The sequence below is a fragment of the Salmo salar genome, chromosome ssa11 (genome assembly GCF_905237065.1).
Source record: "Salmo salar chromosome ssa11, Ssal_v3.1, whole genome shotgun sequence".
In the NCBI taxonomy this organism is placed as follows: domain Eukaryota; kingdom Metazoa; phylum Chordata; class Actinopteri; order Salmoniformes; family Salmonidae; genus Salmo; species Salmo salar.
The window spans coordinates 95,208,196-95,328,173 of NC_059452.1; the positions used below are offsets into that span (position 1 = coordinate 95,208,196).

The 119,978-nt window shown below is 43.3% G+C and overlaps 5 protein-coding genes and 1 long non-coding RNA gene across 13 annotated transcripts; 5 read left to right on the plus strand and 1 right to left on the minus strand.

Annotated features, from left to right (window-relative positions):
• The first annotated feature begins 2,379 nt into the window (after nucleotides 1-2,379).
• On the plus strand, nucleotides 2,380-12,071 carry LOC106563694 (arrestin-C). The gene is made up of 16 exons (XM_014129500.2): nucleotides 2,380-2,473; nucleotides 5,654-5,686; nucleotides 7,349-7,379; nucleotides 7,508-7,568; nucleotides 7,666-7,710; nucleotides 8,552-8,805; nucleotides 8,902-8,975; nucleotides 9,175-9,313; nucleotides 9,433-9,517; nucleotides 9,598-9,670; nucleotides 9,760-9,897; nucleotides 9,985-10,068; nucleotides 10,178-10,251; nucleotides 11,010-11,013; nucleotides 11,171-11,194; nucleotides 11,534-12,071. The coding sequence occupies exons 2-15, from the start codon at nucleotides 5,679-5,681 to the stop codon at nucleotides 11,190-11,192; spliced, it is 1,092 nt and encodes a 363-aa protein (XP_013984975.1). The 5' UTR covers nucleotides 2,380-2,473; nucleotides 5,654-5,678; the 3' UTR covers nucleotides 11,193-11,194; nucleotides 11,534-12,071.
• Nucleotides 12,072-20,953: 8,882 nt separating this feature from the next.
• LOC106563693 (uncharacterized) lies at nucleotides 20,954-24,694 on the minus strand. The gene is made up of 4 exons (XR_006757691.1): nucleotides 24,448-24,694; nucleotides 23,838-23,906; nucleotides 23,581-23,661; nucleotides 20,954-21,931 (listed from the first exon to the last, which is right to left on the minus strand). It is a non-coding gene; the product is annotated as an uncharacterized lncRNA (long non-coding RNA).
• Nucleotides 24,695-34,997: 10,303 nt separating this feature from the next.
• Nucleotides 34,998-37,114, plus strand: ssa27 (Sjoegren syndrome/scleroderma autoantigen 1 homolog). The gene is given in 4 exon segments (NM_001141242.1): nucleotides 34,998-35,034; nucleotides 35,506-35,657; nucleotides 35,863-35,947; nucleotides 36,255-37,114. Coding segments are annotated over 4 exon segments (699 nt in total). The 5' UTR covers nucleotides 34,998-35,018; the 3' UTR covers nucleotides 36,701-37,114.
• A 620-nt stretch (nucleotides 37,115-37,734) lies between these two features.
• Nucleotides 37,735-40,107, plus strand: LOC106563691 (leucine repeat adapter protein 25). Its single transcript, XM_014129499.2, has 2 exons — nucleotides 37,735-38,918; nucleotides 39,271-40,107. The coding sequence occupies exons 1-2, from the start codon at nucleotides 38,667-38,669 to the stop codon at nucleotides 39,553-39,555; spliced, it is 537 nt and encodes a 178-aa protein (XP_013984974.1). The 5' UTR covers nucleotides 37,735-38,666; the 3' UTR covers nucleotides 39,556-40,107.
• A 10,201-nt stretch (nucleotides 40,108-50,308) lies between these two features.
• Nucleotides 50,309-89,108, plus strand: LOC100380650 (EH domain-binding protein 1-like protein 1). Of its 7 annotated transcripts, XM_045690111.1 has the most exons (25): nucleotides 50,309-50,919; nucleotides 60,618-60,675; nucleotides 60,799-60,894; nucleotides 61,050-61,103; nucleotides 61,239-61,417; nucleotides 61,536-61,675; nucleotides 61,884-61,958; nucleotides 66,614-66,670; nucleotides 67,409-67,583; nucleotides 68,352-68,840; nucleotides 73,578-73,815; nucleotides 73,870-74,192; nucleotides 74,332-74,796; nucleotides 75,043-76,479; nucleotides 83,051-83,399; nucleotides 83,559-83,731; nucleotides 83,968-84,016; nucleotides 84,126-84,692; nucleotides 84,844-84,895; nucleotides 85,055-85,110; nucleotides 85,795-85,915; nucleotides 86,082-86,181; nucleotides 86,336-86,409; nucleotides 86,743-86,857; nucleotides 87,004-89,108. In XM_045690111.1, the coding sequence occupies exons 1-25, from the start codon at nucleotides 50,816-50,818 to the stop codon at nucleotides 87,089-87,091; spliced, it is 5,634 nt and encodes a 1,877-aa protein (XP_045546067.1). In that variant the 5' UTR covers nucleotides 50,309-50,815; the 3' UTR covers nucleotides 87,092-89,108. The 7 variants fall into 7 exon arrangements, with proteins under 7 accessions (XP_045546067.1, XP_045546065.1, XP_045546066.1 ...); XM_045690109.1 differs by having other exon boundaries at nucleotides 73,578-74,192; XM_045690110.1 differs by having other exon boundaries at nucleotides 50,310-50,919; nucleotides 73,578-74,192; nucleotides 85,804-85,915.
• A 554-nt stretch (nucleotides 89,109-89,662) lies between these two features.
• rab1a (RAB1A, member RAS oncogene family) lies at nucleotides 89,663-96,621 on the plus strand. Of its 2 annotated transcripts, XM_014129441.2 has the most exons (7): nucleotides 89,663-89,952; nucleotides 90,179-90,265; nucleotides 93,446-93,518; nucleotides 93,664-93,759; nucleotides 93,871-93,966; nucleotides 94,062-94,193; nucleotides 95,175-96,621. In XM_014129441.2, exons 2-7 carry the CDS (start codon nucleotides 90,252-90,254, stop codon nucleotides 95,367-95,369), a joined length of 606 nt encoding a protein of 201 aa, XP_013984916.1. In that variant the 5' UTR covers nucleotides 89,663-89,952; nucleotides 90,179-90,251; the 3' UTR covers nucleotides 95,370-96,621. The 2 variants fall into 2 exon arrangements, with proteins under 2 accessions (XP_013984916.1, NP_001134795.1); NM_001141323.2 differs by lacking the exons at nucleotides 89,663-89,952; nucleotides 94,062-94,193 and having other exon boundaries at nucleotides 90,023-90,265; nucleotides 93,871-93,939; nucleotides 96,380-96,503.
• The last annotated feature ends 23,357 nt before the right edge of the window (nucleotides 96,622-119,978 follow it).

Below are 119,978 nucleotides of genomic sequence, written 5' to 3' on the forward strand. Positions count from 1 at the left end.
TCAACCTTGGCTGGGTTGCCTGGGCGAGGGCGTCTGATGTTGAAAGACCTGAAACACCCATTGAACCCAGGTTACATCACTTATGATGTGTCCAGGATACATTGTAAGGTTGATAAATTATAGCAAGTAATAACAAGTAATAAAGCATTATAACCGGAATGCTTTAGGCAAAGTGTTACCGAGATGTGAACATCAACAGTGGTTAAAAAAAAGTCCATATTTTTGTTCATGCAACCTCAAATGTATAGTTCTAGCCTGAGCAGATATTATTAGATGAACACAGTATAGCACTCTGCAGATATTGTTAGATGAACACAGTACAGCACTAAGCAGATATTGTTAGATGAACACAATATTTAAGTTAATTCAGCTAAACTAGTAATGTAGCCAACATATAAGATATGTTTTGCAAACTGAAAATATACACTACCGTTCAAAAGTTTGGGGTCATTTAGAAATGTCCTTGTTTTCCATGAAAACATACATGAAATGAGTTGCAAAATGAATAAGAAATATAGTCAAGACGTTGACAAGGTTATAAATAATGATTTTTAATTGAAATAATAATTGTGTCCTTCAAACTTTGCTTTCGTTAAAGAATCCTCCATTTGCAGCAATTACAGCCTTGCAGACCTTTGGCATTCTAGTTGTCAATTTGTTGAGGAGATTTCACCCCATGCTTCCTGAAGCACCTCCCACAAGTTGGATTGGCTTGATGGGCACTTCTTACGTACCGTCGAGCTGCAGCTCAATAGGGTTGAGATCCGGTGACTGTACTGGCCACTCCATTAAAGACAGAATACCAGCTGACTGCTTCTTCCCTAAATAGTTCTTGCATAGTTTGTAGCTGTGCTCTGGGTCATTGTCCTGTTGTAGGAGGAAATTGGCTCCAATTAAGCACCGTCCACAGGTTATGGCAAGGAATTGCAAAATGGAGCGATAGCCTTCCTTCTTCAAGATCCCCTTTACCCTGTACAAATCTCCCACTTTACCACCACCAAAGCACCCCAGACCATCACATTTCCTCTACCATGCTTGACAGATGGCGTCAAGCACTCCTCCAGGATCTTTTCATTTTTTCTGTCTCACAAATGTTCTTCTTTGTAATCTGAACACCTCAAACTTAGATTTGTCTGTCCATAACACTTTTTTCCAATCTTCCTCTATCCAGTGTCTGTGTTCTTTTGTCCATCTTAATCTTTTCTTTTTATTAGACAGTCTGAGATACTGCTTTTTCTTTGCATCTCTGCCTAGAAGGCCAACATCACGGAGTCGCCTCTTCACTGTGGACGTTGAGACTGGTGTTTTGCGGGTACTATTTAATGAAGCTGCCAGTTGAGGACATGTGAGGCGTCTGTTTCTCAAACTAGACACTTTAATGTACTTGTCCTCTTACTCAGTTATGCACCGGGGCCTCCCACTCCTCTTTCTATTCTGTTTAGAGCCAGTTTGCGCTGTTCTGTGAAGGGAGTAGTACACAGCTTTCTACGAGATCTTCAGTTTCTTGGCAATTTCTCGCATGGAATAGCCTTCATTTCTCAGAACAAGAATAGACTGACGAGTTTCAGAAGAAAGTCTTTGTTTCTGGCCATTTTGAGCCTGTAATCGATCACACAAATGCTGATGCTCCAGATACTCAACTAGTCTAAAGAAGGCCAGTTTTATTGCTTCTATAAATAGCACAACAGTTTTCAGCTGTGCTAACATAATTGTAAAAGGGTTTTCTAATGATCAATTAGCCTTTTAAAATTGAAAAACTTGGATTAGCTAACACAACGTGCTGTTGGAACACAGGAGTGATGGTTGCTGAAAATGGGCCTCTGTATGCCTATGTAGATATTCCATAAAAAAATCTGCCGTTTACAGCTACAGTAGTCATTTACAACATTAACAATGTCTACACTGTATTTCTGATCAATTTGATGTTATTTTAATGGACAAACAATGTGCTTTTCTTTCAAAAACAAGGACATTTCTACGTGACTTCAAACTTGTGAACAATAGTGTACATTTTTTCACACTCAAAGGTGAAATGTTTAGTTAATTTACAAAGTATTGTAGCCAATTACCAAGGTAGGCCTCTTTCCTATAGAGTGCAATACCCTGTGAGTATTAGATGTTCAGCATACTGTAAGCCACAGGACCAACAACAGGCTTTAGAGAATCACTGTTGTTTTATACTTACCATAAATCAAGGTCATGTCTCTGTCCCTGGGAGTACTTTACTGTGCATTGCACGTTTTAAATCAGTTGGCTGTGGTATTTTTAAACCATATGTTGTCAAAAAAGGTGTTTGCTTATTGAATAATTGGATTGAGAGACAGACAACAGCATCTTAAACAAGAAAGTTAAGTCGGGGGAGGGGTCAGAGGTCCGGCTATAAAGAGTGATGTCAACAGTCAGAGACTGCACTCTAACCACAGAACACTCAAGGGATTTGAACGTCAGTGGAACACTGATATCTTTAAGAAAGGTAAGACATCACCATTCTTTTTGCTTCACAGCTTTGTAGTTTTGTAGTGGGAGGGATGACGGAAGAGACAAAGCCTTACTCTGTGAATATCAGAAGGACATTATAACAACAGAGGACGTCCTAACTGCAAATAGGTAGAATAATTCAAACTTTCAATGCCTACACAGTTTTCAACTGGCTTTAAACCAGTATTGATGCTGTCTAAACCGCTGTAATATAGTTGAAAATAAGTTGGTACATGCTTCAACTTGTAGCAAACCAATTATATTTTGACATTGGGACAACAACTGTTGCGCTTCAATGAACATTACGCACTGCATAATTAGGAGCCTCAAATGTTATAGTAGCATGGAACAGCTCAACCCTGACTTCGTAAACACTTAGGTCTTTCCTGTCTGGCCTGTTAATACCCATGTCAGTCAGATTTAGTAGGGGATAGTAAAAGGTATTAAGTGAATTACATTGTAAGGATTATTTTTGTCACTCAGGTCAAGGATAGAAAAGTAACATAGCATCCCCACTGTAATTGCAGTAAAATGTACAACACTCAGGCATATGGCTTCTCAATCTAATTCATTGATATCTGATACTGGAAATGGCAGTGGGTTAAATCCCTGGTAGCCTACTGGCAGTGTCCGGTATCCAACTGGCAGTGTCTGGTAGACTACTGGCAGTGTCCGGTAGACTACTGGCAGTGTCCGGTAGACTACTAGCAGTCTTTCTAGTAGCCTACTGATAGTGTCTGGTAGCCTACTGGCAGTGTCTGGTAGACTACTGACAGTGTCCGGTAGACTACTAGCAGTCTTTCTAGTAGCCTACTGATAGTGTCTGGTAGCCTACTGGCAGTGTCTGGTAGACTACTGACAGTGTCCGGTAGACTACTAGCAGTGACTGGTCGCCTACTGGCAGTGTCTGGTTGCCTATTGGCAGTGTCTGGTCGCCTACTGGCAGTGTCCGGTAGTCTACTAGCAGTGTTTCTGGTAGCCAACTGGCAGTGTCCGGTAGTCTACTAGCAGTGTTTCTGGTAGCCAACTGGCAGTGTCCGGTAGTCTACTAGCAGTGTTTCTGGTAGCCTACTGGCAGTGTCCGGTAGCCTACTAGCAGTGTTTCTGGTAGCCAACTGGCAGTGTCCGGTAGTCTACTAGCAGTGTTTCTGGTAGCCTACTGGCAGTGTCCGGTAGTCTACTAGCAGTGTTTCTGGTAGCCAACTGACAGTGTTCGATAGTCTACTAGCAGTGTTTCTGGTAGCCAACTGGCAGTGTTCGATAGTCTACTAGCAGTGTTTCTGGTAGCCAACTGGCAGTGTCCGGTAGCCTACTAGCAGTGTTTCTGGTAGCCAACTGGCAGTGTCCGGTAGTCTACTAGCAGTGTTTCTGGTAGCCAACTGGCAGTGTCCGGTAGCCTACTAGCAGTGTTTCTGGGAGCCTACTGGCAGTGTCCGGTAGTCTACTAGCAGTGTTTCTGGTAGCCTACTGGCAGTGTCCGGTAGCCTACTAGCAGTGTTTCTGGTAGCCTACTGGCAGTGTCCGGTAGTCTACTAGCAGTGTTTCTGGTAGCCAACTGGCAGTGTCCGGTAGTCTACTAGCAGTGTTTCTGGTAGCCAACTGGCAGTGTCCGGTAGCCTACTAGCAGTGTTTCTGGTAGCCTACTGGCAGTGTCCGGTAGTCTACTAGCAGTGTTTCTGGTAGCCAACTGGCAGTGTCCGATAGTCTACTAGCAGTGTTTCTGGTAGCCAACTGGCAGTGTCCGGTAGCCGACTAGCAGTGTTTCTGGTCGCCTACTGGCAGTGTCTGGTCATCTACTGGCAGTGTCTGGTCGCCTACTGGCAGTGTCTGGTCACCTACTGGCAGTGTCTGGTCGCCTACTGGCAGTGTCTGGTCATCTACTGGCAGTTTCTGGTCGCCTACTGGCAGTGTCTGGTAGCCCACTGGCAGTTTCTGGTCGCCTACTGGCAGTGTCTGGTCACCTACTGGCTGTGTCTGGTCGCCTACTGGCAGTGTCTGGTCATCTACTGGCAGTTTCTGGTCGCCTACTGGCAGTGTCTGGTAGCCCACTGGCAGTTTCTGGTAGCCTACTGGCAGTGTCTGGTAGCCTACTGGCAGTGTCTGGTAGCCCACTGGCAGTGTCTGCCATCTGTAGGAGAGATGTGCTGCTATTACATTGTGGAACAGATCTCTCTGATAAAGACAGCTGACTGCTGACAATCCAGTCTTAACTTCTTACTAATGAAATATAGCCAACTACTACCTGTAAACTATATAGGTAGTCTCTGTAACACTTTCTAAATGCAACTCAAGAAGGCCGCTCACCATGGTCATCAATACCATGGTGTCTGTGGAGGTTGCTGAGGGGAGGACGAAACCATGTGTTTGATGCATTTGATACCATTTCACTCATTCCTCTCCAGCCATTACAATGAGCCCATCCTCCCCAATTAAGATGCCACCCACCTCCTGTGCATGTATCCATTTGGGACACTTCTGGAAGCACTATCCAGGAATCTACTGTAATTGATTGAATACCGGTCTTGTATTGAGATCTGGACCATGGACAGCAACATTGTTGAGGATAGAAAGTGATACAGTCCCAAAATACAGAGAAATGTCAATAGTGGATTTAAACTTATTTTTTGGTTAGACTAAAATGAGATAATTCTTATTCTTCTTTTATTCCTTTTATGAGTATTGATACTGTTATGATCTCATTTTATTATCTTCGTCTATCCGCTGTAAATGTTTCAGGAAAATAAGACACCTTGTGACCTTGTGAATGCTTTTGGGAAGCCTTGGTCAATATGTGTAATCCACCACGGACGTGAGGATGAAACCCCTCCGTTTAGAATGGAGTATTACATAACAATGTGCTACCTTGTAAATCCTGCCCAGGTTACGTTTAGCTACTGTTAGGGTCTCTGTGCCTCTGCAGTCTATTAGATGAGCGTTGTCAATAGCAGCAGTACTTTGAAAAGCTAAATCCCAGCCAAGATTTGGCTCAGGACAGCTAACAGTGATGCTGTAATCTCATTCCACCAGATTATTCCCTGTCACTCAACACGGATACAGCATCCTTTCATCCATAACTCATTGGTGAATCAGGGGTTATGCCTGATTGTGATTGAGATTCACTTTTTGTTGTCATTTTCATGAACTCACACGTTTTGTTTTGTTTTGTCTTCCACAGAAAGAATTCCTGAAATTGCTGAAAAATGTCTAAGTAAGCCCCCACCTGATTTTCAATTAGACTACATGTTGAGAGCATTGCAACGTTATTGAATGTCATACATGGTCTATATTACTATTACTATGTTACTAGTAAAACTTTGTTTTGTTTGTTCGGCCAATGTAATTGGCTGTTTGCAAGTGTTTCAGACCATATCTGTAGAGAGCCCAGAGGCAGATGGATCTATTGAATTAACCTGTTCTCTCACCCACTACATCTAACTTTGACTATCTCAGGTGTCACAGAGTAGATGTTCTTATATGCACCTCCTCATCTTCACTACGCTTTAGAAGCACACATGGGAAGAATTCCACTTAGAAACCTTTTCTACTGAGATGTAGCAACACTCCTCTATTTTAATACACTCTTAGAAAAAAGGTTTCCAAAAGGGTTCTTCGGCTGGCCCCATAGGAGAACCCATTGAAGAACCCTTTTTGGTTACAGGTAGAACCCTTTTGGGTTACATGGAGAACCCTCTGTGGAAAGGGTTCTACATAGAAACCGAAAGGGTTCTACCTGGAACCAAAAAGGGTTCTTCAATGGGTTCTCCTATGGGGCCAGCCGAAGAACCCTTTTAGGTTCTAGATAGCACCTTTTCTTCTAAGCGTGTTCCTATCTATCTCATGTAGGCCTATCTGTTATAACCCTACTCCATGGTATCTGTTAAATTGTGCAGAATAAGAAAATGTATCAAACAAAAACGTCAAGAAATCCCTTTAATACTCAGAGGACTGCTGACTATGTCAGGAAATAACACAGGAAATAACATGGGTTCTCTCCAACACTCAGCACATGGATATTAATACCATGAAGTGTTATCATTCACAAAGGATTTGTCCATCTGTTAGTGACATTAGCCTTAAGTCAGAGTTTTCATCTCCCATAAGGAGAGCATTGTTTCTTCTGTAGGTTTTAAACTATCAAAATAAAGAGAGTAGCACACTCCATATATAAACTCCCAGTAATTTATTGGGTATTTACCAATGTTTCGGCATCACTGTGCCTTCTTCTGTAGGTTTTAACAGCATGGGTTGAGTTGCATAGATTGAGTTGCATGATTCGAGTTGCCATAAGGTGCTAGTGAAAGTCAATAATAGGTTTCCCTGAGGACTACTGAGAGGAGAGCTCCAGTCAGTTCAACAGGATTCGAGAGAGAGGCAGGCAAGGCTGCAGCTTTGACTTGAGCGCCCTTGAATACCACAAGCACTACGTGTTGAATGGTCACTCATGCAGGGGGGCTTACAGCCTGACTCAAATCCAGTCAGTTAGGTAATATTACACTCAAGGGTTAATTCCTCAGATCTGCTCATGTAAGACAATGTACGACCCTGACTGATACCTTCTGCCCTCAGTATGGTCTGACAAACACATCTCCAAACTCTCAGGATTAGGAAGCATTTTGGACAAAACATGTCAGTTATCATAATGTTGTATAAATAATATGTTTATATCGGGTTGTGTCATTATAATTTGCATACCTTTGCACATTTGATTGACTGTTGATTGATAATTTGTCTTCCGATAAACCTTTGTTTTTTCACTACTTGAAATTAACATAGAGTGTTTAATCCTTGCAGAATGTGCTACTTTGGTTACTAAAGTAAGACAGAGAAATGTTTTAAACATTGCTGACCGTTTGGTTTGATATTTTCTCAGGGTATACAAGAAAACCTCTGGGAATGGCGCAGTAAGCGAAAACCTTTTCTGTCTCTCTAATACTTGCCCCATAGAAGTAAAGACCATCACCTATTTGTGATAAATGTGATAGAGCTCCAGAAACATTCTGTTTGACCATTTTTTTCTTCTTATCTTCAGCTTACCCTTTACCTGGGAAAGAGAGACTACGTCGACCATGTTCAGAATGTGGACTCCATCGGTAACTCTTACTTTTATACTTGGCACTTCTGTATCGTAAGTTTAGACATTTGTGTTGAGGGGAGAATCTCTAAAATCTCTCCCCATCGTTGTTACAGAGGGAGTGGTGAAAATTGATCCTGCAGACCTTGGAGGCAAGAAAGGTACACATTCTTTTTGTTCTTTGTTCTTTGTTCTGGTCTCTAGTGTTTATCCTGGTCTCTAATGTTTATCCTGGTCTCTAATGTTTATCATGGGCTCTAGTGTTTATCATGGGCTCTAGTGTTTATCCTGGTCTCTAATGTTTATCCTGGTCTCTAATGTTTATCCTGGTCTCTAGTGTTTATCCTGGTCTCTAGTGTTTGTTCTGGTCTCTAGTGTTTATCCTGGTCTCTAGTGTTTGTTCTGGTCTCTAATGTTTATCCTGGTCTCTAATGTTTATCATGGTCTCTAGTGTTTATCCTGGTCTCTAGTGTTTATCCTGGTCTCTAGTGTTTATCCTGGTCTCTAATGTTTATCCTGGTCTCTAGTGTTTATCCTGGTCTCTAGTGTTTATCCTGGTCTCTAATGTTTATCCTGGTCTCTAGTGTTTATCCTGGTCTCTAGTGTTTATCCTGGTCTCTAGTGTTTATCCTGGTCTCTAATGTTTATCCTGGTCTCTAGTGTTTATCCTGGTCTCTAATGTTTATCCTGGTCTCTAGTGTTTATCCTGGTCTCTAGTGTTAATCCTGGTCTCTAGTGTTTGTTCTGGTCTCTAGTGTTTATCCTGGTCTCTAATGTTTATCCTGGTCTCTAGTGTTTATCCTGGTCTCTAGTGTTTGTTCTGGTCTCTAGTGTTTGTTCTGGTCTCTAGTGTTTATCCTGGTCTCTAATGTTTATCCTGGTCTCTAGTGTTTATCCTGGTCTCTAGTGTTAATCCTGGTCTCTAGTGTTTGTTCTGGTCTCTAGTGTTTGTTCTGGTCTCTAATGTTTATCCTGGTCTCTAATGTTTATCCTGGTCTCTAGTGTTTGTGCAGCTGGCCTGTGCTTTCCGTTATGGCCGTGAGGACCTGGATGTCATTGGACTGTCCTTCAGGAAAGACATCTGGTTCAAGCACCTCCAGTTGTACCCTGCTGCTGACCACAAACCCACCCTCACTCCCATGCATGACTGCCTGCTCAAGAAGGCAGGAGAGCAGGGCCATGCCTTCACTTTCGACATTCCCGTAAACCTTCCCTGCTCTGTCACACTCCAGCCAGGACCAGATGATGCTGGAAAGGTAGGCTCTTGCCTTGCTATTTATATGTTTTTTTACCCCAGATATATTAAATTCAATGATTCATGATATTTACATTGGCCTTTTGTGTCTACCTAGGCTTGCGGTGTGGACTTTGAAGTGAAGACCTACATTTCAGATGTGGCAGACCCAGAAGAGAAACTTGACAAGAAGTGAGTGGCTGTCCAAATACTCATCTTCTTTTATTGAAATACTTTACACAATAAGACATGAAACTTCTCTACATGTAAAAACAACTGTTTCTTTCTGACACTTTTTTTCTCTTGCTCTCTCGCTCTCTCTCCTCCCTGTCTCCCTGTCTCCCTGTCTCACTCCTTCCTTCTCTTTCCCACTTTCCCTCCATCCTTGTAGAGACACTGCCCGTCTGATCGTCCGTAAGATCCAGTTTGCCCCAGATGCAACTGGTGCTCCTGGTCCCAAGGCTGACATCTGCAAGAGCTTCATGATGTCTGACAAGCCTGTCCACCTGGAGGCCTCTCTGGATAAGGAGGTGAGTTAAACCGAAATCCTCACCGGCTTCTACAGCGCATATACTGTAGCAGCTATATTAGAATACATGACAAAAAGGGGTTGCAAACAGTAGAATTGTTTTTCTTATATTGATATCAGATCTATTACCATGGAGATCCGATCAATGTCAACGTCAAAGTCAAGAATGAAACCACCAAAACAGTGACAAAAATTAAAGTCACCGGTAAGTTGATCACTGCTGACTCTGAATGTTAGAACTAAAATACTATTCTTAAGTTTATAACAGTGGGCTCTTTCCTCCAGTTGACCAGACTACAGATGTGGTGCTCTACTCCGCGGACAAATACACCAAAACCGTACTTTGTCAAGAGTTTGGGTGAGTAGACAGAAACCAACCATCTCCTCATCATCTTCTAAGAAGTGCTCTTCTCCTGATCCACTAACATCTCCAACCTTCTCCTACAGAGAGACAATAGATGCCAATAGCACATTTGATAAATCCCTCACCATCACACCCCTACTGGCTGACAACAAGGAGAAGCGCGGTCTGGCACTGGACGGCAGACTGAAGGATGAGGACACAAACCTAGCCTCCAACACTATGTGAGTGGCAGTCTACATTATTTTCACATTCAAATCTAGACACAAACAACCTGAGTCCATCTCTGTCTTCTCCTTACTCCTCATCAGTATGAGAGACGGTATGGATAAAGAAGTGTTGGGAATCTTGGTCTCCTACAAAATCAAGGTCAACTTGATGGTGTCTTCAGGAGGGTAAGTCTTAGATTAAATACATGTTTGCCTGTAAGCCAATGCCATGTTTTACATTGAAATTGAGGAAAATATTAAATGCTAACCAATTATGTTCTTCACTCCCACTCAGCTTGTTGGGAGGTCTCACAGCCAGTGATGTACAGGTGGAGCTCCCCTTGATCCTCATGAACCCCAAACCCCAAGGTAAAGTAATAGTGTTACCTAATGAATAATAGGATTTACCATATCTAATAAACTGTCAAAGTAAAACTGATGTGGTGAGGGTGCAATGTCTCTCTCTTGTGGTGGCTAATTTCTGCATTACCAAATGAGGAGAGTTACAAACTTCACACACCAGTCAGAGTTATACTTAAACTACATCTTTAATGATAAGAGCTTTGCAATAGCCCTTGACTTTCAATGATGCGCCATTGAAAGTGACAACACAAAAGTACAAAGATCTTTTATAGCAAAGATACACCCCTCTCAACGTACATGACGAACAACAGATACATTGAATGTTCACAAGGTTAAGATTTGTATGAAAGATATCTATAAAACATAGCAAACAGCAACTGCTGTGTCAACAGTTTCCATTGTATAGACCAGTGTCTGGTCCTCCTACTCCAAACTGGAACCGTCTCTCCCTGGTACGGTATAGAACAGAACCATTAGCTCATGTTCTCTGGAATGCTCTTTATTACCCAAAGACATCGTAAATCTCCTCTGTCAGGGCTATCTCATAGAGGCCCATCCTCAGTAAAACACACACACACACAATAGTTAACAGAATACTCTATTCTGTCGAATAAAACAACCATTATAATACAATACAAGCATTATAACATAATCTTGCAATTTTCCACGACACTCTCTACTCATTCAAGGTTGCTATTCAATGTTACTAATGTAACCTTTCAACTCTTTTCCCTTCTACAAAATCTACCCCATTACATGAGCAGATGTGTGAGTAAAACATTATAGGATATCATTTTAAATACGTATTAGTAGCACCGCAGTGTTCAGCTTTAATAAAACATAGTCTGTGTTATGCACATTTGAAAGTCATTTTGTACTGCCTCGTGACCTTGTGCTGTTTTCGTGTTTCCTTTATGATCTGCAGAGGTCTCCCGGTGGGAGAGTGAAGGTGAGCTTCTATCCAACAGACTTATAGACCCTAATGTACAGTAGACATACCTTTGATGTGAAGTGCCCGTTCATTGGAGGGCTGTTGAACTCTGGTCTTTATAGAGGGCAGGCTTTGCCCTTACGATCACCAGTATTGTATAGCGCTAGCATAAAGGCACCCGCGGTTGTATTTCAATGAAGTTCAAACAACTGTAGATGAATCAGATGATCCCGTGACTGAATCGAATGATTCTAATTATGACATTACTTTAGCACATTCACTGTAGTCATTCACTGTAGTCATCTGTGACAGTCACCCAGCAGCCATATTTATTGTATGTGTTTTGTGAATCCCCAGAACGCATGTAACCCTTGAGGCTGAGTACATTCCAGAAGACGAGGAATGAGGGACTGCAAAGTTCAATGGAGCAAAGCTGTTGATGGCTGTCCAGATTGAAAGGCTGATGACCAAAGCAAAGAAGAAACTGGAATACCTCATAGGAAGAACCATCAATAAAAAATGTTAACAGCTTTATATGATGTTGATTTCTCTCAGTGTTGTATTTTAGTGGTTTTGTCAATGTGAGCCTGTAGTACCTGTACTGTAATGTATGTAGATATCCAGCCATGCGTATGAGTCATATCATTTCACACATAGCTTAATTAACCATTCACTCTGTACTCCTCACATAAAACCAAGGGGGTTAATGAACACATTCAGTATAAAGGGGTTTATTGGTTTGCGGATAAAACTCCCACCTAAACTACTCCATCAAACAGGGAGTCCGGTAGTACTCAGTTTATCATATTCAAAGAATTGTGTTTTTCTGCGGTATGTATGCATGTTTTGGACTGATAAGTCATTGAACCAAATAAAACAACTCATATACTTCTAAGACTGGGTATTCATCCATTCACTGCAGTGCATTGAGGGGAACTGTCCATGGTGCTGAACTGGCATCAGGTAACGTCACGTCTTCATAGCAACACATGTTTTATAATTAAGCAATAAGGCCTGAAGAGGTGTGGTACACGGCCAATGTACCACGGCTAAGGGCTGTTCTTATGCACGATGCAACGCGGAGTGCCTGGATACAGTCCTTAGCCGTGGTATATTGGCCATATACCACAAATCCCCAAGGTGCCTTATTGCAATAATAAACTGCTTACCAATGTAATTAGAGCAGTAAAAATAAATGTTGTATACCGGTGGTATACTGTTGGTATACTGTCTAATATACCACAGCTTGGCAATGTTGACAATCAGCATTCCTGGGCTCGAACCACCCAATAAAAATGTCTGATATACCACGGCTGTCAGCCAATCAGCATTCAGGGCTCAAACCACCCAGTTTATGGTGTTCTCTACATCAGACACACCTGTCCAGCAAACCATGTAAATATGTCAATGCTTTACTGCAACGAAAAATTACAGGTATACAGTATTCCACGTCACTTACACACATTTCAGAGGGCAATATGTAAACACGTCTCACTAAACACACATTTCAGAGGGCAATATGTAAACACGTCTCACTAAACACACATTTCAGAGGGCAATATGTAAACACGTCTCACTAAACACACATTTCAGAGGGCAATATGTAAACACGTCTCACTAAACACACATTTGCAGTTCTGTTAGTGGCTTCAAGCAACCTCCTGGTATTAGATGGTCTGTGAGCAGGGGGAGTAATCATAGTAACCACAGATCATTCTGGGTTGGCTGAGTTTAAGCAACTTAATTCTCCATACACATCAAAGGCTTACCACCCAGAGCCCATGGCTGTAGAAGGACTCCGTGTCCAGAGAAGAGCCGACACTAGAGATGGCCATGAACAAACAAACAGCCAAAGTGTCTCCCTCGCCCTCCACTGGTCCTGCTGTCTTTCTGCTGCCCACTCCACAGGGTAAGTATATTTCATAGCTTTCTTCTAGTTTTAGGCATAAATCTAACATTATGTGCATTCATTTATGTGTAGGTCGGGTGTGACAAATCACAGTGACATGTAATACTGCATATTAAGATATTATCTATCCATTTCAGTGCTTGTAGATAATGTCATATACAGTTGAAGTGTGAAGTTTACATACAATTACGGTGGAGACATTAAAACTCGTTTTTCAGCAACTCCACACATTTCTTGTTCACAAACTATAGTTTTGGCAAGTCGGTTAGGATATCTACTTTGTGAATGACACAAGTCATTTTTCCAACAATTGTTTACAGACAGATTTTTTCACTTATAATTCACTGTATCACAATTCCAGTGGGTCAGAAGTTTACGTACACTAAGTTGACCCTGCCTTTAAACAGCTTGGAAAATTCCAGAAAATGATGTCATGGCTTTAGAAGCTTCTGATAGGCTAATTGACATCATTTGAGTCAATTGGAGCTGTACCTTTGGATGTATTTCAAGGCCAACCTTCAAACTCAGTGCTTCTTTGCTTGACATCATGGGAAAATCAAAAGAAATCAGCCAAGACCTCAGAAAAAAAATGTAGACCTCCACAAGTCTGGTTCATCCTTGGAAGCAATTTCCAAACGCCTGAAGGTACCGCGTTCATCTGTACAAACAATAGTACACAAGTATAAACACCATGGGACCACGCAGCTGTCATACCGTTCAGGAAGGAGACGTGTTCTGTCTCCTAGAGATGAAAATACTTTGGTGCGAAAAGTGCAAATCAATCCCAGAACAACAGCAAAGGACCTTGTGAAGATGCTGGAGGAAACAGGTACAAAAGTATCTATATCCACAGTAAAACGAGTCCTCTATCGACATAACCTGAAAGGCCGCTCAGCAAGGAAGAAGCCACTGCTCCAAAACTGCCATAAAAAAGCCAGGCTATGGTTTTCAACATGGGGACAAAGATCGTACTTTTTGGAGAAATGTCCTCTGGTCTGATGAAACAAAAATATAACTATTTGGCCATAATGACCATCGCTATGTTTGGAGGGAAAAGGGGAGGCTTGCAAGCTGAAGAACACCATCCCAACCGTGAAGCACAGGGGTGGCAGCATCATGTTGTGAGGGTGCTTTGCTGCAGGAGGGACTGGTGCACTTCACAAAATAGATGGCATCATGAAAAAATTAAATTATGTGGATATATTGAAGCAACATCTCAAGACATCAGTCAGGAAGTTCAAGCTTGGTCACAAATGGGTCTTCCAACTGGACAGTGACCCCAAGCATACTTCCAAAGTTGTGCCAAAATGGCTTAAGGACAACAAAGTCAAGGGATTGGAGTGGCCATCACAAAGCCCTGACCTCCATCCTATAGAAGATTTGTGGATAGAACTGAAAAAGCGTGTGTGAGCAAGGAGGCCTACAAACCTGCTCAGTTACAACCAACTCTGTCAGGATGAATGGGCCAAAATTCACCCAACTTATTGTGGGAAGCTTGTGGAAGGCTACCCAAAACATTTGACCCAAGTTAAACAATTTAAAGGCAATGGTACTAAATACTAATTGAGTGTATGTAAACTTCTGACCCACTGGAAATAAAAGCTGAAATAAATCATTCTCTCTACTATTATTCTGACATTTCACATTCTTAAAATAAAGTGGTGATCCTCACTGACCTAAGACAGGGAATTTTTACTAGGATTAAATGTCAGGAATTGTGAAAAACTGAGTTTAAATGTATTTGGCTAAGGTGTATGTAAACTTCCGACTTCAACTGTATATTTCTTCAGTATGAGAAAAGCACTGACACCTCAGGTTGTGGGAATAATTCGATGATATCTTGAAGATCCACCAAAAATAGGCAACTTGGAAGTAAAATGTAATATGGGCTGTATTCTTCTATTACCCTTTCCCATATGTGAATTATATCTTTATGCATCTGTTATGTTATTGTTTTCTACAGGAGAATTTTTTCTCTCTTTTTGCCTTTGCCATATAGAGCATGCTGAAAGACAGAGGGGACCCCAGCCTACGGCTGAAGATGGACAGGATGGATGGCAGGGTGGGGGGAAGGGTGGAGGGTGGGGTGGAGGGCAGGGTGGAGGGCAGGGTGGAGGGAAGGCAGAAGACTGTGTGGCGGAGAAGAGAGAGAACAGTAAGAGCCGCTGTGCTCGCTGCCCGCTGAGAGCCATGTGTCGAGCTGCGTGGGGGCTGGTCATTGGGTGCTGTGTGGCCCTGGCGTGGGCAGTGGGCACACACAGTGCCAAGCAGTCTCTGGAGCAGCTCCATGCCCCCTTCTTCACTATTTGGTTCTGCAGTACATGGAACATCCTCCTCTTCCCCCTCTACTATCTGGGACACCTGGTAGGGGCAGAGCAGAGACAGTGGCCCACAGCCTGCTTCAGGTGAAACAACAGCTAAAGTGTCCTCTGACAGGCAGGTGTTGGGCCCATTTCAGGTTGAGAGAAAGTTGACAGGGCTATGTGTGGCAGGAAGTCATGATCACCTCCTGTTTTTGTTATTACACTCATCTAGATTGATTCTCTATTTTGGATAGAGTGTAATACAGTATAAGGATTTACAGTAACTTTAGATTTGTCAAATTACTAAATGAATGGTTTTCCTTTTAGGGAATAAAGAAAACCTATTGCCACAAACCCTCTGTATCAGACAAGATATTTAAGACAAGCTGCTTTGTGCTTTAATCTGCATGAGGCTAGCAGCTAAACAAACATCTTAAAAACAACCCTGCTGTTTATCCAGAGGATTGGTAGAGAGGCTGACCAGGTCACCAGGCGCCTCTGTCTTCCTGTGTCCCAGGCAGTGCAGTGGCTTCCTGGTGGAGGAGGACATGACAGTGAGAGTGCTCCTGAAGGGTGCAGCACCGTTCTCCGTGCTGTGGAGTCTCTCAGGCTACCTGTACCTGCTGGCCCTTTGTCGCATCTCAGCGGGAGATGCTAGCGCCATTCTCTGCTGTAGCCAGGGCTTCATCTTCCTCCTATCCTGGATCGGACTCAACGACCGGTTCATGGGTGTACGGGTAAGAACATCTCCTCTGTTAGTGCTGGATAAAGGGGGAAGGGGGTGGATGGACAGTGCAACACAAAGCATTTACAAATGTAGATACTCATTTAAGCATCCAGATACTCACGTCAAAGCTTCCATAAAAACATTCTCAAATGAAAAGATTTCCCTTGAGAGAGCGGTGTTCGTCGTTTAATTCAAAGGAAACGGTACTGTATTGAACGACCAGTTGGGGAACGTTGTGATTATGGCAGCCCAGAGAGCGATTGTGTATGGTGTGCTGCACAAGTTTTGAGATGTACAGTGAGGGAAACAAGTATTTGATCCCCTGCTGATTTTGTACGTTTGCCCACTGACAAAGAAATTATCAGTCTATAATTTTAATGGTAGGTTTATTTGAACAGTGAGAAACAGAATAACAACAAAAAAAATCCAGAAAAACACATGTCAAAAATGTTATAAATTGATTTGCATTTTAATGAGGGAAATACGTCTTTTACCCCCTCTCAATCAGAAAGATTTCTGGCTCCCAGGTGTCTTTTATACAAGTAACGAGCTGAGATTAGGAGCACACTTAAAGGGAGTGCTCCTAATCTCAGCTTGTTACCTGTATAAAAGACACCTGTCCACAGAAGCAATCAATCAATCAGATTCCAAACTCTCCACCATGGCCAAGACCAAAGAGCTCTCCAAGGATGTCAGGGACAAGATTGTAGACCTACACAAGGCTGGAATTGGCTACAAGACCATCGCCAAGCAGCTTGGTGAGAAGGTGACAACAGTTGGTGCGATTATTCGCAAATGGAAGAAACACAAAAGAACTCTCAATCTCCCTCAGCCTGGGGCTCCATGCAAGATCTCACCTTGTGGAGTTGAAATGATCATGAGAACGGTGAGGAATCAGCCCAGAACTACACGGGAGGATCTTGTCAATGATCTCAAGGCAGCTGGGACCATAGTCACCAAGAAAACAATTGGTAACACACTACGCCGTGAAGGACTGAAATCCTGCAGCGCCCGCAAGGTCCCCCTGCTCAAGAAAGCACATATACATGCCCGTCTGAAGTTTGCCTATGAACATCTGAATGATTCAGAGGAAAACTGGGTGAAAGTGTTGTGGTCAGATGAGACCAAAATGGAGCTCTTTGGCATCAACTCAACTCGCCGTGTTTGGAGGAGGAGGAATGCTGCCTATGGCCCCAAGAACACCATCCCCACCATCAAACATGGAGGTGGAAACATTATGATTTGGGGGTGTTTTTCTGCTAAGGGGACAGGACAACTTCATCGAAGGGACGATGGACAGGGCCATGTACCGTCAAATCTTGGGTGAGAACCTCCTTCCCTCAGCCAGGGCATTGAAAATGGGTCGTGGATGGGTATTCCAGCATGACAATGACCCAAAACACATGGCCAAGGCACCAAAGGAGTGGCTCAAGAAGAAGCACATTAAGGTCCAGGAGTGGCCTAGCCAGTCTCCAGACCTTAATCCCATAGAAAATCTGTGGAGGGAGCTGAAGGTTTGAGTTGCCAAACGTCAGCCTCGAAACCTTAATGACTTGGAGAAGATCTGCAAAGAGAAGTGGGACAAAATCCCTCCTGAGATGTGTGCAAACCTGGTGGCCAACTACAAGAATCGTCTGACCTCTGTGATTGCCAACAAAGGGTTTTGCCATCAAGTACTAAGTCATGTTTTGCAGAGGGGTCAAATACTTATTTCCCTCATTAAAATGCAAATCAATTTATAACATTTTTGACATGCATTTATCTGGATTTTTTTGTTGTTGTTCTGTCTCTCACTGTTCAAATAAACCTATCCTTAAAATTATAGACTGATCATTTCTTTGTCAGTGGGCAAACGTACAAATTCAGCAGGGGATCAAATACTTTTTTCCCTCACTGTATAATGGTCAAACCCATATTGATCAGGCCACACCCACCCACCAAACAGGAGGGTCACACTTTATTTGGACAGTTCGGATTTTCCATCTGTAGATGGTCTACAGATGGTCATACTATCAACAAACTATCTGTTGAACAGCAACTGCTTGCTAAGACTATGGTTATGGTTAGGTTTAGAATAAGGGTTAGGGTAAGGTTTAAGGTTAAGGTTAAGGTTAGGGTTAGGGTTAGGGTAAGGGTAAGGGTAAGGGTAAGGGTAAGGGTAAGGGTTAGGGTTAGGGTTAAGGTTAAGGGTTAAGGTTAAGGTTAGAGTTAGGGTAAGGGTTAAGGTTAGGGTTACAGCTAGAGTTTGGGTTAGTGCATTGACAGTTGAAATGTTACTGTAGAGTCTGTAGATACAGTAGTCTGTAGAGCATCTACAAATGGACTATCCAAGTCAAGTGTTACCAACCGGAGGCCAAACACACCTCAAAAGGCTGTTAAAGAATGGTGCGGGAAACGGGTCGTTCAGTACAAACCGTCACACAATGTAGAAAATGTTCAACCAAACTGAATGTACCCCAGCTTGTTGACCAACTACATATGTGGGGTTTGACTTTGATGAGTTTGAGTCATTTGATTAATGTATACCTATCCTTTAAAACGTGATGTTTATGGCTGAGCAAATCAATAATAGCCAAAGTGTTCCTTGTCATCAGTGTTGAGCTGTGATGTCTTCCTGTGTCTTTTTTCTCTATCAGATAGTGGCTGTAATTCTCTCCATCACAGGAATCGTCATGATGGCGTATGCTGATGGTTTCCATAGCGACTCAATCACAGGGGTGGCCCTGGCAGTAGGCTCAGCTTCTACCACTGCCCTGTACAAGGTCATCGCCATTAAAGTCCTACTCCATTCTCCGTTTCACTTCATTAATCGCGTGATTTACTTAACAAAAGGCACATCTCATTAGGTGGTCCAGGTGTCCTCATGACATGGCACGAGGCGGGGCTTTCCTCTTGTGTTCTCTGTTGCTCCCGCAAGCAAGCAGGGAGGCTGATGACATCAGAGAGCACCATCAGACCAACTCCTTCATTGGCCAACGCCTTGAAGTTTGCAGTTGTGTCGAAAAAACACTATTTAGTGCAAAACATATATTTTTTACCCATAAGTGTGTCTACTGTATATACAGATGAAGTCGGAAGTTTACATACACTTAGGTTGGAGTCATTAAAACTAGTTTTACAACCACTCCACAAATTTCTTGTTAACGAACTATAGTTTTGGCAAGTCGGATAGGACATCTACTTTGTGCATGACACAAGTCATTTTTCCAGCAATTGTTTACAGACAGATTATTTCACAATTCCAGTGGGTCAGAAGTTTACATACACTAAGTTGACCATGCCTTTAAACAGCTTGGAAAATTCCAGAAAATGTCATGGCTTTAGAAGCTTCTGATAGGCTAATTGACATCAGTTGAGTCAATTGAAGGTGCACCTGTGGATGTATTTCAAGGCCTACCTTCAAACTCAGTGCCATTTTGCTTGACATCATGGGAAAATCAAAAGAAATCAGCCAAGACCTCAGAAAATAATTGTAGACCTCCACAAGTCTGGCTCATTCTTGGAAGCAATTTCCAAACACCTGAAGGTACCGCGTTCATCTGTACAAACAATAGTACGCAAGTATAAACACCATGGGACCACGCAGCTGTCATACCGTTCAGGAAGGAGATGTGTTCTGTCTCCTAGAGATTAACGTACTTTGGTGCGAAAAGTGCAAATCAATCCCAGAACAACAGCTAAGGAGCTTGTGAAGATGCTGTAGGAAACAGGTACGAAAGTATCTATATCCACAGTAAATCGAGTCCTTTATCAACATAACCTGAAAGGCCGCTCAGCAAGGGAGAAGCCACTGCTCCAAAACCGCCATAAAAAGCCAGGCTATGGTTTTCAACTGCACATGGGGACAAAGATCATACTTTTTGGAGAAATATCCTCTGGTCTGATGAAACAAAAATAGAACTGTTTGGCCATAATGACCATTGTTATGTTTGGAGGAAAAAAGCGGAGGCTTGCAAGCCGAAGAACACCATCCCATCCGTGAAGCACGGGGGTGGTGTAACCGATGTGAAATGGCTAGTTAGTTAGCGGTGGTGCGCTAGTAGCATTTCAATCGGTGACGTCACTCGCTCTGAGACTTGAAGTAGGGTTTCCCCTTGCGTCGCAAGGGCAGCGGCTTTTGTGGCGCGATGGGTAACGATGCTTCGTGGGTGTCAGTTGTTGATGTGTGCAAGGGTCCCTGGTTCGAGCCCAGGTTGGGGTGAAGAGAGGGACGGAACCTACACTGTTACAGTGGCAGCATCATGTTGAGGGGGTGCTTTGCTGCAGGAGGGACTGGTGCACTTCACAGAATAGATGGCATCACGAGGAAGGGAAATTATGCGGATATATTGAAACAACATCTCAAGACATCAGTCAGGAAGCTTGGTCGCAAATGGGTCTTCCAAATGGACAATGACCCCAAGCATACTTCCAAAGTTGTGGAAAAATGGCTTAAGGACAACAAAGTCAAGGTATTGGAGTGGCCATCACAAAGCCCTGACTTCAATCCTGTAGAAAATGTGTGGGCAGAACTGTAAAAGCGTGTGCGAGCAAGGAGGCCTACAAACCTGACTCTAGCTCTGTCAGGAGGAATGGGCCAAAATTCACCCAACTTATTGTGGGAAGCTTGTGGAAGGCTACCTGAAATATTTGACCCAAGTTAAACAATTTAAAGGCAATGGTATCAAATACTAATTGAGTGTATGTAAACTACTGACCCACTGGGAATTTGATGAAAGAAATAAAAGCTGAAATAAATCATTCTCTCTACTATTATTCTGACATTTCACATTCTTAAAATAAAGTGGTGATCCTAACTGACCTAAGACAGGGAATTGTTACTAGGATTAAATGTCAGGAATTGTGAAAAACTGAGTTTAAATGTATTTGGCTAAGGTGTATGTAAACTTCCGACTTCAACTGTATACGTGGGATATTGTTTTTCAACAGAAAACTTTTAAAAATAGCTGGAGTTCGTCTTTAGGTCTCCTTCCTAAATCAAAATCGTAACTGTTGTGGTGGGCAGACATAAGCACAAAGTATTTACGTACGTTTCTTTTCTTCAAGGTGTTGTTTAGAAAACGAGTGGGAGAGGTGCAGCCGGGTACGGCCAGTGTCCTGCTGTCCTGTGTGGGGCTATGCTGCTGTGTCCTCCACTCCTGGGTGTGTGTGATACTCTACCTCACACATGTGGAGTACTGGCCTCCAATCCAGTACATCCCCTGGGACGCATTGTGCGTGATGGCCTCCCTGCTCCTCGGTAACACTCCCCTGCTAATTTATGTACAGATATTCTCTTTTTTAAATTTATTTAACTAGGCAAGTCAGTTAAGAACAAGTTTATATTTTCAATGACGGCCTACACATCCAGATATTAAATTAGTACATTTGAATAACTCTGTTTTTAACATTTCCTTCACTCTTGTCCCTCCTCTCTCACCATCAGCTTTCAATGTCTTGGTGAATCTAGGAAGTGTGCTTGCCTACCCCTCCCTTATTTCTCTTGGAATGTTACTGAGCATCCCAGCTAATTCAGGTACAGAAAGAACAATGATATTTATCTGCTTATAAAACTCCAAATGACAAATCAAGATAAACAACGGTGTCATGAGAGATCTTCATACAAGTTTTCCTGAAGTCATTGTGGGAATCTCAAACAGCATTCCACTATACCTGACCCCCTACTGTATCTCTCTGCAGCAGTGGATTTCTATGTCGCTGCAGCCCCCCAGCTCAGCCAGGTCAGAATGGCTGCAGCAGCTATCATCGGGGTGGGCTACCTCTTACTGCTGCTCCCAGGAGACTGGGATGACAGTGTTGTCCACTGGATAGAGGGTCTGTGGCAAGGAGGATGGAAAGAGGACAGTGTGGTTGGAGAAGATGGAGGAGCTGATGGAGGAGAAATAGCAAAGCCCAAGCCCAAACAAGCAGGCATTGCTGCCCTAACATGATGCTCTTTGGTTTTACATGGCAGAACTTGGTGTCAAAAGTCTCTCAACCAAAACCAGGGACTCAACTTTGGTTTTAGAAGTGTGTGGGGGGTCTGGGGGTCCTCCCAATTTTGGGGGCATATAAAGCAAATTTCCTGCATAATCTAATATGACCCATTGCCCTTTCTAGCCATCTCTATTTAGAACAACATAAAGAAAGCAAAAATGACCAGTCATCAAGCTAGATAAGAGATCATTATTAAATATGTTTAAGTGATTGATAAGACTGAACTAGATCAATGATAATTCAATAATAAATATTGTGTTGCACCTTTAACCAATAGCCTAAAAAATGAACAACTTTTACAAATAAAGTAAAGACTTTTGATTGTCTTTATTAAATTTGAGCCAGACCGCCCAGCCAGCCCGAGCCACCTGCACACCCAACCCCCACCAGTCTAGTCAACAACTGAACTCTCTCCCCAACAAAACTTCCTTCCTATCTTTTTTTTATGTCTCAATGAAAGGTTTGAAAACAAAAGTGTTGTAAAAACACACATACACCTACACATTAACACACAGAAACAGTACACCCTAAATAAAATCATTAATATCATATGCGTAATAGTACTGTAAAGCTCTTTTTATCTGCACACAATATAGCTGGGTCACCCCGTCCTGTCCCTAGGGGTCCACGGCCCTGTAGCGCCCCAACCCAACACCCCCCACTCAGCTTTAAGATTTTAGTGAAACATTCATTATTGGTTTCAGGTGTGTTAGGCCAAGGCCAGAGTGACAACCAACAGTACGGCAGACCCCCAAGGCCAGGACTGAGGAATGAGCAGCCCAGCAGCTAGGGATTTCCTAAATAGTTATCTCCCCTGACATGGGCATGTTTTCAATAAGGACACCCTTTGTCATACTGTATTCCATATAAGGTATCCATACTTTATGAAAGTTGCACAGTATACCCTTAGTCTAGTAATAAATACTAGTGTATCTAGTGATACATAACTTGACATTTCTTCCATCCATTGTGGGAGGATAACCAACCGTCCCATTAATGGCAATGCATTTGTTAGTCACTATAAATGCTAGGTTACAGTTTCTTCTGATAACAGTCTCCGGTATCAACATTTCCAAGCCAACAAAAACAGGGAGAAGAGAGAATCTGTAGACATGCTGAGATAGAAGAACATACTCTTTCAGCCAGCCTTCACAAGGCCATAACATATGAAAATATGTCCCCTTTTGTGTTTTACACCTCCAGCAGATAATGACATTTCTGTGTGCATGATATTCAGTTTCACTGGCATATAGTACATTCTATGGATGGTCTATATGAAAATGACTGGGCATTCTAACATATCTGTATCCATTCATTATCATCAATAGCATCTCCCAGGTCTTCCTCACATTTTTGTTTTACATGCTTTGTGTCATCAGGAAAAGACTCCATTTGTCAGACTGCCTTAAAATAGTTTCAATCTTTGAAGCTTCTTGCTTGCCCAGTGTTTGCTACACAGAGAAATAGTGTTGTATCTGTAAAAATTCACCTCAGCTCCATCCCAGACTTCCCTGGCTGCTTGACTCTGATGAGACCTGTCACCATCTTCGCTCAGATGTGCTCAGAAATACTAAGAAGAGGCATGACAAAGAACTACATTGGTGTACATTTCTACATTATATTATCCATGATTTTAATCAATGGTTCAACAATTGAAATTCTCAGATCACAGACTAGCCTACCAATCAACTCAAGATGGAACGTTGTATTCATTCACTGATTGTTATAATATACTGCAAAATTCACCTGAGCTCTGTAGACTGGTCTTCCCTGGCTGTCTGACCCTGCTGGGACACCTGTCATCATCTGATCCTGCTAAGACATGATGAGCATAGTGTTGTGTACTGACTGCACCATGAAACCTGTAGAGCTGATTATACCATGTGAGTGTGAAAAGAAGGGAATTAGCTAGGGAAACTGACAGATCAATCATGTTACATTGCTATACTGACTAATAAAAACTCTGGTTTTTATCATTTGATTCAGGTTTAGCGTGATTGAGGCAAAAATAATAGCTAAAGTTTGTGAGCTAGCTAGCTGTCAGTTTTCATAGCCAACTTTTGGCTAGCTCTGCTAGCTGATGGTACAATGGTACATCATCAAATGTACGTATGTTTAAACAGAACAAAACAATGGCTAGAAAACATTTCCATACACACAACAGCTGTTAGATACTGCTACCAGACAGATATAGTAGCTAGAGGCTAGCTAGAGCTGAACTGGCTGTGGTAGCTGCTAGCAGTTCATTCACTTCAGCTTGAGAGGGGATGAACATTTTGATAATGTAAAATGTTAGTTACACTACTAGGTCAGCACTGGGAATTATTTGTTATTTTTTCTGTCAAACAGCAGTTACCTTGCCAGCTAGATCAGTCAACTAAAGAGTAGCCCGTTTCTGCTCTCCTTGCTTGTAAAAAGCGCAACATAGACAGCAGCTGCTTCTGTTCAGAAGTTTAGCCTTCACACAGTCTGTCCGCAAGCTCTGTGGTGTCTGTGTGGTCCTAAATCCAGCTCAAACCGGAAAATTGCCTACCTGACCGCTCTGAGGCGTCTACACGGTCCTAAAGCACACCTAAGCTACGTTTTGTATCACAGAGCAATGATAAAACTGGGAAGGACAAAAATGCTATTTCAGAATGTGGGGGGGGGGTCCCCAGTGAATATTGCGCCCCTGACCAAAACAATGATTTGTCTTGTGTCTTTCAGAGCTAAAGTGCCAGATGACCATAGGCATGTACATTACAATATTGTGGATGTTTTTCTACTAGGCCTACTCGGTACCCCAAGGGCATGAGTTATGTGTTAGATACCCTCAAATACAGAGTATATCTGTATTTCGCTATGCAGAAAACAAAAGTTAGTTCTCTTTTACTTTACTGATTAATTCTTCATATTTAGTAATAGTTTTTTTGCATTCCAAAAACAAACTTATACATACAAACAACAACTTACACACACAAACAATGACTACATCTCATCTGCCCAGACACTCATCCTCATACTCCATCCCAATCTTGGTTCCAATGGTTTATATTTTTTTCTCAGATATTGTCAGTTGGATAGGCTCTGTGCAAGGTTTAGTAAATCTTACCTATCATATGAACATGTTTTTATGACTCAAATAGGATTCCCTCAAGATTGCTCTGATGTCCAAAAGATTTCAAATCGAAATTACGTGATATGTAACTTTTAATGTATTTGAATCTATCTACATTAAGATTACTTAACTGATGTTTCTTTATCTCTATAGACACGTTAGCTGACGTCACGAAAACGATGTGCGCGCTTCAAAGGGGCAGAGTGTGTTGTTCTGGGCTGGGTTTCCCAAAAACGTGACAGCATTAAGATCGTCATCATTCCATTGAAACTAAATAGACGAAAGATTATTTTAGTGTTACGATGCTTTTGGGAAACCCAGCCCTGGATGGCCAGACACACGGTTACATGCACACAATAATACGATTATTGTGGCTAGTCAGATTAAGATAAAATGTTGTTTAAAACGTTTACATGCTTTGCAAGAATAACGATTTCCCTAATAATACTGTTTACATGGACACATCTGAAATCAAGTTCCTGATTGGACTTTTGATAAATGCAGCAAAATCTAAATCAAAATAAAAGTTATACCACAGTGACCATGTTATTTTTGACAAGTCTATTTGATTCTGAGTTCGGACATAAAACGTTTGTATGTGAAAACTATTTCTAAGATGCATACTTTCAGTTTTTCCGAACTAATGAAAGTCACCCAGTAAAGTACTACTTGAGTAAAAGTCTAAGAGTAGTTGGTTTTAAATATACTTAAATATCAAAGGTAAATGTAAAATCAAATCAAATTGTATTTATCACATGCGCAGAATACAACAGGTGTAGTAGACCTTACAGTGAAATGCTTACTTACAAGCACTTAACCAACAATGCAATTTTAAGAAAATCCCTAAAAAAGTAAGAGATAAGAATAACAAATAATTAAACAGCAGCAGTAAATAACAATAGAGGGGCTATATACAGGGGGTACTATTTCAGAGTCAATGTGCAGGGGGTACCAGTGTCTAGGTAATTGAGGTAATTATGTACAAGTAGGTAGAGTTATTAAAGTGGATAATAACAGAGAGTAGCAGCAGCGTGGGGGGGGGGCATTGCAAATAGTCTGGGTAGCCATTTGATTAGCTGTTCGGGAGTCTTATGGTTTGGGGGTAGAAGCTGTTTAGAAGCCGCTTCGACCTAGACTTAGCGCTCCGGTACCACTTGCCGTGCAGTAGCAGAGACTAGAGTGGCTGGAGTCTTTGACGATTTTTAGGGCCTTCCTCTGACACCACCTGGTATAGAGGTCCTGAATGGCAGGAAGCTTGGCTCTGGTGGTGTACTGGGCCGTACGCACTACTCTCTGTAGTGCCTTGCATTCGGAGGCCGAGCAGTTGCCATACCAAGCAATGATTAACCTGTCACTATGCTCTCGATTGTGCAAATGTAGAACCTTTTGAGGATCTGAGGACCCATGCCAAATCTTTTCAGTCTCCTGAGGGGGAATAGGTTTTCACGACTGTCTTGGTGTACTTGGACCATGTTAGTTTGTTGATGATGTAGATGCCAAGGAACTTGAAGCTCTCAACCTGATCCACTACAGCCCCGTCAATGAGAATGGGGGCGTGCTCGGTCCTCCTTTTCCTGTAGTCCACAGTCATCTCCTTTGTCTTGATCACGTTGAGGGAGAGGTTGTTGTCCTGGCACCACATGGTCAGGTCTCTGACCTCCTCCGTATAGGCGGTCTCATCGTTGTCAGTGATCAGGCCTACCACTGTTGTGTCATCTGCAAACTTAATGATGGTGTTGAAGTAGTACCTGGCCGTGCAGTCATGAGTGAACAGGGAGTACAGGAGGGGACTGAGCACGCACCTCTGAGGGGCCCCCGTGTTTAGGATCAGCGTGGTGGATGTGTTGTTACCTATCCTTAACACCCGGGGGCGGCGCATCAGGAAATCCAGGATCCAGTTGCAGAGGGAGGTGTTTAGTCCCAGGGCCCTTAGCTTAGTGATGAGTTTTGAGGGCATAGCATTCATAGCATAGCATTCTCAAATAGGTGTTCCTTTTGTCCAGGTGGGAAAGGGCAGTGTGGAGTGCAATAGAGAAAGCATCATCTGTGGAGCTGTTGGTGCGGTATGCAAATTGGAGCTGTTCTATGCTTTCTGGGATAATGGTGTTGATGTGAGCCATGACCAGCCTTTCAAAGCATTTCATGGCTACATATGTGAGTGCTATGGGTTGGTAGTCATTTAGATAGGTTACCTTATTGTTCTTGGGCATAGGGACTATGGTGGTCTGCTCGAAACATGTTTGTATTACGGACAGGTAGAGGTTGAAAATGTCAGTGAAGACACTTGCCTGTTGGTCAGCGTATGCTCAAAGTACACGTCCTGGTAATCCTTCTGGCCCAGCGACCTTGTCAATGTTGACCTGTTTAAAAGTCTTACTCACATTGGTTGCGGAAAGCGTGATCACACAGTCGTATGGAACAGCTGATGCTCTCATGCGTGTTTCAGTGTTACTTGCCTCGAAGCGAGCATAGATGTTATTTAGCTCGTCTGGTAGGCTCGTGTCACTGGGCAGCTCTCATCTGTGCTTCCCTTTGTAGTCTGTAATAGTTTGCAACCCTGCCACATCCGATGAGCGTCAGAGCCGGTGTAGTATGATTCGATCTTAGTCCTGTATTGACGCTTTGCCTGTTTGATGGTTCGTCGGAGGGCATAGCGGGATTTCTTATAAGCTTCCGGGTTAGAGTCCCACTCCTTGAAAGCAGCAGCTCTAGCCTTTAGCTCAGTGCAAATGTTGCCTGTATTCCATGTTGTCACGTCCTGACCAGCAGATGGAGCTATTGTATTAGTTTTGGGGTCAGGACGTGGCAGTTTTGTGTGTGTGAATGTTTGTGTTGGTGATTGGGACTTCCAATTGAAGGCAGGTGTGTTGAGTTGCCTTTGATTGGAAGTCCTATATAGGTGTGTGTGTTTTTCTTTGGGGTTGTGGGTAGTTGTTCTTGCACTGCGTTTTTGTATGCCTGTAAGACTGTTCCTGTCGTGTGTATTGTTTTTCCAGTGGATGCTTTACTCCTTTTTTTTTATTAAAACATGAGCATCCATATTCCCGCTGCAGTTTGGTCTATTCAACACGGCTCTTTTTGTGACAGAACTACCCACCACCAAAGGACCAAGCAGCGGAGAAGAGGACAGAGGAGGAAGCCACAAGAGGACTATTGGAAGCAGCGCGCTCGGGAGGAGATGGATTCCTGGTCGCTGGAAGTATTGGAGGAGAGGATTGACTGGACATGGGAGCAGTTGCGGGCCCACTGTGACAACCTGCCTGGGAGGCAGGTAGAACCCGAGAGGCAGCCCCAATAAAAGAAATTGGGGGGGCACAAGGGCTATTTGGCGGGGCGAGATTGGAGCCCCAGGCCAGCTCCCCGTACCCTTGTATGGCAGACTGGACAGGTCCCGTGCTTTGGGGTTGGGGCTGTGGTGAGGCCTGGGATTTTCAGGCCGGTAGGCACAGTACCAGCGCCCCGCATGTGCCAGGGCGAAGTAGGCATCGAGCCGGAAGGGGTGATGCCAACCCTGCGCTCAAGACCGCCAGTGCGCCTCTACGGTCCGGTGTTTCCCGCCATTCGCACTAGCATGGAGGTGCGTGTCTCCAGGCTGGCACGTCCAGTACCAGCCCCACGCATCAGGCGTCTAGTGCGTCAGCCCAGCCCCGCCAGTCAAGAGTCGCCTGAGCCGCCCGCCAGTCAAGAGTCGCCTGAGCCGCCCGCCAGTAAAGAGTCTCCTGAGCCGCCCACCAGTCAAGAGTCGCCTGAGCCGCCCGCCAGTCAAGAGTCGCCTGAGCCGCCCGCCAGTCAAGAGTCGCCTGAGCCGCCCGCCAGTCAAGAGTCGCCTGAGCCACCCGCCAGTCAAGAGTCGCCTGAGCCGCCCGCCAGTCAAGAGTCGCCTGAGCCGCCCGCCAGTCAGGAGTCGCCTGAGCCGCCCGCCAGTCAGGAGTCGCCTGAGCCGCCCGCCAGTCAGGAGTCGCCTGAGCCGCCCGCCAGTCAGGAGCCGCCTGAGCCGCCCGCCAGTCAGGAGCCGCCTGAGCCGCCCGCCAGTCAGGAGCCGCCTGAGCCGCCCGCCAGTCAGGAGCCGCCTGAGCCGCCCGCCAGTCAGGAGCCGCCAGAGCCGCCCGCCAGTCAGGAGCCGCCAGAGCCGCCCGCCAGTCAGGAGCCGCCAGAGCCGCCCGCCAGTCAGGAGCCGCCAGAGCGGCCCGACTGCCCGGAGCCGCCAGAGCGGCCCTCCTGTCCTCCGGCCCAGCCCGAGCGGCCCTCCTGCCCTCCGGCCCAGCCCGAGCGACCCTCCTGCCCTCCGCCCCAGCCCGAGCGGCCCTCCTGCCCTCCGGCCCAGCCCGAGCGACCCTCCTGCCCTCCGGCCCAGCCCGAGCGGCCCTCCTGCCCTCCGGCCCAGCCCGAGCGGCCCTCCTGCCCTCCGGCCCAGCCCGAGCGGCCCTCCTGCCCTCCGGCCCAGCCCGAGCGGCCCTCCTGCCCTCCGGCCCAGCCCGAGCGGCCCTCCTGCCCTCCGGCCCAGCCCGAGTGGCCCTCCTGCCCTCCGGCCCAGCCCGAGTGGCCCTCCTGTCCTCCGGCCCAGCCCGAGTGGCCCTCCTGTCCTCCGGCCCAGCCCGAGTGGCCCTCCTGTCCTCCGGCCCAGCCCGAGTGGTCCGTCTGCCAGGGTCAATCCCAAGTGGTCCGTCTGCCCGGCGCAGCTAGCGGCGCCACTGAAGTGGGCGACGCCGAAGGTGGAGCGAGATCCACGTCCTGCACCTGAGCCACCTCCAGGATAGGTGGGTTGGGGAGGGAGGGTGTAGCACAGTGCCGTCGTTGACGGCAGCCACCCTCCCTTCCCTCCCTTATTGTTTAGGGGTTATTGTTTAAGGGGGTTTTGTTGGGGATTTTTTTTTTGTGTGTGTGTTTTCTGTTGGTAGTTGCATTCCGGGGTCTGCACCTTGAGGGGGGGGGGGGGTACTGTCACGTCCTGACCAGCAGATGGAGCTATTGTATTAGTTTTGGGGTCAGGACGTGGCAGTTTTGTGTGTGTGAATGTTTGTGTTGGTGATTGGGACTTCCAATTGAAGGCAGGTGTGTTGAGTTGCCTTTGATTGGAAGTCCTATATAGGTGTGTGTGTTTTTCTTTGGGGTTGTGGGTAGTTGTTCTTGCACTGCGTTTTTGTATGCCTGTAAGACTGTTCCTGTCGTGTGTATTGTTTTTCCAGTGGATGCTTTACTCCTTTTTTTTTATTAAAACATGAGCATCCATATTCCCGCTGCAGTTTGGTCTATTCAACACGGCTCTTTTTGTGACACATGTCTTCTGGTTGGAGTATGTACGTACAGTCACTGTGGGGACGACGTCCTCAATGTACTTATTGATGAAGCCAGTGACTGATGTGGTGTTCTCCTCAATGCCATCGGAAGAATCCCAGAACATATTCCAGTCTGTGCTAGCAAAACAGTCCTGTAGTTTAGCATCTGCTTCATCTGACCACTTTATTATAGACCGAGTCACTGTGCTTCCTGTTTTAATTGTTGCTTGTAAGCAGGAATCAGGAGGATAGAGTAATGGTCAGATTTGCCAAATGGAGGGCGGGGGATAGCTTTGTAGGCATTTCTGTGTAATAGCTAAAATATAGTTCAGTATCAAAAGTTAAAGTTTTAATAATTTTCAATTCCTGATATTAAGCAACCTTGATGACACAATTTTCTTTTTTTTCTTTTTATTATTTAGGGATAGCTAGGGGCACACTCAGACACCATTTACAAAAGAAGCATTTGCATTTAGTGAGTCCGCCAGATCAGAGGCAATATGACCAGGGACGTTCTCTTGATAAGTGTGTGAATTTGAACTTTTTCCTGTCTTTTTCCTTTACACCACTGTGTGCATGTAAACGTAGGCTACTCAATGAAACTGCCATGAGGTGAATTGTAAGTGGCTCCTTTCAGCACGTTTGATCTTGTTTTTGATACCATGTCTTGTTTTGTGGTGTTTTGACTGATGTCACATGTGTGCTAATATGGCTAAAATGTGCTAGTTAGCTAGCTAGCTAACCAGCAACTGTAATAATGTATTTGAGAGACAAGTGTTCATTTTGCAAATGTATTTATCTTTTCAATAAACATTGGAGACGAAATACAGAACATGTTTTTGACAACCTAAATTAACCAACCAACCCATCTATTGGTGGTGCAGTTAAACATTCTAATGCCTTGGGGTAAATCAGGGCCACACAGAGGGTTTCTGGGTAGTCTTGAACAAATCTACTTTGAAACAAAAGTATACACCTTAAGCTATGGGCTTTAAAAAAAATAAGGTACCTGTACAATGTCAGATATAGAGCTGAAATGTATTCAATATTAAGTTTGCATCCCAATATTACACTTTATATACATCACAGAAAACGGAAATATGCCAAAACCATTTGACATAGAAACACCGGATTTTCGGCAAAAAGTGTATTAATTATGAAATTATTAAAAATATGAATAATGTTCCACCCATGAGGCCACTAGAGGACACTTTGGTCATTCCACTGCAGGAAATGGATCTATGACAACAATTAGCCATGACATAATGGGTCAATCTTCAAGGTCATAAGGTTACACAACCTACAAAAAAGGTGCTACTAGAGTGCTGGGAACATGAACGAAATCTGAATAGATGTTTTGGGTGGATAGGCAAAGGCATGGCGAGAGATGGGGTTGTTTTGGGAGGAGTTTAGCCCCTCTGTAGTTCTTCCTGCTATCCCACCTTGGTTGCTCAATCAGCCAGTGATCTAGGGTAGCTTGAGATGGTAAGAGCTGAGAGAGTAAGAGCTGAGATGGTAAGAGCTGAGACAGTAAGAGCTGAGACAGTAAGAGCTGTTGAGGAAGGAGTGGATTCAGTTGTAAGTGAACATTTAAGAACTCAGTACTATCATTTCTTTAATATATTCACAGATGGATCTAAGGACCCTAAAACAAGAAGGACAGGTGCAGCTTTTAGTATTACTGAGTTTTGCCGGCCGAATTTAAAAATCCACCACTTATTGTGTATAGGAGAGGTCGCAATTTACGCGATAAATTAGTTCATGCCAGCTGCCAGTCACAAAAGAAAATCAGCCAGGCTCTTTTACGCCCTCTACCAAATGGTAGCTATAAATGCAGAGGATGCGCACAGTGCAACAATATGATGAAGTGTGAATATTTCTGCCACCCCCACACAGGAAAACGGTTCCAAATAAATGATATCATTATGTGTTCCACCACCCATGTTATTTACATTATTAAATGTCCATGTGGGCTCTGCTATGTCGGTAAGACCTCCCACTCTCTCAAACAGAGAATTAGTGAACATAAAAGTTCAATCAGGCAAAACGACAGGGATTATCCAGTCGCAGTACATTTTAATGACCTAAAACATGACATTTCTACCTTTAGATTTTGTGGCATAGAGAAAGTCAAGATATCAGACAGGGGAGGTGATATTAATAATACTCTGAGCAAAATAGAATGTTTTTGGATTTTCACCCTCCAGACATTATTTCCTAAAGGACTTAATGATGAAATGCCTATGTATGTTATGTTGTGAATTTGAACATGAATTATGTGCCTATTTAAGATTACTCTGATGTTTTTCGTACGATGTACCCAATGATTAATGAAAACTTGCTATGTCCTCATTGTGGTTTTATGCACATGTTTAATGCCTCTTATTTATACACTTTTGTAGTGTTTGTGAAATGCATATTGTTATGTTTGGTAGCACTTATTTATTTTTATTTTGCCTCCAACCCCTTTCCATGCGTGGAACGGATGTGGGTGGGGCTAGGTCTACATAGGGGTGCTGATTTTTTTTTTTTTACAAAAGCTCTGACGAAGGCCGTGAGGCCGATAAGTAAAGCTTATTAAACATCAGTGATACTATCAAGAGCAGTGTGCGGTTTCCTTTTTCCTTCATCCTGTTTCAACTGTTGCCATGCACCTGCAAAAAGATTGCTCAGATGTGCGAGTGCCTTTTGAATTTAGTATTACTGAGTTTAAAGTGGCTGTGACAAAAAGAGCAATGGATAGTTTATCCATATACCCAATGGAGTTGCTGGCCATACTCTTGGCTGCAGAGTGGGTAGAGGAGGTGAGGCCAGACAGGGTAGTCATCTGCTCTGACTCCTGTGTAGCACTCATTTGTGTATCGGAGCAGACAGGATGTATTGTATGAGGTTTTGCAGTGCTTGTATGGTGAGACAGATGGGGGTATTTGTGATGTTCCTCTGGGTACCAGCTGATGTGGGAGTAGAGGGGAATGAGGAGGTGGATGTAGAGGGGAATGAGGAGGTGGATGTAGAGGGGGATGAGGAGGTGGATGTAGAGGGGAATGAGGAGGTGGATGTTATCACCAAGCAGGTTCTTAAACATTCTAATGTTGAAATGGAAATGTCCATCAGAAAAGCAGAAGCCAAGAGGTTGATAAAAACTGTGGTTAAAAACAAATGACAAGAGTTTTGGAAAAGAGATGGAAAGGGAAGACAACTACTTAAGATCCAGGAAAAGGTGGGGGCAGGGAGGTCCTCAAGTCGATAGAGAAGGGAGGAAAGTGTAATTAAAAGGCTGAGACTGGGACACACAAGGCTCAACAGTACATAGAAATGGGTAGGAAAACATCTGACGGAGGTGTGATCACTGTCAGGAGGAGATGGAGACAGTGGAACATGTTCTATTTCAGTGCCAGCAATATGGGAGGGAAAGGGAGAGATTGTTATTAGATTTAAGGAGTAATGGGGTTGAAGAGCCAAGGGGATGTAGTATTCAATTGTGTTTTTCTTTATGGAGACGATTTAGACAGTCCCTGTCTCTGGTCCACACTCCAGTCCAGTTGGTGGTGGTAATGAACCTTAAAGTTGGTTGCCATATAAAATCCACAGATGAAGAAGTATAAGATCGCGAGACTTTCGGGAATGCTTGCAAAACAGACCAGCCTGGGGTTTGAGAAGTCAATGAAAGAAGTGAAACATTATTCCTTAGCGGTACATTTTCTCGAAATCTAAAGGCACAACCTAGATTCGAGACTATGTCTTATGTAGTTGAACATGTTATTACTCCAACCTCGTAAAAGTGACAAACTGACACGTTTTAATTTTTGTAAAAAACAACTTTATATTAAGGGAGTGACTTTGATTTGATGGCCTGCACATGCGCAATCCGAAAGATTAGACCCGATGACGTTTCTGCACATGATTTAAGGTAGCCAACGTCGCCATGACATCGCCTACAAGGGTGATCTTCATACTGTACCACAGATAGAACAATGAGACAGATATTTCACCGGATGTATATATGTGAAGCATCCGCTTGGCGTTTCCACTCACTACCAAATATGGAAGTAGTGCGAGGAAGCATATTTGCCGGCAGTGGGAGAACATTCTGCTAATTTTGTCATTGATGAAACATTTGATTTCAATACAGGTTTCTGTTCCCAAAAGAATATGTTACAAACAGAGCTGACTATGTTTTGTAGACTTGACCCTTTGCCAAAGTAAAAAAAAAAAAAAAGCGTTGTTTAGGAGCACACGCGCACTACACAGAGTAGGCGTTCCCTAACGGGATCTATGCTAGAACGCGCCAATAGGATCTTGCTAGCTCGTGTTTCTCCCGCCCACCATGACGCGTTTGTTCCCGTTTAAAACGACAGGCTGTGGTCTATCTTGGTTTAGTTCTAAAAATATATATTTCACTGTACTGTCTCTGAGCTAGCTAGCTATAGTCTTCCACTACGGCAGGTGGCAGTAGCAAACCTATAAGGTTACATTTCAAACTTAGTGCACGCATGTGTACATACATTTTTTGTAAAGCAACGGCGTGCAGCAACCAGGGATAGCAGTGGAATCATGGCACTGAATGGAGGTAAATAAACCAGCTGCTTTCCTTAAATGCTTATGTTTTATTTTGGTAGGCTATCTCAAAAGTTCATTTTGCTAATTGTCTTTCAGAATGCTAGATTCTGCCGTTTTGGGGAATTAAAGTTTTGACCGGAAGCCCAGTTTGACAGCTAGCTTGGTCAGCTAAACCAGCTACAGTAACGTTAGCTGGCTAATTGGCTAAAGTTAGCCAACTAGTTGGTCTACCGGTGTTTCCAGTTAGCACAAACTGACGTCGCATAATACTTGCTTGCTAACTAGCTACTGTTGGCTCACTATCAAACGTTAAATTATCATCACCTAGCTAGCTGATAAATTAACCAAAATGTACTAACGTAACGCGTTAAATTACTGTACTGTCAGTTAAACTAGCTAGTTGCAAGCCAGCCGTGTCCATATGACTGAGTTCTGACAGTTTGAATGTCGGTTTACTCACCCTCCATGGTTTTCTTGTCAGACGACGATGACTTCGAGTGGACACCCCCTTCAGAATCTGAGATGAAGGTTATTCATGCTCAGCGGGAACGACAGGACAAAATAAGCAAGCTCATGGGTGCCTACCTCCTCAAAGGCTACAAAATGTTAGGAGAATGCTGCGAGCAATGTGGGGTGAGTGGGGGATAATCCAGACCATCCCAGTTTATATATTTGCAACCTTTTATATATTTACTGAGTGAGATCTACAGCTAAATATATTTACTCTGTAATGCTTTTTAAAACTAAAGGGATTGATTGGTCTTGTCTTTGGAGATTAATGAGCGTCTAAGTAGTATTTGGGCTTGAGTTTAATAATTGGTTGTTTGTGCCTGTCCAGACGATTCTCCTTCAGGACAAGCAGAAGAAGAACTACTGTGTTGCATGTCAGGAACTGGACTCTGACGTAGACAAGGACAACCCAGGTAAGTCTGCAGGGCTAGGTTCATTTATGTTATGACTGGGGGGAAAAGTTGCCTGACAACTCATCCTGAATTTAATTTAGCTGCTTTATTGATCACTCCATCCAAAGAAAACACTTGTGGGTGTGACGTTTGGCTGGAGCAATGTGGATCGGTAGTCAGGCTAGGAAATTAGTTTCCTGAGCGAACTCTGGGCCCTGCTTATGACTAATCTAATATTAGTTTGCAACTGAACAAATAATTGTCTTGTTCCAACTAAACTTTTCTTCTCCTTTCCTTCTCTTTCCTGTTACTGTCCTCTCACACTCAGCCCTAAATGCCCAGGCTGCCCTGTCACAGGTCAGAGAGAGACAGCTTGCCTCTCAGCCTGTCCATCAAGACAATGGAGCCCCTTCCAGTGACACCCCCCTCTCCATCACAGGGCAGCCCCGACCAGAGCACTGCGAGGGAGCTGCGTCAGGACTGAGAGGACCCCTACCTCCACCAGCCAACCCCTCCCCTGCACTCACTGTGACCCCTAGCTTCCTCCCTACATCCACCCCATCCATTCAGCCAGTCCAGGTGGCAGCCCCCATAGTAGCCCCTGCACCTCACCCAGCCCTGTCCAGTGCTGAGGATGCAGTGCTGCACAAGCTGCGGTGGGCTACACAGGAGCTCCAGCACTCAGCCTCAGTAGAGGCTAGTATCCAGCTGTGCAGCCTCATCCGCAGCTGCGCAGATTCACTGCGCAGCCTGAAAGAGCTTCACCAATCATGAGACTGAACTGATGGCAATTTCTAAAAACAGAAACAAGGCATAAATACATGCTCACATAAGCAACACCGGAAGTTGTAGCAGCTTGATTCCCTTGCAAAGGTTTTTGTGGCAAATGTGAACAGCTTCGCCTCAGCCGGTAAAGGTTCATGTAATAAACTTGGACAACTGTCTGTGTATGCATAGTTTGTATTTTGATTGCCTGACCTGTAGTGTAACATTTGTTTAAACATTGCTGTTACTTTTCAGTTGAAGTCTTCTCTGGATTCATGGTGAAGGTTTGACACTAACTTGCATGGTAAGAATGGGCACCTCTGAGTGGTTGAATTTCTTTAAACTACATACAGTTGAGTGGGGTTTGACTGGTTGATATTAATGTACATCAATTGTTTATAAAAATCTGAATTTATCCACATTATTCATACTTTCTCTGTGCTTATTACTTCCTTTTTAAACAAGTGGCCTTTGTTTTATGTGGCATACTACAATATAGTGACAGAGTGGTCATGTAATTGTATGGTTTTGTAGCAATCTATTTATACTAGAAGATTATATTTGTAATATTCAGTATTGGGACTTTCCTACTTTTTAACAAATAGTGTTGGAGTAACTAAGGATGTTTTTGATAAGAGACTGGATGGATGCATAATGATGTTTGCTGTAATGTAGTACTGAACGAATTTCAGTGTGTGTTGTAAAAACTGTAATAGTGGATCATTTTTGATTTAGGAGTTGTAGTATAAATACAATTCAAGGCAACAAATACATACAAGTGCCCCACGAATTGAGGTATCACGTGTGACTAACACATTTAGTTACTGTATTTCCCGCCTTGTGCCAGTCAGTGTAATTTTGTAAATGCCCGATCTCTATGGAAAGATGCACCATTCACCCAAGTTACGTCGAAATCGTGCCAGTGCTGTCTGAGATCACGTGTGACGAAAGTAGGAACGTACTGATGGAGACAGATCCATAGTTCACTCTCCGATTTAATTGTGGTGGACAATTGGAATATTCAGTATTTATGGATGGTAAGATTGGGTGGGAGTTTTCAGTGGTTTTGTCTTGAGGTTAAGCATTTGATAATGGGTTAAAGGTGAAGAATTTGGTATTGCTAGAATGAAATAAAACACCGGCCTCGACATATGATACTTTAGTTCTTCGGCAATATCGTTCCAAAGGACGTACGAATACTGTTTCCTCTATCCCCAAATATAGTGTGTTTTGGAAGCGGTGCAGCGCCTCGGTCTCGCTGCGATGAAGTGGGACGGGGAGGGGGTATTATCCAGGGCGAGGTTGGCAGTTGAGACAGGAAAGCGTAGTGGAAACAAAGCAAGGACATCAGACATGAATTCATCTTGGTAACATTTGCATAGGCTTGCGTTATGTTTTCATTGTCAAAGCAGTTTTTCATCCACACTACGATGGATGCTGTGTGCATGGCGTCTCTATTGTGCTGCTGAGGACTCGTTGGAAATACAGTAACCGGACTGAAGGTGAAGCAACGTATTTTTATTGAAACTATACGTTCCCTCTACATTTGCGACATGTTCTGTTAAACGCTCATCATCGGTGGATTGCTGATCTGAGACAATAACGACTAGGCTATAGCCGACTATTTTGAAATCATCACATACTGTACTTGATACTGGGCTTCCGTTATTGAATCAGTATGTTTTTTTATGATTTAATATTTCTGGCAGTTATATGATAGCATATAATAAAACGCGCGGAAGTAAAAAAATAAATATATATATATATGTAAAAAAAATATATATATATGCAAGGGAATCATATATATATATATACTGTAACGACCCTGGGTTTATAAGCGCGGAAATCGATTCTGCCGCTGGAGCATGCTTTTGCGGCACAGTCGATAGCGCGCCGGACCTCGGGCAAGAAGGTCGAGGGTTCGAGACCTGCTCCCTGCCTGTTTCATTACAATACATTGATACTGAAGTAGAAAATGAACGAGTTCCAGTCCAGTCCTCCTGAATGTCCAGACAGCGTCTGTTCAATCGAAGGACTACCCCCTTTGCCAAAAGGCCTCAGCGGCATCCTGAACTCCAGTGGTGGCTCATGGAGGGACATCAAAAAAGTCTGCAGTAAACTGACACGCATTCAGGCCGACATTAGCAAGTCTACAGTGATCGACTCTCTCGGCCGCAGCAAACCTGCAAGTCTGGACGCAGGGCTCGCAGTGCTGCGCGAGGAAATGGTTGGACATTATTTTGTAATCGGTTGATTTAATTTTATTAGTATTTATTTTAGCCCTATGGCTAGTTTTCCAAGAGTGTAAGAAATGTAAAAACATACTGAAATTTGATAAACAACAAAAGCAAATTGATCATTTCTCACAGCATTTTGTCTTTGATTATTGTCAGAAAATAACACACATCTAGAGAACATCCTGAAATAATAGGGTTATTTTATTTGTTTAATTTATCAGCTGCTATTTCTGCTCAATTTACCTACATTTGTTATTGTTAATTTGTATTAAATTGACAACGTTTATATAGTTAATGTATGAGATTATTGACACAATTAACCTTTCCTGTTGTGTGTCCTAGGTGGACCTCAGACAGTTGGACATGTCTCTGCACTGTCAGCTGTGGTATCTCTATGAGTCCATCCAGGAGTACAAGGAAGCCTTTCAGGACATCTCCAACTCTCTGCTGTCAGAGAGCAGCATCACTACAGAAAATAGTTACTCTGAGGAAGAGGATGATTATGAAGAGGAGGAGAACGATGGTGATACTGTACCTCAGAATCTACCTGGCACTTCACTGACTCTCCAGTCAACTCAAAACTCCCGGGACCAATGGATCAAAGAGTCTTTCCACATTTCCTTATAAACCAACTAATATTTTTCCTGTATTTACATAATATAATCGGTTTCCTGTTCTGTATAGCTGTTTTATTATTTATTATACTTGTACCCACCTAGCTAGGTTATTGGCAGAAAGACATTTTTAAACTGGTGCCATACTGATGAACCGTCTCCATCACACAAGGAGCTGACATTTTCAACAAAACCTTGTTACTATACAATCCTTCGTTAAAGAGACCTTGTTTGTTGATTTGGACTAATTGTGCATATCTTGAAAACAAAAGCCAATTAAGTCATATTTCAAATACCTGATGATTTATATGTGTGTATATATATATATACATATATATATATATATGATTCTAAATGCCTTGTAATTAACTCCTTCATCGGAGTAAAACATATTTTTCTCTAAATATAATTTTCTTTACAATTTTAATATTGAATGTAATCTTAGACACGTAGTCACATACACACAATGTCGGTATTTCTCCTTTTTGTTTGTTGTGATGGGAAGTTTATGTATTGAGCTTTTTTAATATCTTGGCATAAAAATAAAAAATGCTATGGACAGTAACCATGTCTTATAAGTCAAATCTACACTACTTCAATGGTCTGCTAATGGGTCCAGCTCAACTGTAATATATTGGTTTGGAAAGGGGTTATTGACATACTCTAACCACTAGATGGCAACAGTTGTTGTGGCAGATAGCATCTGCTCCACATGTAGAAAACCTGAAAAATCTTGTTTCCCAAGATTAAGTCAGAAAGCCCTTCAGTTCCAAAAACTGTACTTTTGTTCCTGTGTTTCTGGCTCACGGCAGAGTATGCATTTTGATAACTGTGGAAGTGTGCCTTTTTGATAACCATGGAAGTGTGGATTTTTGATAACCATGCAAGTAAGCCTTTTTGATAACTGTGGAAGTGTGCCTTTTTGATAACCATGGAAGTGTGCATTTTTGATAACCATGGATGTGAGCCTTTTTGATAACCATGGCAGTGTGCCTTTTTGATAACTGTGGAAGTGTGCCTTTTTGATAACTGTGGAAGTGTGCCTTTTTGATAACCATGGAAGTGTGCCTTTTTGATAACCGTGGAAGTGTGCCTTTTTGATAACTGTGGAAGTGTGCCTTTTTGATAACTGTGGAAGTGTGCCTTTTTGATAACTGTGGAAGTGTGCCTTTTTGATAACTGTGGAAGTGTGCCTTTTTGATAGCCATGCCTTTTTGCATCTAACTATTACTTACAGTATCTCACAGGAGAAGTTATGTGGATGCCATTGATATCACTGTTTAGCCCTTTAAAGTTATATGACTGTACTTGTGCATGTTTTTGGTTCATGAGAGCACCACTCTGACTGTCTGGCCATTATAAACAAACCATTCCAGCCACACATGGACTTATTAGGTAATGATCCCTGTTCTCTCCCCAGGGTAGGAGGAGTCCAGAACACATGGACTTATTAGGTAATGATCCCTGTTCTCTCCCCAGGGTAGGAGGAGTCCAGAACACATGGACTTATTAGGTAATGATCCCTGTTCTCTCCCCAGGGCAGGAGGAGTCCAGAACACATGGACTTATTAGGTAATGATCCCTGTTCTCTCCCCAGGGTAGGAGGAGTCCAGAACACAGTGGACTTATTAGGTAATGATCACAGTTCTCTCCCCAGGGTAGGAGGAGTCCAGAACACATGGACTTATTAGGTAATGATCCCTGTTCTCTCCCCAGGGTAGGAGGAGTCCAGAACACATGGACTTATTAGGTAATGATCCCTGTTCTCTCCCCAGGGTAGGAGGAGTCCAGAACACAGTGGACTTATTAGGTAATGATCCATGTTCTCTCCCCAGGGTAGGAGGAGTCCAGAACACAGTGGACTTATTAGGTAATGATCCCTGTTCTCTACCCAGGGTAGGAGGAGTCCAGAACACATGGACTTATTAGGTAATGATCCCTGTTCTCTTCCCAGGGTAGGAGGAGTCCAGAACACAGTGGACTTATTAGGTAATGATCCCTGTTCTCTCCCCAGGGTAGGAGGAGTCCAGAACACATGGACTTATTAGATAATGATCCCTGTTCTCTCCCCAGGTTAGGAGGAGTCCAGAACACAGTGGACTTATTAGGTAATGATCCCTGTTCTCTCCCCAGGGCAGGAGGAGTCCAGAACACAGTAGACTTATTAGGTAATGATCCCTGTTCTCTCCCCAGGGTAGGAGGAGTCCAGAACACATGGACTTATTAGGTAATGATCCCTGTTCTCTCCCCAGGGTAGGAGGAGTCCAGAACACATGGACTTATTAGGTAATGATCCCTGTTCTCTCCCCAGGGTAGGAGGAGTCCAGAACACAGTGGACTTATTAGGTAATGATCCCTGTTCTCTCCCCAGGGTAGGAGTGTCCAGAACACATGGACTTATTAGGTAATGATCCCTGTTCTCTACCCAGGGTAGGAGGAGTCCAGAACACATGGACTTATTAGGTAATGATCCCTGTTCTCTTCCCAGGATAGGAGGAGTCCAGAACACAGTGGACTTATTAGGTAATGATCCATGTTCTCTCCCCAGGGTAGGAGGAGTCCAGAACACATGGACTTATTAGGTAATGATCCCTGTTCTCTCCCCAGGGTAGGAGGAGTCCAGAACACAGTGGACTTATTAGGTAATGATCCCTGTTCTCTCCCCAGGGCAGGAGGAGTCCAGAACACAGTAGACTTATTAGGTAATGATCCCTGTTCTCTCCCCAGGGTAGGAGGAGTCCAGAACACAGTGGACTTATTAGGTAATGATCCCTGTTCTCTCCCCAGGGTAGGAGGAGTCCAGAACACATGGACTTATTAGGTAATGATCCCTGTTCTCTCCCCAGGGTAGGAGGAGTCCAGAACACAGTGGACTTATTAGGTAATGATCCCTGTTCTCTCCCCAGGGTAGGAGGAGTCCAGAACACATGGACTTATTAGGTAATGATCCCTGTTCTCTCCCCAGGGTAGGAGGAGTCCAGAACACATGGACTTATTAGGTAATGATCCCTGTTCTCTCCCCAGGGTAGGATGAGTCCAGAACACAGTGGACTTATTAGGTAATGATCCCTGTTCTCTCCCCAGGGTAGGAGGAGTCCAGAACACAGTGGACTTATTAGGTAATGATCCCTGTTCTCTCCCCAGGGTAGGAGGAGTCCAGAACACAGTGGACTTATTAGGTAATGATCCCTGTTCTCTCCCCAGGGTAGGAGGAGTCCAGAACACAGTGGACTTATTAGGTAATGATCCCTGTTCTCTCCCCAGGGCAGGAGGAGTCCAGAACACAGTGGACTTATTAGGTAATGATCCCTGTTCTCTCCCCAGGGTAGGAGGAGTCCAGAACACAGTGGACTTATTAGGTAATGATCCCTGTTCTCTCCCCAGGGTAGGAGGAGTCCAGAACACATGGACTTATTAGGTAATGATCCCTGTTCTCTCCCCAGGGTAGGAGGAGTCCAGAACACAGTGGACTTATTAGGTAATGATCCCTGTTCTCTCCCCAGGGTAGGAGGAGTCCAGAACACATGGACTTATTAGGTAATGATCCCTGTTCTCTCCCCAGGGTAGGAGGAGTCCAGAACACATGGACTTATTAGGTAATGATCCCTGTTCTCTCCCCAGGGTAGGAGGAGTCCAGAACACATGGACTTATTAGGTAATGATCCCTGTTCTCTCCCCAGGGTAGGAGGAGTCCAGAACACAGTGGACTTATTAGGTAATGATCCCTGTTCTCCCCCCAGGGCAGGAGGAGTCCAGAACACAGTAGACTTATTAGGTAATGATCCCTGTTCTCTCCCCAGGGTAGGAGGAGTCCAGAACACATGGACTTATTAGGTAATGATCCCTGTTCTCTCCCCAGGGCAGGAGGAGTCCAGAACACATGGACTTATTAGGTAATGATCCCTGTTCTCTCCCCAGGGTAGGAGGAGTCCAGAACACAGTGGACTTATTAGGTAATGATCACAGTTCTCTCCCCAGGGTAGGAGGAGTCCAGAACACATGGACTTATTAGGTAATGATCCCTGTTCTCTCCCCAGGGTAGGAGGAGTCCAGAACACATGGACTTATTAGGTAATGATCCCTGTTCTCTCCCCAGGGTAGGAGGAGTCCAGAACACAGTGGACTTATTAGGTAATGATCCATGTTCTCTCCCCAGGGTAGGAGGAGTCCAGAACACATGGACTTATTAGGTAATGATCCCTGTTCTCTACCCAGGGTAGGAGGAGTCCAGAACACATGGACTTATTAGGTAATGATCCCTGTTCTCTTCCCAGGGTAGGAGGAGTCCAGAACACAGTGGACTTATTAGGTAATGATCCCTGTTCTCTTCCCAGGGTAGGAGGAGTCCAGAACACATGGACTTATTAGATAATGATCCCTGTTCTCTCCCCAGGTTAGGAGGAGTCCAGAACACAGTGGACTTATTAGGTAATGATCCCTGTTCTCTCCCCAGGGCAGGAGGAGTCCAGAACACAGTAGACTTATTAGGTAATGATCCCTGTTCTCTCCCCAGGGTAGGAGGAGTCCAGAACACATGGACTTATTAGGTAATGATCCCTATTCTCTCCCCAGGGTAGGAGGAGTCCAGAACACATGGACTTATTAGGTAATGATCCCTGTTCTCTCCCCAGGGTAGGAGGAGTCCAGAACACAGTGGACTTATTAGGTAATGATCCCTGTTCTCTCCCCAGGGTAGGAGTGTCCAGAACACATGGACTTATTAGGTAATGATCCCTGTTCTCTACCCAGGGTAGGAGGAGTCCAGAACACATGGACTTATTAGGTAATGATCCCTGTTCTCTCCCCAGGATAGGAGGAGTCCAGAACACAGTGGACTTATTAGGTAATGATCCATGTTCTCTCCCCAGGGTAGGAGGAGTCCAGAACACATGGACTTATTAGGTAATGATCCCTGTTCTCTCCCCAGGGTAGGAGGAGTCCAGAACACAGTGGACTTATTAGGTAATGATCCCTGTTCTCTCCCCAGGGCAGGAGGAGTCCAGAACACAGTGGACTTATTAGGTAATGATCCCTGTTCTCTCCCCAGGGTAGGAGGAGTCCAGAACACAGTGGACTTATTAGGTAATGATCCCTGTTCTCTCCCCAGGGTAGGAGGAGTCCAGAACACATGGACTTATTAGGTAATGATCCCTGTTCTCTCCCCAGGGTAGGAGGAGTCCAGAACACAGTGGACTTATTAGGTAATGATCCCTGTTCTCTCCCCAGGGTAGGATGAGTCCAGAACACAGTGGACTTATTAGGTAATGATCCCTGTTCTCTCCCCAGGGTAGGAGGAGTCCAGAACACAGTGGACTTATTAGGTAATGATCCCTGTTCTCTCCCCAGGGTAGGATGAGTCCAGAACACAGTGGACTTATTAGGTAATGATCCCTGTTCTCTCCCCCAGGGTAGGAGGAGTCCAGAACACAGTGGACTTATTAGGTAATGATCCCTGTTCTCTCCCCAGGGTAGGAGGAGTCCAGAACACAGTGGACTTATTAGGTAATGATCCCTGTTCTCTCCCCAGGGTAGGAGGAGTCCAGAACACATGGACTTATTAGGTAATGATCCCTGTTCTCTCCCCAGGGTAGGAGGAGTCCAGAACACATGGACTTATTAGGTAATGATCCCTGTTCTCTCCCCAGGGTAGGAGGAGTCCAGAACACAGTGGACTTATTAGGTAATGATCCCTGTTCTCTCCCCAGGGCAGGAGGAGTCCAGAACACAGTGGACTTATTAGGTAATGATCCCTGTTCTCTCCCCAGGGTAGGAGGAGTCCAGAACACAGTGGACTTATTAGGTAATGATCCCTGTTCTCTCCCCAGGGTAGGTGGAGTCCAGAACACAGTGGACTTATTAGGTAATGATCCCTGTTCTCTCCCCAGGGCAGGAGGAGTCCAGAACACAGTAGACTTATTAGGTAATGATCCCTGTTCTCTCCCCAGGGTAGGAGGAGTCCAGAACACATGGACTTATTAGGTAATGATCCCTGTTCTCACCCCAGGGTAGGAGGAGTCCAGAACACAGTGGACTTATTAGGTAATGATCCCTGTTCTCTCCCCAGGGTAGGAGGAGTCCAGAACACATGGACTTATTAGGTAATGATCCCTGTTCTCTCCCCAGGGTAGGAGGAGTCCAGAACACATGGACTTATTAGGTAATGATCCCTGTTCTCTCCCCAGGGTAGGAGGAGTCCAGAACACAGTGGACTTATTAGGTAATGATCCCTGTTCTCTCCCCAGGGTAGGAGGAGTCCAGAACACATGGACTTATTAGGTAATGATCCCTGTTCTCTACCCAGGGTAGGAGGAGTCCAGAACACATGGACTTATTAGGTAATGATCCATGTTCTCTCCCCAGGGTAGGAGGAGTCCAGAACACATGGACTTATTAGGTAATGATCCCTGTTCTCTCCCCAGGGTAGGAGGAGTCCAGAACACAGTGGACTTATTAGGTAATGATCCCTGTTCTCCCCCCAGGGCAGGAGGAGTCCAGAACACAGTAGACTTATTAGGTAATGATCCCTGTTCTCTCCCCAGGGTAGGAGGAGTCCAGAACACATGGACTTATTAGGTAATGATCCCTGTTCTCTCCCCAGGGTAGGAGGAGTCCAGAACACAGTGGACTTATTAGGTAATGATCCCTGTTCTCTCCCCAGGGCAGGAGGAGTCCAGAACACAGTGGACTTATTAGGTAATGATCCCTGTTCTCTCCCCAGGGCAGGAGGAGTCCAGAACACAGTAGACTTATTAGGTAATGATCCCTGTTCTCTCCCCAGGGTAGGAGGAGTCCAGAACACAGTAGACTTATTAGGTAATGATCCCTGTTCTCTCCCCAGGGTAGGAGGAGTCCAGAACACATGGACTTATTAGGTAATGATCCCTGTTCTCACCCCAGGGTAGGAGGAGTCCAGAACACAGTGGACTTATTAGGTAATGATCCCTGTTCTCTCCCCAGGGTAGGAGGAGTCCAGAACACAGTGGACTTATTAGGTAATGATCCCTGTTCTCTCCCCAGGGTAGGAGGAGTCCAGAACACATGGACTTATTAGGTAATGATCCCTGTTCTCTCCCCAGGGTAGGAGGAGTCCAGAACACAGTGGACTTATTAGGTCATGATCCCTGTTCTCTCCCCAGGGTAGGAGGAGTCCAGAACACAGTGGACTTATTAGGTAATGATCCCTGTTCTCTCCCCAGGGTAGGAGGAGTCCAGAACACATGGACTTATTAGGTAATGATCCCTGTTCTCTTCCCAGGGTAGGAGGAGTCCAGAACACAGTGGACTTATTAGGTAATGATCCATGTTCTCTCCCCAGGGTAGGAGGAGTCCAGAACACATGGACTTATTAGGTAATGATCCCTGTTCTCTCCCCAGGGTAGAAGGAGTCCAGAACACAGTGGACTTATTAGGTAATGATCCCTGTTCTCCCCCCAGGGCAGGAGGAGTCCAGAACACAGTAGACTTATTAGGTAATGATCCCTGTTCTCTCCCCAGGGTAGGAGGAGTCCAGAACACATGGACTTATTAGGTAATGATCCCTGTTCTCTCCCCAGGGTAGGAGGAGTCCAGAACACAGTGGACTTATTAGGTAATGATCCCTGTTCTCTCCCCAGGGCAGGAGGAGTCCAGAACACAGTGGACTTATTAGGTAATGATCCCTGTTCTCTCCCCAGGGTAGGAGGAGTCCAGAACACAGTGGACTTATTAGGTAATGATCCCTGTTCTCTCCCCAGGGTATGAGGAGTCCAGAACACAGTGGACTTATTAGTTAATGATCCCTGTTCTCTCCCCAGGGTAGGAGGAGTCCAGAACACAGTGGACTTATTAGGTAATGATCCCTGTTCTCTCCCCAGGGTAGGAGGAGTCCAGATCACAGTGGACTTATTAGGTAATGATCCCTGTTCTCTCCCCAGGGTAGGAGGAGTCCAGAACACAGTAGCTGTAAAAATTCAAATACCATCAGAAGGCATTCCTTACTAATGGAATTAGCCCTGAACATCTAGTGTTTCTACTTATTTAGTGGTTGAAATAGAATTTGAATAAAACATAAAAGTCTTGTTTAAACTTTAAACACCATAATGTTTTGTGTAAAGGAAGGTTAGAGGAATACAACCAGGACATCCCAGGTCATTTATCTTGCTAGCTTCCCATCATATTTAGTATAAACGAAAGTTGTATGACAACACATCAGCATCAAGCAATAATAGCAGAGGCTTATACCAGTAGGCCCGGCTTATTGTTGTCTCCACATAGTTCCTTCCATTCTCTGCCACACTTCCATATATATTACATAGACATTATGCCAACATAACTAGAATGGAATAACTTCTGTAATTACAGTCTAATATGTATATTAGTACACATAGAGTCTGTATGTTTTCTTTTAAGACAGAATTAAATGTAATAGCACCAAATACTAAGGTCAGAGCGGCAAGTGCACTCTTAGAAAAAACGTGCTATCTAGAACCTAAAAGAGTTATTAGGCTGTCCCCATAGCAGAACCCTTTGAAGAACCCTTTTTGTTTCCAGGTAGAACCCTTTTGGTTCAATGTAGAACCCTTTAAACAGAGGGTTCTACATGGAACCCAAAATAGTTTTACCTGGGACCAAAAAGGGTTCTCGTATGGAGACAGTTGAAGAACCCTTTTGGAATCCTTTTTTCTAAGAGTGTACTGCTTAACACAGTAACTGGTGACAGGAATTACATTAATAGATCAACTCTACCCTTGAGCAAGCTACTTTACAGATCCACTAGCCACCAGGAAATGACTAACTGAAAACAGGAAGCCCCATACATTCCTCAGACAACCATGATCCTTTTCCTAATAGCCACAGAACAAGGCCACTTTACTGCAACCTTTGATTGTATTTTCGTAATAACGGTCTCTGAAATCTTTTTACCATTGGTGGTCAGTTCCCATTTCAATAATTTGATTTACTATTCATATAGCAACAGAACATTAAAACAGGGGTGAGAGCTTTTACATTCCTACTACATCACTGTCAGACTGATAAATGACAGACATTACTTCCAACCACTCAGCTGACAGCAGGATCTGTATCATCACGATGATGATGATGACACCCTGACATAAACCAGAAGAGGGCAAATATTTTCCAGAGAGGTATAACTTCTAACTTAATTTTTATCACTATGATTGGATTTTTTGGTATTTATTTGTACTGTTAATTAGGCTATCTGTGTTGATGTCATCAGACATGTCATCAATTAGGCTAGCATTTGCCTTCTTTGATATTAAGAGGAGAAGGGCCTCAATCAATAGCCAAATGATGATGGATCAAATTAAAACAATCCTTTATTCACTCTTAGCAGAATCCTAAAGTTACTAAGCACTTATTTTCTATAAACCATGATAAGGGAGATATTCAATGTGATCTTTCAAGTAATAATAGTCTCTGATATCTTATTACCATTGGAGGTCAGTTCCCATTTCATTTTACTATTAATTTAGCAACAGAACATTAAAACGGGTGAGAGCTTTTACATTCCTTTTAGAAAGTCCCATGTATTTCTATAAATAGGCCACACACAGCTGCGGGAAGTAGGGTGCTGAGGGTGCTGCAGCAACCCCTGAAAAATATCAATGAAATAAAAAAATGAAGTAGTGCACTAGGCCTTTACTAGTCCTGTATTAGCTGACCGATATAACCACCTGTAGCGTGAGCATGAAAACAAATCTAATGTGGCTTCAACTCAGTTTATGATAGTTAACCTACAGTCTGAGCAAAGATAAATTAGACAAGTCCTCTTCTCATTTCAGGTCTTTACCTGGCCTTATGACTCTCAGACACTGATAGTGATGTGTTTGCTGCTTGAGTCAAGGTAAATAACATGTTGACTCATGACTTACACATCCGCTGCTGCCTGGCAGAACACTCACTCTGTCTCAGTGAACAAGGTGGGGTTGAGTTAGGAAACTCTTGGCTCTAGCCAGCTGTCTACTTCACTGATCTCTTCCCTGAATACTGGAAAAACATTATTAGTGTAGTTCCATATGTTAAGTAATGACGTTTTGAACATAATCAGGCTCAATAAATGTATATAACTCCTAGTCATAACATGCTTTGATTTTTTAATAGCCTGTGATCGATCGTGCATCCTCTCTGTCAATGTTGTTGTAAGACTATTGCAGAGGAAAGGAGAGGTACACATGAGCTGCTGTGTTCCACGTGTAGGCTGTATCACACTTCTCTATCCTCAGCTGCCTCTGTCCACCCACCCCTCCCTCTTCTCCTTCCAAAAATATACTCCACACAGCTATGGAAAATCCCTATGCATGTCTACTCGAATACCCGTTGGGACAGGACATCTCTCTTCATGGAAAATCATGCATCATCTTATTTCCCAATGTGCGTTTGGCCCAAATTGAATCACAAACCGTTTAGATAAGTAAGGAAATTAAAGGATGTTCTTAAAATGTAAATCAAATATTAGGATAAAAGTGTCAAATAGGCAAGAGCGCTTTACAAATGGATACAATGTATACTGCAGAGAACAGTGCCAATAATAGTTTGAGTGAACAATTCAGGACAAAGTATTCATTTTGAATATACTTCAGCAAAGTTGTATAAGTGTCATCTGACTCGTTAACGGTCATCATACTGACAGTGGCATCGTACCATGGACGGAATCCAAAGTCTGAAATGTTATTGTTTACTGTTGTACGGATAGGCAAAAAGAAGATAAAAGACAGGGAATTTTGCATACTGCCGCGTCATCAATGCTTTGCAACCGCTCCCCTTCTTTATCTGCTGCCTACAGACTCAACAAATGATACCACTTGGAGAGTTTATTGCACTGTCAGTATAACGTAGCCTAAAATGTGTTATGGTGGCTTTATCGGAGAGTTTTATTTCCCTGGCTGGGCGAAGGACAGCTATTATATACCTGGATGAATTGTCGACACTGTCTTTTAACTCGGGAATGCATATTGTGGACTAGCAGTTGCATTTAGGATATTTGTTTTTCCTTATTCTAACCATGTGGAAGTGTTGAAATGCGCACGACAGTGGATTCGGTTCCGCTTATAAATACTGTATTTAATAATTACGGTAGTTCCGTGCTACATGTTTTTTTTTCTTCGAGGCGTTTAGTTGATGGCGACAGTTTTGTGTGGCTCAACTCAATTAAACTTCTTCACCTGCGGCTGTTCCTTTTGAACACGGTCAGCTTGAAGACAACGGTTTTACACACCACGAACTGTCATTGAGCAACCATACTTTCTAAAACTTTTTAATACCTCAACTAAATTATGACTTCGGTTTGGAAAAGATTACAACGCGTCGGCAAGAAAGCTTCAAAATTCCAGTTTGTGGCGTCTTATCAAGAACTTGTGTTGGAATGCACGAAGAAATGGTAGGTTATGTCATTTATTTAGGTTAAACGAACTCATTTTCACAACATCCCATTGGCTCACGTTATCTATCTGCTCCCATGAAGGGCGTTTCTCCTTGTAATATTTCTACTTTAATGTTAGGTTTGCGCAGCCTACCACCATGGACACTGCTTTAGGCATCCTTGTCAAGACCCTTTTCCATTTATTTGATCCAACCCATAACGGACCGTATTCCATTTCCGTACCAGTGACAACAGAGTTACAGGAAGAGCGCAGAATGCGGTTAGTTCGCTGTTTCCCCTGAAACAGTCATATGAATAAGAGAAGCGCGTGAGCTGCCGTCACTAGCTACCACAACCACAAAGTCATAATGATGGCCAAACTCTGCCTATTTCTCCAATTGTTATATTTAAAATGTTATTGCTAGCCTTATGTTTAACCCTTGCCATAAATTAAGACCAACGTTTTTTTTACGCTATAGACACTTTTGTGGCTGTGAAATCGAATTGAACCTCTACATTTCCGCGTGTATTGTAATTATAGTAGGCTATCGGCACAGGATAAGCACTATTTTCACGCCACTTTGATACCAACGTGACTTTTTCGTAACAGGTTAGAACTTACGCAGCATTTCAGGAGAATTAACGTAGCAGGTTAGGAAACTATATAGGGTTTGCAAAAATACTCTACTAACTTGCTACGAAAATTACTTAGTATCAGAGTGGCGTGAAAAGACTATCCCATAGGCACAGGTCTACTGTAGATGTAATGCACACAATAGGCATCAATACTCCTACCACAAGCCTACCTCATCACTGTCAGACTGGTAAATAACAGACATTACTCAGTTCACTCAGCTGACAGGAGAATCTGTATCATGATGATGATGATGATGATGATGCCCTGTCATGACCAGATACTGGGAAGCAGGGCAAATGTTTTCAAGAGTGATATCACTTCTAACTTAATTTGTTTCACTATGATTGGATTTGTTGGTATTTATTTGTACTGTTATTTAGGCTATCTGTGTTGATGCCATCATACATGTCATCAATTAGGCTAGCATTTGCCTACTTTGAGCTTAAGAGGAGAAGGGCCTCATAATTGATTCAATTAAACAATGCTTTCTTCACTCTTAGCGAAATCCGAAAGTTACTACGTACTTATTTTCTATAAATCATGATAAGGGAGATCTTTGAATGTGATCTTTCAAGATTGTTTAATGAGTGTCTGAGTTGCACCCTAGTAGACTACACAACAATGTAATTTGTAAACAGGCCTGCCATGCCTGTCCTTGAGTATTCTGTCATGTTCCAACAGAGCTATAGCATGTGCTATTGTGTACTGTACAGTAGTGTGACTATATCATTCTTTCTTAGCAGATAAGATTTAAACTTGGACTAAAACACAGACCATTTGAAATCTGATACAACGTCCGTGCGTTGAGCCTTGGAGCGTTGAGCCTTGGAGCGTTGAGCCTTGGAGCGTTGAGCCTTGGAGCGTTGAGCCCCATCAGGGTGATGGATCGATTCAAATCACATTTTATTTGTTGCATGTGCCGAATACAACAGGTCTACGCTTTATCATGAAACGCTTATCTACGAGCCCTTTCCCAGCAATGCAGAGTTAATATGAAAAAAGAAAGGAAATATTAACTCAATAAACAATAACAGTAACAGGGCTCTATACAAGGAGTACCGAGTCAATGTGCCGGGGTACAAGGTAGTTTTGTATTTGTATTTTGTATTTATTATGGTTCCCCATTAGTTAGGCAGCAGCTACTCTTCCTGGGGTTTATTATGGTTCCCCATTAGTTAGGCAGCAGCTACTCTTCCTGGGGTTTATTATGGTTCCCCATTATTTAGGCAGCAGCTACTCTTCCTGGGGTTTATTATGGTTCCCCATTAGTTAGGCAGCAGCTACTCTTCCTGGGGTTTATTATGGTTCCCCATTAGTTAGGCAGCAGCTACTCTTCCTGGGGTTTATTATAGTTCCCCATTAGTTAGGCAACAGATACTCTTCCTGGGGTTTATTATGGTTCCCCATTAGTTAGGCAGCAGCTACTCTTCCTGGGGTTTATTATGGTTCCCCATTAGTTAGGCAGAAGCTACTCTTCCTGGGGTTTATTATAGTTCCCCATTAGTTAGGCAGCAGCTACTCTTCCTGGGGTTTATTATGGTTCCCCATTAGTTAGGCAGCAGCTACTCTTCCTGGGGTTTATTATGGTTCCCCATTAGTTAGGCAGCAGCTACTCTTCCTGGGGTTTATTATGGTTCCCCATTAGTTAGGCAGCAGCTACTCTTCCTGGGGTTTATTATGGTTCCCCATTAGTTAGGCAGCAGCTACTCTTCCTGGGGTTTATTATGGTTCCCCATTAGTTAGGCAGCAGCTACTCTTCCTGGGGTTTATTATGGTTCCCCATTAGTTAGGCAGCAGCTACTCTTCCTGGGGTTTATTATGGTTCCCCATTAGTTAGGCAGCAGCTACTCTTCCTGGGGTTTATTATAGTTCCCCATTAGTTAGGCAGCAGCTACTCTTCCTGGGGTTTATTATGGTTCCCCATTAGTTAGGCAGCAGCTACTCTTCCTGGGGTTTATTATGGTTCCCCATTAGTTAGGCAGCAGCTACTCTTCCTGGGGTTTATTATGGTTCCCCATTAGTTAGGCAGCAGCTACTCTTCCTGGGGTTTATTATGGTTCCCCATTAGTTAGGCAGCAGCTACTCTTCCTGGGGTTTATTATGGTTCCCCATTATTTAGGCAGCAGCTACTCTTCCTGGGGTTTATTATGGTTCCCCATTAGTTAGGCAGAAGCTACTCTTCCTGGGGTTTATTATGGTTCCCCATTAGTTAGGCAGCAGATACTCTTCCTGGGGTTTATTATGGTTCCCCATTAGTTAGGCAGAAGCTACTCTTCCTGGGGTTTATTATAGTTCCCCATTAGTTAGGCAACAGATACTCTTCCTGGGGTTTATTATGGTTCCCCATTAGTTAGGCAACAGCTACTCTTCCTGGGGTTTATTATGGTTCCCCATTAGTTAGGCAGCAGCTACTCTTCCTGGGGTTTATTATAGTTCCCCATTAGTTAGGCAACAGATACTCTTCCTGGGGTTTATTATGGTTCCCCATTAGTTAGGCAGCAGCTACTCTTCCTGGGGTTTATTATGGTTCCCCATTAGTTAGGCAGCAGCTACTCTTCCTGGGGTTTATTATAGTTCCCCATTAGTTAGGCAGCAGCTACTCTTCCTGGGGTTTATTATGGTTCCCCATTAGTTAGGCAGCAGCTACTCTTCCTGGGGTTTATTATAGTTCCCCATTAGTTAGGCAGCAGCTACTCTTCCTGGGGTTTATTATGGTTCCCCATTAGTTAGGCAGCAGCTACTCTTCCTGGGGTTTATTATGGTTCCCCATTAGTTAGGCAGCAGCTACTCTTCCTGGGGTTTATTATGGTTCCCCATTAGTTAGGCAGAAGCTACTCTTCCTGGGGTTTATTATAGTTCCCCATTAGTTAGGCAGCAGCTACTCTTCCTGGGGTTTATTATGGTTCCCCATTAGTTAGGCAGCAGCTACTCTTCCTGGGGTTTATTATAGTTCCCCATTAGTTAGGCAGAAGCTACTCTTCCTGGGGTTTATTATGGTTCCCCATTAGTTAGGCAGCAGCTACTCTGGGATGGAGGGAGGGTAGAGAGGAGGGATGGAGGGAGGGAGAGTAGAGAGGAGGGATGGAGGGAGGGTAGAGAGGAGGGATGGAGGGAGGGTAGATAGGAGGGATGGAGGGAGAGAGGAGGGATGGAGGGAGGGTAGAGAGGAGGGATGGAGGGAGGGTAGAGAGGAGGGATGGAGGGATGGAGAGAGGAGGGATGGAGGGATGGAGAGAGGAGGGATGGAGGGAGGGAGAGTAGAGAGGGAGAGTAGATAGGAGGGAGGGATGGAGGGAGAGAGGAGGGATGGAGGGAGGGTAGATAGGAGGGATGGTTCCCCATTAGTTAGGCAACAGATACTCTTCCTGGGGTTTATTATGGTTCCCCATTAGTTAGGCAGAAGCTACTCTTCCTGGGGTTTATTATGGTTCCCCATTAGTTAGGCAGCAGCTACTCTTCCTGGGGTTTATTATGGTTCCCCATTAGTTAGGCAGCAGCTACTCTTCCTGGGGTTTATTATGGTTCCCCATTAGTTAGGCAGCAGCTACTCTTCCTGGGGTTTATTATGGTTCCCCATTAGTTAGGCAGAAGCTACTCTTCCTGGGGTTTATTATGGTTCCCCATTAGTTAGGCAACAGCTACTCTTCCTGGGGTTTATTATGGTTCTCCATTAGTTAGGCAGAAGCTACTCTTCCTGGGGTTTATTATGGTTCCCCATTAGTTAGGCAACATATACTCTTCCTGGGGTTTATTATGTTTCCCAATTAGTTAGGCAGCAGATACTCTTCCTGGGGTCCAGCAAAATTAAGGATGTTATACAGTTTTTAACATTACAATACATTCATTACAGAATTCACAACACTCTAAGTGTGTGCCCTCAGGCCCATACTCCACTACCACATATCTACAACACAAAATACAATGTGTACATGTGTGTATCATGTGTGTGTATGCATGTGTCTCTGCCTATGTTTGTGTTGCTTCACAGTGCGCCTCCCATAGTCTATTCTGGACTTGGGGACTGTGAAGAGACCTTTAGTGGCATGTGTTGTGGGGTATGCATGGGTGTCTAAGCTGTGTGCTAGTCGTTTAAACAGACAGCTCGGTGCTTTCAACATGTCAATACCTCTCACAAATACAAGTAGTCAATATCTCCTCTACTTTGAGTCAGGAGAGATTGGCATGCATATTATTAATGTTTGCTCTCTGTGTACATCCAAGGGCCAGCTGTGCTGCCCTGTTCTGAGCCAACTGCAATTGTCCTAAGTCCCTCTTTGTGATGCCTGACCACACGACTGAACAGTAGTCCAGGTGCGACAAAACTGGAGCCTGTAGGACCTGCCTTGTTGATAGTGTTGTTAAGAAGGTAGAGTAGCACTTTATTATGGACAGACTTTAGTGAATGATTTGTCCCAAATACAATGCTTTTAGTTTTTGAAATAGTTTTTGAAATATTTAGGGCTAACTTATTACTGAAACTAACAGCATCTCTTTGTTAAGTGTTGCAGTCATTTCAGTCGCTGTAGTAGCTGACGTGTATAGTGTTGAGTCATCCGCATACATAGGCACACTGGCATTACTCAAAGCCAGTGGCATGTCATTAGTCAAATCAAATCAAATTTATTTATAAAGCCCTTTTTACATCAGCTGATATCTGATGTAAAATTCAAAAAAGGTAATGGGCCTAGACAGTTGCCCTGGGGAATGCCTGATTCTACCTGGATTATGTTGGAGAGGCTTCCATTAAAGAATACCCTCTGTGTTCTGTTAGACGGGTACCTCTTTATCCACAATATAGCAGGGAGTGTAAAGCCATAACACATACATTTTTCCAGCAGCAGACTATTATCGATAATGTCAAAAGCCGCACTGAAGTCTAACAAAACAGCCCCCACAATATTTTTTATCATCTATCTCTCAGCCAACCATCAGTCATTTGTGTAAGTGCTGTGCTTGTTGAATGTCCTTCCCTATAAGTGTAAAATTAAAGGGTAAAAGTGACTAGGCAATCAGGATATATAATAAAAAGAGTAGCAGCAGCATATGTGAAGAGTGTGAAAGTGTGTCTATGTGTGTGTGTGTGTGTGTATGTGTGTTGGAGTGTCAGTTTAGTATGTGTGAGTGTGTATGTGTGTGTTGGAATGTCAGTGTAGTACAGTTGAAGTCGGAAGTTTACATACACCTTAGCCAAATACATTTAAACTCAGTTTTTCACAATTCTTGAAATTCAACCCTAGTAAGAATTCCCTGTCTTAGGTCAGTTAGGATCACCACTTTATTTTAAGAATGTGAAATGTCAGAATAATAGCAGAGAGAATTATTTATTTCAGCTTTTATTTCTTTCATCACATTCCCAGTGGGTCAGTAGTTTACACTCAACTAGTATTTAGTACCATTGCCTTTAAATTGTTTAACTTGGGTCAAACGTTTCAGGTAGCCTTCCACAATAAGTTGGTGAATTTTGGCCCATTCCTCCCGACAAAGCTGGTGTAACTGAGTCAGGTTTGTAGGACTCCTTGCTCACACACACTTTTTCATTTCTGCCCACAAATTTTCTATAGGATTGAGGTCAGGGCTTTGTGATGGCCACTCCAATACCTTGACTTTGTTGTCCTTAAACCATTTTGCCACAACTTTGGAAGTATGCTTGGGGTCAATTGTCCATTTGGAAGACCCATTTGCGACTAAGCTTTCTGACTGATGTCTTGAGATGTTACTTCAATATATTCACATAATTTTTCTTTCCTCATGATGCCATCTATTTTGTGAAGTGCACCAGTCCCTCCTGCAGCAAAGCACCCCTACAACATGATGCTGCTACCCCCCTGCTTCATGGTTGGGATGGTGTTCTTCGGCTTGCAAGCGTCCCCCTTTTTCCTCCAAACGTAACGATGGTCATTATGGCCAAACAGATCTATTTTTGTTTCATCCGACCAGAGGACATTTCTCCAAAAAGTACGATCTTTGTCCCCATGTGCAGTTGAAAACCGTAGTCTGTCTTTTTTATGGCGGTTTTGGAGCAGTGTCTTCTTCCTTGCTGAGGTTCTTCCTTGCATTCAGGTTATGTCGATATAGGACTCGTTTTGCTGTGGATACAGATACTTTTGTACCTATTTCCTCTAGCATCTTCACAAGGTCCTTTGCTGTTGTTCTAGGATTGATTTGCACTTTTTGCACCAAAGTACTCTAGTCTCTAGGAGACAGAACGCATCTCCTTCCTGAGCAGTATGACGGCTGCATGGTCTCATGGTGTTTATACTTGCGTACTATTGTTTGTACAGATGACTATGGTACCTTCAAGCGTTTGGAAATTGCTCCCAAGGATGAACCAGACTTGTGAAGGTCTACATTTTTTTTCTGAGGTCTTGGCTGATTTCTTCTGATTTTCCCATGATGTCAAGCAAAGAGGCACTGAGTTTGAAGGTAGGCCTTGAAATACATCCACAGGTACACCTCCAATTGACTGAAATGATGTCAATTAGCCTATCAGAAGCTTCTAAAGCCATGACATCATTTTCTGTAATTCTCCAAGCTGTTTAAAGGCACAGTCAACTTAGTGTATGTAAACTTCTGACACATTGGAATTGTGATACAGTGAATTATTAGTGAAAAAATCTGTCTGTAAACAATTGTTGGAAAAATTACTAATTCACAAAGTAGGTCCTAACCGACTTGCCAAAAGTATAGTTTGTCAACAAGAAATTTGTGGAGTGGTTGAAAAATGAGTTTTAATGACTCCAACTTAAGTGTATGTAAACTTCCGACCAGTGAGTGTGTGGGTAGAGTCCAGTGAGTGTGTGGGTAGAGTCCAGTGAGTGTGTGGGTAAAGTCCAGTGAGTGTGTGGGTAGAGTCCAGTGAGTGTGTGGGTAGAGTCCAGTGAGTTTATGGGTAGAGTCCAGTGAGTTTATGGGTAGAGTCCAGTGAGTGTGTGGGTAGAGTCCAGTGAGTTTATGTGTAGAGTCCAGTGTGTGTTCATAGAGCCAGTGCAAGAATATCAGTGAGAAAGAAAAGGGTGTCAATGTAAATTGTCCACGTGGCCATTTGATGATCTGTTCAGCAGTCTTATGGCTTGGCGCTCAGGTATCGCTTGTAGTCTATGACTTGGGTGGTTGGAGTCTTTGACAATTTTTAGGGCCCTCCTCTGACTCCGCCTGGTATAAAGGTCCTGGATGGCAGGGAGTTTGGACCCAGTGATGTACTGGGCCGTACGCACTACCCCTTTGCGGTCGGATGCCAAGCAGTTGCCATACAAAACGTTGATGCAGAAAGTCAAGACGCTCTCAATGGTGCAGCTGTCAAAGCCACGGGAAGTAGGGATGCAGCACCCCCTGAATAATCAGAATAATTACAATATATATATAAATAAACATTTTCGAAAAAAAAGAAATGTGCACTGGGCCTTTAATAGTCCTGTATTAGCGGGCCGGTATAGCCGTCTGCAGCGTGAGGATCTGAGTGACCATGACAAATATTTTCAGCCTCCTGAAAAGGCATTGTCATGCATTTACAACTGTGTTGGTGTGTTTGGACCATGATATATCCTTAGTGATGTGAACACAGAGGAACATGAAGCTCTCCACTTGAACTGGGTATCACTTATAATAACACAAACATGAAGAGTGATCAAACTGTCCATCTCATGTTTAGTAATAAGCTGTTCTAACATGAGAACCAATGAGGGGGAGTTGTTTTTGTTGAGAAAGCCTTACTACTGGTTGCAGCTGTCAGGGTCAAAGTCTTCAGTCTCAACAAATGATCAGTCTTGCCTCTGGTTGAGTTTATGACAGCTGGAGCATGACACAGCAGCCTGTTTTTGGTGTGAGTCATATTGGCCTCTGGTAACTCAGGAAGGAGTATGGGTGTGTTTTCTCCTGTTGTAATGGGTTTGCCTGTCCCAGTATGTCAGTCTATTTCTGTGCCCTATGATACCACAATGTTTTAAAAACAACCCCCTCCCCACCCAAACATGCCATTTGGCTCCCTTCTGCGCTGTTGCTCTAACAATCCGAGACAGAACTGAATTTGCCCCTGCTTTCTATGTTCTCCTAAACAGGCTGCATTAGCCCAATGACTCTCTATGTTAGTAAGGAGTCCCCTGCACTAGAGGAACTTCAATTCAGTTTTGATAGATCCTACAATAGTAATATATTAAACAGGGCCTTCATTTCACGTGCATTACAATTTACAAGCAATATTAGTGAGCAGACAGCTCAACTGTATTCCGGAATAACATGATATAGTTGTAATAAAGTGGGAGGGTCTTGTTATAACATAAACAATTAGGATGGGAGGGTCTTCAGACTGTAGATTAAAAGTGATTGAGCAATATGGGTCCTTCCTCTTGTGTACCCCACCCCCAGAGGCCTCAAGAAAGCAGTGGCATTGGCCTTAATGCAGCTTCCTTCCATTATTCCCGTGTTGCAGAAGCCCGAGCTTCTCCTTCTAACCAACACAATAGACAAACCAAGGGTTGGAAACTTCTCCCAGTCAGTGGAGACAGAGCAACACTTGTATAATATTACACATTGAGGACAGATAGAATAGCAATGTATCTGACAAACAGTCAAACATTTGTGTAGGCCTATGACATATTTCATGAATGCATTATGTAATGTAAAATAGATTCCGAGATTTACTTTAGACACACACACACACACACACACACACACACACACACACACACACACACACACACACACACACACACACACACACACACACACACACACACACAGTCTCTTCCAGCCCTTGGGTTGTGTGTATTGGGTTCCAGCTGATTGTCTGCTATCCACCCTCTTCTTCATCTGTTGTGGAATAGAACATCTGTTAGGGCATGATTCCCCAGGGATGACACTGACTGGGGAAGCAGTCCCGTTCTTCTCAGAAAATTGTTTCATAACAAATAACAGAGAACTTGTGTGTTGGTGTTTGTATTAGTGTTTTTGTGGAAATTATTACATTGAAACGCCAAAGAAGATAACTTATGCTGAATTATGTAAGGACTAAAATAATCTACAAAACAATTTATTGCATTTCTCACTGTTTCTTGTCTCATTGTCCCTTTTTGTATGATTTTAGGCAACCAGATAAAGTCAGGGTGGTTTGGACGAGAAGAAATAGGCGTATGTGCTCTAAGGTAAATACTAACCATGTTTTACTTACCTCAAAACAGCACATCTCTTATCCCACGAGGATGGCAGGGATGCAGTTCCAGAATTTGTATCATGTTTTGATGTAGTCTTGATCTCTCTCTCTCTAGCTTCATGGATGGCAGCCGGGCATCAAGAACCCCTACAGGGGGATGGTGGTTTGGCCCGTACCTGAAAACGTGGATATCTCCCTCACACTCTTCAGGGTAAATATCACCCCATGGGTATTCATGAGTACGCTGCACCATAGCTATTTGCTTCTGTGATAAATAATCTTTAGACATTTCTAATGTAAATTGACAACATCCAACAACATGTGTCCTTTTCCCCTGTCATTTCCATCTCTGTACTTACCCACTAGGATCCCCATTCTGATGTGTTTGAAGACAAAGACTGGACATTTGTCATTGAGAGTGTGAGTGTACTTTCTGCCTCTATCTAATACAATATCTCATAACAGGCAGCATTGAAATATAGAAGTTCATTAAAGATCATCAAATGGTACCACTAAAGCCCACTCATAAATGTATCCCTGCTGATTGCCTTGCAGGAGACAAAGGGTCAACGTAAGGTGTTGGCTGCAGTGGACGTGAATATGAAGAAGTTTGCCAGTGCCACTCCCACTCAGCAAGATCTGACATTGAAGCTGAAGCCCCTGTCTGTCAAGGTGGTGGAGGCCACTCTGAAGCTCTCCCTGTCCTGTGTGTTTCTCAGAGAGGGGAAAGCCACGTGAGTCCATCCCATAATATCCCACTAATGATAGATTCATAATTACCACTACAGTAATAACATCAGTAATGACTTCATTATGTATTTTAGATGACAATGCTGTGTTACTCTCCCACAGTGATGAAGACATGCAGAGCCTGGCCAGTCTGATGAGTGTCAAACCCACAGACATCGGTAACCTTGACGACTTCAACGAGAGTGATGAGGAGGAAGACAGGAGGTCTAGTGCTGGAGCTAGCATTAGCAAAGCTGCCGCAGGTACACTTCAATTATACACTCATACATACATCGTCAGATAAAACCTTACCTTCTTTGATGCTTTCTGTTATTCATTTATCTATTTGATGCTTTCCTTTCTCTCCAATAAATGATGGCATCCTCACTCTACCGCTTCATTTTTTAAAAGTCTATCTCCTGTCCCTTCTTTTTCATTCTCATTGCTTTCTTTCACCACTTTCTCTGCCAGCTCCTCTCCCTCCTGCTTGTCCGGTGCCTCCCCCGGGAAGGAGGCCTGCTCCTCTAAAGAAACCCCCTGTCATAGGTACCCTGCCTCTCTTCCCCTTGTTCTGTTCTTCATCTTGTATCTCCTTTCCAATCATCCTACCACAATACTTTATGTGTAAATGTATAAATTAGCATCATTTAGAAAAATCATATCCAAGGATGATACAAATGACAATTGTAACATTACATAGAGCTGATGGATCCACCAGTTCCACCAGTTACATCAGTTCCTTCAGTTCCACCAGTTCCCTCAGTTCCATCAGTTCCACCAGTTCCATCAGTTCCCTCAGTTTCACCAGAACAAGCGCATTTGCGAAAAAAGCACTGTCGTTGCACCAATGTACCTAACCATAAACATCAATGCCTTTCTTTAAAATCAATACACAAGTATATATTTTTAAACCTGCATATTTAGTTAATATTGCCTGCTAACATGAAATTGTGTCACTGCTCTTGCGTTCATTGCCTGGCTCGTTGCAAACTAATTTGCCAGAATTTTACGTAATTATGACATACCATTGAAGGTTGTGCAATGTAACAGGAATATTTAGACTTAGGGATGCCACCCGTTAGATAAAAATACGGACCAGTTCCGTATTTCACTGAAAGAAAACACTTTTGTTTTCGAGATGATAGTTTCGGATTCGACCATATTAATGACCGAAGGCTCGTATTTCTGTGTGTTTATTATATTATAATTAAGTCTATGATTTGATAGAGCAGTCTGACTGAGCGGTGGTAGGCACCAGCAGGCTCGTAAGCATTTATTCAAACAGCACTTTCGTGCGTTTTGCCAGCAACTCTTCGCAATGCATTGCGCTGTTTATGACTTCACGCCTATCAACTCCCAAGATTAGGCTGGTGTAACCGATGTGAAATGGCTAGCTAGTTAGTGGGGCGCGCGCTAATAGCGTTTTAAACGTCACTCGCTCTGAGACTTGGAGTAGTTGTTCCCCTTGCTCTACATGGGTAACGCTGCTTCGAGGGTGGCTGTTGTCGACGTGTTCCTGGTTCGAGCCCAGGTAGGAGCGAGGAGAGGGACAGAAGCTATACTGTTACACTGGCAATACTAAAGTGCCTATAAGAACATCCAATTGTCAAAGGTATATGAAATACAAATCGTATAGAGAGAAATAGTCCTATAATTCCTATAATAACTACAACCTAAAACTTCTTACCTGGGAATATTGAAGACTCATGTTAAGAGGAACCACCAGCTTTCATATGTTCCCATGTTCTGAGCAAGGCACTTAAACGTTAGCTTTCTTACATGGCACATATTGCACTTTTACTTTCTTCTCCAACACTTTGTTTTTGCATTATTTAAACCAAATTGAACATGTTTCATTATTTATTTGAGGCTAAATTGATTTTATTGATGTATTATATTAAGTTAAAATAAGTGTTCATTCAGTATTGTTGTAATTGTCATTATTACAAATAAATGTAAAAAAAAAAATAGGCAGAGTAATCGGTACCAGTTTTTTTGGGCCCTCCAATAATGGGTATCGGTATCGGCGTTGAAAAATCATAATCGGTCTACCTCTAACCAGTTCCACCAGTTCTCTGTTCCACCAGTTCCCTCAGTTTCACCAGTTCCCTCAGTTCTACCAGTTCCACCAATTCCCTCAGTTTCCTCAGTTCCATCAGTTGTACCAGTTCCACCAGTTCCATCAGTTCCACCAGCTCCCTCAGTTCCACCAGTTCCACCAGTTCCCTCAGTTCTACCAGTTCCACCAGTTCCCTCAGTTCCCTCAGTTCTGCCAGTTCCTTCAGTTCCACCAGTTCCACCAATTCCCTCAGTTCTATCAGTTCCCTCAGTTCTATCAGTTCCCTCAGTTCCACCAGTTCCCTCAGTTCCACCAGTTCCCTCAGTTCCACCAGTTCCCTCAGTTCCACCAGTTCCGTCAGTTCCACCAGTTCCGTCAGTTCCACCAGTTCCGTCAGTTCCACCAGTTCCGTCAGTTCCACCAGTTCCCACCAGTTCCCTCAGTTCCACCAGTTTCACCAGTTCCCTCAGTTCCACTAGTTCTACCAGTTCCACCAGTTCCACCAGTTCCACCAGTTCCCTCAGTTTTGCCTGTTCCACCAGTTCCATCAGTTTCACCTGTTCCACCAGTTCCCTCAGTTCCACCAGTTCCCTCAGTTCCACCTGTTCCACCAGTTTCACCTGTTCCATCAGTTTAACCTGTTCCACCAGTTCCCTCAGTTCCACCAGTTCCATCAGTTTCACCTGTTCCACCAGTTCCACCAGTTCCCTCAGTTCCACCAGTTCCCTCAGTTCCACCAGTTCCCTCAGTTCCACCAGTTTCACCTGTTCCACCAGTTCCCTCAGTTCCACCAGTTCCATCTGTTCCACCAGTTCCCTCAGTTCCACCAGTTCCATCAGTTCCACCAGTTCCACCAGTTCCATCAGTTCCACCAGTTCCATCAGTTCCCTCAGTTTCCTCAGTTCCCTCAGTTCCCTCAGTTCCATCAGTTTCACCTGTTCCACCAGTTCTATCAGCCTCTGTGCCATTAGTGTCCCTAGGACCCCCAGTTCCCTCAGTGCCAGTCTTTACCCGCTATCAACCACTGCCCAAAATCTTCCGTCCCAGCAGCGGCTCAGGTACCTGCAGCCAGGCAAATAGACTGAATGATGCTGCCTTGACAAGTGCTTACTGAAGCGTTACTTGTTTCTCAATCTGCATGATGGTACTCCCTGAATTTCCTATGAATTGCTTAGAATTTTTTTCAACATAAGTATCTCCCAACAAGGGCATGCTGTAGGAATGTCTGGGCTGTCTAATGAGAGGGATTTTGAGCAACATAGAAATGACTAGTAGCATCAACCAGGGGCACTTTTGAACCTGTTTGCTTTCGTTTAAGACTTCCAGTGTTACTGTAAGATAACAGAAATGTTCTCTGCATTATTAACAGGAAATTGTGGTTTAGAAAAAAGTAAAAGTAACATCAGTGCACGTCTTAAGGCATGCCTTGTAGTATCCCTCTTTCCACCAAGTCATTGCTCTCACTCATTGGTTTCTACTATTTATCTTCCCTCTTTCCACCAAGTCATCGCTCTCACTCATTGGTTTCTGCTATTTATCTTCCCTCTTTTCACTTTCCTTTCCTTGTTGCTGCTAGTGCCTGGGTCTTTTCTCAGAGCAGCAGCTGGTAGACAAGGGCTCTGAGTGGCCCTGCAGTGGACTTGAAGCCTCGGGGTGTTGGCCTCTCTCAAACCCCCTCCGACCCACAGAGAGGTACCAGACACATGGCAGTTCGTAGGTCAAAGGCCACCTACTTTATCACATTAGCCATTATACGTCTTTAAGTTGGACTCATAGAGGTTTGAGTGTCTCATGCTGTAGTTTTTCTTACACTATCATCTTTCTGTCCTCTCCTGTCCTTTATGACTGATGCTCACCCCCTCTTCCTCTACTGCAGCTTGCTCAAATGTCTTCAGACCTCAGATTGTATCAACTTATCAGCGTCCCTCCTCCCCCTCTGTCTTTTCCGCTGCTGCTTCTCCTCAAGATAAAACCACTTTTACTGCCCTATCTCAGCCAGACCCACCGCTCCCGAAACCCCAGCTCCCAAACTCTGAGCCAGGTAGCCAAAGCTGATAACTTTGTGTTACTTCTGTAGTTATAGCTTGTGTAGCTTGTTTCGCTTCGGTTGTATTACCCTGGAGCGTGAGCCAAAGCTGACTTTCTGCTATGTCTTCACTCTTAATTCTGGTTGCTGAACTAATTATATCATTTTTCTCTTCTCTCTTCCTCTGTTTACCTACAATCTTTGACAATTCTTTCTCTCTCTCGCTCCCTCTCTCTCTGTCGATCCCCTTCATCACCTCTCTTCTCTCAGTCCGGCAGAGGGAGTGGGGGAGGCCAAGGCCTGTGTCAGGCCCCTCTGGCCTGTCCCCCTCCTATTTCTGTCCCTCTCCCAGAGATGCCATGGCCCCTGTCCCCCTGTTGACTAGCCTGGACCTGGATGCCCTGTGTGACCCTCACTCTCCTCCCCTTTCCATCCCCTTCCCTAAGTCCTCACCTCCTGTCAAATGTCTTTTCTCTCACAACCCTCCAACTCCTCACCCTAACACCCACCATAAACTTGCCCTAGTTGTTGCCCCTCTCTCTCACCCTCTACCCAAGCCTGTCCCTCTGCTTCCTGCTACTGTCCCTGCCTCAGCTGTTCTCACTGCCTCTCAGTCAGGTACTGAAGAACAGGTCTCACAGCATGAAAACCATTAGGACATGGGAGGGGATGGGAGGGCTCCAAGACATCAGCCTAGTTTCATCAATAAAACCATTCTGGACAGTTTGTCCCTTGCTCTACACTACCCGTTGGCAAAGCACTGAGACAACCACAATATTCCACGGCCAAATGTAGCTTAAACTAAATTCATTTCAATGCCTGTGAGCAGTGCTGAAGGCACAGTACCAATGAAGTGGTGTACTTAGCTAAGAATATATCCTGCACAAAGTACCTGTTGTCTGTAGACAGAATGACACATTCTGTTGCATATGTAATGGAGTAGAATGTTCTGTTACTGCTGCCAGTAAAATATCAGTTCTAACAACACTTACATACTGTATAAATCATGTTATGCACTGTTGAGTGTCAACAATGCCGTAATTGTACACACTGAAATAACATAATATTGGACGTCATCCCCATGACATGATGTGTGTATGTGTGCGTGTTTTACAGAGATACAGAGGGAGTTGAAGACTCTCACAGAAGAGGAATACCACAGTCCTACTCTTGGTGAGACATTCTGCCATGTTCTCGCTATATCTATACTATCAGTCTAATGTACAAACTGTACTAACCATCGATATGTATGAGCCCTGAATAACACTCAAATGCATTCATAAAGATCATTTTTTACATAATACAATTATCTAAACAGTATTTACTATATTACATTATAAACTGGGTGGTTCGAGCCCTGAATGCTGATTGGCTGAAAGCCTTAAAATATCATACCGTATAATGAAAAACATTTATTTTTACTGCTCTAATTACATTGGTAACCAGTTTATTATAGCAATAAGGCACCTCGGATGTTTGTGGTATATGGACAATATACCATGGCTACGGGTTGTATCCAGGCACTCTGCGTTGCGTGTTGTGTTTCAGAACAGCCCTTAGCCGTGGTATATTGGCCATTTAGGGAAAGGGGATACCTAGTCAGTTGTACAACATAATACATTCAACTGAAATGTGTCTTCCACATTTAACCCAACCCCTCTGAATCAGAGAGGTGCGGAGGGCTGCCTTAATCGACATCCACGTCTTCGGCGCCCGGGAAACAGTGGGTTAACTGCCCTGCTCAGGGGCAGAATGACGGAGTTTTACCTTGTCAGCTCGGGAATTCGATCCAGCAACCTTTCGGTTACTGGCCCAAGGCTCCTACCCACCAGGCTACCTATCACACCTCCCTCCAGGTCTTATTGCTTAATTATAGCATAATCTATATGTTTTACTCCCTGATTGCTCTAGGTCCAAAACTGTCAGAGCAGCAGACGCCGTCTGTCTCCAGTGAGACCGTTCCCCTGACACTGAGAGGGGACGAGTCTCCTCGCTCCCCCAGGACCGCTGGCACCATCAGGATCGCCAACCAACAAGCCTCTGCAGAGAAAGCTGTGGGGTTGAAAGATGCCAGTACCATTAAAGGGTGAGTTCCTAGTGATGGTATACCGTACGTACAGCCACTTCACAGCTTGGACCTCATACGTTGATTTTTAAATGGAGTTGTTGCTGTCTTGTTGCTGTGTGATGTAGTAGGCAGTGGCATTCAAAGTCGGGGTCTATTGGGGTCGCTAGGGAACTGCAGCGGTGTCAGCAAAATGTCCAAAAAAGTAAGAGTACAGATTATTGTATGGGACAATATCCAAACATTTTTGAGAAAGATTATTTGAAAATGCAATTTTATTGAGTAAATGTATTTTGAAAATGTAATAAATTGAAAGTTATTTGTTGATGTAAAAAATAGCCTTTTTCGTCTCTATTGATTGCTATAATTTTTTGCCTAACCATAAAATGGATGCCAATGGATGCAAAAGTTTTATGGAGTGAAAGGAACCATTGCCATGATTTCAGCTTTACAGCAATAGTGCGGAGACGCTGTAATCTGACCTCCTGCTTGATGGATCCCTGTTGACTCATAAAGGGCAGAAATAGGCCTATGTATGGCCTCAAACAGGGAGGACTGGTAAAGAGTGGCATGTATGTCTCTAGTGTCTGGTATTTATACCCATAATTACTCAACCCCCTCCCCTTTGTCTTGTTACTCCTACTTTCATTTCACCTTCTATAAAGCACAACCCTCCCTAACACTACTGGTTCATGACCCTGCCAATGTGTGTGACCTGCCTGCTGTGTGCCCTGCAACCTCCCTGCTCTCAACGTCTGAGCTCTGACACCAAGTATCTTTGTTCCTCAGTTCTGGGCAAGATGGCGACCCAGCAACTGGTGTTCCTGGCCCTATTCACACAGAAGTCTCAGCAGAGCTTATTCCAGCGCTCCCTCCTCCATGGCCTTTCTCTAGCCGAGAGACAGAAGCACCAGAGAGCACTACCCATAAACAGCCTTCTACCAACATCCTGGGAGCTTTTAGTGCTGATAACACGCCATTGGCTGAAAAGAAGCCTGACTTTAAACAGAAATCCAATGAGACCAAAGAAGTGCCTTCTCAACCTGCCAAACCAGAGGACAACTCTGCCTCAACCCCGGGTGAAAAACCTTTTAGTGCAGAAAAGCCACCATTGGCTGAGCTCGACCTTGATGACATAATCATAGAGATGCCTGATCCATCAGTCATGGCCAGTAACTTATTTTTGGAGGACAATGCAGATGAAACATCAAAAGTGGGCGCAGTAAAGAGGTCACCATTCAGCACCTTGATGACTGAAATGGATCATCAGGATGGAAGGTAAGTGTGACATTCCGTAGACAAGCACACACTAACACTGTGCTGCAGTTTCATCCTTTTTCCTCATCCTCATGAGACGATGTATAATAACATGTCATCCTTACAAGCCTAAACACTATACTGGGCCATTTTACACAGACACTAGTTGTGTCACATAGGGTTTAGACCAAGATGCAGAGGGAAAATGTATACTCATCTTCTTTTATTAAAGGACAAAGAAGGAAAAACCAAAACGTATACCAAAAAACACGACAAAGAACAGGCCAGTAAGGCACAAAGCTATACACAGCAACAATCTCCCACAAAATCCCATGACAAAACAAACTCCTAATTATAGGACCTTCAATCAGAGGCAACGATAACCAGCTGCCTCCAATTGAAGGTCCAACCCCAATTAACTAAACATAGAACTGCAATAGACTAGACAGAACATAGAAATACACTAACATAGAACATAGACTAACAAATCCCGGACCACATAAACCAAACACCCCTCTACCTAAATACATAGCCCGAACCACATAAAACAAACACCCCCTGCCACGTCCTGACCAAACTACAATAACAAATAACCCCTATTACTGGTCAGGACGTGACAATTTGTGTGTTTATTGAAAGCTCCTCTTTGTTTCTCCGGAACACAAAAAAATATGTTTACTCACATTTACATTTACATTTAAGTCATTTAGCAGACGCTCTTATCCAGAGCGACTTACAAATTGGTGCATTCACCTTATAATATCCAGTGGAACAACCACTTTACAATAGTGCATCTAAATCTTTAAGGGGAGGGGGGGGTTAGAAGGATTACTTTATCCTATCCCAGGTATTCCTTGAAGAGGTGGGGTTTCAGGTGTCTCCGGAAGGTGGTGATTGACTCCGCTGTCCTGGCGTCGTGAGGGAGCTTGTTCCACCATTGGGGTGCCAGAGCAGCGAACAGTTTTGACTGGGCTGAGCGGGAACTGTGCTTCCTCAGAGGTAGGGAGGCGAGCAGGCCAGAGGTGGATGAACGGAGTGCCCTTGTTTGGGTGTAGGGCCTGATCAGAGCCTGAAGGTACGGAGGTGCCGTTCCCCTCACAGCTCCGTAGGCAAGCACCATGGTCTTGTAGCGGATGCGAGCTTCGACTGGAAGCCAGTGGAGAGAGCGGAGGAGCGGGGTGACGTGAGAGAACTTGGGAAGGTTGAACACCAGACGGGCTGCGGCGTTCTGGATGAGTTGTAGGGGGTTTAATGGCACAGGCAGGGAGCCCAGCCAACAGCGAGTTGCAATAATCCAGACGGGGGGATGACAAGTGCCTGGATTAGGACCTGCGCCGCTTCCTGTGTGAGGCAGGGTCGTACTCTGCGAATGTTGTAGAGCATGAACCTACAGGATCGGGTCACCGCCTTGATGTTGGTGGAGAACGACAGGGTGTTGTCCAGGGTCACGCCAAGGCTCTTAGCACTCTGGGAGGAGGACACAAGTGAGTTGTCAACCGTGATGGCGAGATCATGGAACGGGCAGTCCTTCCCCGGGTGGAAGAGCAGCTCCGTCTTGCCGAGGTTCAGCTTGAGGTGGTGATCCGTCATCCACACTGATATGTCTGCCAGACATGCAGAGATGCGATTCGCCACCTGGTTGTCAGAAGGGGGAAAGGAGAAGATTAATTGTGTGTCATCTGCATAGCAATGATATGAGAGACCATGTGAGGATATGACAGAGCCAAGTGACTTGGTGTATAGCGAGAATAGGAGTGGGCCAAGAACAGAGCCCTGGGGGACACCAGTGGTGAGAGCACGTGGTGCGGAGACAGATTCTCGCCACGCCACCTGGTAGGAGCGACCTGTCAGGTAGGACGCAATCCAAGCGTGGGCGGCGCCGGAGATGCCCAGCTCGGAGAGGGTGGAGAGGAGGATCTGATGGTTCACGGTATCAAAGGCAGCAGATAGGTCTAGAAGGATGAGAGCAGAGGAGAGAGAGTTAGCTTTAGCAGTGCGGAGAGCCTCCGTGAGACAGAGAAGAGCAGTCTCAGTTGAATGCCCAGTCTTGAAACCTGACTGATTAGGATCAAGAAGGTCATTCTGAGAGAGATAGCAAGAGAGCTGGCCAAGGACGGCACGTTCAAGAGTTTTGGAGAGAAAGGAAAGAAGGGATACTGGTCTGTAGTTGTTGACATCGGAGGGATCGAGTGTAGGTTTTTTCAGAAGGGGTGCAACTCTCGCTCTCTTGAAGACGGAAGGGACGTAGCCAGCGGTCAAGGATGAGTTGATGAGCGAGGTGAGGTAGGAGAGAAGGTCTCCGGAAATGGTCTGGAGAAGAGAGGAGGGGATAGGGTCAAGTGGGCAGGTTGTTGGGCGGCCGGCCGTCGCAAGACGCGAGATTTCATCTGGAGAGAGAGGGGAGAAAGAGGTCAAAGCACAGGGTAGGGCAGGACCAGCAGTGTCGTTTGACTTAGCAAACGAGGATCGGATGTCGTCAACCTTCTTTTCAAAATGGTTGACGAAGTCATCCGCAGAGAGGGAGGAGGGGGGGGGGGGGGAGGAGGATTCAGGAGGGAGGAGAAGGTAGCAAAGAGCTTCCTAGGGTTAGAGGCAGATGCTTGGAGTTTAGAGTGGTAGAAAGTGGCTTTAGCAGCAGAGACAGAAGAGGAAAATGTAGAGAGGAGGGAGTGAAAGGATGCCAGGTCCGCAGGGGAGGCGAAGTTTTCCTCCATTTCCGCTCGGCTGCCCGGAGCCCTGTTCTGTGAGCTCGCAGTGAGTCGTCGAGCCACGGAGCAGGAGGGGAGGACCGAGCCGGCCTGGAGGATAGGGGACAGAGGAAATCAAAGGATGCAGAGAGGGAGGAGAGGAGGGTTGAGGAGACAGAATCAGGAGATAGGTTGGAGAAGGTTTGAGCAGAGGGAAGAGATGATAGGATGGAAGAGGAGAGAGTAGCGGGAGAGAGAGAGCGAAGGTTGGGACGGCGCAATACCATCCGAGTAGGGGCAGAGTGAGAAGTGTTGGATGAGAGCGAGAGGGAAAAGGATACAAGGTAGTGGTCGGAGACTTGGAGGGGAGTTGCAATGAGATTAGTGGAAGAACAGCATCTAGTAAAGATGAGGTCAAGCGTATTGCCTGCCTTGTGAGTAGGGGGGGAAGGTGAGAGGGTGAGGTCGAAAGAAGAGAGGAGTGGAAAGAAGGAGGCAGAGAGGAATGAGTCGAAGGTAGACGTGGGGAGGTTAAAGTCACCCAGAACTGTGAGAGGTGAGCCATCCTCAGGAAAGGAACTTATCAAGGCGTCAAGCTCATTGATGAACTCTCCAAGGGAACCTGGAGGGCGATAAATGATAAGGATGTTAAGCTTGAAAGGGCTGGTAACTGTGACAGCATGGAATTCAAATGAGGAGATAGACAGATGGGTCAGGGGAGAAAGAGAGAATGTCCACTTGGGAGAGATGAGGATTCCAGTGCCACCACCCCGCTGGCTCGATGCTCTAGGGGTATGCGAGAACACGTAGTCAGACGAGGAGAGAGCAGTAGGAGTAGCAGTGTTATCTGTGGTAATCCATGTTTCCGTCAGCGCCAGGAAGTCTAGGGACTGGAGGGTAGCATAGGCTGAGATGAACTCAGCCTTGTTGGCCGCAGACCGGCAGTTCCAGAGGCTGCCGGAGACCTGGAACTCCACGTGGGTCGTGCGCGCTGGGACCACCAGGTTAGAGTGGCAGCGGCCACGCGGTGTGGAGCGTTTGTATGGCCTGTGCAGAGGAGAGAGAACAGGGATAGACAGACACATAGTAGACAAGCTACAGAAGAGGCTACGCTAATGCAAAGGAGATTGGAATGACAAGTGGACTACACGTCTCGAATGTTCAGGAAGTTAAGCTTACGTTGCAAAAATCTTATTGACTAAAATGATACAGTACTGCTGGCTGGTGGAGTAGGCTAGCTAGCAGTGGCTGCGTTGTTGACTATGAACGTGTAGCTGGCTAGGTAACCTCGATAGTTTCAGTACTACACCTTGTCATGATACAAAGCAACTTTGTAGCTAGCTAGCTAACATAACACTAATCAAGACGTTCCTTGTAATGTATTTACTTTCTACAATGCTGCTTGTCGGTAATAGTTGGCTGGGTTAGGAAAAATGGCGTCGGGGGGGACGGAAATAGCTGGCTAGCTAACCTCGATGGCTGGCTAGCTAACAATTATCAAGCTATGACAAAGACAACTAAGTAGCTAGCTAGGTAACACTGCACTAGTCAAATCGTTCCATTGTAAAGTATTAGTATCTACAGCGCTGCTAGTCGGTAACGGTTGGCTAGCTGGCAGTGGGTTAATGATGACTAGGTGTGTTGACTAAGTCAGGCGCCGCATCGCGGCTGGCTAGCTCACCTCGATAATACTCAAACTCAAACTACACAATTATCTTAGATACAGAGACAGCAAAGACAACTATGTAGCTGGCTAACTAACACTAACACCACACTAATCAAGTCGTTACGTTGTAATGTAATAGTTTCTGCATTGCTGCTAGTAGGTAGAAGTTGGCTAGCTAGCAGTGATGACTAGCTAGCTAGCAGCTAGCAGTGTTGACTACGTTAGGAGGACGAAGATAGCTAGCCTCGATAATTACTCAATTACTCTAAACTACACAATTATCTTACACACATACACACACACACACGGATGCGCATGCACACACACACACACGCGCGCGCAGACTTCTGAGAATAATATCTTAATTGATGCTCAGACCCTTAACATCAATGTCCCTGTCCACAGTGTTGAACAGACAGCTGATCCAGAGTCGACTGGAGTGCCATCATCAATGGCGCTCCACGTAGAGCACGGCCCAATTGACACAAAGACACTTCCAGAGATTGGAAACATCACGTGTGGAGATGCAGCTGAGAAGCACGCCAAAGGCCTAGAGCAGCCCGTTGATAAGAAGCAGGGGAAACAGAGCCCGGTGCCTCATTCACCTTGTTTATATGACCTCAACAGGTCAGATGAAGACAAGGAAATTATGAAAAACATGGCTGCTCTGAAGGCAGGTCCTCCCAGAAAAGACAAGGAAATTATAAAAAGCATGGCTGCCCTGAAGGCAGGTCCTCCCAGCAAAGACAAGGAAATGAAAATGCCAATCAAAGCGAAAAGACCGTCGTGGGCTGAGGAGGTTATGGGCTCCAAAGAGAATGATAAGAAACAGATGGACCATCAACCTCGGGATGAGAAGGCCTCATTATTACAAGCTGATGAGCGCAAATCAGCCACTCTGGAAGTTCAAGTGAACGAGAGTGTAGAGGAGTCACATAGTTCTGAATGGAACGCAGCGAAAGTGGAAGCAGGCGTTTTGGAAGAACACAGAAGAGATGATGACTGTATTCTGAAAGAGCGGTAAGTGAGAGCACATCTTATTAGCATTTTCCTCTCTACAAAATGTCCTTTAACCTTGTCAACCTTTCTATTGTCTAACTCTCACTTCCTCTGTCCCACTCCATGTCCTGTTCCATGTCACCTTCTGTCTCTCTTTCAGTTCTTCTGACCATGTGTCATCAAAAGCAGAAACGTTTCCCTTGTCAGGCAGTGTCAGTGTAGATAAAACCATAGAAACAGATGTACTATCAAACAGTAGTTATTCCATTTCTATGGGTAAAACCACAGATGCTACTCCAGTAAGCCTAGAGACACCCAAAATGCCTGATCCCCCTCAATATGAAGTCCTTGAACCTATGATCCAATTGAGCTTCACATTAGACACCATAACTGAGGATGCAATGGAGAATGTAGAACTGTCAGAGAAGACAGACACACAGCCTCCAACAGAGGCCCTGGAGCAGCCAGAGGTTCCACTCTGGAAGGCCCTGGAGGAGAAAGCTAATGATCAGGAACCAGAGCAGGACTCTGGACAGGTGATGATCAAAGATGAACTCCTCAGGGAGGAACAGGGGGAAGTAGATGAGAACATGTTAGTGCCAGATGTAGAATCACTGGAGACAGGGTAAGTGTAGAAGGAAGTGAGGCATCTCTATAACGCTGAGACTAATTGATGACTTCAGGGCTACCCCAGTTCAAATTTACCATATTTACCGTTTATCGTTCAAATTATGGTCTGGTGGTAATCCTTGGCAATAGTTCAAATGTAAGACGATGCCTTGCCCTGTCCTACAGTTATTTTGAGTGTCTGATCTATAAGTATTCACTGTGTCATAATACTGACGTCCTTCCCATATGTTTGCCCTCTCAGCTCAGACAAAGATGTTAAACCAGAAGCTGCTATTATCAGAGTTGAGGGTCACAAGCAAATCATCTCAGATGAATCAGAGCTGCTCCAGATGTCAGCTTCCCCAGAGCCCACTGCCCAGTCTTCTGCTACTCCAGAGCGCACTACACAGTCTTCAGCAACCCCAGAGCCCACTACCCAGTCTTCTGCTACCCCAGAGCCCACTGCCCAGTATTCTGCTACCCCAGAGTCCACTACCCAGTATTCTGCTACCCCAGAGTCCACTACCCAGTCTTCAATTACCCCAGAGCCCACTACCAAGTCTTCTCCTACCCCAGAACCTAATACCCAGTCTTCAGCTACCCCAGAGCCCACTGCCCAGTATTCTGTTACCCCAGAGCCCACTACCCAGTATTCTGTTACCCCAGAGCCCACTGCCCAGTATTCTGCTACCCGAGAGCCCACTACCCAGTCTTCTCCTACCCCAGAACTTAATACCCAGTCTTCAGCTACCCCAGAGCCCACTACCCAGTATTCTTCTACCCCAGAGCCCACTGCCCAGTATTCTTCTACCCCAGAGCCCACTACCCAGTATTCTTCTACCCCAGAGCCCACTACCCAGTCTTCTCCTACCCCAGAGCCCACTACCCAGTCATCTCCTAGCCCAGAGCCCACTACCCAGTCTTCTCCTACCCCAGAACCTAATACCCAGTCTTCAGCTACCCCAGAGCCCACTACCCAGTCTTCTCCTACCCCAGAGCCCACTGCCCAGTCTTCTGCTACCCCAGAGCCCACTACCCAGTCTTCTCCTACCCCAGAGCCCACTACCCAGTCTTCTCCTACCCCAGAGCCCACTACCCAGTCTTCTCCTACCCCAGAGCCCACTACCCAGTCTTCTCCTACCCCAGAGCCCACTACCCAGTCTTCTCCTCCCCCAGAGCCCACTGCCCAGTCTTCTCCTACCCCAGAGCCCACTGCCCAGTCTTCTCCTACCCCAGAGCCCACTACCCAGTCTTCTCCTACCCCAGAGCCCACTACCCAGTCTTCTCCTACCCCAGAGCCTACTACCCAGTCTTCTCCTACCCCAGAGCCCACTGCCCAGTCTTCTGAATCACTTAGAAAACAGATGATTGAAGAGGAAAACGGTAAAGACAGTGTACCGTCAATATCTACTACACCCCCTCTGGATCTCCCCGCGAAGGCTGTCAGTAGCTCCACCGTGGAGCGCACATTGCTGTTAGACACGCCTGTGTCAGTGGAAGGAGACATTTGTCCAGCTGGAGAGTCAGATGTTAAGAAGGAAGAGGGGCTGTGCGATATGAAGCGTCCTCCCAGTAGGGAGGCTGTAACTGAGGCAGAAAGGCCTCTGTGGGCTACTTTAGAGGAGGAAACTAAGGAGAAGGGGACAGAGGGAGTAGGCATGAGCACTTTGGAGCCAACAAAGAATACCTTGCAAACAGGGTAAGTTACTGGGGGTTGAACACATCACAGCATGGCATAAAGTGATGTGAGGCACATTTACACTAGACATGCATAATTGTGGTGGTGTTAACATTTAAAAAATGTTTTAATGTTTGCCAACAAGTGCCAATAACACTGCATTTAGACTATAACTTTTCTGGAGACTAGTCATTTTCCCCATATTACAAATCATGACCTACTCTATGGATTCCAGTCCAGTGCTGGTTTCAGATTAGTGTCCAATCAAGTGTGGCATTTCATATCTGTATCTGTGGCAGCCCATCTAGACAGGTGTCTATAGCAGAGATCTACATTACTGAGTACCTATAGGACATTTTCCTCCAAGTAAAAATAGAGAAACAGACATTTACTTTGATTGTGACAGTTCAGGAGCCTTTGACACACCATCGACTGAGGGGGCCCAATTCACCCTTCTAAGAAAAATAGATTGTATCTGGAAAAATGTGCTGTTGTCAACACTGAGTGTGAGGAAGGTGCAAGTCAGTCAGGTTCTTCCATGTTCGGCCCAGGACACCCCAACAATGAGCAGCAGGTAGATCCAGTGTCAAAGAAGAGCTCTGAGAGCACATCAGAGGTGTTGGAAGATGAGCGGGTTTTGGACAGGCTGGAGCAGGTTCCTGTAGCTGTACAGGAGGAGGGTCTTGATGTTGATGTCTTCATGAGAGTATTAGTGGGTGCCCTGTACATTTTAGTCATTTAGCAGACACTCTTATCCAGAGCGACTTACAGGAGCAATTAGAGTTAAGTGCCTTGCTCCAGGGGCACATCAGCAGATTGTTCACCTAGTCGGTTCGTGGACACAAACCAGCGACCTTTCGGTTACTGGCCCAACGCTCTTAACCGCTAGGCTACCTACCACCTGTACAGAGGGTAACTCTAAGAGGCAACCGAGGCTTACTCAGCTCTGTCAGTTTTGATCAGCATGGCCACAGGCATTTTAGGGACATTTAGTACCCTTGCTTGTAAAAGCATGTTACCAATAAGATGCAAAGCTTGAATAACAAAAAGTTTGTTTAAACCATTTTTACAGATTTCATATCTATGTGTATAAAGATTGGATGGAAATATGAACAAGTAGTAGGTGTCCAACAATGTCACCTTGAAATGTGTCTTAAAGTCTGCATCTTCCATTCCTGCTGTAAATGTAACATAAAAACATAGTTCAAATATCCCCATACCCTAGTTATGAGACTGTGACTTCCATACTTAAGCCATCTGGACCAATGTCTAATGACAACATGGCCTCAGAGCATTTCGTATTATTCTGTACGTAAATCAGAGAGCCTCCATTTAGTATGATATGTTGCGTTTCGTATGGTATGTTTTAATTTATGGATATCTATCATCCATTTCGTATGCTATGAATTGCAATTTGTATTATTTGTTACGAATTGTAAATCGTACATAATGTTACGAATTTGCAAAATTTTGAGTATGTCACGAATTAGCAACACATATGATATGTTATGAAATTCCAATTTGTTGTGGCTAATGTTAGCTCGGGGTGGCTAAGTGGCTAACGCTAATGTTAGCTAGCTGGCTAGCGTAAGCTAGGCTAGGGGTTAAGGTTTGGGTTAGGAGTTAGGAGTTAAGTTAAAGGGTTAAGGTTAGGGGAGGGGTTTGCTAAAAGGGTTAAGGTTAGGGGAAGATTTAGCTAATATGCTAAGTAAACTCAGCAAAAAAATAAAATGTCCTCTCACCATCAACTGCGTTTATTTTCAGCAAACTTAACATGTGTAAATATTTGTATGAACATAACAAGATTCAACAACTGAGACATAAACTGAACAAGTTTCACAGACATGTGACTAACAGAAATGGAATAATGTGTCCCTGAACAAAGGGGGGGTCAAAATCAAAAGTAACAGTCAGTATCTGGTGTGGCCACCAGCTGTATTAAGTACTGCAGTGCATCTCCTCCTCGTGGACTGCACCAGATTTGCCATTTCTTGCTGTAAGATGTTACCCCACTCTTCCACCAAGCCACCTGCAAGTTCCCGGATATTTCTGGGGGGAATGGCCCTAACCCTCACCCTCCGATCCAACAGGTCCCAGACGTGCTCAATGGGATTGAGATCCGGGCTCTTCGCTGGCCATGGCAGAACACTGACATTCCTGTCTTGCAGGAAATCACGCACAGAACGAGCAATATGGCTGGTGGCATTGTCATGCTGGAGGGTCATGTCAGGATGGGCCTGCTGGAAGGGTACCACATGAGGGAGGAGGATGTCTTCCCTGTAACGCACAGCATTGAGATTACCTCAATGACAACAAGCTCAGTCCGATGATACTGTGACACACCGCTCCAGACCATGACGGACCCTCCACCCCCAAATCGATCCCGCTCCAGAGTACAGGCCTCGGTGTAACGCTCATAACTTCGACGATAAATGCGAATCCGACCATCACCCCTGGTGAGACAAAACCGCAACTCGTCAGTGAAGAGCACTTTTTGCCAGTCCTGCCTGGTCCAGCAACGGTGGGTTTGTGCCCATAGGCGACTTTGTTGCCGGTGATGTCTGGTGAGGACCTGCCTTGCAACAGGCCTACAAGCCCTCAGTCCAGCCTCTCTCAGCCTATTGCAGACAGTCTGAGCACTGATTGAGGGATTGTGTGTTCCTGGTGTAACTCAGGCAGTTGTTGTTGCCATCCTGTACCTGTCTCGCAGGTGTGATGTTCGGATGTACCGATCCTGTGCAGGTGTTGTTACACGTGGTCTGCCACTGCGAGGACGATCAGCTGTCCATCCTGTCTCCCTGTAGCGCTGTGTTAGGCGTCTCACAGTACGGACATTGCAATGCATTGCCCTGGCCACATCTGCAGTCCTCATGCCTCCATGCAGCATGCCTAAGGCACGTTCACACAGATGAGCAGGGACCCTGGGCATCTTTCTTTTGGTGTTTTTCAGAGTCAGTAGAAAGGCCTCTTTAGTGTCCTAAGTTTACATAACTGTGACCTTAATTACCTACCGTCTGTAAGCTGTTAGTGTCTTAGCGACTGTTCCACAGGTGCATGTTCATTAATTGTTTATGGTTCATTGAACAAGCATGAGAAACAGATTTTTACGAATTATCTTTGAAAGACAGGGTCCTGAAAAAGGGACATTTCTTTTTTTGCTGAGTTTAGTTGCAAAGTAGCTAAAATGTAGTAAGTAGTCGTAAAGTTGCTAATTAGCTAAAAAGCTCTCTACAACTGAAGAGACTAGCAGGATAAGCTTAGTGGAGACTTTGCGTTTAGCTACTGTGGCGCAAGAGATGGTCAAGGACCCAACCAACAAAACCACTGAAAGAGATCACAGAACAACCGAATGAGATCACAGAACAACCGAATGAGATCACAGAACCACTAAAGCACATCACAGAACCACTAAAGCACATCACAGAACCACTGAAGCACATCACAGAACCACTGAAGCACATCACAGAACCACTGAAGGAGATCACAGAACCACTGAAGCACATCACAGAACCACTGAAGGAGATCACAGAACCACTGAATAAAATCACAAAACCACTGAAGGAGGTCACAGAACCCCTGAAAGAGAAGACTGTGAAGGGTAAACCAGAGAGGGATGTACGTCCACCTGTGTTACCACCTCTAGAACACAAAAAGGATTCAAAAGCTGTACAGACGATTTCCCACCGCCAAGAGAAGCAGAGCTGGATGAAATAGCTTATGAAGAGTGTTGGAAGAAATAAATATGAAGCCACCCCTATCGTTAGCGGCGCTAAAGCCTGTAAGGAGACGATTCAGTGTTCATCCCTGACAGCGATTCAGATGAGTTGGAGTTTGAGATGGGCAGGAGGATATGGGCACAGTGTGGCTAGCAGAGTTTTACATACAGTAGATGGAGGGTAAGTGCCTGAGCTCTTGTCGCTCTCTGCACTACTTTCCTGCATGGTTTAATGAGGCAGATTTTATTCATGCCATAGGAATGGAGCTCTGTCAAGTTTTGACTGGGTTTGTGTCTTCAGACATTTGGAGTGGTACAGTATTTTCTTTGTTTATGCTGAGTGATCTTGTAAAGATTTCTCGTAAAGTTATTTGTCATGAACTTGTGTTTTTTATATCTTTGTGCGCAAAGTCTGCTACCATGCCTGAGGAGAAAGTTGAATTGTTGGATGTTAGTGCTGAATGAGCATTAGCATGTGAACTGAACTCAATTAAATGTTGTTCAGGGAATGTAACTGGACGTTACCTGATAGTGAGCTTGCCGTGTTGATGTTTACTGTATACTGTTGACCGTTGTCCTTTGTCTGTGACATTGTTGAGGATTGTGTGGCAGTCTGCATTTTGGGGAATTTATTGAATTGCTATTGTAGCCATGCCAGATGGCTAACATTAATATCGCTGTCTCACAGTCCAGGGGTGTTATCTTCTTCACCACCTGCTGAACATGAGGACACGCCCTGATGGTTTGTCAGAACCATTGAACTGGAACCACTTCCCAGTCATCGCATCAAAAATAAAAATATCACTCCTCCAGTGCCTCTTCAGGAAGTAGGCCCAGAAAGAGTTAGTCAAGACACGGCACCTGTTGCCAGTTGCCTTACTCCACCAAAACAAAACTGTCCCTCCACCAGATAATACAAGTAATGCTCAAGAGAGCAGCACAGATAGCTTAACAAAGGAAACCCTTAACACTGATGCTAAAGAGGAAGACATTCCAAAACCACTAATCCTCGCCATGGAAACAACTTCTTCAGATAGCATTCTGGTGACAGCCAAAGAGAAGGGAGCCAATGACCAGCATTATCTACCAAAGGAGGGTGACAATGAGAAGGATGTCTCTGTCAACTCAGTGGTCCCTTGGCCTCTACCACCCTCTCAACCTGGAACATCTACTACATATCCCAAGGTCCCTCACATAAGCCCTGCAGAACCCCCCAAAGATGACCTAAGCCTCATAAAGGAGGAAAAGTTGCTGCTGGCTTATATTAGTCCGTTGGCAGAAGAAGAGACATCAGATGTACCTGTGCCTGCCTCCTGCGTCAGAAAATGCCTGATCCCCTTCTTGCATGAGGAAGACGTCTCTCTGAACCCAGAAGATCTCCCAGCCTCCGAGGCCAGTGAGGAGCAGGAGACTCCATCACCAGTGATCCCCCAGGAAGTCAGTCTAAACAGGCCTGAGTCAAACCACCTAGACCTAGATGGAAGGAAATGTCAGCAGGAAATCATTTGTGACCCCTCGACTATAGCCACCTCCTCATCAAATAGTAACCCATCAGAGACTATTACTGACGCTAGTCACGGACAGGTCCTGGAGGACCTGGTGGCAACCACTGAGAGTATGACATCAGACTCCACTGTGAACTTGACAGTCCGTTCAAAGCAACCAATGTAGGGTGAGGAAAGTATACAGAGGACAGAAACAGGGACAGATGGGGTACCTGTTGACAGAGGACTTGAAATTGACTATTGCCCGCTCTCTATCTTTCTCTGTGTCACTGCCCAAGAGGAGTGCTTGTTATTGACTGAATTAGCGGAGACAGTCTCAAAGAATGTGACTGAATCAGGGGTTGAGGAGGAAGAGAAGGGCCTTGAGATAGAACAGGATACCACTGTGCACTGTAGATACATTAGTAGATAAACAGTAAGTTGGCAGAACAATTTGAAGTTAATCAGATCATGTCATTTGGCTCTTGTAACTACTTGCACAGTTAAATAATATTCACGTGCTTAACTGTAAACAGTTTTTCTTTGTTTTGCAGGATATTCAGTAAGCTCCAAAAATATTGGGACAGTTACAATCCTGTTGTTGTTTTTGCTCTGTTACGTTGGAAATTATACAATCACTGTGCAGACTGTCAGGGGTTTTTCATCCATATCGGGTGAACCGTTTAGAAATTACAGCACTTTTTGGACAGTATTGGGACAAATTCACTTATGTGTATTAAAGTAGTAAAACGTTAAGTTTTTGGTCCCATATTCATAGCACACAATGATTACATAAAGCGTGTGACTCTACAAATTAGTTGGATGCATTTGCTGTTTGTTTTGGTTGTGTTTCAGATGATTTTGTGCCCAATAGAAATAAATGGTAAATAATGTATTGTGTCCTTTTGGAGTCACTTTTATTGTAGATAAGAATAGAATATGCTTCTAAACACTACATTAATCTGGATGCTACCATGTTTATGCATAATCCTGAATGAATTGTGAATAATGATGAGTGAGAAAGTTATAGACACACAAATGTCATACCCCCAAGACATGTTAACCTCTCACCATTACCAATAACAGGGGAGGTTAGCATTTTATATCATACCCCCAAGACATGTTAACCTCTCACCATTACCAATAACAGGGGAGGTTAGCATTTTATATCATACCCCCAAGACATGTTAACCTCTCACCATTACCAATAACAGGGGAGGTTAGCATTTTTGGGGGGGTATGATATTTGTGTGTCATTTCAAATCCGTACTGCTGAAGTACAGGGCCAAAACAACAACAAAAATGTTTCTCTTTCCCAATACTTTTGGAGTGTATAACTGAAACTTGACTTTGCTGTCCCATTGTCTTATTTCTCCTATTTCTGTCTCTATAGATCTGAGACGGCTGAGGGGAGACAGAAGTCCAGTGACCTGGCTGTCCCAACGAGATGCTCTAAGAAAGCTTCTCAGCCATCCTCACCAGACACCACAACTCAGGGTAACATCCAGGGTCGCATCCAGGGTAACTCAGGCAGTGAAGAGCCACAGTCCAATGGACAGACCCCAGCAGATAAGGAGGTCCCTTATGGTCAAGCGTCAGATACGGTTGTTCCTCCTCGACGCAGCAAGAAGAAACTCCTTCCCTTTCCTGTGGTCTTCCAGCAAGTTGCCCCAGAGGCCTCCACTCCCACTGCGGACAAGGACGAAGCCCATGGGAAGGATGTGTTCGTCCTCAGCCTGGAGGTACATTTGATTTTCAAATTCATTTTTTACATGTGAATATAAACAGTTAATTATATTTAAAACACAGATGAACACTGAATATGTTAATAAGAATGTCATCTATAACAGGTCTCTCTCCCTCTTCCTCTCTCTCTTTTCTCTCCTTCACACCCTGCTCAGATGCCTGGTCCTCTGCCCAGTCCTGGTCTTGTGTCCTCCAGCAAGTCTTTACTGGAGTGGTGCCAGGAGGTTACAAAGGGTTATAAGGGAGTGAAGGTCACTAATTTTAACACCTCCTGGCGCAATGGTCTGGCTTTCTGTTCCATCCTACACCACTTCTATCCTGACAAGATGTAAGCACTTAATTACTTATCAGATAAATCATCCACAATATTCGATCCTAGTCTGAATGTGAAAAGTCTAGCAACTTTATTAGTAGTCCACACATGTACTTTAAACCCACCCATACAGCTGAATGTAGGAGAGGTAGAATTATTCCATCTCCTTACAGGAAATAGGGCAGAAGTTCTCACAAAATAGTAGAAAATGTCCTCTCCGTCCTTCTATTAACTACTGGTATTTTTCTTAGAGCTTTTGAGGCACTGGAACCCAACGATATCAAGTTAAACAACAAGAAGGTGAAAACGTCAATGAGCTTATCGATGACATATTTACATAATTATACATAATGTCTATAAGGAACACAGAAGTCGTTGTTTTTTGTCCTGACTATTCCCTCACCCACAGGCCTTTGATGGCTTTGCTGCGCTGGGCATCTCCCGACTGCTGGAGCCCTCAGACATGGTGCTGCTCTCTGTGCCAGACCGCCTGATCGTCATGACTTACCTGAGTCAGATCCGCACCCACTTTACGGGGCAGGAACTGAGTGTTCTTCAGATAGAGCACAACAGCAGCCAGTCCAGCTATGCAGTGACTGAGCCCAGTGAGGGTTCTGATGTGGATGCTGCTGCTCGCTTCTGTGCCCGCAAGTTACAGGAAGGTAGCATCTCCCTGGAGGACAGTGCTACAGAACAGGCCTCTAAGCCCAATGGGAGCCTAGTGCCACCCCCTCGGACTAAACGGGTGACAAAAGTGGAAGAGAAGGGAAGCGGAGCTGGGGATCTGGATGGGGGAATGGGAGAGACACAGACCCCCGTGCCTCCACCCAGGTCACACACCTCTGCAGCCAAATCAGGATTTGGTCACGTAAGAGACGCCGACCTGGTGAAGAAAAGGCGCTTGCGGCTGAAGAGTGAGTCCATGGATGAAGGGGATGTGGTGGAGCAGCAGAGTAGCACATCTAAGAGCACAGAGGTACATGCTGAATACTTTCCCAGCTTTTAAAACTGTTTTCTGTATTTGAACAGAGATTGATATTCTATTAATGTGTTAATGTTTTGCTATTTAAACCAGGCCATGTTTCTCTTTACCTATCATGTCTATTGTGTTTGTGTCTCCTGTCCAGTCAGCTGAAAGTGTATCAGACAGAGAAGTGAAGAACGGCTCCTCAGAATCCGGTAGGAGGTTTACAAGGAGATTTTTACCTGAGCTGAATGAGCAGACAACAGAAAAGGACAATGCGTAAAGCATGATATGAAAGGCTGCATTCTCTGAGTTGTTTCGTTTGTTGTTGTAAATATACTAATATGCAGTCTCGCTGTTTGGTCTGTGTGTAGAATCTAGGAGCCCAGTCCAGGAGTCCAGTGTCCCAAGCCAGGAGGAGGATACTTTGGTCAGTCCAAACCTTTTCCTTGACGTCACATTATTATCCACTTGACTGTTTATATTTGTTTTTCTCTTTTGGTTTAGGCCACCTTCTCTCTCTCTGTTTAGCTTAAAGGCCCAGTACAGTCAAAAATGTGATTTTCTGTGTTTTATATACACTGAGTCTACAAAACATTATGAACACCTGCTCTTTCCATGATGTAGTCTGACCAGATGAATCCAGGTGAAAGCTATGATCCCTTATTGATGTCACTTGTTAAATCAACTTCAATCAATAAAGGGCAGGAGACAGGTTATAGAAGGATTTTTAAGCCTTGAGACAATTGAGAAATGGATTGTGTATGTGTGCCATTCAGAGAGTGAATGGGCAAGACAAAATATTTAAGTGCCTTTGAACGGGGTATGGTAGTAGGTGCCAGGCGCACCGGTTTGAGTGTGTCAAGAACTGCAATGCTGCTGGGTCTTTCACACTCAACTCCCGTGTGTATCAAGAATGGTCCACCACCCTGGACATCGAGCCAATTTGACACTGTGGGAAGCATTGGAGTCAACATGGATTTCTCTTCGCCTTTATTCCTGTTTCTCCCTCTAATCTCCTGACCGTTTTCTCTTTGTCGTCTCTATGTTCATCTGTGCTTCTGTCCTTGCATGTCCGTTTTGGCAATGTGTGTCGCTGTATCTTCATGGTCAGCGTCTGCAGGACACCAGTCAGTATGTGCTGAGTGAGCTGCAAGCCCTGGAGACTGAACAGAAGCACATCGACAACCGAGCAGGCATCGTGGAGAGGAGACTCAGAAGACTGATGGAATCAAGTGAGAAACAGAAGAATATAAAAAGTGGCTGTGAAGCTAACAGGAACAGTGTCAAGCTTACCTTTACGTGTGCTTATCAAAGGCCACAGATTCCTGTGGTTACTTTTCTCAGTAAATATAACAGGGTCTAACCTCTGAGGTGCCATGTGTTGTGTCCTTGTTCCAGGTAGCGACCGTGACGAGGAAGAGAAGCTGATCCAGGAGTGGTTCACTCTGGTCAACAAGAAGAACGCCCTGATCAGGAGACAGGATCATCTGGAGCTGCTGTAAGACATAACACACCACTCACACATCTATTATTCTTAAGAATACGGAACATGATTATATTACTAGGAAATGGTTTGAACTGAAATGCGCCATATTATGTTCTGTGTGTGTGCCCAGCAGACGGCAGCTAATTGCATGTATTGTATTTAACAGGCAGGAGGAGCAGGACTTGGAGAAACGATTTGAGCTACTGAATAGAGAACTTAGAGCCATGATGGCCAATGAAGGTTAGTGAGTCCAATGCATAAACACAAGCTTGTTTACATTGAACACAACCAGTGAGACGACTGTAGACCTATAGCAGTTGTGTGTGTGTATATATTATGACTATGATATCGTCTCTCATCCCTGAAAACAACAGAAAGGCCCACTCACTGAATATGCTCCAAATTACCACCTTTATTGACAATGTTTTGATCCAGATCTGACCTGAAGAAGATCCTTGTGGTTTGAAACATTGTCATATTCAGTGTGTGGGCTTTTCTGTTATAATACTCCATTTTTAAAGACGTGCGTATGACCACAACTTTTCTATCTTGCCTCATCCCCCCTCTCTTCAGAGTGGCAGAAGACTAAGGCCCAGCAGCACCGGGAGGAGCTCCTGCTGCAGGAACTGGTCTCTCTGGTCAACCAGCGGGACGAGCTGGTCAGGGACTTGGACGCCAAGGAGAGAGGGTGAGTCTAGCCCATCTGTTTGTTATACAGCCATGCTTATGCAGTGTGACACACTAAGCATGCACACACATAAGCACACATATTGTACACGTTTTAAACGATGCAGTACTGTGTGGTTGTTTATGTGTGTGTTTGTGTGTCCTCAGTGCCGTTGAGGAGGATGAGCGTTTGGAGCGGGGGCTGGAGCTCAGACGCAGGAACTTCAGCAACAAAGACAAGTGTGTGCTGCAGTGAGAGAAGGGACCAACCCATCTAGAACTAAACCTCCTCAATCCCTGCTTCAAACCAAGCTCTGTCACTCAGCAACCTACAATATGAAACACTCCTAGACAAACATGTCACCACAGCAACAAATCCTTAACTGGGATTTTGGGACTGATCGTTAATAAACAATTATACCCCCGGGGTGCTGGGGCTGTGTGCCTTCCCTTTTGGAGATACTTGAAGAAATAAATCCCTCTGTACCTTGAGGTAAGAGACTCTGGGAAGGTCACCCATCCATGGAGTACTTTTGATTGAGAAACGAGGACCTTTCCAATTCAGTCTGTTAATGTGCCTTACTCTGTCATTCAATAGACAGAAAGCCCACTGTACAAACAGATGTGTTGTATACTTTTAGACCGCCATGAAGCTATGAGGTTCAGACGTATAGGCCATAATGTCTACTTTTACATCTATAAACATCTCACTGATCTCATCAACAATATAAGATAACTTTGCCTGAAGGCTTTGGTGGAACTGGCTATGAAATGAAAGGTCTGGTGTTTAGACACAAAATAATCAGGCCTCTGTGTATATAGGAGGGTTTGGTAACATCAGGCCTCTGTGTATACAGGAGGGTTTGGTAACATCAGGCCTCTGTGTATACAGGAGGGGTTGGTAACATCAGGCCTCTGTGTATACAGGAGGGGTTGGCAACATCAGGCCTCTGTGTATACAGGAGGGTTTGGTAACATCAGGCCTCTGTGTATACAGGAGGGTTTGGTAACATCAGGCCTCTGTGTATACAGGAGGGTTTGGTAACATCAGGCCTCTGTGTATACAGGAGGGTTTGGTAACATCAGGCCTCTGTGTATACAGGAGGGTTTGGTAACATCAGGCCTCTGTGTATACAGGAGGGTTTGGTAACATCAGCTCTGTGTTTTACTTTGGACCCAGATGTTTGATGAAAGACTCAAGTTTATGAGAGTATCACGTCTTGATGACTTCTGGTGATGACTTGTAATTGTGTTTTATCAATCTTTATTTTATTTATGGATTGGACATGTGCATGAGAAATGTTTGGGTTAGGTGTGTCATATTACAAGTGGCATGAACAGTCAGATCTAACCAGAAATGAAAGAAAAAGAGAATAGTGAATAAAGGTGAAACTGTAGTTATAGACAGAAGCTAGTAAGCCTACTTGTAAAACATACATACCATCCTGTAAATAATACTGTATGCCACTCTATTATTCTGAGTCTCCCAAGTGGCGCAGCGGTCTAAGGCACAGCATCTCAGTGCTAAAGGTGTCACTACAGACCCTGGTTTGATTCCAGGCTGTGTCACAACTGGCTGTGATTGGGTGGCACACAATCGGCCCAGTGTTGTCCGAGTTAGGGTTTGGCAGGGGTAGGCCGTCATTGTAAATAAGAATGTGTTCTTAAGACTTGCCTAGTTAAATTAAATGAATTACCTGGCACTGCAGTTCTTTCAATGTTTTTTATTTTAGCAAAGACCTGTGTCAAACTGTCTAGTATTAATAGAGTCAACATTTACCAATGGCTTGTTAGATGTTATGTGCTATTGTCATAGATGATGATTACTATTATTCCTTGTGTTATTAATATTATTACTATTTTCTTCTATTTTTTTCAACTATTTGAATTTGTGTTTTGTTTTCTGCATTGTTGGAGTTAAGTAACTGTTAGTCTACACTTCTTTTTTTACGAAGCATGTGACACACTTTGTTTGAGGGGGGTAGATCTGAAAATGTAATGATGTGACAATAAAGCATTACTTTGTCCAAGCCTCTTTTTAAAAAGGATATGCAATATGTTTTGTTTAAACCCGTGAATGATACATAATACATTTTAAGAATTTGTTTGAAAATACTTTCTCTAATTTGTTGTCATATTATATTATGTGGTACTTCTTCACTTTTTCGTGGATGTCATTGTGTTCTGAATATATCTATTATCTTTATCTTGCACTATTATTTATTTTGTTTGTGCATGATGAATAAATAAGCCTCCTTTGGTGTTTCAGAAAATGTGTATTGTGCCAGTGTACCGATACAGGCCATAGTTGAGCCCTGCTGACGTGAACCGCGTATTTATTTTTTCCCCAACGCAGTTACGCCAAAACCACGCCCCGTTATTCAGAGAGACGTTCTACTACGCTCCCATTGGCTAGCTAGCGTTGTCTCACTCACAGGCAATCAGCGCAGAAACAGTGACCTAAGGCTGGAAAGTGTAATTGGACAATTAGCTGCCTACCGTAAAGCAGGCCTATTATTATCATGTTTGGTAATATTTGCCCATGTATTTATTTTCAGAGTTTCAATGAGTTGTAAAAATGTCTCGGAGAACTCTGCTGAATTCCCTCAATTGAAGGTAAGCTAAGTTAACGTTACTAGCTCGGTATTTTAAATTGATATATTATCATTAGTAGTCTATTATCAGGTCAAATCATATGCTTATTCATAATTTTTTCAAATATTTATTAGCTAATCATTCAGTCGAATACGCTATGCTACAGTCATTGTGAATCTGTCTTTGAGCGTTAATGGCTAGCTCGGTCCACGACATTATGTTATTGTATTTTTCAATCTTGAAACATGGGCAAATATTATTAATCAGTGACTGAAATTTCGCGCTACGTGATATTCACTTCCGGACTTGGAGAGCGCTCAAAGCGTTTTAGAACGCCCCTCTGAATAACGGGGCGTGGTTTTGGCTTAACTGCGATGGGGAAAAGAAGGACGTTCAGAAGGGCTTTGGCTAAACTACATTTCCAATCTGTGTAGGAAAACGATTTAACGTCATCACTCACTGACATGCGCAAAAGGCTAGGGATGATGACAAGTAAGCAACAAGTAAAGCGAGAACAACAAGGTAAACAAAGCTATGTTTACCTAGCAACACTAATTCTAGCTAAATAGGTTAGTCACCGAACACTTAAGTTACTTACCTAACCAACACGCTATACAAAACATTTTGGCTCGTGAAATTGCAGAACCATTTGCCAAACGTTGTTTGGTAAGCTAACGTTAGCTAAGCTATTTACTGTACAATAACGTTAGCTAACTACAACAACAAGTCTTCTTTCCTACTACGATAGCAACGCAGCTAGCTACCAAGAAGATGAGTGTGTGACCCAGACAAGGGCCAAGAAAACACAGATTTCGGACACCATGAATCCTGAATAGTGAGTAAAGTTGGTGATGTTTAGGTGTTGATTTTGTTAGCTCCATATCTAATAACACCGGATGATGTAACAAGCATTTAAAAATGTTTTATACCAAGTACAAATTACAAATATCAGGTACAAATATTCGTTATACAAATTAACAATTGACATCACTACAGTACATCAAACACGTCTACCGCAAAACAAAATACACAAGTAAAACAAGAGACCTTAAATACATAGCTAGTTACAGTAGCTAACAGCACACAAAAAAAATAATTTTTTCTGAGTGAATACAAATGTAGCTAGCTAACTAGCTACTGTTTGCTTGTTGATAGTTAAATCACAAATCGCTGCGTCATCTTTTGTTTACGTACTAGCTCGCTCTGTTTTGTGCCGAACATCTGCCATATCGGGTTGTTTTGGTACAATGTCATGATCATAGCAAAAGCTATGCTGACAAAACAATATATAAGATTGTTGATCTAGTTAGTTGGATGAACTATGCGTCTCTTGCTAAGTTCTATATTTAAGCAATAATGCACGAGGAGGTGTGTGTATATATGGCCAATAAACCACGGCTAACACGGAACCCAAACCGGGTGCGCTATCGTGCATAAATGTATTTTGTCCCCCTACACCAAACGCGATCACGACACGCAGGTTAAAATATCAAAACAAACTCTGAACCAATGACATTAATTTGGGGACAGGTCGAAAAGCATTAAACATGTATGGCAATTTAGCTAGTTAGCTTGCACTTCCTAGCTAATTTGTCATATTTAGCTAGCTTGCTGTTGCTAGCAAATTTGTCCTGGGATATAAACATTGAGTTGTTATTTTACCTGAAATGCACAAGGTCCTCTTCTCCGACAATTAATCCACACATAAAACGGCCAACCGAATCATTTCTAGTCATCTCTCCTCATTCCAGGCTTTTTCATCTTTGAACTTATATGGTGATTGGCATCTACACTTTCATAGTATTACCAGACAACCGGCAAAACAGTTAGTCTTTCAATCACCCACGTGGGTATAACCAATGAGGAGATGGCACATGGATACCTGCTTCTATAAACCAATGAGGCGATGGGAGAGGCAGGACTTGCAGCGTGATCTGCGTCAGAAATAGGAATGACTTCTATTTTAGCCCTTGGCAACACAGACACTCGTTGGCGGGCGTGAGCAGTGTGGGTGCAATAATTGAATAACATGGATTTCAAAATGTATTTTGCGATGTGACCGGTCTGGTCAGCATGTAAGGTATCCAGGCACTCCACTTTGCATCTTGGTATATTGGCCATATATCACAAACCTGCGAGGTGCCTTATTGCTATTTTATTATTATTAGTTTTTTCTATTTAACCTTTATTCAACCAGGCAAGTCAGTTAAGAACAAATTCTTATTTACAATGATTGCTTACCCAGGCAAAACGCAGATGGCGCTGGGCCAATTGTGCGCCGCCCTATGGGACTTCCAATCACGGCCGGATGTGATACAGCCTGGAATCGAACCAGGGTCTGTAGTGAAGACTCTTGCACTGAGATGCAGTGCCTTAGTCCGCTGCGCCACTCAGGTTACCAACGCAATTAGAGCAGTAAAAATACATGTTTTGTCATACCCGTGGTATACTTAAGCAATAAGACACGAGGGGGTGTGGTATATGGCCAATATAGCCCCCATGGCTAAGGGCTGTTCTTAGGCACGACGAATTGCTATTATAAACTGGTTATCAGTATGATTAGAAGAGTAAAAATAAATATTTTGTCATTCCAGTGGTATACGGTCTGATATACCACGGCTGTCAGCCAATCAGCATTCAGGGCTCTAACACCCAGTTTATAATTAAGTGATAATGCCCTCGAAGCCGGTGATGGGACCAATATATCCTCCAAACCCCGGCTTCGCGGGTATTATCACTTTTATACAAGGGGTTTCCAACATATTCAAATAATGATTGATGTTCATTTGATGAATTTATTCATACTATTTCATCCTTCCACAAGGTGTAGTCCTGAAACAAATCTAGGGTTGTTACCAAGCCGGCTGGTCGTTCGTTCTATTGGTTCGGTTGCCAGAGCTGCGACCCAGTCGTTCAGTCTTTTTGTTCTGTATCTATGGACGCGACCCAGTCGTTCATTCTAAATGTTACATTGCCGTATTGGCTGGCAACGTTCTTATCCCTTGCTATCTAGACAACTACTGCTAACTTAGTCACGTCAAACAGTGCAGACAGAATAACAACAGTAGCTGCATTTGTTTAAGCTGTTTTCTAGTGACATTTATTTGGATACATCTATAACAATGACCTAATGAGGCACAATTTCGCCTGGCATAGAAAATGTGCTCTCTCGTTAGGACACTGTTGTTCAGAGGAGCTAGCCAACAACACAGCTAACACAATCACCTCAAACTGAAGCTGGAAACACTGCAAACTAACTGCACTTCGTTTCGATTGACCTTGTTTCAATTGACATTACTTTGTATATATCCATAAAAATGATGCCAGCTGATTCATGATTTTGACTGGCTGAGAAATGCTGCCTGCCTCTCTTGTCCCGACTCCCGACCCCTACAGGTTCAGTACTGTGGGACAGTTGGAGATCGATTTTGAATATTGAAACAATGTTGTAAATGTCAGAGAGACTGACAGCAAGGTTTATACAAATCTCAGCTGTTGAAAACTAAATGTTAGTCTAAAAGAAGTGTGAGATAGTGTGAGATAATGTCTAGATGCTTTTTATGGTGTAGATCAAGTTTATAACTTCCCTGCCTGGGCTGATGAGACAGTGGATTGCGCTGTCAGATAGAACAGAGTAAATAGGCATTTTAACGTCATAGATTTAGCCGGTAGTAACTTGTGGAATAGACACCGGCTGGAATGCTCTTTTAACCAATCAGCATTCAGGATTAGACCCACCCGTTGGATAAGGTCTGACATACCACGGCTGTCAGCCAATCAGCATTCAGGGCTCAACCCACCAAGTTTATAATTTACATTTTCCTCTTTGACATTTCTTTGCACACCCTTGCAACTGTAGCTATAATAACATAGCTAATTTCAGATGGAAATGACAGCATTGCATATGAACTTAGCCTAACTCCCCAGAGACCCAGATGAAAGTCAATGCTGGGGGCTTGATAGAATCGATTTGTTAGTCTGTTATTTAATGTTCCCTAACCTGGTTTCCCCCTAGTGACTACCTGTTCAAGCTGCTTCTGATTGGTGATTCAGGGGTGGGCAAGTCTTGCCTCCTGCTTCGATTTGCGGTAAGAACTATCAGTGTTCAGTGTTACTGGCATTTTGATCAGTGTTCAGCTTTACATCAACGTTTGGATGGATAATGTGTGTCCATTTGTGTGTCCATTTGTTGATTAAAGCTATGTGTTTTTAATTTTTTATTATGCATTTCAGGATGACACCTACACGGAAAGTTTCATAAGCACCATCGGCGTGGACTTCAAAATCCGAACTATTGAATTGGATGGCAGGACCATCAAACTACAGATTGTGAGTTGAGTCTGCAGCTCTGGCAGCTGTCCTGGGAAGTTTAATTGCAGTACATGCTTTCAACCATGTAGTGTGTTAACTAACATATATATATATATTTATTGTCTTTAGTGGGACACCGCTGGTCAGGAGCGGTTTCGCACCATCACCTCCAGCTATTACAGAGGAGCCCATGGTATCATCATTGTCTATGATGTAACAGATCAGGTTAGTGACGCCCCTCCACAAAGAAGATGAATTAACATCTATGAGTCAACCTGCATTTATTGACAACACGTAACTGAGGTATTTTCTCTTTCTAGGAGTCTTACAACAATATAAAGCAGTGGCTGCAGGAGATTGGCCGCTATGCCAGCGAGAATGTCAACAAGTTGCTGGTGGGTAACAAGTGTGACCTCACCACCAAGAAGGTAGTAGACTACACGACAGCCAAGGTGAGTCCTCAAAAAAACGTGGACTCTCATACAGATTAATCACAGTATTTGGGTGTATTATACTCTGTAGCCTTAGTTTGTTGTAGTTTACATTAGGGCCTAAAATGTACTTTTTGTCTACCAGCCACTGTGGCACGGAAAATGAAAAAAATATACCAGCCACTCAAATTGTTTCACCAGTCAATTTTTTGGGGGCCATAAACACACAAAAAAACAGATCACCATGCTTTGTAATGTTTCTAAAACAAGAAATGTAAGTGATATGGTATATTGCTAAATTTCATTTCATTTTTTGTGACGTGAGTCTTTTAAATCAAAATATCAGACTCAATTTTTATCTGCACCTTTAAGGGCGGGACTTTACCGTGGTAACAGGGCCACCTGAGTAGTGTCGTGTGTCTGTGAGATTTTGGATCTGACTAGAGTGTGTCTTCGCTATCAGTTGAAGCAGCAGAATCAAACTAACATTGAAAAACAAACAAGCTTGAGGACTAAGTCTCACTTTGTAGATTTTTTGGGATAAATTAGACCAGCTTTTATGCCTGTGCACAGCGCCTCAAAATGAATCTATCAGCACTTCACTCAGTGTCTGCACAGCTCCCCTGCAAGGCAATGTTGCTGCGTGAGGGGTATAGGATTCTTATTTATTTTCCCAATTAGCAGCTATAAAACAAAATGCAGAAATACTTTGAAAACAGCTACTGCGGGCATTTTTCATACTTGACTTTTCACACTTTTTTATTTGTGAATGTAACAATCGCATTGCAGAACCCTGCAAATTGACCACTCGTCAGCATGGCTGGGGAAATAGACATTCCTACCCGCCAATACCTAAATCTACCTGCATTTGACGGGTGTTCATTTTATGCCCTGGTCGACATGCTCCATTATCAACCCTTGGGACACACTGTATTACTTGCAATGGAAGCACCCTACTACTGCAGTCAGACTGGTGATTGACCTGTCTCTCTCCTCAAACAGGAATTTGCTGACTCCCTATCCATCCCCTTCCTGGAGACCAGTGCGAAGGACGCAACTAACGTGGAGCAATCCTTCATGACCATGGCAGCTGAGATTAAGAAGCGCATGGGGCCCGGGGCCACGGCAGGAGGAGAGAAGCACAACCTGAAGATTGATAGCACCCCAGTGAGGCAGACTGGGGGAGGATGCTGTTAGGACTGTCCTGCCCTCTCCTCTCACCCCCAGAGGCCCATGAGTAAAGTAACAGTATTGGGTTGAATTTGGGGTGCTTCTGACAGAACAGGAAAATATGGTGGTGGGATCTTCAAGAACTGACTGACATTTTTTACCTCTTGACCAATGCCCGTGAGTGAGTGAGTAAGAAAGTTTTGTGCCGAAGGAATAGTCCACTCCTTTTTTTCTATTTTTTTCACCGATATGCACAGAAGTGAAAATATCTTAATTTAAAAAAATGTGGTTGGCATTGTAAGGCATAACTGATCATTGTAACTAATCCAGCACTTTCTGTCTCATTATATGAATCACAGACATTTTTTTTAACACACAAACACACACACACACACACACACACACATATATAGTGTGATTGAAAGAAATCATGGATGTTCTTTCAACTATGGTTGACTATATTACTTAAGTAATAAGGCCCGGGGAGGTGTAGTATATGGACAATATACCACGGCTAAGGGCTGTTCTTATGCACGAGGCAACGCGGAGTGCCTGGACACAGCGCTCAGCCATGGTATATTGGCCATAAATCAAAAACACCAGAGGTGTCTTACTGCTATTATAAACTGGTTACCAATGTATTTAGAGCAGTAAAAATACATGTTTTGGCATACCCATGGTATATGTTCTGATATACCACGGCTATCAGCCAATCAGCATTCAGGGCTCGAACTACCCAGTTTATAATATCCTTTGTAACCTTCATGGTTCCTGGTCACACTGCTGACTGTTGATGGTGACAATGTGAAATAAGAGACTCATTGTGACAAATAAGGCAGTCCTTTATGGACAAAGTCAATTTGTATCATCTTTCTGTCCGAAATCAGATTTAGACATCATTGGGCCCGTGCGCACAAACACTATATAGGTAGAAATAGGGCTGCTGTTGAGGAAAAGGAGAGGACATGGTGAAGTAAAACAATTTTCGCAACCTGGTGACCACGTGGTAAATGGAAACCTGCAATCATGGTGTCCACATCTTTAATGTCTGATTTAATCATTGCTAAATGATACTATTATTACATGGTGGTTTTATTACTGTGATGTTATTACTGTGTCTGTTTTTGATTCTCTGTTTTCTAAACTAGAATGTGTGTAATCAATTATGTTGTTGTTGTTGTTGTTGTTGTTACCTAATGATTGAGTGCATAACCAAAGGCTGACAGCATTTGGTTCTTTCTGGAGTGGAAACTGGCTATAAACAGAAGGATTTAAGGCATGTCCAATACTTGAGCATATCATTTGACCTCACATCAATTCAGAATGCTGCTGTACCATCACAGCTTTACATGTTCCCTATAATATACTATATGGGCAACCTCTGGTTGGTGTCAGAGAACATACCTCATTATTATAGTACTAGCCAGGGGCGGCTCTAGCAGACGCTCTTATCCAGATCAAATACACACATAACAGATTTATTTGACAGAGGTATTGAACTGCCCATTGTTCAGCACAGCAATTAGGGTTACGTGCCTTACTCAATGGCACATTGACAGATTATTCACTTAGTCGGTTCAGGAATTCCAACAAGCAACTTTTCGGTTACTGGACCGACGCTCCTAACCGCTAGGCTACCTGTCGCCTATAGGGCCCTGGTCCAAAGTACTGCACTTAATAGTTTGCCACCTTGCAGCAAAACAATATAGGGCCCCCCTCTTACAGTGAAGAGAAAATTGTACTTATTAAAGTTCATTTTCTGTCGTTCTACATATTTTGCCATGGGACTTCGAGAAAATGTTGCAGTTTTAAAGCACGTTTTCTGCTATTCTACATATTTTGCCATGGGGTGGAGAGAGATTTTTGCAGTTTCAAAGCGAATTTCCTGTCATTCTACACATTTTGTAATGACATGCCATGTTAATATGGTCTGAGTGAGAATGACTAACAAAATCAATGGGGGCCCCCTGGAGGTCAGGGTCCCTGCACACGTGCCCGGTCAGTATTTAGTCATGATTACTACAAGTTTAGATAGCTGGCTAGACTAACTACCAATCTAACAATTGTTAGCTGGCATGGCTAATTGATTGACTGTCAGTGAGAGACATAACAAGAGAAAAAGTAATGATGCACAACCAAATTTTGACATTTCACCTGGTGTTTTCTACTATTGTTACTCTCAAAAGTAAATTGAGACCCCGACTGAGTTCCTGATTTAAAAATATATATTTGGTCGTGGGGGCCCTAAGCAACCACATGTCGCTTATGCCTGGAACCGGCCCTGGTACTAGCTCAACCATGCCATTAGTCTCCATGATCCAGCATTAAAGGAAGGTTAGAGTTTGGTATGTGTTGAAATACATTTGTTTGGAGAGTATGGCACACGTAGCCTACCCCAGTTAGGCTTTGTTTGATTGTATCGTTTTCATGTTTGACTGTTTGCTCCAACTTTAATTGCAGATGTCTATGCTAATGATCATTATAGAGGGAAAGAGAGACAGAGGACCGAAGAGATAACACCAGCATCTCAAATTAGTATGGGGATTACAACAAGACAAACTTTTGCTGTCCTGAATAAATACTGTAGAACTGGGTCTGGCTGGGAATTCCACATGCCTTTAAGCATCACCAATGATATTCTTTGCCTTTTTGATAAAGTTGTTATTTGCCGTTGGATGGTAAGCAACACCAGGGGAAGGAAGCAGAGTTTTTCATTGAGTAAAATCTATTTGTTAGCGGAACGATCAGGCTTCCGTAATCTATACACTAAAAGTATGTGGATACCGTTCATATTAGTAGATTCGGCTATTTCAGCCACACCCATTGCTGTCAGGTGTATAAAATCGAGCACCCAGCCATGCAATCTCCATATACAAACATTGACAGTAGAATGGCCTGTACTGAAGCACTCTGTAACTATCAATATGGCACTGTCATAGGATGCCACCTTTTCAACAAGTCAGTTTGTCACATTTCTGCCCTGATAGAGCTTCCCCGGTCAACTGTAAGTGCTGATATTGTGAAGTGGAAACATCTAGGAGCAACAACGGCTCAGCCGCGATGTGGTAGGTCACACAAGCTCACAGAATGGGACAGCCGAGTGCTGAGGCGCGTGGCATGTAAAAATCATCTGTCCTCGGTTGCAACACACTACCGAGTTCCAAACTGCACCTTGAAGCAACGTCAGAACAATAACTGTTCGTCGGGAGCTTCATGAAATGGGTTTCCATGGCCTGAGCAGCCTCACACAAGCCTAAAATCACCATTCGTAATGCCAAGTGTCGGCTGGAGTGGTGTAAAGCTCGCCGCCATTGGAATCTGGAGCAGTGGAAAAGCATTCTCTGGAGTGATGAATCACGCTTTACCATCTGGCAGTCCGACGGACGAATCTGGGTTAGGAGGATGCCAGGAGAACGCTACTTTCCACAATGTATAGTGCCAACTGTAAAGTTTGGTGGTGGAGGAATAATGGTTTGGGGCTGTTTTTCATGCTCGGGCTAGGCCCCTTAGTTCAAGTGAAGGGCAATCTTAATGCTACAGCATACAATTACATTCTAGATGATTCTGTGCTTCCAACGTTGTGGCAACAGTTTGGGGAAGGCCCTTTCCTGTTTCAGCATGACAATGCCCCCGTGCACAAAGTGGGGTTCATACAGAAATGGTTAGTCAAGATCGGTGTGGAAAAACTAGACTGGCCTGCACAGAGCCATGACCTCAACCCCATCAAACACCTTTGGGATGAATTGGAACGCCAACTACGAGCCAGGCCTAATCGCCCAACCTCAGTAATGCTCTTGTGGCTGAATGGAAGCAAGTCCCAGCAGCAATGTTCCAAATTCTTATTTACAATGACAGCCTACCACGGCCAAACCCTAACCACACTGGGTCAATTGTGCACCACTCTATGGGACTCACAATCACAGCCAGTTGTGATACAGCCTGGAATCAAACCAGGGTCTGTAGTGACACTTCTAGCACTGAGTTGCAGTGTGTTAGACTGCTGCGCCACTCGGGAGTTATAGCAGCAAAGGGGGGACCAACTCCATATTAATGACCATGATTTTGGAATGAGATGTTAGACGATCAAGTGTCCACATACTTTTGGTCCTGTAGTGTACTAACTAATCAACATCTCTCCTTAAAACTACAAATAACTGATTTCTATCCACTAATTCAATCATTTGGCCTTTGCTAGTTATTTATTCTTTGCTGTGCACAATTTAACGTGTTTTTAACGCCCAGAAGACATGGCAGTCCATAGTCATAAAGTATATTGTTATTATTACCATTATGAGTATTGTGTTGACTCTATATATCGGTTTAGTAGATCTTTCAGACCCTATCATTTCTATTGAAAGTGAATGTGATATGTATAATGACCAGCAGAGGTCAGAGTTAGCACAAAATACAGAACCTGGACGAGCTATTCTGAAGCTATTATAGCCTACTGATAATCCTCTTGAGCTGTACACCATCTGACATTAGAGAGTTTATCAAGACAATTTACCTTCTAGCTCTCGTAGGCCTTCCCCTTCGCATGGCAGGGGAAGACTTGAAAACAGCATGATTTCAACACAAGTATGCCAGTTGGATAATAAGGATAGTTTGTTGACGCTGGATGGAGTGTGCAGGGTGTCCATTCTATCATGTTTACTTCTTGCCTGTTCTTATGTCGGGAGTTTATACTGGGACACAGCAGTCCCAGTCCACACAGCAGTCTGTCAATAGTGTAATGTTGTGTACTAGTGCTATAGCAAAGCAAATGATTTGCTTAACGGCCTGTGTGTGTGTGTACATAGGGATAGTCCCAGTGTGATTAAAAGGCGTTTCACCACTGTGTTGGTGGTCTCTGCTCTGTCACCTCCTGTCTTGAAAGCATGGGCAGACTGGGTGGGCATCACGGTAAATTGCAAAGATAGGAGAACCAAACCTCAACATCCATCATGTTTTTCAAAGTTGCAATTAAGTCATTGATAATTGTTTATGTAGCCTGCTCTACAATTGTGTAGTCTGTGTGCAGATCTATGTGTAAGACTCCTACTTAACCTGAGTTGAGTCAGAAATTTCTGGGTCGGTGGGAAATTAGTACAGTAGGCTTATTGAAGGCTATATTTCTATTCATATTGTCTTCTCTCCCCCTTAAGCTGGGCCCCTCCCTGTGGAATGTAATGGGCAAACGACTGGAGGGCTTTGTGCCAGCTGCCACGTTACCCCTCATTCTCACCATGGTAGTGGACCTGTTTTACATTAGACCCCCCCCCCCCCCACACACACACACACACACACACTCTAAATATGACACTCTAAATATGAGTGTGAAAAAATCTACTATGTCAAACACAATTATTTAAATCTGAAACAAAAATCAGCTGGACTGGTAACTTACTGGTATTGACTGCTATGTTACTGGTACATTACTGGTATCTTACTTAGAATGTTGCTTGTATATTACTGGTATGTTACTGGTATCTTACTAGTATGTTACTGGTATCTTACTCGTATGTTACTGGTATCTTATTGGTATGTTACTAGTATGTTACTGATATCTTACTTGGATGTTACTGATAACTTACTAGTATGTTACTGCTATCTTACTTGGATGTTACTGGTATCTTATGAGTACGTTACTGGTATCTTACTTGGATGTTACTGGTATCTTACTGGTATCTTACTAGTATGTTACTGGTATCTTACTTGGATGTTACTGGTATCTTACTAGTATGTTACTGGTATCTTACTCATATGTTACTGGTATCTTACTTGGATGTTACTGGTATCTTACTCGTATGTTATTGGTATCTTACTCGTATGTTACTGGTATCTTACTCGTATGTTACTGGTATCTTACTGGTATGTTACTGCTATTTTACTAGTATGTTACTGGTATCTTACTTGGATGTTAGTGGTATCTTACTGGTATGTTACTGCTATTTTACTAGTATGTTACTGGTATCTTACTGGTATGTTACTGCTATTTTACTAGTATATTACTGGTATCTTACTGGTATGTTACTGCTATTTTACTGTTGTGTTACTGGTATCTTACTTGAATGTTACTGGTATCTTCCTCGTATGTTACTGGTATCTTACTGGTATGTTACTGGTATCTTACTCGTATGTTACTGGTATCTTACTTGGATGTTACTGGTATCTTAGTCGTATGTTAGTGGTATCTTACTGGTATGTTACTGGTATCTTACTGGTATGTTACTGCTATTTTACTAGTATGTTACTGGTATCTTACTTGGATGTTACTGGTATCTTACTCGTATGTTACTGGTATCTTACTCGGATGTTACTGGTATCTTACTTGGATGTTACTGGTATCTTACTCAGATGTTACTGATATCTTACTCTTATGTTACTGGTATCTTACTGGTATGTTACTGCTATTTTACTGTTGTGTTACTGTTATCTTACTTGATTGTTACTGGTATCTTCCTCGTATGTTACTGGTATCTTACTGGTATGTTACTGGTATCTTACTCGTATGTTACTGGTATCTTACTTGGATGTTACTGGTATCTTAATCGTATGTTATTGGTATCTTACTGGTATGTTACTGGTATCTTAGTAGTATGTTACTGCTATTTTACTAGTATGTTACTGGTATCTTACTTGGATGTTACTGGTATCTTACTCGTATCTTACTGGTATGTTACTGGTGTCTTACTAGTATGTTAATGGTATCTTACTTGGATGTTACTGGTATCTTACTCGGATGTTACTGGTATCTTACTTGTATGTTACTGGTATCTTACTTGGATGTTACTGGTATCTTACTAGTATGTTACTGGTATCTCACCTGGATGTTACTGGTATCTTACTTGTATGTTACTGGTATCTTACTGGTATGTTGCTGGTATCTTACTAGTATGTTACTGCTATCTTACTTGGATGTTACTGGTATCTTACTTGGATGTTACTGGTATCTTACTGGTATCTTACTGGTATCTTACTTGGATGTTACTGGTATCTTAATCGTATGTTATTGGTATCTTACTGGTATGTTACTGGTATCTTACTCGTATCTTACTGGTATGTTACTGGTGTCTTACTAGTATGTTACTGGTATCTTACTTGGATGTTACTGGTATCTTACTCGTATCTTACTGGTATCTTACTTGGATGTTACTGGTATGTTACTGGTATGTTGCTGGTATCTTACTAGTATGTTACTGCTATCTTACTTGGATGTTACTGGTATCTTACTTGGATGTTACTGGTATCTTACTTGGATGTTACTGGTATGTTACTGGTATGTTGCTGGTATCTTACTAGTATGTTACTGCTATCTTACTTGGATGTTACTGGTATCTTACTTGGATGTTACTGGTATCTTACTCGTATGTTACTGGTATCTTACTTGGATGTTACTGGTATCTTAATCGTATGTTATTGGTATCTTACTGGTATGTTACTGGTATCTTACTCGTATCTTACTGGTATGTTACTGGTGTCTTACTAGTATGTTACTGGTATCTTACTTGGATGTTACTGGTATCTTACTCGTATCTTACTGGTATCTTACTTGGATGTTACTGGTATCTCACCTGGATGTTACTGGTATCTTACTTGTATGTTACTGGTATCTTACTTGGATGTTACTGGTATCTTACTGGTATGTTACTGGTATCTTACTTGGATGTTACTGGTATTTTGCTAGTTTGTTACTGGTATCTTACCTGGATGTTACTGGTATCTTACTTGGATGTTACTGGTATCTTACTTGGATGTTACTGGTATCTTACTTGGATGTTACTGGTATCTTACTCGTATGTTAGTGGTATCTTACTGGTATGTTACTGGTATCTTACTTGGATGTTACTGGTATTTTGCTAGTTTGTTACTGGTATCTTACCTGGATGTTACTGGTATCTTACTTGGATGTTACTGGTATCTTACTGGTATGTTACTGGTATCTTACTTGGATGTTACTGGTATTTTGCTAGTTTGTTACTGGTATCTTACCTGGATGTTACTGGTATCTTACTTGGATGTTACTGGTATCTTACTTGGATGTTACTGGTATCTTACTTGGATGTTACTGGTATCTTACTTGGATGTTACTGGTATCTTACTGGTATGTTATTGGTATCTTACTCGTATGTTACTGGTATCTTACTCGTATGTTACTGGTATCTTACTGGTATGTTGCTGGTATCTTACTAGTATGTTACTGGTATCTTACTTGGATGTTACTGGTATCTTACTTGGATGTTACTGGTATCTTACTGGTATGTTACTGGTATCTTACTTGGATGTTACTGGTATTTTGCTAGTTTGTTACTGGTATCTTACCTGGATGTTACTGGTATCTTACTTGGATGTTACTGGTATCTTACTGGTATGTTATTGGTATCTTACTGGTATGTTACTGGTATCTTACTCGTATGTTACTGGTATCTTACTTGGATGTTACTGGAATCTTACTTGGATGTTACTGGTATCTTACTCGTATGTTACTGGTATCTTACATGGATGTTACTGGTATCTTACTCGGATGTTACTGGTATCTTACTCGGATGTTACTGGTATCTTACTTGGATGTTACTGGTATCTTACTCGTATGTTACTGGTATCTTACTTGGATGTTACTGGTATCTTACTTGGATGTTACTGGTATCTCACTTGGATGTTACTGGTATCTTACTTGGATGTTACTGGTATCTTACTGGTATACTGCTATTCAATTATGCACTGATCAAATGTTGTGGTCACTTCCAAGTTCATCCTTCTAACTCTTCTCTCAGCTGTCTTTTCTTGGTCCCCTGGCCCAGTCAGCTATGGATAACCCCACAGAAATGACGTCAAGCCTTGTGAGTTATATCAACCATGTATAAGTGTCAATATGTCTGTGTGCATGCTCCTGCTAGTGTTGGTGTGTATATCCCCAAGAGTTGGCCTGGTGTGAGGGAGTCTGTGCAGTGTGGGTGGGTGTTGACATGCGCATGAGTGCATGTGTTTGACGATATTCACCCTGCTACAGACCCCAGGTCCTGGGCAGTGTGTGCGGGGGACCTGGTGTGGCTGAGGAACCAGGTGGTGGCCCCACTGACTGAGGAGATGGTGTTCCGGGCCTGTATGCTGCCATGCTAGTACCCTGCACAGGACCCACCGCTGCCATCTTCATCGCTCCTCTCTTCTTTGGCCTGTCTCTTATTATTATTGTTTTACTGCTACAGTGGAACAGATCAAAATAAGAACTTATTCCAAATGAAAAGAACACCCTCACCTCTTTGTCATGGTTTAAACCAGTAAAAGTTGGGTTAGGTTATTTCAATTGCATTCATCTATCTACTCCGCCTGTCTGCCTTTCTCTCTGTCTGTCTTGAGATATCACTAGCGAACTCAACATTGTATCAACTGGGTCCAGCCACTAGCTAACTTGCAAAATGTTTTCAGCTTGGCCTTCAGTTTCCCGCACCAATGAGCCCGATACAGACACAGACAGCTGTATTTGCATCTGTATTTCAGCCTCTTTTCAGGTGTGCCGACTTTAATTTGTACAAAAAAGGTAAATCTGTCAGCAAGAAGCGTCAATTAAATCACGCTACAAAAGTGTGTCATTACATTTTTTGGTGTTTTGTAACGTTTCGTTCTGTTAATTCAAATCACAGGTGCACAGCGCACTGTTTGGATGCTGGAGGAACATGCGCAGGTAGCCTACTTTACTCTTTGAAGTGATTTGTTTGACAATCAGATGAAAACATCAAGGCTGATTGTGTTCATTTCATGCCACATTAAAAGGTCATACATTTTTACCGTTAAAATATACCTTTATTATTAGGCCCATTAGGAAGTCCCGTGAAAAGAACAGGACTAATACATGTGGATGCAATCTTTGAATTTGAATCGGAATGTTTTTCTCTCTGTCACACTGTTACATCTGTCTATGTTGGTGTGCTTTTGGTCTCTCCTCAGGCCATTTGGTGGGGCCAGTGCTGTGCCACTCCTTCTGTAACAGCATGGGCCTCCCGTCTATCAGCTCAGCCCTGGAGCATCCACAGTGTCGTCCTCTTCCTGAATCTCCTCTTCCCCCTAACTGATCCCTTCTTCTATGGCATAGCACCCATCTGCAACCTACCGCCTGGCTCACACACTGCATGCTCCTGATGCCACCTTCAGCTCCATAGCAACATGGTTCGTTCAATCTATGTCCGCGGTGAGAGATTTTTCGATAGCTCAAACCGTTGGTATGTTGTCAAGGAAGACGGTCACGTGTGTCTCGAGCCCGGCATGGGGACAGGGGCAGTGGAGGAAGCCCGGCATGGGGACAGGGACAGTGGAGGAAGCTAAACTGTTAGGAGCACACTGACGTTCGATTCACATGTTATTTTTCTTTGTTAGAATCTTAATGTTTCGGGTCTTCAGTCACGTCTGTCTAAAACCATCTCTACATTCTCCATCCTATTTGGCCTCATATTCCACTGAAATATAGTAGTGAGTTTAGCCCATTATGCTGTTAAAACCACACTCACGGTAATGTGTATTCCAGCTCCCAGCATGACCTTTGCTCAAAAAAGTATTTTAAATGCCCATAACAAATCCATTCAGCTCGTTCAGTAGCTGTTTCACCATATGGTTGTTGGTGCATTCCCCTGACGCCCCTTAGTGGGAAACAACGTCAGGTTTTACTGTCTGATCAGGGGACAGAGATTTTACCACAGGTTTAGCACAGTGGGAGGTGACATTCTATGAATCATACATACTCTCATAAACATTTCGAAACAGAAAACACTAAGGTCAATGGCTAAATTGTTTACTTACCTAGATTGCCAAAACTGTCTGTAAATACTTGCTTTGCAGCCCTAAAATGGTTCCCAAATCTCCAGTTGTATATTTATGCCCCTCTGTCCCAGTAACCCTGCTCATTATAATCAGCATGGACCAGTGGGCTCCAGTCCTGCTTCTGGGTAGAATATCACCCACTAGGAATAATTATTTTATTGAAAAGACACTAAAATGTGGATTATTATACAAGCAGGGCACTAACTTATCCAAGCTGTGTGCAAGAGCAGACAATTCCTTCATGTGTGAAAATATTTCCTGTGTCTTGTCCTATTGGAAACCGTACTGTCCGTTAATATGCACCCCCGCTGCTGTACAATGACCCTGTGCCATGTACATTCTTTCTCTACTAAATGGGATGGAATGTTATACACAGTGGTAATCGTGTTTAATTTTTCCTGAGTGTCAGGCATGTGTTTAGCAGCTGTCCGTTTCTGCCCAAGATGTACTTGTCTCCACAACAGAGTGGTTCACATAAGAATGACACTCATCAATTGACATGGGTTCAAACGACATTCATCTGTTCTGAGTGTCTATAAAGCTCTCTGAATGGACTCAGAAGGTTGAGATGGTTGTTGCCTGGAAACAGGAACATTATTTCCATTCTTTTGATAGAACCTGGCTCAGAGAACCTGGCTCAGGAACGCTCGAGGTCCAGGAAACTTTCATTCCAGCGTCCTCATGAGGCACTGTGGAAACAGCACGAGGACAAAGGCGCCACATCACAGAGAATTACTGTAACTGGAGACTGCCTGGAGTTTATTACCATATGGCAACCATCGAGCTAAAGCCCCACTAATAGCCAGTTCACAGGCCAAGGGCCCTCAGAGACATTCTAGTGACCCACAGGCCAAGGGCCCTCAGAGAGATCCCAGTAACCCACAGGCCAAGGGCCCTCAGAGAGATCCCAGTAACCCACAGGCCAAGGGCCCTCAGAGAGATCTCAGTGACCCACAGGCCAAGGGCCCTCAGAGAGATCCCAGTGACCCACAGGACCACAAGCAGAGATCAGTGGGGTGACCATGTGCATGCTTCTGTGTGCTTCAGTGTTTTGTAAAAAAAAAAAAGATTTAGTCTATTTGAATAAATGTTCCCTCCATATTATATGAATTAAACTCCTAAGAATAAAAATAGTATAATTGACTATGGGATGATTTGTGTGTAATGGAGAAAGAGAGACATTTAGAGGTATACATATATTAAACAAATCAAGAAAGAACGGTCAACCCCTGTCATCAACAATAAAACAATTATCATCTGGCATATTTACAAATCTACAATGTTGAATCACTAGGTAAGAAATATGCATAGCTAGCACAATCCATCTAGAAGGATATAGTCTTCAAATCAACTATAGACAAAAGGGTTTCATAATGCCCCACAACCATTGTATATTATTCCACAACCAACAATAAACCGTTACTACTGAAGCATTAACCATTTCAACAGGAGAAACAGAAGCAGAGTAGAGAGAGAACTTGGTCCTTTTGAGTCTCCCAGGGTGACTTAGTACCAGTCTCAAGGACACCATCCACCCTGTCCTTTGTGGAGAAAGGCTGTGGACTTCTCCAGGCAGTCGTCAAGAGTCTGAGGCTTGGATTCCGGTAAAGCTTTCATGTGGCATTCCCTTTTCCCGGGATCACCTTCTATTGTTAATGCATTTACCAGGATCCAGTCATATTCCTTGGATAATCCTTCACCTTGATACGGCCATTTCTTCCTGCCCTCAGAAAGGCAGTGACAGACACGCTGATATGTGTGAAATATGGAAAAGCTGAGTCTATATCTCATCTGGTAAATGAATGATCTATGAGTCATTTTGTACTCAGAATATTATCTTACCTCAATTATTCCCTTCAACACTATTCAAGCGAGGAGGAATGATAGCCCTTTGAAAAGCACAGTAAGAGAAGCTGTTACCGCTTCTGCTTACGGATGTAATAATTTGACATGAACATTTATTTATTTAACCTTTATTTTGACAGGGAGTCATGCTGAGGCCAAGGTCTTTTTCACAGATGAGCCCTGTATACACATCAATATACATTATACACATCAATACACACTATACACATCAATACACAAATCAATATACACTATACACATCAATATACACTATACACATCAATATACACTATACACATCAATATACACATCAATATACACTATACACATCAATATACACATCAATATACACTACACACATCACTATACACATGAATATACACTATACCCATCAATATACACTATATACTATACACATCAATATACATATCAATATACACAACAATTTACACATCACTATACACGTCAATATATGCTATACACATCATTAAACACTATACACATCAATATACATATCAATATATACATCAATATACACTACACACATCACTATACACATGAATATACACTATACCCACCAATATACACTATATACTATACACATCAATATACATATCAATATACACAACAATTTACACTATACACATCAATATATACTATACACATCATTAAACACTATACACATCAATATACACATCAAAATACACTATACACATCAATATACACTATACACATCAATATACATTATACAGCTCAATATACAATATACACATCAATATACACTATACACATCAATATTCACATCAATATACACTATACACATCAGTATACACATCAATATACACTATACACATCAATATACACATCACTATGCACATCAATATATACTATACACAACAATATACACATCACAATACACATCAACATACACTATACACATCACTATATACATCACTATACACTCCAAAATATACTATACACATCAATATACACTATACACATCACTATACACTACACATATCACTATACACATCACTATTCTTATCAGTATACACTATACACATCAGTATACACATCAATATATACTATACACATCAGTATACACATCAATATACACTATACACATCAGTATACACTATTAACATCCCTATACACATCACTATACACATCAGTATACACTATACACATCAATATACACTATACACATCAGTAGACACTGTACACATCAATATACACTATTCACATCAATATACAGTACCGTGCAAAAGTTTTAGGCAGGTGTGAAAAAATTCTGTAAAGTAAGAATGCTTTCAAAAATTGACGTGTTAATAGTTTATATTTATCAATTAACAAAATGCAAAGTGAGTGAACAGAAGAAAAATCTACATCAAATCAATATTTGGTGTGACCACCCTTTGCCTTCAAAACAGCATAAATTCTTCTAGGTACACGTGCACACAGTTTTAGAAGGAACTCGGCAGGTAGGTTGGCCCAAACATCTTGGAGAACTAACCACAGTTCTTCTGTGGACTTAGGCAGCCTCAGGTGCTTCTCTCTCTTCATGTAATCCCAGGCAGACTTGATAATGTTGAGATCAGGGCTCTGTTGGGGCCATACAATTATTTCCAGGACTCCTTGTTCTTCTTCACACTGAAGATAGTTCTTAATGACTTTTGCTGTATGTGTGGGGTCGTTGTCATCCTGCAGAATAAATTTGGGGCCAATCAGATGCCTCCCTGATGGTATTGCAGGATGGATAAGTATCTGCCTGTAATTCTCAGCATTGATGAGACCATTAATTCTGACCAAATCACCAACTCCATTTGCAGAAATGCAGCCCCAAACTTGCAAGGAACCTCCACCATGCTTCACTTTTGCCTGCAGACACTCATTCGTGTACCGCTCTCCAGCCCTTCGGCGAACAAACTGCCTTCTGCTACGGCTAAATATTTCAATTTTTGACTCATCAGTCAAGAGCACCTGCTGCCATTTTTCTGCACCCCAGTTCCTGTGTTTTCTTGCATAGTTGAGTCGACAGATCTCCCACAAGGTCAAAAAGAACGGGGACGCGAACCCTTCAAGATCCCCCCCACAGTTGGAGGGTTCGCGATCCCCCCCAATGCACCAACATTGGGAACTCCTGAGAAAAAAGAAAAAGACAAAAGAAAACAATAATCCCCAAAAAAACTAAGGACATCAAGGACAACTAAATCATAACAGCAAGGTCAACTGTATATGTTTGAGTGCATGTCTGGCACTATTTACATATGTGTGTATCCGTGCATGTGTGTGTATATGCATGTGTACAAACACCAGCATCAGCCTCAGGCAAAGCGGCATTAGTTGTAAAAACACTGCCCCTCAGTGTCATTCAAACTTACTTTTTATTATGTTTTATTTTTACTTTTATTTTTACTTTTTTATACTTTTTAACTCCCGCCCAGCAACTCCACTCCCACTTGTCTCCAATTCCACATCCCAACCCTCAGCTTCCCTCAGCCCATCCCACCTATCTCTGCTGGCCACCCTCTTCGGATTTCTACGCAACATATACATTTCAACTATGATGTTTAACATACAATTTCAATCTATCTAATCGAATAGAATCCACAGGCTGCAAGTTGAAGATAAATATTTTTACTACTAGTATTGTATATTAGAAATTGACTGACCCGGTCTCTCCAGATCTCCCAACAGTACTATTTCTAGGGTAAATTTTTGATAATTTTCAGCCATTCCTGAACCTGAGACCAGAAACAGGCTACCTGAGGGCAATACCAAAATAAATGGTCTATTGATTCTGGATCCTCACAACAAAATCTGCAGAGCTTCGATGATTTTATGTCCCAAATATTCACATTTATTGGTGGCAAGAATTCTATATAATAATTTTAGCTGAAAAGCACGAAGTCTTGAATCTTGCGTTGTTTTATACACTGCTCAAAAAAATAAAGGGAACACTTAAACAACACAATGTAACTCCAAGTCAATCACACTTCTGTGAAATCAAACTGTCCACTTAGGAAGCAACACTGATTGACAATACATTTCACATGCTGTTGTGCAAATGGAATAGACAACAGGTGGAAATTATAGGCAATTAGCAAGACACCCCCAATAAAGGAGTGGTTCTGCAGGTGGTGACCACAGACCACTTCTCAGTTCCTATGCTTCCTGGCTGATGTTTTGGTCACTTATGAATGCTGGCGGTGCTTTCACTCTAGTGGTAGCATGAGACGGAGTCTACAACCCACACAAGTGGCTCAGGTAGTGCAGCTCATCCAGGATGGCACATCAATGCGAGCTGTGGCAAGAAGGTTTGCTGTGTCTGTCAGCGTAGTGTCCAGAGCATGGAGGCGCTACCAGGAGACAGGCCAGTACATCAGGAGACGTGGAGGAGGCCGTAGGAGGGCAACAACCCAGCAGCAGGACCGCTACCTCCGCCTTTGTGCAAAGAGGAGCAGGAGGAGCACTGCCAGAGCCCTGCAAAATGACCTCCAGCAGGCCACAAATGTGCATGTGTCTGCTCAAACGGTCAGAAACAGACTCCATGAGGGTGGTATGAGGGCCTGACGTCCACAGGTGGGGGTTGTGCTTACAGCCCAACACCGTGCAGGACGTTTGGCATTTGCCAGAGAACACCAAGATTGGCAAATTCGCTACTGGCGCCCTGTGCTCTTCACAGGTGAAAGCAGGTTCACACTGAGCACATGTGACAGACATGACAGAGTCTGCAGACGCCGTGGAGAACGTTCTGCTACCTCATGTGGCTGGAGTGTGTCAGCAGTTCCTGCAAGAGGAAGGCATTGATGCTATGGACTGGCCCGCCCATTCCCCAGACCTGAATCCAATTGAGCACATCTGGGACATCATGTCTCGCTCCATCCACCAACGCCACGTTGCACCACAGACTGTCCAGGAGTTGGCGGATGCTTTAGTCCAGGTCTGGGAGGAGATCCCTAGGAGACCATCCGCCACCTCATCAGGAGCATGCCCAGGCATTGTAGGGAGGTCATACAGGCATGTGGAGTCCGCACACACTACTGAGCCTCATTTTGACTTGTTTTAAGGACATTACATCAAAGTTGGATCAGCCTGTAGTGTGGTTTTCCACTTTAATTTTGAGTGTGACTCCAAATCCAGACCTCCATGGGTTGATAAATTGGATTTCCATTGATTATTTTTGTGTGATTTTGTTGTCAGCACATTCAACTATGTAAAGAAAAAAGTATTTAATAAGATTATTTCATTCATTCAGATCTAGGATATGTTATTTTAGTGTTCCCTTTATTTTTTTGAGCAGTGTATATCAACTCATACACCCTGTACCATGGAATCGGTACATCAAAAATCTCTTCCCAACTATTTTGCAATCTGTATGGCACAGATGTCAACATACTGGTCCTCAAATTAAACTGGTTTACTTTCCTATTTATGCTATTTTTATTCCTCTGCCAGTTTTGATCCTTTATAATGGGCAGACAGACCAGTTCTCTACCTCCTCCCGCTGCCACCCGCCTCCTCCATTTTTGGGGTAATGCTGTAATCAATTGGTTGTACTCTTGGATTGAGCAGACCTTCCTGTACAATTCTGATAACTCCATGAAAGACAACTCTACCATTTCAATTTACAATATAATTTAAGAACAAAATACCCTTTTCAAACATCTTTCCCATAAATACAGGTATTTTATCAACCAGCACATTTGAGTTCAGCCAGAATATTTGTTGTAATATTATGGCTGACCTTGTTAGCTGAGTTTGGCTGTGTAACGGGCATCATATGAAGGGGACCAAGGCACAGCGTGTTGAGTGCTCATTGTACATTTTTATGAAAATGAACACTGAATACAAATAAACAAAAATGACAGCGGCCAGTTCTGTCGGGCTACTCTAACAAAACAGAAAACAACTACCCACACAAACCAAGGGAAAAAGGCTGCCTAAGTATGGCTTCCAATCAGAGACAACGATAGACAGCTGCCTCTGATTGGAAACCATACCCGGCCAAAACATAGAAAACAAAAACCTAGAATGCCCACCCCCTATCACACCCTGACCTAACTAAACAGAGAAAAACCAGCTCTCCTAGGTCAGAGCGTGACAGATTGTTCCTCACCCAGTATTATTCCTCCTACACAGCTGTTTCTGTTTCAGTTAATGATTATGTTTCAACCTACATATTGAATTGATGATCATTAGCACCTGTATGGTATAATGTTTAATCATAAACACAAATAGGCCTTTAGAATAGAAAAAAAAGGAGGAAGGAGAAAGAAAAAGAAAGCCTTGTTATTTTGTTAATCATTTTCATAATCTGATAATCTGCAGATTAGTGTGTGTACGACTACAAAGTCCCTGACTTTGTGCAAGTGTACCTAGAAGAATTGATGCTGTTTTGAAGGCAAAGTCTGGTCACATCAAATATGGATTTGATTTAGATTTTTCTTCTGTTCACTCACTTTACATTTAGTTAATTGATAAATATAATCTATTAACATGTCTATTTTTGAAACCATTCTTACTTTACAGCATTTTCTCACACCTGCCTAAAACTTTTGCACAGTACTGTACACTATACACTTCAGTATACACTATACACATCAATATACACTATACACATCAATATACACTATACACATCAATATACACTATACACATTAATATACACTATACACATCAATATACACTATACACATCAATATACACTATAGACATCAATATACACTATACACATCAATATACACTATACACATCAATATACACTATACACATCAATATACACTATACACATTAATATACACTATACACATCCCTACACACATCTCTATACACGTCAATACACGAAAAGCATAACACAATCATAGAAAACAAACAAATTTGTCAGTAAAAAGGTCCACAATCAGCGATCTGAATTTCCCTAGAGGCTTTGAAGATTATTCGATAAGTAACGTGCAAAAAAACGAATGGATATTTCCTTAACTCAGTGAAGATGGAAGGGATCTCCAGAGTTAGCTGAGATGGGGTGTGGTGTCTCATGAATCTGTATTACTGGTACAGCATAGGGCTAACAGGCTTACTGTAACTCACTGAAATGATAAACCTCTGAAATCTATCCAGTAAAATAAAATATGTGCAACTGTGAGTAGAGCATGTACAGAACTATAAAGATGACATAAACATTTCAGCAAGAGCCCATCTCAAATGCGTTGACAAAATCTTGTGTTGAAAAGAGGTTGTGATAATATTGTTGTAATTGTTGTAATCAGACATTTAAATGACCTCTTCACGGTTGAAAGACAGAACAAATCAGTATACTGCTCATGTATAAATCTCAGCAACCCTCACAAACATAAAGCATTACCTAATTTTCCACCAAAGACAAGTCTTGACAGCTAAAAATGTTGATGATGGAAACAGATATACCACACTGTGTCGGATAGAGATTTCAGTGTTGGCCAGGAATCTGAGTCTGGTAAAAAAAAAAAGCACTCAAACTATCTGGGAAGTATCGAGCACTGCAAGTAGAGGTTCTTCATTTTCCTCTCGTTTTGCAAGAATTGAGACAGGGTTAAGACTGGGGGTAGTGTCTGCATTTCTGGTGGCTTTCATCTCAGCACTCAAAACATAAACACATCTCATTACACTATAATATGGTCATCTTTTATAGGCCGTCATTGTAAATACAAATTTGTTCTTAACTGACTTTCCTAGTTAAATTTTAAAAAACAGGTAAAAAATAGGCAGATATAGCTAGTATCCTCTACTTATATGTCCTAGCAGAAGTCCAGGGGGCTACATGTATTTGTACACTCACTATATCAGCAGCCTCAGCTAGCTGTGTGGACCATAGAGATCCTATCATTTATATGTCAATCTATGGTGTGGACATTAGGGTCATATTTTATGGAGGTCATTATGACTCTATTATCTTCACTCCCACCCTGATGGGACCTCTAGGACCCGGTGGAATAAACAGAGAATTACACAATGTACACATTAACTCTCTGAAACTTCTCTTCACGGTCAAGATTTCAGAGTTGAATGACTGCTTGGTCTCTTTTTTAGTAAAGGTCCGTTGCAGTCAAAAACATTTTATATATATTTCCACACTGTGAAGTTGGAATAATACTGTGAAATTGTAAAAGTTATTTTAATTTCCTTTTAGTGTAAGAGCTGTTTGAAAAGACCGACTAAAATTTCAGCCTGCTTTGGTGGGATGGAGTTTTGCCTGCCTGGTGACATCACCAGGTGGTAAATGAGTTAATAGACCAATAAGAAAGAGAGTTCCAAACCTCTGCCGATAACAGCTAGTTTTCAGTTTCCCCCTCCCCACTCAGACCACTCCCAGACAGTCCTAGAAAAATTCTTGCTTGAGAAATTGCTCTTTGGTGAGAAGCTAATTTGGTTTATTTTTTTTTACCATTTTAATTTAAAGCAATCACAGTAATGTACTTAATTGTTACCCAGAAATGATTTCATATTGAGATAAAAATGGCTGCATTGGACCTTTAATGCATCTGAATGTGTAAGTACAGTGAGCTCCAAAAGTTGTTTTTATGTTGTTTTGGCTCTGTACTGCAGCATTTTGGATTTGAAATAAGGTCAGCACTTTAACCTCATAGTCAGTATAGAGTATAGAGACAAAACAACAACATTGTCACTGTCCCAATACTTTTGGAGCTCAATGTATTTGTTGAAAGAGAGGTAGCCTGAAAACATTTGCTTATGAATTGCAAACGGTTTGAGACAGTGTAGTATAAGACGTGGATATAATTCTCTTCTTTTTCCTTTACCCCATAACAAAATCAATGGGAATTTGTTCCCTACCATTAGTTGACCACATGGCTGTAGTTAATTGTTTCAGTATGTCTAATGGGAGTCCTCGGGCGGCTGATGCATGGTGCCTGGAAGCCAACATGGAGGACATGGGCGGTCTGACCAACACAAGCAAACAGTGATACGGTTTACATCTATACAAGACGGCTGATTTTGAGCCTGAACTTTGCCCTTTTGTCAGAAAAGTCAAGGAACAAGACACCTATAAATTAGAATATCCATATATGAAATTATGAATAAAAGATGACAAAAATGACATGATTTAAAAAAAAAAAAAAACAGCTAGAAAGATCAGCTGAGAATACTGAGACTCAGAGGTCTACTGAGTAACTAAAAACAGGTGGAGCCAGTCTGAGAACCTGAACTACTTTAATATCTCCAGGGTTCATACATACAGTAGGGATAGTTGGACAAAAGCAAGCCATCAATCACATTAAAAGGCAACGTTTTAATCTATTGTGCCTTAGCACTGCACTGCATATCAGAGAAGGTCTGAGGTATGTGTAAACTGGCTGCCAGGTCCATAGAGACAGAGGCAACATATGATTTCCACATAAGCAGCAATAAGAGCAACACATGCTACATGCATTAATGGTGAGGACAGAAAGAGGAGGAGAGGGTATAAGAGAGGTCGTGGCAGTTTATACTACACCTGGGACATTTTCAATAGGATGCTAGGTCTCAGCATATTCACATAGAAGTGGAATATATACAATGGAATATATAGAACCATGTCTGTTCTATCTATTGTAAATCCAGAATGCAACTCCAGAACTCCTCACTGAAAATGGCGAAGGCTGGATTATGGCTCTTTGGAAGCAGGAGGGGCTAACATATCTGAGACTCATGCAGACTAATTGGAAAGCCAGGCAGAGTAAGAAATGGAGAAAGAGAGGGAGAAAGAGAGGGAGAAAGAAAGTGAGAAAGAGAGGGAGAAAGAGAGGGAGAAAGAAAGTGAGAAAGAGAGGGAGAAAGAGAGGGAAAAAGAGAGGGAGAAAGAGAGGGAGAAAGAGAAGATGAAAGAGTAGCAAAAAGAGGGAGAATTAGAGGGAGAATTAGAGAGAGAAAGAGAGGGAAAAGGAAAGGGAGAAAGAAAGGGAGAAAGAGAGGGAAAAAGAGAGGGAGAAAGAAGGAAAAAGAGAGGGAGAAAGAGGAGAAAGATAGGGGAAAAGAGAGGGAGAAAGAGAGGGAATAAGAGAGGGAGAAAGAGAGGGCGAAAGAGAAGGAAAAAGAGAGGGCGAAAGAGAAGGAAAAAGAGAGGGAGAAAGAAGGAAAAAGAGAGGGAGAAAGAGAAGGAAAAAGAGAGGGCGAAAGAGAAGGAAAAAGAGAGGGAGAAAGAAGGAAAAAGAGAGGGAGAAAGAGAAGGAAAAAGAGAGGGAGAAAGAGAGGGAAAAAGAGAGGGAGAAAGAGTGGGAGAAAGAAGGAAAAAGAGAGGGAGAAAGAGGAGAAAGATAGGGGAAAAGAGAAGGAAAAAGAGAGGGAGAAAGAGTGGGAGAAAGAGAAAGAATAAGAGGGCGAGAAATAGTGTGAGAAAGAGAGGAAGAAAGAGCAATCCCTACCACAAGACTCTCTTCCTGGCCACAGACAATCTTTCTTTCCTCTGTCTGAGAGCTACGCCAGAGAGGTCCCCGTGGGTCTCTGGGCTCTGTCTGAGAGCTGGTCAGATTTATAAAGTCCTGGTGTCCTCCCTGCTGCTACTGCAACGGTAAGGTCAGGAGGAGAGATGTGGAGCTGAACACCCCTTCATTTTTGGTCAGTGTCCCAGAGGGGTATAGATAAATAGTCTAGTCTGGTGTGTACTTGGGCAGAGGTCTGCTCTCAGTGGTTTCATTGTTTTACCATTCCTATTGGTTGGCTAGCTAATTCATAGATTGATCCAAGACTTAGTTTGGGGAGAAACAAGTCTTTTTTGTGACTAAAAAAGGACAAAACGTTCTCTTCACACACTGTTCACACAAGTTTACAAAATACAGAATAAATGTAAAAAATCAACCACTGTGTTGGGTTTTATTCACACAAACCATAGCGCATTTGAGTCCTGTTACTTCTGTTACTTGGCTCTGTGTTCAACAGTTCAAACATAGCTGGTTCTGGATCACTGGTATTACATAACAGGAATACATGCTGCTGACCTTGTAAATTATGTGTGCCATGTCAGCCAAGCTAAACAAATCCCAAAGAACAGAATAATCTAATCACATTTTATTTTTAACAATGCAGTTTTAAGAAAAATACTAAAAAAAGTAAGAAATAAAAGGAACAAGTAATTAAAGAGCAGCAGTAAAATAACAATAGCGAGATTATATACAGGGAGTACCGGTACAGAGTCAATATGCGGGGGCACCGGTTAGTCGGGGTAATTGAGGTAATATGTACATGTAGGTAGAGTTATTAAAGTGACTGTGCATAGATAATTAGATGTTCAGGGGTCTTATGGCTTGGGGGTAGATGCTGTTTAGAAGCCTCTTGGACCTAGACTTGGCGCTCCGATACCGCTTGCCGTGCGATAGCAGACAGAACAGTCTATGACTTGGGTGCCTGGAGTCTTTGACAATTTTTAGGACCTTCCTCTGACAGCCAGTGTTAGGATAACTTCAATTAGAGCTGCACTCACAGTTTCAAACTATGTAAAGATAAATGATTCAGGGTTGCCAAATCAGTGATAGTCAAGTTAACAAACATTATTTTTTTAGTTATTATTAACTTATTATGAGTAAGTTATTTGTTTTTTTGGTCATGTGTTCATCAACACCAGGTGTGGGCAGCTCAAACTGCAGAATGGATGTATTCATTTATAAAACAATCAAGAAGAGAACTTGTAAAAAAAAAAAAAAAACTATGAGATTAAAAGGAATGCATGCTCGATAAGCTCTGCAGAGTTGACCTGGAGCAGGAAGTGACCTCATAAGGCTCAAGTTTCCTATTTGTTTGCACTGAAAGTCAAGCCAGCAGAGCAGGTGAATCTGATAGACATCTGGAAGTCACTGAGCTGATGCCCCAGATGACCTCACTGAGTGTGTAGGCAGAGGCCTAAACACTCAGTGATTGGAGGAGCAGACACTATATTGATCCGTTTCCTATCACTATGTCAACAGACAAGGGCTAACCTGACCTTCACGTTGGTCATTCCAAAATGAAAATGAAATTATGACCAAAAAAAACGGATATTCGAACAGTGATCTGTGAAGTGTGTTTTGACATCTGTGGCGTCTCAGAAGGTCATGTGCCTGAAATAACCCACAATACAAATTCACCCAGATGTCAACAGCAGGAAAGACATATTCTTCTATGTGTATCATACTAAGCCCTTGGCACGGTACTGTATCTAGCCTACTAGCATTATGGAAAACACAATCTGGTAGCCATCTGGAAGGATATTGTCCTGAACCAGAATTGTTTGACTTGGAAAAGACCAGTACGATTTCAGACTGTTTGAAACATACTGTATTTTGCCCCAGGGATGGTCAAAAATATCAAGCTAAGCTACCTGCTGTGACAGTGATGCAGTGTTGAGTCCCACAGTATTGGAAACCAAAGGTGGACTTAATTTAGAGACTGTTGGAAAATAGACAAAGAGAACAAAAACAGCCATTGCTTGAACTCTTTGACTGTTGGATAACCTGTAAACTGGTACAGTGGCTATTGTATTGGTAACGCCACAGTAAACTTCCTTGCTCCGTTTCATCCTGACCCTAAAAAGCTCTGCACACAAACGATTTGTCTGCATACTTTTCCATTTCCCACAGATTATGTAAACCTGCATAGTCACACATCTTGGCCCAATCATCCAACACTGTACAAATGTTTCACATCTCGAGGCATCATGAGTGTGCCAAGAATTAACATCTATTCATCATATTTGTTGGGGTTTTTTTTTGGGGGGGGGGGAATGAATCCAGCCACACGTAAACTCTAAATGTAACAGCCAACAGACGTTAGAAAAAGAGAGCCGATTTTTTACCAGAATCTGGACATGGAATTGAGTACCTGAGATGGTTTGTTTTCACAGTTGAATATACATCAGAAAGAGAATGGAAACGACTAGACTGTAGGAAAGATCAGTCCTTAGAACGAAAACAATTATTTGTTTTGACAGTCTCCACTCTTCATCCGTCTGAGAAACTGGGAAAATGAATCAGTTTCCATTATTGTGGCTGGAGC

Coding starts and splice junctions, on each gene's coding strand:
- LOC106563694 (XM_014129500.2), top strand. Junction 7,711..8,551: donor AGACCTTGGAGGCAAGAAAG/GTACACATTCTT, acceptor CCTGGTCTCTAG/TGTTTGTGCAGCTGGCCTGT. Junction 8,976..9,174: donor GAAGAGAAACTTGACAAGAA/GTGAGTGGCTGT, acceptor CCATCCTTGTAG/AGACACTGCCCGTCTGATCG.
- LOC106563691 (XM_014129499.2), top strand. CDS start 38,667: ATGAACGAGTTCCAGTCCAGTCCTCCTGAATGTCCAGACAGCGTCTGT. Junction 38,919..39,270: donor CAGTGCTGCGCGAGGAAATG/GTTGGACATTAT, acceptor TGTGTGTCCTAG/GTGGACCTCAGACAGTTGGA.
- LOC100380650 (XM_045690109.1), top strand. CDS start 50,816: ATGACTTCGGTTTGGAAAAGATTACAACGCGTCGGCAAGAAAGCTTCA. Junction 68,841..73,577: donor ATGGATCATCAGGATGGAAG/GTAAGTGTGACA, acceptor CCCTGTCCACAG/TGTTGAACAGACAGCTGATC. Junction 86,410..86,742: donor AGCCATGATGGCCAATGAAG/GTTAGTGAGTCC, acceptor CCCTCTCTTCAG/AGTGGCAGAAGACTAAGGCC.
- rab1a (XM_014129441.2), top strand. Junction 93,519..93,663: donor GCCTCCTGCTTCGATTTGCG/GTAAGAACTATC, acceptor TATGCATTTCAG/GATGACACCTACACGGAAAG. Junction 93,760..93,870: donor GGACCATCAAACTACAGATT/GTGAGTTGAGTC, acceptor TATTGTCTTTAG/TGGGACACCGCTGGTCAGGA.